This window comes from Panulirus ornatus, chromosome 25 (genome assembly GCF_036320965.1).
Source record: "Panulirus ornatus isolate Po-2019 chromosome 25, ASM3632096v1, whole genome shotgun sequence".
Lineage (NCBI taxonomy): Eukaryota > Metazoa > Arthropoda > Malacostraca > Decapoda > Palinuridae > Panulirus > Panulirus ornatus.
The window spans coordinates 23,989,812-24,133,990 of NC_092248.1; the positions used below are offsets into that span (position 1 = coordinate 23,989,812).

General features: G+C 40.9%; 2 protein-coding genes across 2 annotated transcripts in view; both read right to left on the reverse strand.

The window, feature by feature from the left end:
* LOC139757338 (ionotropic receptor 21a-like) overlaps positions 1 to 14,453 on the reverse strand; it is a 46,709-nt gene extending 32,256 nt beyond the window's left edge. Inside the window, exons 1-8 of the mRNA XM_071677761.1 lie at positions 14,369 to 14,453; positions 6,582 to 6,706; positions 6,032 to 6,229; positions 4,523 to 4,621; positions 3,902 to 4,134; positions 3,626 to 3,754; positions 3,267 to 3,453; positions 1,020 to 1,256 (exon numbers count right to left, since the gene is read on the reverse strand). Of these exons, the coding sequence (XP_071533862.1) occupies positions 1,020 to 1,256; positions 3,267 to 3,453; positions 3,626 to 3,754; positions 3,902 to 4,134; positions 4,523 to 4,621; positions 6,032 to 6,229; positions 6,582 to 6,706; positions 14,369 to 14,453 (1,293 nt within the window). The remainder of the gene's footprint in view (positions 1 to 1,019; positions 1,257 to 3,266; positions 3,454 to 3,625; positions 3,755 to 3,901; positions 4,135 to 4,522; positions 4,622 to 6,031; positions 6,230 to 6,581; positions 6,707 to 14,368) is intronic.
* A 29,053-nt stretch (positions 14,454 to 43,506) lies between these two features.
* On the reverse strand, positions 43,507 to 120,528 carry LOC139757339 (probable glutamate receptor). The gene is made up of 11 exons (XM_071677762.1): positions 120,494 to 120,528; positions 100,629 to 100,823; positions 95,245 to 95,411; positions 77,580 to 77,708; positions 68,966 to 69,131; positions 67,099 to 67,340; positions 62,118 to 62,302; positions 58,857 to 59,093; positions 56,968 to 57,146; positions 44,327 to 44,477; positions 43,507 to 43,929 (listed from the first exon to the last, which is right to left on the reverse strand). The coding sequence occupies exons 1-11, from the start codon at positions 120,526 to 120,528 to the stop codon at positions 43,795 to 43,797; spliced, it is 1,821 nt and encodes a 606-aa protein (XP_071533863.1). The 3' UTR covers positions 43,507 to 43,794.
* Between the last annotated feature and the right edge of the window lie 23,651 nt (positions 120,529 to 144,179).

A 144,179-nucleotide genomic window follows, 5' to 3' on the forward strand; every position in this document is an offset into this window, starting at 1 on the left:
CATTATTCTTGCCTCAATTATTTCTTTCTTCATGACGCGATGTATGTTTACACCGTAGCCAATACATCTAGAGGTCGACCAGTGATCAGTTCCTCTGAGTTCCAGTGTTTGATTAACACGAGTAATACAGAGGCGAGGAACTTCAGGGATGATCCGTTGCTCAACGATCCAGCACAAGAACCAATTCAAATGTGAACTGATCTAATCCTTTTATGTTATTGCAGAACCGAAGTAACATATGATCAACCAGATTTATTCAAGAGTCATAAATAAAAGTAGATGTATATCGCGATCAAAGATTTCAAAATTGAGTCACATCTTGAAACATCTGGGAATATTTCAAAACATTTGCCTCACCCTTTTCCATGAATCGTCTTACATCAAGACTTCCACCTTCACCATATATCAAACTACTGAACAACGTACACTATAAACATATGTAGAAATAACACTGACTTTCCAGTGTGGGTCATACAAAGACAATTAATTCTATCATATTTTAAGTCACGTTGTAATGTCTTCACATACGTCTGAACATCTGTTTCACGACAAAATGATAAGAGTAATGTTTATATCATTAGTCTATATACACAATGCACGTATCTATATCACCTCCCGGAAATAATCGTGTACACGAAGGCTGTGTACAATGATGTAATACCATACTTGAACATCGAGATACGTACGTGGACGGTGACAAAAACATGAAAAGTTCTCTGAACATGAACACTACAACGTATGTACAGACTCCCATAAAAGTGTGCCCCCCCCTCCTCCCCCTTGCCCTGAGCTTGTGATAGTCTAAAATTGGTCGAACGAGATTACAACTTTAACTCCATTGCCTTCGTAATGCACTTGTGAACTAGAGAGTGACAGCAACGTCAAGTTGTCGTCTCAGTCGGTCAGTTATAGATTATCAGAAACTTCAGGCCCTCAGGAAGTGGGTGAGACTGTGCATATGTAAAGTAAGTTAGATACGCATCACACACCAGCAAGGCGCACCGACCAGCGCCACCTACCACAAACAGCAAGATGGGCACGACCAGTACGGCCAGCAAGACAGACGCCCACACCACGTCAGCCAGAGGGTCGTAAAGACTCTGCCAGTTGGAGCTGAGCGAAGGTTTGGCCAACGCGAAGTCAGTAAACACATGCTCGTAGGTATAAGTGAAATCGTGACGTAGCTGACGCTGTGGCAATACAATGTGGTATATAGACGCCATGAAGGAGGCTCTTTCGACCACCCGAGCTGTGACCTGAGGGCATACGTCTTGTTCAACCTGTGTGGATTCGGTGTCTGTTACAATATATGATATTTCTCTATACTTATAGGTACTGGACAAGTTTTCCTCCTTTGTGTTTTAAGATAATTTGGGTAAAGTCTGTCAACAAAAGGCTCTTACTGTACAAAAAACAACAAAAGGAAAAAGAAAATTGATTATGAATGAATACTTTTTCTTTAAGTGGATGGACAAATGTAATTTTGAATGAAGTGATTCTTTTCATGTAAGTATTTACTTAGATTGATTTCTTAACCTTGAAGCCTATGGTAGAATGAGGTGTAATTCAAGTGGAACAGAAGATACCTGGTCCCATGTGGTAACAGGAAGATACCTGGTCCCGTGTGGTAACAGGAAGATACCTGGTCCCATGTGGTAACAGGAAGATACCTGGTCCCATGTGGTAACAGGAAGATACCTGGTCCCATGTGGTAACAGGAAGATACCTTGTCCCATGTGGTAAGAGGAAGATACCTGGTCCCATATGGTAACAGGAAGATACCCGGTCCCGTGTGGTAACAGGAAGATACCTGGTCCCATGTGGTAAGAGGAAGATAACTGGTCCCATGTGGTAACAGGAAGATACCTGGTCCCATGTGGTAACAGGAAGATACCTGGTTCCATGTGGTAACAGGAAGATACCTGGTCCCATGTGGTAACAGAAAGATACCCGGTCCCGTGTGGTAACAGGAAGATACCTGGTCCCATGTGGTAACAGGAAGATACCTCGTCCCATGTGGTAACAGGAAGATACCTGGTCACATGTGGTAACAGGAAGATACCTGGTCCCATGTGGTAACAGGAAGATACCTGGTCCCATGTGGTAACAGGAAGATACCTGGTTCCATGTGGTAATAGGAAGATACCTGGTTCCATGTGGTAACAGGAAGATACCTGGTCCCATGTGGTAACAGGAAGATACCTGGTCCCATGTAGTTACAGGAAGATACCTAGTCCCATGTGGTAACAGGAAGATACCTGGTCCCATGTGGTAACAGGAAGATACCTGGTTCCATGTGATAACAGGAAGATACCTGGTCCCATGTGGTAACAGGAAGATACCTGGTTCCATGTGGTAAGAGGAAGATACCTGGTCCCATGTGGTAACAGGAAGATACCTGGTTCCATGTGGTAACAGGAAGATACCTGGTCCCATGTGGTAACATGAAGATACCTGGTCCCATGTGGTAACAGGAAGATACCTGGTCCCATGTGGTAACAGGAAGATACCTGGTCCCATGTGGTAACAGGAAGATACCTGGTCCTATGTGGTAACAGGAAGATACCTGGTCCCATGTGGTAACAGGAAGATACCTGGTCCCATGTGGTAACAGGAAGATACCTGGTCCTATGTGGTAACAGGAAGATACCTGGTCCCATGTGGTAACAGGAAGATACCTGGTCCTATGTGGTAACAGGAAGATACCTGGTCCCATGTGGTAACAGGAAGATACCTGGTCCCATGTGGTAACAGGAAGATACCTGGTCCTATGTGGTAACAGGAAGATACCTGGTCCCATGTGGTAACAGGAAGATACCTGGTCCTATGTGGTAACAGGAAGATACCTGGTCCCATGTGGTAACAGGAAGATACCTGGTCCCATGTGGTAACAGGAAGATACCTCGTCCCATGTGGTAACAGGAAGATACCTGGTCCCATGAGGTAACAGGAAGTTACCTGGTCCTATGTGGTAACAGGAAGATACCTCGTCCCATGTGGTAACAGGAAGATACCTGGTCCCATGTGGTAACAGGAAGATACCTCGTCCCATGTGGTAACAGGAAGATACCTGGTCCCATGCGGTAACAGGAAGATACCTGGTCCCATGTGGTAACAGGAAGATACCTGGTTCCATGTGGTAACAGGAAGATACCTGGTCCCATGTGGTAACAGGAAGATACCTGGTCCCATGTGGTAACAGGAAGATACCTGGTCCCATGTGGTAACAGGAAGATACCTGGTTCCATGTGGTAACAGGAAGATACCTGGTCCCATGTGGTAACAGGAAGAACACGGAAGGTGAAGTTGAGGGCCTGGGCTATGGTCATGAGGAGCCTGGCGTCGCTACCTGTGTATCTCTTGACTATGGTTCCATCAGAGTCCACGTCGTCCACTACACTCCAGTAAGGTCTGTATGGTAGAGCTGTTACGTTCACAGTCGCTCTGTAAAAGCTGGGTCAACAACATGGAGTCAGTTATCTTTCTTATTCCCATATGAGCAAATTATTACAACGAACAATATTGTTAATAAATCCAGACTCTGTTGCAATTCGTGCGAACTGTTGCCACAACTATGGAATAATAATGTGTAACAAGACAATATTTGTCGTGAAGAAATGTTTACTTCGTGAACTTCTGAGGGAAGAAGTTGAGTTGGCTGACGGGAAGTAGGCCTCGTTTGTTCATCCAAAATGCGACCTTGACTACCATAGGACCGTTAGCACTATATGGCAGGCTGACGTACACGCCAAATCTTGAAGTCACAGTACGACAAAGACAGTATTATATTATCAACTTATATTTCTTTACGTTCATAACGACAGATCATTTTGTATACAGTACGTGCTTGTAATGATGCAAGAATCGAATACGTTGCAGTGAGTTATTACGAAATACTGACCCTGGTTGTCCTGATACATCATGCAATACAAGGAACACAGAGTTCATCATGGAGAAGGTCCAGTGGCTGATCAGAAGGTTCCGCAGCTCAGGGAGGGGCAGGCGGGTCACGACCAGGAGCCTGGTCGACGATCCCAGGAGGCGGCCCTTGAGGGAGAACTGGGCGAAGGTGGCCAGGAAGGCTGGGTCGTCACTCACCACCACCACCGTCACGCACCTGGACGACTGACGTACCTGGTGACGATGACATAGTAGACTTGTGGTGATGCTGACTCAGCCTTCTGAGTCATGACTTAGTAAACATAACCAATTCATTGTTGCTGTGCGGCTCAGCTCTCGACCTCAGTGATACCATAAAAGTGACGTACTCACCTCAGCAGTACTGTCAGAGTGATCTGCCCAGCTCATCAGACATCTAGCTAATATTAGGATCACTAATTAAACTCATCAGTAATGTAGGAATAACAAATGCACCTCAACAGTAACGTGAGATAATTACTTCACTTCTTCCGGTACTTATGTTTGAGATACATCTGAGCCCTACTTGGTAAGAGACCGAACCAGTTCATGAGCAGTATGAGAGTGAGCCACACATGCCAGAAGTAGATCGAGAGTGACCTACCCGCCGAGCCTGAACGATCACCCGGGTGAGCTGCGCCTGCGTCATGTTAGCGTCCTGACCGTCCACCGCCGCCCTAAACACAGCAACACTCAGGTGGGTCTGAGAGGAAGGAAAGGTCTGAGGTTATAGTGCCACAACATGATCATTGCACTCGTCCCTTCAGCTAGGTTATAGTATCACAACATGATCATTGTACTCGTCCCTTCAACGTTTTAAAAATATCGGTAAATCAAACCCTAAAAAGAATTTAACTCTTAACATCTCTGTAAAACTGCCTCGAATAACTCTGTTCGTCACATCTTTCTTTGAACACGTTTCACCAAGTGGACAAGGGCTCATACATCTCGTTTCTATTACAAACAATGAGGATTCATAGGAAAAATTCTCATCCACTACACATTATTGATGGGATGAAGGCCCAAGGAACACTTCTGTGCAGGAATGAGGCTCCGGAACTTATGTTTACATTCAACTGTGTTTATAACACAATCTCTCCATATTCACTAATGTAGTAAGCAGACCTATGTTTACTGTTGTCCATGTATCTCTATTCTTGCCCTCATCTGTTACCTCCACCATCTTCACCCATGATCTTACCTTATCTCTCCTCCTTCAGTTCATGTGCAGGATTGTGGCTGATATAACACCGTCGTGTCCTCTGTATATCTCAATATCCATCATATACTTGTATAAGTTATCCAGAGTCTTAGTGAGGCAAACATTATTCCTTCTAAGACAGCTACCTCTAACTTTAGGTTTGGTATTCCGCGCAGCAGACTCGTCTATCTGGACGGCTTCATCACAAAGTGAGCGTCTGCAGCACAGATAGCTCTCCAGGAGCGAGTTTACCACAATTGTCGCCTCAACAGCAAAACAACAACCTCACTTCCCTCCTACAAGGCTGCCACACTAGACCTACAACTGTACTTCCTCACTTATATAAAAAAAACATTTGCTTCCGCTTTTCTTTATTACTTTTATGATATCATATTATTAGTGTATTGTTAAGTCACATGTAGGCGGATATACGATTGTAAGTTAGTTTCCCAACTTCTACAGAACTGAGATATTTCTACTCAAATTATGGAAGAGGTCGTCCATCTAATTCAAGGGCCAGATTTACACAAGTACTCAGCAGTTGTCTTCTTTTAACCTCTGTTACTTTCAATTGGTTTTTCATGAATAAGGTTATGGCCAGAGTCACGATCTAGCCAGACAATGGCATATCTACTGTGCCTCATATGGCGCCTCCATACCAAACAGAATTTGATCTTATGTTAGGTTCAGGATAAGCGTAGAGGAAGTTAAGAAATATGATCTTATGACTCTAAAACATTCAGATATTTCCTATCTATCGTTTTGTTCATAATAAATAACCTCCTGATAATCTATTACTCCGTGTCATGCATTTATCTCCTGGCAGTGAATGACTCGCCTCACTCATAGATATCATGATAATTCATAACTTCTAAATTATGTGTGTCTCAGCTTCCAGCAAATGGCTCAGACTTCAGACACATGCAGACTGGAGACACACCCTCCATCTACCCCTTGGAGCTCAATTACTTTCTGGCAGTCAAGGTTCTCATCTCCAGCATGAACCGCTTTGCAACTCGTAGCCACTGTGTCACTCCTGTGTCTCCTCGCACTTGATGACTCCATCCCACGCATGTGACCCTTCATCTTAGTTCTCACAACAACACTTTCCTAAATAATGTTAGTGCAAGACTGCGGGACTGGTAACTTGTGTATCAAATGCCTTCCTAAAACATATCAAGGTTTTACCTTTTCCAAAGGCACAATGGACACTAAATCCACCTTCAGTACGTCCATACCGTGTACAGACTCTGGATAAAGAATTCTTTAAGTCTTTAAAGCTAAATGGGATAACTAGGACAAGATACTGGAGAGCAATTAGAAAAAAATAAACAGATAGCTACATGTGATATTCGTGCAGAGTTAGAGAATGGAACTTTCTTTTTTCCTGAGATAAAACTAAACCAAAAGTGAAGAATGTTTAAGTACAATAAATGATCATCATTCTAAACGTGTGACTTACCAGTAACTCGGGAGATGACGAGTCTCTGTCCTCTGTGAGGAGAATGACTGAGCAGGGAAGACGTGGAGTAGCCCGCAGCACCACCCCTGCTGCCCAGTATGGATCCAACATTTTCACTTGTTCACCTGAGATGTATATCAGATGAGACAATCTTCTTGAAAGATAATAATGCTGTAACTAATCTGGATTTTACTCTTTATTTAGAAATCTATCGGAATATTTTCCTGCACTACTCTTGACACTCTCACATCTTGAATATTTTGTTCGGTTTTGGTCACCTTACTTGAGGAAAGACAGACAGAATGGAGAGAGTACGCTCGAGCTGCCAATGACTCCTGGACTGAGAAACAAATCTTATGAGAAAAAACAAAACGAACTTGATCTGTTGAGCTTAAAAAACAGAAGTTTAAGATGCAATCTAAGACAAATACTCAAAATCATCAAAGTCTTCGATAATCTCGTTCTCAAGGATAGATCCGTCTGATTTCACTTGTGATAATGCATACAAACTTGTGGGCAAGTACATACATAAACGCCCACATACGCACATATACATACCTATACATTTCAACGTATACATACATACATACACATTCAGAGACATATACATATATAAAAAGCATACATAATCATACAAGCTGCCTTCATCCATTTCCACTGCCACCCCACGACACATGAAACGGCATCCCCTCCCCCTACGTGCGCGCGATGTAGCGCTCGGAAAAGACAACAAAACCACATTCGTTCAAACTCAGTCTCTAGCTGGCATGCGTAATGTACCGAAACCACAGCTCCTTTTCCACATCCAGGCCCCACAAACTTTTCCATGATTTACCCAAACCGTTTCACATGCCCTGGTTCAATCCATTGACAGCACGTCGACCCCGATATACAACATCGTTCCAATTCAACTCTATTCCTTGCACGCCTTTCACCCTTCTATATATTCAGGCCCCGATCTCTCGAAATCTTTTTCACTCCATCTCCTACCCTCAACCTCTGTTACATATATCCTCTTTGTCAATCTTTCCTCATTCTCTCCGTGTGACCAAACCATTTCAATGCACCCTCTTATGCTCTCTCAACCACACACTTGTTATAACCACATATCTCTCTTAGTCTTTCACTACCTACTCGATCAAACCACCTCACGCCACATAATGTCCTCAAACATCTAATTTACAACACATCCACCCTCCTCCGCACAACTCTATCTATAGCCCATGCCTCACAACAATATAACATTGTTGAAACTACTATTGATTTAAACATACCCATTTTAACTCTCCGAGATAACGTTCTCACCTTCCACAAATTCTTCAACATTCCCAGAACCATAGCCCCCACCTCCACCCTGTGACTCGCTTCCGTTTCCATAGTTCCATCCGCTTCTAAATCCACTCCCAGATATCTAAAACATTTCACTTCCTCCAGTTTTTCTCCATTAAACTTACCTACCAATTTACTTGTCACTCAACCCTACTGAACCTATTAACTTTGCTCTTATTCCCATTTACTCTCAGCTTTCATCTTTCACACACTTTACCAAACTCAGTCACCAACCCTAATCAGCCACCAGCGCTGTATCATCAGCGAACAACAACTGACTCACTCCCCAAGCCCTCTCATCCCCAACAGACTGCTTACTTGCCCCTCTCTCCAAAACTCTCGCATCTACCTCCCTAACAACCTCATCCATAAACAAATTAAACAACCATGGAGACATCACACACCCGTGCCGCAAACCTACATTCACTGAGAACCAATCACTTTCCTCTCTTCCTACACGTACACTTGTCTTACATCCTCGATAAAAGCTTTTCACTGCTTCTAGCAACTTACCTCTCACACCTATATAACCTTAATACCTTCCACAGAGCATCTTCTATCATGATAATCTATTATATCATTATTATTATTATACATGATCGCCATCTCTCCTACTCACTTGTAATAATGCCCGAAAGCACAGCTCCCTTTCCACATCCAGGCCCCCACAGAACTTTCCATGGTTTAACCCAGACGCTTCACATGCCCTGATTCAATCCATTGACAGCACGTCGACCCCGGTATACCACATCGATCCAATTTACTCTATTCCTTGCCCGCCTTTCACCCTCCTACATGTTCAGGCCCCGATCACTCAAAATCTTTTTCACACCATCTTTCCACCTCCAATTTGGTCTCCCACTTCTCCTCGCTCCCTCCACCTCCGACACATATATCCTCTTGGTCAATCTTTCCTCACTCATTCTCTCCATGTGACCAAACCATTTCAAAACACCCTCTTCTGCTCTCTCAACCACGCTCTTTTTATTTCCTCACATCTCTCTTACCCTTGCATTACTTACTCGATCAAACCACCTCACACCACATATTGTCCTCAAACATCTCATTTCCAGCTCATCCACCCTCCTGCGCACAACTCTATCCATAGCCCACGCCTCGCAACCATACAACATTGTTGGGACCACTATTCCTTCAAACATACCCATTTTTGCTTTCCGAGATAATGTTCTCGACTTCCAAACATTCTTCAAGTGTCCCAGGATTTTCGCCCCCTCCCCCACTCTATGATTCACTTCCGCTTCCATGGTTCCATCCGCTGCCAGATCCACTCCCAGATATCTAAAACACTTTACTTCCTCCAGTTTTTCTCCATATATATATATATATATATATATATATATATATATATATATATATATATATATATATATGTACGGTAGAGGATGTGTTGATCAGGTGTTTGCTTTGAAGAATGTATGTGAGAAATACTTAGAAAAGCAAATGGATTTGTATGTAGCATTTATGGATCTGGAGAAGGCATATGATAGAGTTGATAGAGATGCTTTGTGGAAGGTATTAAGAATATATGGTGTGGGAGGCAAGTTGTTAGAAGCAGTGAAAAGTTTTTATCGAGGATGTAAGGCATGTGTACGTGTAGGAAGAGAGGAAAGTGATTGGTTCTCAGTGAATGTAGGTTTGCGGCACGGGTGTGTGATGTCTCCATGGTTGTTTAATTTGTTTATGGATGGGGTTGTTAGGGAGGTGAATGCAAGAGTTTTGGAAAGAGGGGCAAGTATGAAGTCTGTTGGGGATGAGAGAGCTTGGGAAGTGAGTCAGTTGTTGTTCGCTGATGATACAGCGCTGGTGGCTGATTCATGTGAGAAACTGCAGAAGCTGGTGACTGAGTTTGGTAAAGTGAGTGAAAGAAGAAAGTTAAGAGTAAATGTAAATAAGAGAAAGCTAATTAGGTACAGTCGGGTTGAGGGTCAAGTCAATTGGGAGGTAAGTTTCAATGGAGAAAAACTGGAGGAAGTAAAGTGTTTTAGATATCTGGGAGTGGATCTAGCAGCGGATGGAATCATGGAAGCGGAAGTGGATCATAGGGTGGGGGAGGGGGCGAAAATCCTGGGAGCCTCGAAGAATGTGTGGAAGTCGAGGACATTATCTCGGAAAGCAAAAATGGGTATGTTTGAAGGAATAGTGGTTCCAACAATGTTGTATGGTTGCGAGGCGTGGGCTATGGATAGAGTTGTGCGCAGGAGGATGGATGTGCTGGAAATGAGATGTTTGAGGACAATATGTGGTGTGAGGTGGTTTGATCGAGTAAGTAACGTAAAGGTAAGAGAGATGTGTGGAAATAAAAAGAGCGTGGTTGAGAGAGCAGAAGAGGGTGTTTTGAAATGGTTTGGGCACATGGAGAGAATGAGTGAGGAAAGATTGACCAAGAGGATATATGTGTCGGAGGTGGAGGGAACGAGAAGTGGGAGACCAAATTGGAGGTGGAAAGATGGAGTAAAAAAGATTTTGTGTGATCGGGGCCTGAACATGCAGGAGGGTGAAAGGAGGGCAAGGAATAGAGTGAATTGGATCGATGTGGTATACTGGGGTTGAGTGCTGTCAGTGGATTGAATCAGGGCATGTGAAGCGTCTGGAGTAAACCATGGAAAGCTGTGTAGGTATGTATATTTGCGTGTGTGGACGTATGTATATACATGTGTATGGGGGTGGGTTGGGCCATTTCTTTCGTCTGTTTCCTTGCACTACCTCGCAAACGCGGGAGACAGCGACAAAAAAAAAATATATATGTATATATATATATATATATATATATATATATATATATATATATTTATATTATATATATATATATATATATATATATATATATATATATATATATATATATATATATATATATATATATATATATATACATATATCATCCTTGGGGATAGAGGAGAAAGAATACTTTCAACGTATTCCCTGGGTGTCGTAGAAGTCGACAAAAGCGGAGGGAGCATGGGGCTGGAAATACGCTCCCATCGTTTTTTTAATTTTCCAAAAGAGGAACAGAGAAGTGAGCCAATGCGGATATTCCTGGTGTCACCCGGCCCTACAGGAAACCGCATTACCCCCACCCACTGTGTCATCGAGGTAGGGCCACATTCGCCCAAATCTTCCACCTCCAATTTGGTCTCTCACTTCTCCTCGTTCCCTCCTCTGGTACATATATCCTCTTTGTCAACTTTTTCTTGCTGCTTCTCTTCATGTGTCCAAACCATTACAACACATCCCTTACTCTCTCAACCACGCCCTTTTTTTTTACCATGCATCTCTCTTACCTTTTCACCACTTACTTGATCAAACCACCTCACACCAGATGTTGTTCTCAAACATTTTATGTATCAACTCATCTAACCTCTCCGCATAACCCTATCTATAGCCTATGCCTCACAGCCATATAACAGTGCTGGAACCACTATCCCCTCAAACATACCCATTCTTTCCCTTCCAGATAAGTTTCTCTCTTTCCACGCATTCTTCATAGCTCTCAGAACCTTCCCTCCCTCCCAAACCCTATGACTCAATTTCGATTCCATGTTTCCATTTGCTGCCAAGGCTGGTCCCAGATATCGAAAACAGTTTACTTCCTCCAATTTTCTCCTTCAAACTTATGTCCAAATTAACTTGTCCTTCAACCCTGTTGAACCTAATAACTTGCTTTTACTCACATTTACTTTTAACCTTTTCCTTTCACATACTCTTCCAGACTCAGTCACCAACTTCTGTTTTTCTTACTTGAATCCGCCTCCAGCGTTGCATCATCGGCAAACAGCAGCTGACTCATTTCCCAGACCCTCTTTTTCCAAATAGACTTCATACTCGCCCCTCTCTCCAAGACTCTTGCCTTTACTTCTCTTACTACTCGATCAATACGCAAATAAAACTGTCATGGCGACATCACACACCATTACCATAGACCAGCTTTCAGTGGGAACCATTCATTCTCCTCTATTCCTGCTCTCAAACATGCCTTACACCCTTGATATAAACATCTCATACCAAACATTACCAAGACAGTCTACAAAGCATCTATATGAACCCTATCATATGCCTTCTGTAGATGTCCCATTTACGTCCATCTGTTTCTCGAAGTATTTCTCACACTCATTCATCAAAGCGAACACCTGATACACGCATCCTATAACACTTCTGAAACCACACTGATCCTCCCCAATCTGATGCTCTATACATGCCTTCACCCTCTCAATCAATGTCCTCCCATAAAATTTACAATGTACAATCAACAGACGTATGCCTATGTAGTTTGAACACTCGTCTTTATCCCCTTTGCTTTTATACAGTGGCACTATACATGCATTCTGCCAATTCTCAGGCACTTTATCATTATCTATATATACAATGAATATCCTTACCAAGCAATCAACAATACAGTCATCCATTTCTTGACAACTTCAACTGAAATACCGTCCACTCCCGCCGCCTTGCCGGATTTCATCCTTCGCAAGGATTTCATCACCTCTTCTTTCTTCATCTAGCCACTCTCCAGAACTCTCTTATTTCTCATACAAACCTTGACGAAAACACCCAGCATCTCCCACTCAGTCATCAAACACTTTTAACAATTCTTCAAAATACTTGCTCTATCTCCTTCTGACTCCATTACCACCTACTATCACTTCCCATTTTTGTCCTCTTCACCAATGTCCCCATTTGCTCTCTTGTCTTTCGCACTTTCTTTATCTCATTCCAAAACATCTTTTATTCTCCCTAAAGTTTGATGATACTCTCTAACTCCAACTTTCATTTGCCCTCTTTTTTCAACCCCTGCACCTTCCTCTTGACCTCCTGCCGCTTTCTCTTATACATCTCCCAGTGATTTGCATTCCATCCTTGTCCTTGTAAGAACCCCCCAAACGTCTCCCTTCTCTTTTCACTAGGAACTATACTTCTTCATTTCATCACTCGCTACCTTTTCGAATCTGCCCACCTCTCACTTTTCGCATGCCACATGCATCCCTTGCACATGCCATCATTGCTTCCTTAAATACCGCATATTCCTCACCCAATCTCCTCACTTCATTTGTTCTCATCTTTTGCGATTCTGCACACAATCTCTGATGGTATTTTTTCACATAAGTCTCCTTTCCAAGCTCACTAAGTCTCACCACACTCTTGTCCTCGATATTGTTTCCTCTTGTCTCCTCTTTTTCGAAACCTCTACAAATCTTCACTTTTACCTCTACAGGACGGTGATCAAACATCTCACCAGCTGCCCCTCTCAGCACACTTACATCCAAAAGTCTCTCTTTTACATGCATATCAATCAATACGTATTCTAATAATGCCCGTTGACCATCTCTCTTACCCACGTACGAATACTCTTATAAATCCCTTTTTTCTTTCAAACCAGGTATACCGAGTCACTAGTCTTTTTCCAGCACACAACTCCACAAGCTTTTCATCATATCCATTAGTAACATGGAATACCCAAAGAGCTCCAATTGTATCCTAAATTGCCACATTACTAACCTTCACATTTAACTCACCTATCAGTAATACCCAGTCTCGTCCACCAAAACTACTGGCACACTCACTCAGCTCCTCATTACCTCTCATTATCTCTCTTCTCATGATCAAGTGCATAAGCACTAATAATCACCAATATCTCACCATCCACTTTCAGTCTGACCCAAATGATACAAGAATTTACTTACTTATATTCTATCACATACTCCTACAACTCCAGCTTCAGGAGAATTGTTATTTCTTCCTTAGCTCTTGTCCCCTCACCAGTTCCTTACCTTACTCCTAAAACATTTCCAAACCATTCTTCCTCTTTACCCTTGAGCTTCGTTTCTAGAAGAGGAAACAGATGATGGAGTCAAGTGGGGAATGCTCACCCTCCTCGAAGTTTCATATTGGGGTGTTTGAATATGTGTGGATGTAACCAAGATGAGGATTGAGATACGCAGTATGTTTAGGGAAAGAAACCTGGATGTTCTACCTCCAAGTAAAACGAAGCTCAAGGGTAATGGAGAAGAAAGTTTTGGATGTCTTGGGAGTAAAGTCAGGGGTTGGTGAGTGGGTGAGAGCTAAGATAGGAGTAGTACTGTTCCTGAAACAGGAGCTCTTGGAGTATGTGATAGAGTGTTAAAGTAAACTTTAGAATGATGTGAGTAAATCTTAAAGTGAATGGTGAGAGATGAAGGATTATTGGTGTTTATGAACATAGCCATGAAAAAGAAACATCATGAGAGACAAGTGTCATTGATTTATCTCTATATATTACAGAAGAGAACGAATGGTATACTTGCGTTTGCATTTCATTAGAATATCATGATTATTATGCATTTCTTGCATTTTGTTGGAACATCTTGTGATAGTGCAATTGTTTGTACTACTGGGGAATCTCACAAATTGTATCATGAATCATATTCAGTTCATCTGGACTACAGTGACCCTTGGAGATTTACCTGATGCAATAGGCAGTCGGCTGGCGGACCCGCAGTAGATGGCGAACACTAGCGTTATCAGAAGCATTGCCTGAACCTTCCTCATTGTCTCATACAGCTTCCAACAGTGTAATCTCTCTCTGAAATTAACTTGGGAAACCCTGCCTTATTAGAAACAGAACATATAACAGCAACAGTGTTATCAGACGATTGTCACAATGTAACTATACTATGAATGTGAGCAGTAAGTAATGTCTTTCTAATCCTCAGCGCCCGAACAAGGATTACAGCAACTAAAGGCACCTTTCTGTTAATCTGGAACAAAGAACTTCCTTTTAAGCGTGAGTCACGTGAGAGAGAAGAAGGAATGTAAAGTGTTCTATTTCACATCATCATTCTACTTATGAGAAACTCTCGACAGGTTATTCAAACATGACTTTATTTGTCTCTAATATGAATTACAAGCGACACTTATTAGGAAGCTTGTCACCCTCACCTGAGTGAGGAACATCACACAATTTTAAGTACAAACAGAAAACAAAGTCATGCTTAACTAGTGAAAACCTCAAAATTATTCATACATTTTATTCATTGAGCTGACTCCATCATTTTCTTCGCCATCAATAGAGGAGCTATGGCTTTAAGGTTGAAAGCTGTGATTTTCTGATTCAAACTTTATAAGTTCAATAGACTCAGCAAATCATTTGAAATTGTTCTGAAGACATTTCCAACCACATTCATGAACTAATGCTTGATTTTTTATATCCTTTTATAGAATAACTGTGACTTGCATATTCGTAATATCAAGGAATACGTGAACCATTACATAACTCGTCTTTGGAAATGCTAGTTTTCATATTCTTTGCAACTAATTCAGAAATACGATTCTAGACGTTATAACTACTGCAAGTGTTTATGCGTTTGCGAGTCTGTGTGTTTGTACGTATCGTTTCCAAGGTCAATTGTAGCACCCAGAAGCACCAGATTTTGGGTCTGGATACTTCAAACTTTGGACAAAGTTTTAGGCTAACTGCACGCTGGCCTTGAATGCAGTTTTAAGACTACTGGAAGCCACCTGGCCTTGTAGATTACTCTTAATTCACTCCCATTCATAAAAGACAACCTATCAACTTCGTATTATAACGAAGGTACACTTGAGGAACAAAATTCTGTCTCGTTCCCAGCCACACGTGGAAACGTCCGAGGCTTGAACAACGAAGCAATACAGAGAGGAAAGAAGCTTTTATGAACCAATAGATGTCGCCCGGGTGTTATACGGGTGGAGGGGGTGATCTGAGAGGGGGAGGGAGTTGGAGGACGACAAAACAAATTTCCATATGCTGATAACGTTACGATTGTGATGACGTTGGTTTACAATAATGTGGCGAGTGAATGTTGAGTGACAATAATCTTTTCCGTACGATGAACAACAAATTGTAGAAGGTTGCAGGAACTGGTAACTGGTAGAGTTAGCAGGGTAATGATTAATATCTGACATATTACTATGTCCATAAGTGCTAAGTTTTAGTGTTATAGAGCTACTAACACTGACATAATCATTTGTGCTGTTTTACATTTCTCAAAAATCAGTCACACCTTTGACTGAACTTTTACACCATACAATGTTTTATTTCTCCAGTAGTAATGTCTAAGGTTTATAGCAGACACTATATCAACTTACTGAAGCTAACCATCTAGAATATAGGAAATCACATCACAATCTTATATAGTGACATATAAAGATGTCAGGAGTTGAGAGCTGGAAAAATGATATATAGTTCGCCAAAGAGCGCTGTTTATGTTTTGACCAGTATGAACAATGGAAGCGTGGGTAGGGTTGGACGACTGAATTATAGTAATTCCATGTATTGTTTTGTTATTATCTTAAATTCAATCATTGTTGTTACACTAATAATCAGACAACACAAACAGTACTCATTCAAAACAGGGAACCTTGAAGCTCCACATTATGATGCAGGTTCTTCAGGATCAAAGGCAAGATGTGAGGGTACCAGAGCCTGACCTTAAAGGACAACCAGTGTAGCCGTTCAAGGTTCAGACTTACTGCACCATCACGTCGTACCTACAGACCCTATTTTCTGTGTGTAGGTACTTCAGGAAGCGGGTAAGGTTTTAAGCTTGAACACTTTGTCCCTGAGGACTGCTTTAGGGCCAACAAGAGCCAAGAATCCCCCTTCCCACCCTCATGGATTGCACTTAGTTCACTGCACTCATCCAAAACAGGCAACCTATCAGGATCAAAGGCAAGATCCAAGGGCTTCAGAACCCAGCCTTTAAGGCAAACACTGGTCACCTTTCAGAGTTCAGACTTAATGACAGTGAAGTTAGCGTTGATTTGCTAATTACTGTTGTTTCTTAAAGTCTTGCAATCCCAGTGGAAGATATCTACCGTCAAGATATCTAGAAGATGTAAAAGGACTAAAGCAGGTAGTGAGTGTTACTGTGATAACGAAATCTGATAACACTAATCAGAGAGAAACCTTAAGTAAAAGTTTGTACATTGAGAAACTCGTAGAATTACTAAATGATACTGATACTTGTGATAAACCATCTAGAAATACGTTAGACAAATAGAGCGACCAGGTCGAACAAAATGTTAGAAGAATTCTAAAAACATCTAGAGTGACAAGACATTGTAAAAGCCTCAGGCGCTTACTTGCATGACTTTGTCAGAAGCACAAGAAACAAGTATATTCTCTCAGGCCCATCATGTCCTGTATAGAACATGTTATATACAAAGTTTTCAAATGTTTCTATAATCCGTGATCACCAGTTGTAGCGACTGTTTCACATCCACATATTAAAACCAGACAAGAGTATTTGTGAAAATTTAGATACTCAGGAATTATCTGAGGGCTACTATGTCAATTTTGAAGTAAGATTTTGAAAACATAATACAGTGGGCAAGGAATTACGGAACTCCGAGGAAAATTACAGGAAAGAGTGAGCACAAAAGTGATTTACCCTAAATATGAAAGATCCAATGGGGCTGGACCATGATATACGATAGATCAAACAGGGATAGATTATGATGTAAAATAGTTTCACCGAGATTGGACTTTGATATACAATATATTTCCTGGGACTAGACAATTATACACGATAGATTCGATTAGGCTGGACTGTGAAACAGTGATACTGTGAATCGTACCTAAAACTGAACCCTTGTGGGAGGAGTCTCTACTGATAGCATGTATCACTGAATTATTCGTCTGGCCTAAGTAGAGTCATTGAGAGGCTCTACCCTTACTACAGTGCATTTGGGAACTTATCGTGTCTCATTATCACCTTGGACTCATAGGAATATCTTAATCACGCGCAAAATTGTGATCCTTTCCAACATGGATTCCACACGGCTCTTCTATTACTTTGCTTCAAGATGTCCAGGACTTTCTCCTTTCGTTACTGCTTTCTCCAAATCGTTAATCAAGGTCCACCAACTGAAGTTACGATTTAGATTCCTTAGGAAATGCCCTGATGAACAACTGATGCCAAGATCTGTCCTACCTCAACGATTATTACAGCTGTCTGGTCGACCATTTGACCAATTCTAAAACATCATTTTAAAGAAACACATTGAATTAAAGAAACTTGATATGGAGGAGGCTTTTCGCATCACAAGAGAGAAGAAACGTGCCTTTCAAATAGCAATACCGACATATTGGAAGAACTGGATGTTGGACTATTGTTATGATAGATTAAGGAGTGAAAGCAATAGGCTACAAATGACACTAAATTGTAAGTTGGACCATCTAATTAAAAACAGCGACTGGACTAAGAAGACAAACCCTTCTTTTGCGATAAACCTGTCTAATTAACAACTATATAAGGATTCCTTGTGTGCATTAGGCACTGAGTATGTTTTGTTTGCCCTAACAGGAAAGACGGCTGTGTTGATGTCTCAAAATCTTTCTGTATATTAGAATAATACAGTAATTTAAGTAATGATGAAATTAATATCTGTAAGGTTTTAGTGTATGCCACTTTGTCAAAACCAGTAGAACCTAATTGCCCTAAAAGATTTATAAGACCTATTAACAACTTAAAAGAATACAAGGATATACATATTACTAAAGCAGATAAGGCTAACACTATTGTGATTTTAGGCAAAAGTAACTATTTATCTAAATTGAATGATCTTTTAAATGATGACACAACATATTCCAAACTCAGTAAAAATCCCTTAGAAGCAGTTAATTCCCATTTTGATAAAGATATGAAGTTGTTGTTCAGAGGTAATAGTTCTCTTATCCAAACTTTGTCATCTTTGTCCCCTTCATTGCCATATATGTATGGACTTATCAAAACACATAAACAGAATTTTCCAGCAAGACCTATAGTGAGTTCAGAAGGCTCCATCACATATAAATTGTCAAAATGGTTAGTTTCTTTATTAAGACCTTTAGTGGGTAAGGTCTCGAATTCTAATATCTTGAGCAACGTAGATTTAGTCAACAAGTTAAACAATATCAATGATAATTTTGATTTCAAACTAGTTAGCTTTGATGTTTCTTCACTTTTCACAAAAGTTCCAGTTGATGATCTTTTAGAACACTTATTTGATATCTTTGATGATATCAATTTACCTGCTTCAAAGTCTGTTTTCAATGAACTGATAAAATTGTGTATAAAAGACTGTGTATTTCAATTCAATGGAGATTATTGTGCTCAAAAATTTCGTATGGCAATGGGTAACCCTCTTTCACCTGTACTGAGTAACCTTTACATGGAACTTTTTTAAACAAAATTTTTTAAGGATATCTTGCCTTCTAATGTATTTTGGTTTAGATATGTAGATGATGTTCTTTGTGTTTGGCCAACAAATGAAAATTTACAAATATTTCTCCCCTTACTTAACAATTTAGTACCTTCCGTCAAATTTACTGTAGAAAATGAAAATAATGGTATGTTACCATTTTTAGATTGCATGATCCATAGGCAAGTTTAAGTTTAGCATATACAGAAAACCTACCAATGTATGCTCATATATCCATTATTACTCATCACAACACAGCAGAGGTAAATTATCATCATTTCAATCTATGTTCCTTATGACATTACATAATTGCAGTCAGAGTTTATTGATGATGAGCTTGAGAAGATATATTCTATTGGATGTAAGGTAAAGTACCCTAGATCTTTCCTTGATAAATCCCTACAGTTACCATTGACACCAAGAATCTTTTAGTTTTCCTTTCTAATGATAATTTTACTTTACTTCCCATGTTGCTTAAATCTTTAAATGTAAATGTTGTCTTCAGCAATAATAATACTACAAAGAATATCTCCATCACGAATTCACCAGAAAATTCTCCTGGATGCATTCATAAAGTGCCATCTGGATCTTGTGATAAATTTTATGTTGGGTAGACTGGTAAGGATCTTTCTGTTAGACTTACGAAACATGAATATAGTATAAGAACGGAACAAGAATTAAATGCCTTGTTTAATTATGTTAAAAACTATGATCATTGTACTGACTAGAGTAATGCCATCTCAATTATTAACTCTAACCCGATTACCACGAGAAATATCATCGAATATTCCATTATTTAATGCACAAAGAATTATACTCTTAATATCAGTGATGGTCTATATAAAATAGATGACTATTTTGTTGATAAAATTTGTAAAATTAAAAGTTTATGAACACTCATTGTCTGTCTCGGACAATCGCATGTTTACCAAATGGCGTCTTAGCTTCGTCTCTTCGATGTATATCAACTGACTGTTATACTTCTCTCTTGTCTCTCCCCTGATGATGTGATTATTACACGAAAGTGCACTTGGGAATTCATCGTGTCTCATTTTCCCCGTGGACTCATAGGAATATCTTGATCACTCACAAAACTATGATTCTTTCCAACATGGATTCCACACGGCTCTTCTATTACTTCTCTACAAGCTGTCCTGGACTTTCTCCTTTTGTTACAGCTTTCTCCAAATCGTTAATCAAGGCCCACCAACTGGAGCTACGATTTGGATTCCTTAGGAAATGCCTTGATGAACAAGTGATGTCAAGATCTGTCCTACCTCAACGATTGTTGCAGCTGTCTGGTCGACCATTTGACCAATTCTAAAACATCATTTTAAAGAAACACAATGAATTAAAGAAACTTTAAAAGGAGGAGGTTTTCGCATTACAGGAAAGATGAAACGTGCCTTTCAAATAGCAATACCATCATATTGGAAGAACCGGATGTTGGACTATTGCTATGATAGATTAAAGTTTAGAATAAAAGAAATAGGCTACAAATGACACTAAATTGTAAGTTGGACCATCTTATTAAATGTAATGACTGAACTAAGAACACAAACCCTTCTTTTGTGATAAATCTATCTAATAAGCAGCTAGATAAGGATTCCTTTGTGCATTAGGCTATGGATTAAGTTTTAAGTGCTCTGAAAGGGAAGCCAGCAATGTTGATATCACAAAGTCTTTTTGTAATTTAGAGATATAAAGTAATTTATCTAATGATAAAATCAATATCTGTAAGGTTTTAGCGTATGTCAATTTGTCAAAACCAGTGGAACATAATTGCCCTAAAAGAACTATAAGAGCTATCAACGCCTTAAAAGACAAGGATATACATATTACTAAAGCAGATAAGGCTAACACTATTGTGTTAGACAAAAGTAACTATTTATCTAAATTGAGTGATCTTTTATATGATGACACAGCATATTCTAAACTCAGTAAAAATCCCTTAGAAGCAGCTAATTCCCATCTTAATAAAGAAATGGAGTTGTTGTTGAAAGGTAATGGTTCTATTATCAAAAGTTTGTCATCTTTGTCCCCTTCATTGCCATATATGTATGGACTCATGAAAACACATAAACAAAATTTTCCAGCAAGACCTATAGTAAGTTCAGTAGGCTCCATCATATATTAAGCGTCCAAATGGTTAGTTTCTTTATTAAGCCCTTTAGTGGGTAAGGTATCAAATTCTAATATCATGAACAATGTAGATTTAGTCAGCAAGCTATACAATATTAATGTTAATTTTGATTTCAAACTAGTTAGTTTTGGTGTTTCCTAACTTTTCACAAAAGTTCAAGTTGATGATCTTTTAGAATATTCATTTGATGTCTTTGAAGATATTCGTTTACCTGCTTGAATGTCTGCTTTCATTGAACTGATAGAATTGTGTATAAAAGAATGAGTATTTCAATCCCATGGAAATTATTATGCTCAAATATTTGTTATAGCGATGGGAAACCCTCTTTCACCAGTACTAAGTAAACTTTACACAGAATTTTTTGAAACAAAATTTCTAAAGGATATCTTACCTTCTAATGTAATTTGGTTTAGGTATGTAGACTATGTTTGGCAAACAATTGAAAATTTACAAATATTTCTCCCTTTACTTAACAATTTAGTACCTTCCATCAAATTTACTATAGAAAATGAAATGAATAGTATGTTACCATTTTTAGATTGCTTGTTCCATAGGCAAGAAAACAAATTTAAGTTTAGCATATATAGAAAACCTATCAATGTATGCTCATATATCCATTATTACTCATCTCAACATGACAGAGTTAAATTATCATCATTTCAATCTATGTTCCTTAGGGCATTAAGTATTTGCAGTCCAGAGTTCATTGATGATGAGCTTGAGAAGATATGTTCTATTGGATCTAACTTAAAGTACCCTAGATCTTTCATTGATAAATTCCTTAAGTTAGCAAAGAAATCATTTTATTGGGTTGAGCCCAAACCTTCCATTGACACCAAGATCTTTTAGTTCTCCCTTTTAATGATAATTTTACTTTACTTCCCATGTTGCTTAAATTCTTTAATGTAAAAGTTATCTTCAGCAATAATGATACTATAAAGAGTATCTTAATCAGGAATTCACTGGAAATTCTCCTGGATGCATTCATAAAGTGCCACGTGGAACTTGTGATAAATTTCATGTTGGTCAGACTGGTAAGGATCTTTCTGTTAGACTTAAGAAACATTAATATAGTATAAGAACGGGACAATAATCAAATTCCTTGTTTAATCAAGTTAAAAACTATGATCATTGTATTGACTAGAGTAATGTCATCTCAGTTTTTAAATGTAACTCTATTACCACGAGAAATATCATTGAATCTTCTATTATCTAATACACGAGGAATTATAATATTAATATTAGTGATGGTCTGCACAAATTAGATAACTTTATTGCTGAGAAAACTTGTAAAATGATAAGTTTATGAACGCTCGTTGTCTGTCTCGGACTATCGCATGTTTACCAAATGGCGTCCTAGATTCGTCTTTTCGATGTATATCAACTTGCTGTAATATTTTTCTCTTGTGTTTCCCCTAACGATGTGATCATTATATGAAAGTGCTCTTGGGAACTTATCGTGTCTCATTTTCCCCGTGGACTCAGTGGAATATCTTGATCACGTGCAAAATTGTGATTCTTTCCAACATGGATTCCACACGGCTCTTCTATTACTTCTCTACAAGCTATCCAGGAGTTTTTCCTTTCGTTACTGCTTTCTGCAAATCATTAATCAATGCCCACCAACTGAAGCTACGATTTGGATTCCTTAGGAAATGCCTGGATGAACAACTGATGCCAAGATCTGTCCTACCTCAACGATTGTTGCAGCTGTCTGGTGGCCCATTTGACCAATTCCAAAACATCATTTTAAAGAAACACATTGAATTAAACAAACTTTAAATGGAGAACGGTTTTCGCATTACAAGAGAGAAGAAACGTGCCTTTCAAATAGCAATACCGACATATTGGATGAACTAGATGTTGGACTATTGTTATGATAGACTAAGGAGTGAAAGCAATAGGATACAAATGACACAAAATTGTAAGTTGGACCATCTTATCAAATACTGCGACTGGACTAAGTACACAAACCCTTCTTTTGTGATAAATCTATCTAAAAGCAACTAGATAAGGATTCCTTGTGTGCATTAGGCTATGGATTAAGTTTTAAGTGCTCTAACAGGGAAGCCAGCTGTGTTGATATCACAAAGACTTTTTGTAATTTAGAGAAATACAGTAATTTAACTAATGATGAAATTAATATCTGTAAGGTTTTATTAGTGCATGCCGGTTGTCAAAACCAGTGGAACATAATTGCCCTAAAAAATTCATAAGCGCTATTAACACCTTAAAAAAAGACAAGTATATACATATTACTAAAGCAGATAAGGCTAACACTGTTGTGATTTTAGACAAAAGTAACTATTTATCTAAAATGAATGATCTTTTAAATGATTACACAACATATTCTAAACTCAGTAAAAATCCCTTAGAAGCAGCTAATTCCCATTTTAATAAAAAAAAATGGAGTTGTTGTTGAAAGGTAATGGTTCTATTATCAAAAGTTTATCATCTTTGTCCCCTTCATTGCCATATATGCATGGACTCATGAAAACACATAAACAAAATTTTCCAGCAAGACCTATAGTGAGTTCAGTAGGCTCCAACATATATTAAGTGTCCAAATGGTTAGTTTCTTTATTGAGCCCTTTAGTGGGTAAAAGGTATCATATTCTAATATCATGAACAATGTAGATTTATTCAACAAGCTAAACAATATTAATGTTAATTTTGATTTTAAACTAGTTAGTTTTGATGTTTCCTCACTTTTCACAAAAGTTCCAGTAGGTGATCTTTTAGAATATTTATTTGATATCTTTGATGATATTCATTTACCTATTTCAAAGTCTGCTTTCATTGAACTGATAAAATTGTGTATAAAAGACTCTATTTCAATTCAATGGAGATTATTATGCTCAAAAATTTGGCAAGGCGATGGGTAACCCTCTTTTGAAAGGAACTAAGTAATATTTATATAGAATTTTCTGAAACAAAATTACTATAAGATATCTTACCTTCTAATGTAAATTGGTTTAGGTATGTAGATGATGTTCTTTGTGTTTGGCTAACAAATGAACATTTACAAATATTTCTCCCCTTAACAATTTAGTACCTTCCATCAAATTTACTGTAGAAAATGAAAATAATGGTATGCTACCATCTTTATATTGCATGATCCATCGGCAAGGAAACAAGTTTAAGTTTAGCATATACAGAAAACCTACTAATGTATGCTCATGAATCCATTATTACTCATCTCAACATGTCAGAGTTAAATTATCATTATTTTAACACATGTTCCTTAGGGCATTACGTATTTGCAGTCCAGAGTTTATTGATGATGAGTTTGACAAAATATATTCTATTAGATCTAAGTTAAAGTACCTAGATCTTTCATTGATAAATCGATTAAGTTAGCAAAGAAATCATTTTTAAGAGTTGAGCCCAAACCTCCCATTGACACCAAGTATCTTTTAGTTCTCCCTTTTAATAATAATTTTACTTTACTTCCCATGTTGGTTAAATCCTTTAATGTAAATGTTGACTTCAGGAACAATAATACTATCAAGAATGTCTTAAACAGAAATTCACCAGAAAAATCCCCTGGATGCATTTATAAAGTGCCATGTGGAACTTGTGATGAATTCAATGTTAGGCAGACTGGTGAGGATCTTTCTGTTAGACTTAAGCAACATAAATATAGTATAAGAACGGGACAAAAATCAAATGCCTTGTTTAATCTCGTAAAAAAATTATGATCATTGTATTGACTGGAGTAATGCCATGTCAGTTATTAACTCTAACTTTATTATCACGAGAAATATCACTGAATCTTCCATTATTCAATACACAAAGAATTATGATCTTAATATTAGTGATGGTCTATAAGAATTAAATAACTTTATTGCTGATAAAACTTGTAAAATGGTAAGATTATGAATGCTCGTTGTCTGTCTTAGACAATCGCATGTTTACCAAATTGGCGTCCTAGCTACGTCTCTTCGATGTATATCAACTGACTGTTATATTTCTCTCTGGTGTCTCCTTTGATGATGTGATTATTACACGAAAGTGTACTTGGGAAGTTTTCGGAAAACTGTGATTCTTTCCAATATATATATATATATATATATATATATATATATATATATATATATATATATATATATATATATATATATATATATATATATATATATATAAATATCATCGACGAAAACTTTTCACTGCTTCTAACAACTTGCCTCCCACACCATATATTCTTAAAACCTTCCACAGAGCATCTCTATTAACTCTATCATATGCCTTCTCCAGTTCCATAAATGCTGCATACAAATCCATTTGTTTTTCTAAGTATAATAGGAAACAACTATTCGAAATACTAGCGGTTAGCATGCCTGCCTCTTGCACAGGGGTCCCGGGTTCGATCCTGGCTGTTGGAGGCTTGTATGTTCTATGAAGGTGCGTGTTCATGTGCACTTTATTCGTATTCATATACCTCCGCGTTGTACAGTTAGGTTCGGTAAAACGCTATCAGCAGGCTATGTGCGTCTGTTCGGAAACAACCGGTATAGACCCCGTTGCTCACCATTGCGAGACGAAGGGTATTCGAGTACTTAGTATTTCGAATAGTTGTTTCCTATTATACAGTCCCATAGCCTGGCGGTTAGCATGCCTGCCTCTTGCACAGGGGCCCCGGGTTCGATCCTGGCTGTTGGAGGTTTGTATTTTCTATGAAGGTGCGTGTTCATATGCACTTTATTCGTATTCATATACCTCCGCGTTGTACAGTTAGGTTCGGTAAAACGCTATCAGCTGGCTATGCGCGTCTGTTCGGAAACAACCGGTATAGACCCCGTTGCTCACCATTGTGAGGCGAAGGGTATTCGAGTACTTAGTATTTCGAATAGTTGTATCCTATTATACAGTCCCATAGCCTGGCGGTTAGCATGCCTGCCTCTTGCACAGGGGTCCCGGGTTCGATCCTGGCTGTTGGAGGTTTGTATGTTCTATGAAGGTGCGCGTTCATATGCACTTTATTCGTACATATATATATATATATATATATATATATTTTTTTTTTTTTTTTTTATACTTTGTCGCTGTCTCCCGCGTTTGCGAGGTAGCGCAAGGAAACAGACGAAAGAAATGGCCCAACCCCCCCCCCCCCCCCCCATACACATGTACATACACACGTCCACACACGCAAATATACACACCTACACAGCTTTCCATGGTTTACCCCAGACGCTTCACATGCCTTGATTCAATCCACTGACAGCACGTCAACCCCTGTACACCACATGACTCCAATTCACTCTATTCCTTGCCCTCCTTTCACCCTCCTGCATGTTCAGGCCCCGATCACACAAAATCTTTTTCACTCCATCTTTCCACCTCCAATTTGGTCTCCCTCTTCTCCTCGTTCCCTCCACCTCCGACACATATATCCTCTTGGTCAATCTCTCCTCACTCATTCTCTCCATGTGCCCAAACCACTTCAAAACACCCTCTTCTGCTCTCTCAACCACGCTCTTTTTATTTCCACGCGGAAAACGAAACACGAAAAGTTCCCAAGTGCACTTTTGTGTAATAATCACATCATCAAGGGAGACACAAGAAAGAAATATAACAGTCACTTGATATACATCGAACAGACGAAGCTAGGACGCCACTTGGTAAACATGTGATTGTCCAAATCATACAACGAGCATTCATTAACTTATCATTTTACAAATCTTATTAACAATAAAGTTATCTAATTTGTAAAGACCATCACTAATATTAAGATTCCAATTCTTTGTGTATTTAATAGTAGAAGATTCAATGATATTTCTCTTGTTAATAGAGTTAGAATTAATAATTGAGATGGCGTTACTCCAGTCAATACAATGATCATAGTTTTTAACATGATTAAACAAGGCATTTGATTCTTGTCCCATTCTTATACCATATTCATGTTGCTTAAGTCTAACAGAAAGATCCTTACCAGTCCACCTAATATTAAATTTATCACAAGTTTCACATGGCACTTTATAAAAGCATCCAGGAGAATCTTAAAGTACCCTAGATCTTTCATTGATAAATCCCTTAAGTTAGCAAAGAAATCATTTTATAGAGTTGAGCCCAAACATCCCATTGACACCAAGAATCATTTAGTTCTCCCGTTTAATGATAATCTCACTTTGATTCCAATGTTGCTTAAATCCTTTAATGTAAATGTTGCCTTTAGCAACAATAATACTATAAAGAATATCTTAATCAGGAATTCACCAGAAAATTCTCTTGGTTGCATCTATAAAGTGCCTTGTGGAAAGTGTGATAAACTTTATGTTAGTCAGACTGGTAAGGATCTTTCTGTTAGACTTAAGCAACATAAATATAGTATAAGAACGGGACAAGAATCAAATGCCTTGTTTAATCATGTTAAAAACTATGATCATTCTATTGAGTGGAGTAACGCCATCTCAGTTATCAACTCTAACTCTATTACCGGGAGAAATGTCATTGAATCTTCTATTATTAAATACACAAAGAATTATAATCATAGTATTAGTGAAGGTCTATACAAATTAGATAACTTTGTTGTTGATAAGATTTGTAAAATGATAAGTTTATGAACGCTCGTTGTATGTTTTGGACAATCACATGTTTGCCAAATGGCGTCCTAGCTTCGTCTCTTCGATGTATATCAACTGACTGTTATGTTTCTCTCTTGAGTCTTCCCTGATGATGTGATTATTACATGAAAGTGCACTTGGGAACTTCTCGTGTTTCATTTTCTTCGTGGACACATAGGAATATATATATATATATATATATATATATATATATATATATATATATATATATATATATATATATATATATATCCCTGGGGATAGGGGAGAAAGAATACTTCCCACGTATTCCCTGCGTGTCGTGGAAGGCGACTAAAAGGGAAGGGAGCGGGGGGCTGGAAATCCTCCCCTCTCGTTTTTTTTTTCTTTTCCAAAAGAAGGAACAGAGAAGAGGGCCAGGTGAGGATATTCCCTCAAAGGCCCAGTCCTCTGTTCTTAACGCTACCTCGCTATCGCGGGAAATAGCGAATAGTATGAAAAAAAAAAGAAAAAAAAAATATATATATATGTAGGTTTGCGGCAGGGGTGTGTGATGAATTTGTTTATGGATGGGGTTGTTAGGGAGGTGAATGCAAGAGTTTTGGAAAGAGGGGCAAGTATGAAGTCTGTTGTGGATGAGAGAGCTTGGGGAGTGAGTCAGTTGTTCGCTGATGATACAGTGCTGGTGGCTGATTCATGTGAGAAACTGCAGAAGCTGGTGTCTGAGTTTGGTAAAGTGTGTGAAAGAAGAAAGTTAAGAGTAAATGTGAATAAGAGCAAGGTTATTAGGTACAGTAGGGTTGAGGGTCAAATCAATTGGAAGGTAAGTTTGAATGGAGAAAAACTGTAGGAAGTAAAGTGTTTTAGATATTTGGGAGTGGATTTGGCAGCGGATGGAACCATGGAAGCGGAAGTGGATCATACGGTGGGGGAGGGGGCGAAAATCCTGGGAGCCTTGAAGAATGTGTGGAAGTCGAGAACATTATCTCGGAAAGCAAAAATGGGTATGTTTGAAGGAATAGTGGTTCCAACAATGTTGTATGGTTGCGAGGCGTGGGCTATGGATAGAGTTGTGCGCAGGAGGATGGATGTGCTGGAAATGAGATGTTTGAGGACAATATGTGGTGTGAGGTGGTTTGATCGAGTAAGTAACGTAAGGGTAAGATAGATATGTGTAAATAAAAAGAGTGTCGTTGAGAGGGCAGAAGGGGGTGTTTTGAAATGGTTTGGGCACATGGAGAGAATGAGTGAAGAAAGATTGACCAAGAGGATATATGTGTCGGAGGTGGAGGGAACGAGGAGAAGTGGGAGACCAAATTGGAGGTGGAAAGATGGAGTGAAAAAGATTTTGTGTGATCGGGGCCTGAACATGCAGGAGGGTGAAAGGAGGGCAAGGAATAGAGTGAATTGGATCGATGTGGTATACCGGGGTTGACCTGCTGTCAGTGGATTGAATCAGGGCATGTGAAGCGTCTGGGGTAAACCATGGAAAGCTCTGTAGGTATGTATATTTGCGTGTGTGGACGTGTATGTATATACATGTGTATGGGGGTGTGTTGGGCCATTTCTTTCGTCTGTTTCCTTGCGCTACCTCGCAAACGCGAGAGACAGCGGCAAAAAAAAAAGAAAAAAAAAAAAAATATATATATATATATATATATATATATATATATATATATATATATATATATATATATATATATTAATTTTTTCATCTTTATATTTTTTTTTGCTTTATCGCTGTCTCCCGCGTTAGCAAGGTAGCGCAAGGAAACAGACGAAAGAATGGCCCAACCCACTCACATATACATGTATATACATACACGTCCACACATGTAAATAAACATACCTATACATCTCAATGTATACATATATATACACACACAGACATATACATATATACACATGTACATAATTCTTACTGTCTGTCTTTATTCATTCCCATCGCCACCCCGCCACACATGAAATAACAGCCCCCTCCTCCCGCATGTGCACGAGGTAGCGGATGTGGACGTGTATGTATATATATGTGTATGTAGGTGGGTTGGCCCATTCTTTTGTATGTGTCCTCGCGCTACCTCGGTAACGCGGTAGACAGCGGTAAAGTATAATGAATGATAAATAATACAAACATATATATATGTATATATATATATATATATATATATATATATATATATATATATATATATATATATATATATATATATATTAATTTATATCTATTGCTGCTATGTCTAGATTAACATATGCGTTTAATTTTTGAGGAAATATCTAATGCTAAACATATGCACTTATCTTTTATCTCAAATTTAATGAAATCAATGCCTGTTTCATGTTTTTTTGAGATTTTCTCTTTTCATCATCCATACACTTTGATTAGTTTATTTTTCCTTAAATAGTTTATCAATTATAATCTCAAAATCAGTTATCATTACATCTATTAATATGTTCGGACAATATATACAACTTTTGCCTCATCTACGGTCATTATGATAAACTTTTTCTTGTTTTTCTCTTGTAATACAGAGATTATGATGTGAATATTAGTTTCCTACAGGCAAAGGTCTGTTATCGTGGGGTCGCACCCCTTCAAGCACTGGTCTGCTATCATGTAGTTGTAGTCCTACAAGCACTGGTCTGTTATCATGGGATTGTACCCCTACAAGCGCTGGTCTGTTATCATGTGGTTGTAGTCCTACAAGCACTGGTCTGTTATCATGGGATTGTACCCCTACAAGCGCTGGTCTGTTATCATGTAGTTGTAGTCCTACAAGCACTGGTCTGTTATCATGGGATTGTACCCCTACAAGCGCTGGTCTGTTATCATGTAGTTGTAGTCCTACAAGCACTGGTCTGTTATCATGCGATTGTACCCCTACAAGCGCTGGTCTGTTATCATGTAGTTGTAGTCCTACAAGCACTGGTCTATCATCATGTAGTTGTAGTCCTACAAGCACTGGTCTGTTTACTTGTAATTGTAGTCCTACAAGCACTGGTCTGTTAACTTGTAGCTGTAGTTCTACAAGCACTGTTATCATGGGGTTGTACCCACACAAGTACTGGTCTGTTATCATGTAGTTGTAGTCCTACGAGCGATGGTCTGTTATCATGGGGTTGTACCTCTAAAAGCACTGGTGTGTTATCATAAAGTTGTAGTCCTACAAGAATTGGTCTGTTATCATGGTGTTTACCCCTAGAAGCACTGGTCTGTTATCATGTAGCTGTAGTTCTATAAGCACTGGTCTGTTATCATGTAGTTGTAGTCCTATAAGCAATGGTATGTAATCATGTAGTTGTAGTCCTACAGGCATTGGTCTGTTACCATGGGGTTGTAGTCCTACAAGCATTGGTCTGTTGTCATGGGGTTGTAACCCTATAAGGAATGGTCTGTTATCTTGTGATTTTGGCCCTACAGGGACAGCTCTATTATCTTGGGGTTGTACCCCTACAAGCACTGGTTTGTTATCGTGGGGTTGGAGTCCTACAAGTATTGGTCTGTCATCGTGGGGTTGTATTGCTACAGGCACTGGTCTATTATTATCGTGAGGTTTTACTTCTGCAATCATCAGTCTGTTATCATTGCAATCTAGTCCTAGAGGCAAAGGTCTGTCATAAGGTTGTAGTCCATTAATCACTAGCGTGTTATCATGGGGTAGTAGTCCTACAATCACTGACCCGTTATCATGGGGTTGTAATAATGTAGTCACTAGTCTGTTATCATGGGGATGTAGTCATGCAGTCACTGGTCTGTTATCATGGGGTTGTAATAATGTAGTCACTAGTCTGTTATCATGGGGATGTAGTCATGCAGTCACTGGTCTGTTATCGTGGGGTTGTAATAATGTAGTCACTAGTCTGTTATCATGGGGATGTAGTCATGCAGTCACTGGTCTGTTATCATGGGGTTGTAATAATGTAGTCACTAGTCTGTTATCATGGGGTTGTAGTCATGCAGTCACTGGTCTGTTATCATGGGGTTGTAGTCATGCAGTCACTGGTCTGTTATCATGGGGTTGTAGTTATCAGCATCGTTACATCTGCGTCTGCTTTTCATGGGTTGTAGTCATGCAGTCACTGGCTGTTATCATGGGTTGTAGTCATGCAGTCACTGGTCTGTTATCATGTGGTTGTAGTCATGCAGTCACTGGTCTGTTATGGTTATCATGAGTCCTGGCTGTATCATGGTTGTAGTCATGCAGTCACTGGTCTGTTTCATGGGTTTATCATGCAGTCACTGGTCTGTTATCATGGGGTTGTAGTCATGCATCATACGTTATCTGGTTTGTATGATCATGCGTTGGGTTGTAGTCATGCAGTCACTGGCTGTTATCATGGTTGTAGTCATGCGTCACTGGTCAGTTGTCATGGGTTTCATGCAGTCACTGCGTCGTTGTATCATGGTGGTTAGGTAGTACATGCGTATGTGTTTGTAGTCATGCAGTCACTGGTCTGTTATCATGTGGTTGTAGTCATGCAGTCACTGGTCTGTTATCATGGGGTTGTAGTCATGCAGTCACTGGTCTGTTATCATGTGGTTGTAGTCATGCAGTCACTGGTCTGTTATCATGTGGTTGTAGTCATGCAGTCACTGGTCTGTTATCATGGGGTTGTAGTCATGCAGTCACTGGTCTGTTATCATGGGGTTGTAGTCATGCAGTCACTGGTCTGTTATCATGTAGTTGTAATCATGCAGTCACTGGCCTGTTATCATGTGGTTGTAGTCATGCAGTCACTGGTCTGTTATCATGTGGTTGTAGTCATGCAGTCACTGGTCTGTTATCATGGGGTTGTAGTCATGCAGTCACTGGTCTGTTGTTATGGGGTTTAGTCATGCAGTCATGGCCCGTTATCATGGGGTTGTAGTCATGCAGTCATGGCCCGTTATCATGGGGTTGTAGTCATGCAGTCTCTGGCCTGTTATCATGGGGTTGTAGTCATGCAGTCACTGGTCTGTTATCGTGGGGTTGTAATCATGCAGTCACTGGTCTGTTATCATGGGGTTGTAGTCATGCAGTCACTGGTCTGTCATCATGGGGTTGTAGTCATGCAGTCACTGGTCTGTTATCGTGGGGTTGTAGTCATGCAGTCACTGGTCTGTTATCGTGGGGTTGTAATCATGCAGTCACTGGTCTGTTATCATGGGGTTGTAGTCATGCAGTCACTGGTCTGTCATCATGGGGTTGTAGTCATGCAGTCACTGGTCTGTTATCGTGGGGTTGTAGTCATGCAGTCACTGGTCTGTTATCATGGGGTTGTAGTTATGCAGTCACTGGTCTGTTATCATGGGGTTGTAGTCATGCAGTCTCTGGCCTGTTATCATGGGGTTGTAGTCATGCAGTCACTGGTCTGTTATCATGGGGTTGTAGTCATGCAGTCACTGGTCTGTTATCATGGGGTTGTAGTCATGCAGTCACTGGTCTATTATCGTGGGGGTGTTGTAAGTTGCGACAGTGTCAGGATCATCATCTTCCATCGTTTATGACAGCTTGTTTCCCCCGGTGTCAATGGCAGCAGTTTCCCTCAGCATGGTCATAGCATGGCTGCCCCAGGGTGTTCTTGTGTGCACTGTGTTTGCCTTCTCCCACCGTCGGATCCACCTGTACACTGTAGTGACGCTGGTCCCCACCTCCTGGGAGATGTGTCTGGCGGATATGCCAGACAACCACATCCAGATGATCCTGGCGCGGTCAACCACCTCCAGTATGTTCTTTGTCTGTTGCTTCTTCATAATTTTGGCTCTGTCAGACAAGAGGGTCGAGGTGGTCGTCACTTGATGTCCCTATTTTGGCAAATGTAACATTGTGATTATGATGTCGTCGTTCAAATTTTATTTAAGATGTAACTTTCGTAATATTATCAATTTCACAGATAAAACAGTTTGGCGTTCTTCCTCTTCAGCATCTCTACAGTTATTTGTTTCTATCATCTTTAGTCTCTTCTTTACTTCCTAACTCCTGAAACATGTCTTCATAACATCTATCGTACTTATCTATTAGGAACGAAGGCTTTCTTAAAACAAGCCCTTATTACGAAAATATAAACGGTTATAAAGGATCATAAAGAGGGTAGAAAATCTGTCACAAGTGAGTAACTTGTTAACTAAATTATTTCGTTCCATTGTGATGTCAGATTCAATATAAATAATTCCCATGATGTTTATTGGTTATTCATTGAAAACAATATATACGTATGTAATACAGCCGTTAAGAGTTATTCTCATTTCTTTTGTATGTTAAGGCTAATACACGGAGTGTATGAAAATGAATTCAGGATTGATGTGGGAAAAACTGAAAGTGGATGGAGAGAGACGGGTGATTATTGGTACCTATGCACCTTGACATGAGAAGAAAGATCATGGGAGGCAAGTGTTTTGGGAGCAGCTGAGTAAATGTGTTAGCAGCTTTGATGCACGAGACCGGGTTATTGTGATGGGTGATTTGAATGCAAAGGTGAGTAATGTGGCACTTGACGGTATAATTGGTATACATGAGGTATAGAGTATTGTGAATGGAAATCTCGAAGAGCCTGTAGATTTGTGTGCTGCAAAAAGACTTGTGATTCGGAATACCTGGTTTAAAAAGAGAGATACACATAAGTATACGTACGTGAGTAGGAGATATGGTCAAAGGGCATCATTAGATACGTGTTACTCGATAGGCGTGTAGAAGAGGCACTTTGGGATGTTAATGTGCTGAGAGGGGCAGCTGGAGGGATGTATGATTACTATCTTGTAGAGGTGAAAGTAAACATTTGTAGAGGTTTTCAAAAAAGAAAGAATACTGGGAAAAAGAGAGTGGTGAAAGAAAGTTACCTTGGAAAGCTGCCTTGCGCGAGGAAGGATCAAGAGAGATCGGGTGTAGAATGGCAAAAGATAAGAGCAAATAACGTGAGGGGAGTGGGTGAGGTACAGGATGTATTTAGGGAAGCAATCATACCATGTGCAAAATATCCATGTGGCATGAGAAAGATGGGAGGTGGGCAGATTAGAAAAGGTAGTGGGGGTTGTTGACTTGTTGGTGAGGATAATCTTTTTATGTATTGTTCATGGTTAGGAAACTTAAGACTGGCGGAATGCATGCATAGTACCGTTATACAAGGGCAAAAGGGATAAAGGTGAGTGTTCAAACTACAGAGGTATAAGTTTGTTGAGTATTCGTTGGAAATTATATGGGAGGGTATTGATTGAGAGGGTGAAGACATGTACAGAGCATCAGATTGGGGAAGAGCAGTGTGGCTTCAGAAGTGGTAGAGGATGTGTGGATCAAGTGTTTGCTTTGAAGAATATATGTGAGAAATACTTAGAAAATCAAATTGATTTTATATGTAGCATTTATAGATCTGGAGAAGGGATATGATGGAGCTGATAGGGATGCTCTTTGGAAGGTATGAAGAGTCTATGCTGTGGGAGGGAGGTTGCTAGAAGCCGTGAAAAGTTATTTTCGAGGATGTAAGACATGTGGACGAGTAACAAGAGAGGAAAGTGTTTGGTCCCCAGTGAATGTCGGTTTACGGCAGGCGTGTGTGATGTCTCCATGGTTGTTTAATTTTTTATGTATGGGATTGTTAGTGAGGTGAGTGCAGGAGTTTTGGATAGAGGGGCAAGTATGCAGTCTGTTGTGGATGAGAGAGGCTTGGGAAGTTTGTTGGTTGTTGTTCGTTGATGATACAGCGCTGGTGGCTGATTCAGGTGAGAAACTGCAGAAGCTGGTGACTGAGTTTGGTATACTGTGTGAAAGAAGAAAGCTGAGAGTAAATGTAGATAAGAGCAAGGTTATTAGGTAAAGTAGGGTTGAAGGAAAAGGCATCTGGGCGGTAAGGTTGAATGGACATAAACTGGAGGAAGAGAAGGGTTTTAGATATCTGGGAGTGGATTTGGCAGCGGATTGAACCGTGGAAGCGGAAGTGAGTCACAGGGTGGGGGAAATGGTGAAGGTTCTGGAAATGTTAAAGAATGTGTGGAAGTCGAGAACATTATCTCGGAAAGCAAAAATGGGTATGTTTGAAGGAGTAGTGATTCCAACAATGTTATATGGTTCTGCGGAGGAGGATGGATGTGTTGGAAATGAGGTGTTTCAGGATAATATATGGTGTGAGGTGCTTTGATCGAGTAAGTAATAAAAGGGTAAGAAAGATGTATGGTAATAAAAAGAGCGTGGCTGAGAGAGCAGAAGAGGGTGTTTTGAAATGGTTTGGGCACATAGAGAGAATGAGCGAGGAAAGATTGACAAAGAGAATATATGCGTCGGAGGTGAAGGGAACGAGGAGAAGTGGGAGACCAAATTGGATGTGGAAAGATGGAGTGAAAAGATTTTGAGTGATCGGGGCCTGAACATGCAGGAGGGTGAAAGGCGGGCAAGGAATAGAGTGAATTGGATCGATGTAGTATACCGAGCTCAACGTGCTGTCAATGGATTGAATCAGGGCATGTTAAGCGTCTGGGGTAAACCATGGAAAGTTCTGTGGGGAATTGATGTGGAAAGGGAGCTGTGATTTCGGGCATTATTTCATGACAGCTAGAGACTGAGTGTGAACGAATGGGGCCTTTGTTGTCTTTTCCTAGCGCTACCTAGCACACATGAGGGGGAAGGGGAATGTTATTCCATGTGTGGCGAGGTGGCGATGGGAATAAATAAAGGCAGACAGTATGAATTATGTACATGTGTATATATGTATATGTCTGTGTGTGTATATATATGTGTACATTGATATGTATAGGTATGTATATTTGCGTGTGTGGGCGTGTATGTATATTCACGTGTATGGGGGTGGGTTGGGCCATTTCTTTCGTCTGCTTCCTTGCGCTACCTAGCAAATGCGGGAGACAGCGACAAAGCAAAATAAATAAATATATATATATATATATATATATATATATATATATATATATATATATATATATATATTTCAATGAGTCCACGGGGAGAAGTAAACACGATAAGGTTCCCAAGTGCACTTTCGTGCAATAATTACATCATCAGGAGAGACCCAAGAGAGAAATATAACAGTCAGTTGATATACATCGAAGAGACGAAGCTAGGACGCCATTTGGTAAAAATATGATTGTCCAAAACAAACAACGAGCATTCATAAACTAATAATTTTACAAATTTGATCAACAATAAAGTTACCTAATTTGTATAGACAATCACTAATATTAAGATTATAATTCTTTGTGTATTTAATAATAGAAGATTTAATGATATTCCTCTTGGTAATAGAGTTAGAGTTAATAATGATTATCCAAAACATACAACGAGCGTTCATAAACTTATCATTTTATAAATTCTATCAACAATAAAGTTATCTAATTTGTATAGACCATCACTAATATTAAGATTATAATTCTTTGTGTATTTACTAATAGGTTTCAATAATATTTCTCTTGGTAATAGTTAGAATTAATAACTGAGATGGCGTTACTCCAGTCAATACAATGATCATAGTTTTTAACGTGATCAAACAAGGCATTGTCCCGTTCTCATACTATATTTATATTCCTTAAGTCTAACAGAATGCAGTCAGTTGTGGATGAGAGAGCTTGGGAAGTGAGTCAGTTGTTGTTCGCTGATGATACAGCGCTGGTGGCTGATTCGTGTGAGAAACTGCAGAAGCTGGTGACTGAGTTTATTAAAGTGTGTGAAAGAGGAAAGCTGAGAGTAAATGTTAATCAGAGCAAGGTTATTAGGTACAGTAGGGTTGAGGGTCAAGTCAATTGGGAGGTAAGTTTGAATGGAGAGAAACTGGAGGAAGTGAAGTGTGTTAGAGATCTGTGAGTGGATTTGGAAGTGGATGGAACTATGGAAGCGGAAGTGAATCATAGGGTGGGTGGGAGGGGTGGGGTCGGGTGGGTGGGTGGGTGGGTGGGTTGGGGGCAAAAGTTCTGGGAGCGTTGAAGAATGTGTGGAACTCGAGAATATGATCTCAGAAAGGAAAAAATGGTATGTTTGAAGGGATATTGATTCCAACAATGTTAAATGGTTGCGAGGCGTGGGCTATAGAGAGAGTTGTGCGGAGGAGGGTGGATATGCTGGAAATGAGATGTTTGAGGACAATATATGGTGTGAGGTGGTTTGATCGAGTCAGTAATAATCGGGTAAAAGAGATGTGTGGTAATAAAAAGAGTGTGGTTGAGAGAGCAGAAGAGGGTGTTTTGAAATGGTTTGGTCACATGGAGAGAATGAGTGAGGAAAGATTGACCAAGAGGATATATGGGTCAGAGGTGGAAGGAACGAGGAGAAGTGGGAGACCAAATTTTAGGTGGAAAGATGGAGTGAAAAAGACTTTGAGTGATCGGGGCCTGAACATGCAGGAGGGTGAACGGCGTGCAAGGAAAAGAGTGAATTGGAACGATGTGGTATACCGGGGTCGACGTGCAGTCAATGGATTGAACCAGGGCATGTGAAGCGTCTGGGGTAAACGATGGAAAGTTCTGTGGGGCCTGGATGTGGAAAGGGAGCTGTGGTTTCGTTGCATTATTACATGACAGCTAGAGACTGAGTGTGAACGAATGTGGCCTTTGTTGTCTTTTCCTAGCGCTACCTTGCACACATGAGGGGGGAGGGGGATGTTATTCCATGTGTGGCGAGGTGGCGATGGGAATAAATAAAGGCAGACAGCATGATCTATGTACATGTGTATATACGTATATGTCTGTGTGTGTATAAATATATAAGTACATTGAGATGTATAGGTATGTATATTTGCGTGTGTGGACTTGTATGTATATATATGTGTATGTAGGCGGGTTGGGCCATTTCTTTCGTCTGTTTCCTTGCGCTACCTCGCTAACGCGGGAGACATCGACAAAGCAAAATAAAGATAAAAAAGAAAAAAAAAGAAGAAAAAAAAAAAAAAATATATATATATATATATATATATATATATATATATATATATATATATATATATATATATATATATATATATATATATATATATGTGTGTCTATGGATATATATCAGATATAACTTTGTTACTAGAAAGAAGCAAAAAAAATTAAGCACATTGTATAATGAATAACTCTATCTTGAAATTGACACACTAAGAAAATTATCTTTTGAAGTTAAACATGTCACAGACACTGTATGAAGAACACATCCTGTCGTAGAGTCAGAAACGTTAGGGAGAAAGGAAGTGACACTGGTGAAGTGTGTGAGAGGAACACGTTTAGTGTAAAGCTACTACATCATCCGTAATTATCTGTTCCTGTTACAAACGCTAAACAATTACCCAGTTCTTCTTACCTATGATATACTCATCATCAACCAAATGTTGTATACATTTACCTTGGTCACCTGTGTATACCGGAGCGGTCAATGACTCCCTACTGGTGACTCCACTTGACTGTCCGCACTACTGCCGGTCCTCAGTATTTATAACGAGGAAGCACGACACAGGCGCTTCAGCCTCTGTAACATTAGTGATGCTGTAGAGATCGTAATATTTTTGCTTAATCTTGTCATATGATCAATATTATCAAAACGAAACGTTAGTACATGGAAAAATTATATACATCTTTTTCTATCATACTTTGTTGCTGTTTCCGCGTTAGCGAAGTACCGCAAGGAAACAAACGAAGAATGGTCCAACCTACCCACACACGCTCATATACATACCTTTACATTTCAACGTATACATATATATACATACACAGAATTATACATATATACACATGTACATAGTTCATATCTACTGCCTTTATTCATCCCCGTCGCCACCCCGCCACACATGAAATAGTATCCCCCCTCCCCATCGAGGTAACGCTAGGAAAGGACAAACGGCCACATTTCTTTACACTTAGTCTCTAGCTGTCATATGTAATGCACCGAAAGCACAGCTCCCTTTCCACATCCAGGCCCCACAAAACTTTCAATGGTTTACTCAGACGCTTCACATGCCCTGGTTCAATCCATTGACAGCACGTCGACCCCAGTATACCAAATCGTCCATATTCACTCTATTCTTTCCACGCCTTTCACCTTACTGCATGTTTAGGCCCCGAACCCTCAAAATCTTTTTCACTCCATCCTTCTACCTCCAATTTGGTCTCCCACTTCTCCTCGTTCCCTCCACCTCTGACACATATATCCTCTTTGTCGATCTTTCCTCACTCATTCTCTCCATGTGGCCAAACCATTTCAAAGCACCCTCTTCTGCTCTCTCAACCACACTCATTTACCTGTTTCAAAGTCTAATTTCATTGAACGGATAAAATTCTGCACAAAAGACTGTATTTCAATTAAATGGAGATTATTATAATCAAAAATTTGTTATGGCAATGGGTAACTCTCTTTCACCTGTACTAAGTAATCTTTATATGGAATTTTTTGAAACAAAATTACTAAAGGATATCTTACCTTCTAATGCAATTTGGTTTAGGTATGTAGATGATGTTCTTTGTGTTTGGCCAACAAATGAAAATTTACAAATATTTCTCCCCTTACTTAACAATCTAGTATCTTCCATCAAATTTACTGCAGATAATGGAAATAATTCTATGTTACCAGTTTTAGATTGCATGATCCATAGACAAGGAAACAAGTTTAAGTTTAGCATATAGAGAAAACCCACCAATGTATGCTCATATATCCATTATTACTCATCTCACAATGATAGAGTTGAATTATTATCATTTCAATTTATATTCCTAAGGGCATTACGTATTTGCAGTCCAGAGTTTATTGACGATGAGTTTGAGAAGATATATTCTATTATATCTAAGTTAAAGTACCCTAGTTATCACAGAAATCATTTCATAGAGTTGAGCCCAAACCTCCCATTGACACCAAAAATTTTTTAGTTCTCCCTTTTAATAATAGTTTCACTTTGCTTCCCATGTTGCTTAAATCCTTTAATGTAAATGTTGCCTTTAGCAACAGTGATACTATAAAGAATATCTTAATCAGGAATTCACCAGAAAATTCTCTTGGTTGTATCTATAAAGTGCCTTGTGGAAACTGTGATAAATTTTATGTTGGTCAGACTGGTAAGGATCTTTCTGTTAGACTTAAGCAACATAAATATAGTATAAGAACGGGACAAGAATCAAATGCCTTGTTTAATCATGTTAAAAACTATGATCATTGTATTGACTGGAGTAACGCCACCTCGGTTATTAGCTCTAACTCTATTACCAAGAGAAATATCATTGAATCTTCTATTATTTAATACACAAAGAATTATAATCTTAATATTAGTGATGGTCTATACAAATTAAATAACTTTATTGTTGATAAGATTTGTAAAATGATAAGTTAATGAACGTTCGTTGTATGTTTTGGACAATCATATGTTTACCAAATGGCGTCCTAGCTTCGTCTCTCCGATGCATATCAAGTGAATGTTATATTTCTCTCTTGTGTCTCCCCTGATGATGTGATTTTTACACGAAAGTGTACTTGGGAACTTTTCGTGTTTCATTTTCCCCGTGGACTCAGGAATATCTTGGTCACGCGCAAAATTGTGATTCTTTCCAATATATATATATATATATATATATATATATATATATATATATATATATATATATATATATATATATATATATATATATATATATATATATATATATATTTTTTTTTTTTTTCTTATACTTTGTCGCTGTCTCCCGCGTTTGCGAGGTAGCGCAAGGAAACAGACGAAAGAAATGGCCCAACCCCCCCCATACACATGTATATACATACGTCCACACACGCAAATATACATACCTACACAGCTTTCCATGGTTTACCCCAGACGCTTCACATGCCTTGATTCAATCCACTGACAGCACGTCAGCCCCGGTATACCACATCGCTCCAATTCACTCTGTTCCTTGCCCTCCTTTCACTCTCCTGCATGTTCAGGCCCCGATCACACAAAATCTTTTTCACTCCATCTTTCCACCTCCAATTTGGTCTCCCTCTTCTCCTTGTTCCCTCCACCTTCGACACATATATCCTCTTGGTCAATCTTTCCTCACTCATCCTCTCCATGTGCCCAAACCACTTCAAAACACCCTCTTCTGCTCACTCAACCACGCTCTTTTTATTTCCACACATCTCTCTTACCCTTACGTTACTCACTCGATCAAACCACCTCACACCACACATTGTCCTCAAACATCTCATTTCCAGCACATCCATCCTCCTGCGCACAACTCTATCCATAGCCCACGCCTCGCAACCATACAACATTGTTGGAACCACTATTCCTTCAAACATACCCATTTTTGCTTTCCGAGATAATGTTCTCGACTTCCACACATTCTTCAAGGCCCCCAGAATTTTCGCCCCCTCCCCCACCCTATGATCCACTTCCGCTTCCATGGTTCCATCCGCTGCCAGATCCACTTCCAGATATCTAAAACACTTCACTTCCTCCAGTTTTTCTCCATTCAAACTCACCTCCCAATTGACTTGACCCTCAACCCTACTGTACCTAATAACCTTGCTCTTATTCACATTTACTCTTAACTTTCTTCTTCCACACACTTTACCAAACTCAGTCACCAGCTTCTGCAGTTTCACACATGAATCAGCCACCAGCGCTGTGTCATCAGCGAACAACAACTGACTCACTTCCCAAGCTCTCTCATCCCCAACAGACTTCATACTTGCTCCTCTTTCCAAAACTCTTGCATTTACCTCCCTAACAACCCCATCCATAAACAAATTAAACAACCATGGAGACATCACACACCCCTGCCGCAAACCTACATTCACTGAGAACCAATCACTTTCCTCTCTTCCTACACGTACACATGCCTTACATCCTCGATAAAAACTTTTCACTGCTTCCAACAACTTTCCTCCCACACCATATATTCTTAATACCTTCCACAGAGCATCTCTATCAACTCTATCATATGCCTTCTCCAGATCCATAAATGCTACATACAAATCCATTTGCTTTTGTAAGTATTTCTCACATACATTCTTCAAAGCAAACACCTGATCCACACATCCTCTACCACTTCTGAAACCACACTGCTCTTCCCCAATCTGATGCTCTGTACATGCCTTCATATATATATATATATATATATATATATATATATATATATATATATATATATATATATATGCGTTGCCAGAATTAAGTGAATTTAGTCACAACGAGATGATCTTTGGCATAAATATGTTCAACATGTTGGAGAGAAAATTAACGAAATTTAATCACAACCTTTAAGTCGTGAAGTGAACCAGTTCATGAGTACAATGAATATTTCTTCCAAAACTGCAAAGATGTAATAATCACAAGCCATAACATGAGTTTTAGCGAGTAAAGTGTGGGGAAAGATATCAGGAATTGCTTCTATTATAGTATCAGTGTTGTGGAATGAATGATATAAACTACATAATGAAGTTGTGTAAGCTAGAGGTGTACACAAGTTGTCGTATGGGAAATTCCTGTGTTGGGGTACCACGAGTTCAGAGGTCCCTACTGCTGTTGTACAAAATTTTGATTATATATAATAAATTCCGCAAACAAACACATACTGTAAACTCAAATGAAAAAAAAACAGTTTCGCTTGAAAATACTTGTGTCTGCGTCTCCCAATGTGTCTGTCTATTAACCTGAATTTTTTTGTTCTCTTGAATTTATAGTTTTGAGAAAACATGATTAAGCCTTATGAATTTCTCCATAATCATGTGAGACCAAAAAAAACACCGTTGGTAAGAGAACTAATGGTATAAACACACAAGGGTTTGGTTTTCGCTTAGTTTTATTTAATCTTTCAAAATGTAACCGTCATTTGTACACTGTAGTCTCAAATAACCGATCGCTCCAAACCTTCTTTGCCACAATGAGGCAACGATATCATTTTCTACGCATGGGAGGTTTTTGCTTATACGACTGTCTGTACATTATGAAACTGATGATGACAGGAGGCTTAGACTACCTGTCTGTAGTCGCAATAGTCATGATTCCAACCATTAGAACTTCTGAATTTCCTTGTCCTCAGCAACAGCTTACGAGCCTAAGTCATACTGAGGGAGCATCACTGAGGTGAGGAGCCACAGCAACGGAAGGTCTCGCCGAGCAGAGTGAGGAGAGACACGCCGTAGCCCAGGAACAGGAGGTAGAAGGCTCCCTGCATGTGCTGCATCCCCAGCACCACCTGACTGCTCTCCTCCTGGACAATCGTATGTAAATATTAATGTTAAGTACACTTCTTAATCACTTACTCGTACTGCAAATCATGTTGACGATGTTTGGATTTTTCTGATACAGGTAAATGTGGTATGCAATGACTGAAGGTAACATGTCGTGATATATAATCTTATAAAGATGATACATTCATGAGGTGTCGATGGGCTCCAGTATGAGGAAATACCCAGATGCTTTGTACTACAATACTTGCTGAATGTGTCTACAGTATATCACATAGATTTTACCTAGTTGGAGTCGATCAGGATATACAACTGTGGCCTCACAAAAGCAACGTAATGCCAATTTGTTAGTATAATCAATAGAAAATTTGAATCCTAATTGATCAGAAGATAAAGAAGCACTCAACATCCTGTGGTTACCGATGGTGTGACCTGAAGGTCCAGCGTTGCCTCATTCCTGTTCTCCCTAATGCGTCTGTTTATCACATCCTTCTTCAGGTAACTTATGAGACCAGCGTCTTCCAGACGAGAGAAGACCTTCTTGAAACGTGGGTAGAATGGCGCACCTTTCCTGGAAGAGCAGCATAATTAAGATACTGTCTGCTTGACCCAACAGTTAGTTGTACATACACCAGGAAATGACAACTTTATGGAATTAGTATAAACAGAGACGAAGGACTTTTCCGTAGGACACTAAAGACAAATTTTGTAGTTGACGGAAGAATGGAAGGAAAACTGAGAGAAACAAAAATCTGTTGACTGTCGTGGCAACAGTTGATATAATACTACCAATTCTCCTGCACATACCTGATGTTGTAAGGTCCATCTTAAGATATGAATGTGCGTCTAAAGATGAACTTTATGATATGAAGAGAGGAGTGAGGCACACACAATACCTTACTGTCTTGTAATGTCTTCATAATGAGAAATCTTTATCAGATGAACAATACTGCATATCGAGCGAGACTCTGTCATGTATTCATGGAAATCAGAAATGTTAAAGTATATGTAAATAATGATCATTGGAATATAAAAACTTGAAGATTTTAGAAATTTCTTCTGAATGATAGTTTATAGAGCCAGAACAAGTTATCATGATAACATTAGATATTCATAACTTCAGAGATGAAGGACATCCGCTGGTTCCAGGCTAATTGGCTCAGTACTTCACCTATAAAAGAAAACATCACATCTTGACAAAAGTCCTTCAATAATGAAAGGGGTAAACAATAACCTGATTTTCCAGGTAACATTTACTGATGACGCTGTCTTCAAGTTATCTACACACACAAACAAATCAAACAACCATGGGGACATCACACACCCCTGCCACAGACCGACATTCACTGGGAACCAATCACTCTCCTCTCTACCTACTCATACACCTGCAGTACATCCTTGATGAATACTTTTCACTGCCTCTAGCAACTTACCTCCAACACCGTATACTCTTAATACCTTCCACAAAGCATATCTATCAACCGTATCACATGCCTTCTCGAGATAAAATAAATACTACATGCAAATCCATCTGTTTTCTTAAGTATTTCTCACGTACATTCTTCAAAGCAAATACCTGATCCACAAATCCTCTATCATTTCCAAATCCACACTGCTCTTCCCCAGTCTGATGCTCTGTACATACCTTCACCCTTTCAATCAATACCTTCCATTATGATTTCCCAGGAATACTCAACAAACTTATGCCTCTGTAATTTGAACACTCACCTTTATCCCATTTGCCGTTGTACAGTGGTACTATGCATGCATTCCGGATATCCTCAGGCACTTAACCCTGAATCATACATACATTTAGTATCCTTATCAACCAATCAACAACACATTCACCCCCTTTCTTAGTGAATTCTACTGCAATGCCCTCTAAAACCATTGCCTTGCCGAGTTTATCTTCCGCAAAGCTTCCACAACTTCTTCTCTCTTAACCAAACCATTCGCTCTGGCCACCTCTCACTTCGCACACCATTCCGACCAGAGCACTCTAAATCGGCCGCTCTGTCATTAAACACATTCAACAAACCTTGAAAATACTCATTTCATCTCCCTTTTATATAACTATCCGAGGATATTCCCTCTAAGGCCCAGTCCTCTGTTCTTAACGCTTCCTCGCTAACGCGGGAAATGGCGAATAGTATGAAAGAAATATATATATATATATATATATATATATATATATATATATATATATATATATATATATATATATATATATTATCCCTGGGGATAGGGGATTAAGAATACTTCCCACGTATTCCCTGCGTGTCGTAGAAGGCGACTAAAAGGGGAGGGAGCGGGGGGCTGGAAATCCTCCCCTCTCGTTTTTTTTTTTTTTTTTAATTTTCCAAAAGAAGGAACAGAGGGGGCCAGGTGAGGATATTCCAAAAAAGGCCCAGTCCTCTGTTCTTAACGCTACCTCGCTAACGCGGGAAATGGCGAATAGTTTGAAAAAAAAAAAAAAAAAAATATATATATGTATATATATATATATACATATATATAAGTGTGTATTAGATCTTCTAGAAAGTGGAAGAAGACTTTTTAGGATGTCTGTGTATGTTGTTTCCTTCTTGCAATGCATTGTGGAAATTAATTGTTTATTTCATGCAGGATTCAAGTAGAATAGATCCAAGCTCATTGTATTCACAATTAGTTTGGGATGTAGAAAGCCTTCAGTCAGAGATCTGACATGAGCATTGTTGTCAGAAACTGTCAGCCCTGTAGCTTCTTCATTTTACATTTACTCACGATAACCTTCAGTTGCCTACACTTACATGCATCATAAAACATACGTTCTGCAACCTTCTGCATCCCCTCCTCACTCTCATCAAACATCACAGTGTTATCCTCAAACAGGTTGTCACTAGTTTCCATACCTCAGCACTACACTCCATCTCTCCACTCCTTATCCTTATTTTTGCTTTCTATCTATCTATATCTCCTATGTCTATTCCAGTTGGAACTCCTTCAGAGGGTTGGCCATGGCATCAGTCTCCATAACTAAAGAACTCCAGTGCTGCTTCTTAACCTTTAGTGCCTCGATCTTAACAGGCCGCTGGCATAGGGCAAGTCTAGTGCAGTGTTTGCAGAGCCTTCTACCTAATGTTCCTAATGACTACTACTGTCTAATGCTCGTACCTACTTTTACTTAATAATCCTGCTTAGATGTTCCTACCTACTGCCCCTACCATTTAGCCAAAAAGCAGGGCTAGTGCATAGTGCTTACCACAGGAAAATCTAGTTATACAGAATGAGCTGTTTAAGTCAGGTGTTGTCAGGTGTTACGTATGACAAGGAGAAATTGCATGTTTTGGACAGAATGCCTGCACTTCACATGTTAGTGAGGCAGTCTCTCATCACTCCTTCCATATACGTATATGTTAAAAAGCCATGGTGACAATGCACAGCCCTGTTTCACACCCACATATATACCAAAACCTTTGCTCAGTTCTTCATCCTCTCTTACATATGTATTTGCTCCTTTATAGTATGCTTTCTCACCAACTAACAATTTTCTCCCCTACCTTGTATATCTTAAACTCATTCCTTAAATCATTCCACTCAACTTCTTTGTGCATTTTCTCAATATCTATAAAACCTACGTAAGCTTTTTAGCTTGTGCTAGATACTTCTCTACAGTCATTCTCACCACAGAAATATGATCCACCCTTCCACTCCCCTTCCTGAAACCCACTTGCTGCTTTATTATTCTGCATTTAGTCACCTCCATCACTCTTGTATACACGTTTCTTTGCCTACTTAACAGACTCATCTGTCTATATGTTTATCTGTATCTCTGACGCTTATTCTCTCTGGGAACTCTCATCAAGGGGGTGGTCGTGGCAAAAGAGTCTCCAGTTATCCCTCTCCCAACATGCTTCCCTCACATACACCATACCACACATTCTTCTTCCATTTCTCTCCCTCCTGTAGTCCACTCTCTTTCCCCATGTCACAGGTGGTCGTCCTCTTACACCAACCCCTTTATTTGTCCAAACATACACTGTCCCAGTAAACTCCCCTTCTTGCATTCTTTCCGCTTGCCTAAGCTACCTTGAAGTATTTCATTCACCTACTTTACCACATCTCAATTCATTCCTTTCCATTCTCTGCTGTACCACATCTCTCATACACCCCCTCATTACTTTCTTCATTCCATTTAGTCATACCACATGCTTCTTTCAAATGACTCATTTCCTCAGCCTGGATTCTTGACTTCTGTGACTCATCTTACTTCCTTGTTTTGGTTTTTGGTCGGGGCTAGGAGGGCTATGCTGTCCCTTAATCCTTACTTCACTACCATACTCACAACGCAACCTTTCAGTAAGGGACCCAGTGACTCTTCTACCCTGTACTGCTCTCTTCTTTATCTCTCCTTCCTTATCACCATTCTTACCTGGGATATATCCCAGACACTTGAAGTATCTCATCTCTTCAGCCTTTCTCCCCCACATATATATAAACACTGGTAAGTTTCAGAGGATAGGTCCCTGGGGATAGGGGAGAAAGAATACTTCCCACGTATTCCCTGCGTGTCGTAGAAGGCGACTAAAAGGGAAGGGAGCGGGGGGCTGGAAATCCTCCCCTCTTGTTTTTTTTTGTTTTTCTCAAAGAAGGAACAGAGAAGGGGGCCAGATGAGGATATTCCCTCAAAGGTCCAGTCCTTTGTTCTTAACGATACCTCGCTAACGCGGGAAATGGCGAATAGTATGAAAGAAAGAATATATATATATATATATATATATATATATATATATATATATATATATATATATATATACATATATATATATATATATATATATATATATTTTTTTTTTTTTTTTTTTTTTTTTTTTTGCTTTGTCGCTGTCTCCCGCGTTTGCGAGGTAACGCAAGGAAACAGACGAAAGAAATGGCCCAACCCACCCCCATACACATGTATATACATACGTCCACACACGCAAAATATACATACCTACACAGCTTTCCATGGTTTACCCCAGACGCTTCACATGCCCCGATTCAATCCACTGACAGCACGTCAACCCCGGTATACCACATCGCTCCAATTCACTCTATTCCTTGCCCTCCTTTCACCCTCCTGCATGTTCAGGCCCCGATCACACAAAATCTTTTTCACTCCATCTTTCCACCTCCAATTTGGTCTCCCTCTTCTCGTTCCCTCGACCTCCGACACATATATCCTCTTGGTCAATCGTTCCTCACTCATTCTCTCCATGTGCCCAAACCATTTCAAAACACCCTCTTCTGCTCTCTCAACCACGCTCTTTTTATTTCCACACATCTCTCTTACCCTTACGTTACTTACTCGATCAAACCACCTCACACCACACATTGTCCTCAAACATCTCATTTCCAGCACATCCATCCTCCTGCGCACAACTCTATCCATAGCCCACGCCTCGCAACCATACAACATTGTTGGAACCACTATTCCTTCAAACATACCCATTTTTGCTTTCCGAGATAATGTTCTCGACTTCCACACATTCTTCAAGGCCCCCAGAATTTTCGCCCCCTCCCCCACCCTATGATCCACTTCCGCTTCCATGGTTCCATCCGCTGCCAGATCCACTCCCAGATATCTAAAACACTTCACTTCCTCCAGTTTTTCTCCATTCAAACTCACCTCCCAATTGACTTGACCCTCAACCCTACTGTACCTAATAACCTTGCTCTTATTCACATTTACTCTTAACTTTCTTCTTTCACACACTTTACCAAACTCAGTCACCAGCTTCTGCGTTTCTCACATGAATCAGCCACCAGCGCTGTATCATCAGGGAACAACAACTGACTCACTTCCCAAGCTCTCTCATCCCCAACAGACTTCATACTTGCCCCTCTTTCCAAAACTCTTGCATTCACCTCCCTAACAACCCCATCCATAAACAAATTAAACAACCATGGAGACATCACACACCCCTGCCGCAAACCTACATTTACTGAGAACCAATCACTTTCCTCTCTTCCTACACGTACACATGCCTTACATCCTCGATAAAAACTTTTCACTGCTTCTAACAACTTGCCTCCCACACCATATATTCTTAATACCTTCCACAGAGCATCTCTATCAACTCTATCATATGCCTTCTCCAGATCCATAAATGCTACATACAAATCCATTTACTTTTCTAAGTATTTCTCACATACATTCTTCAAAGCAAACACCTGATCCACACATCCTCTACCACTTCTGAAACCACACTGCTCTTCCCCAATCTGATGCTCTGTACATGCCTTCACCCTCTCAATCAATACCCTCCCATATAATTTACCAGGAATACTCAACAAACTTATACCTCTGTAATTTGAGCACTCACTCTTTTCCCCTTTGCCTTTGTACAATGGCACTATGCACGCATTCCGCCAATCCTCAGGCACCTCACCGTGAGTCATACATACATTAAATAACCTTACCAACCAGTCAACAATACAGTTGACTGCAATACCATCCAAACCTGCTGCCTTGCCGGCTTTCATCTTCCGCAAAGCTTTTACTACCTCTTCTCTGTTTACCAAATCATTTTCCCTAACCCTCTCACTTTGCACACCACCTCGACCAAAACACCCTATATCTGCCACTCTATCATCAAACACATTCAACAAACCTTCAAAATACTCACTCCATCTCCTTTTCACATCACCACTACTTGTTATCACCTCCCCATATGCGCCCTTCACTGAAGTTCCCATTTGCTCCCTTGTCTTACGCACTTTATTTACCTCCTTCCAGAACATCTTTTTATTCTCCCTAAAATTTAATGATACTCTCTCACCCCAACTCTCATTTGCCCTTTTTTTCACCTCTTGCACCTTTCTCTTGACCTCCTGTCTCTTTCTTTTATACGTCTCCCACTCAACTGCATTTTTTCCTTGCAAAAATCGTCCAAATGCTCTCTCTTCTCTTTCACTAATACTCTTACTTCTTCATCCCACCACTCGCTACCCTTTCTAATCAACCCACCTCCCACTCTTCTCATGCCACAAGCCTCTTTTGCGCAATCCATCACTGATTCCCTAAATACATCCCATTCCTCCCCCACTCCCCTTACTTCCATTGTTCTCACCTTTTTCCATTCTGTACTCAGTCTCTCCTGGTACTTCCTCACACAAGTCTCCTTCCCAAGCTCACTTACTCTCACCACCCTCTTCACCCCAACATTCACTCTTTTTTTCTGAAAACCCATAGAAATCTTCACCTTAGCCTCCACAAGATAATGATCAGACATCCCTCCAGTTGCACCTCACAGCACATTAACATCCAAAAGTCTCTCTTTCGCGCGCCTGTCAATTAACACGTAATCCAATAACGCTCTCTGGCCATCTCTCCTACTTACATAAGTATACTTATGTATATCTCGCTTTTTAAACCAGGTATTCCCAATCATCAGTCCTTTTTCAGCACATAAATCTACAAGCTCTTCACCATTTCCATTTACAACACTGAACACCCCATGTATACCAATTATTCCCTCAACTGCCACATTACTCACCTTTGCATTCAAATCACCCATCACTATAACTCGGTCTCGTGCATCAAAACCACTAACACACTCATTCAGCTGCTCCCAAAACACTTGCCTCTCATGATCTTTCTTCTCATGCCCAGGTGCATATGCACCAATAATCACTCATCTCTCTCCATCAACTTTCAGTTTTACCCATATTAATCGAGAATTTACTTTCTTACATTCTATCACGTACTCCCACAACTCCTGTTTCAGGAGTACTGCTACTCCTTCCCTTGCTCTTGTCCTCTCACTAACCCTTGACTTTACTCCCAAGACATTCCCAAACCACTCTTCCCCTTCACCCTTGAGCTTCGTTTCACTCAGAGCCAAAACATCCAGGTTCCTTTCCTCAAACATACTACCTATCTCTCCTTTTTTCACATCTTGGTTACATCCAAACACATTTAGGCACCCCAATCTGAGCCTTCGAGGAGTATGAGCACTCCCCGCGTGACTCCTTCTTCTGTTTCCCATTTTAGAAAGTTAAAAAAAATACAAGGAGGGGAGGATTTCTGGCCCCCCGCTCCCGTCCCCTCTAGTCGCTTTCTGCGACACGCGAGTAATGCGTGGGAAATATTCTTTCACCCCTATCCCCAGGGATAATATATATATATATACATATACACATACACACACACACACACACACACACGCACACATACACACACACACACACATACATATATATACATATGAAAAATGTAAGAAACAATTTAGAAAACTGAAACTTCTAGCTTGAAATGAAAGAAAAAAAATGAATGTCACATAATGGTTCAACCTCTGGCTATGGAAAAAGGAAATGTTTAATTTATTTACACAAAAGTCAATAGTAGTTCTCATCAATTTAACCACTGTATCAATAAGCTTCAATGTCTAAGCTACATTTTTTCCAATTTCACTATTTTCTTGTCAAAGCACCATGTATGAAAACTATCACTCCAGTATCACAATTATAAACATTTACTTCCCCTTTAAAAAATATATATATATGTGTAGGGGAGGGAGGCGGGAGGTCGGGAGAGGGGTGCGGGAGGTGAAAGGGGGGGCGGGTGAGAGTTTGGGTGGGAGAGTGTCATTGGATTTTGGGGAGAATAAAAAGATGTTTTGTAGGGAGGTGAATGAAGTGCGTGGGACGGGGGAGCAGATGGGAGCTTCGGTGAAGGGGGCTAATGAGATGATAGCAAGTGGTGGTGGTGTGAGAGGGAGATGGAGTGAGTGTTTTGGGGATTTGTTGAGTGTGCTTGATGATGGAGTGGCGGATGTGGGGTGTTTTGGTTGAGGTGGTGTGCGGGGTGAAGGGGATAGTGGAATGATTTGGTAAACAGGGGAGAGGTAGTGGAGACTTTGCGAAAGATGGGGGCCGGCGGGGCAGCGGGTTTGGGTGGTGTTGCGGTGGAGTTTGTTAAGAAGGGGGGTGACTGTGTTGTTGACTGGTTGGTAAGGTTATTTAATGTATGTATGATTCATTTATCCCTGGGGATAGGGGAGAAAGAATACTTCCCACGTATTCCCTGCGTGTCGTAGAAGGCGACTAAAAGGGGAGGGAGCGGGGGGCTGGAAATCCTCCCCTCTCGTTTTTTTTTTTTTTTTTTTTTTTTAATTTTCCAAAAGAAGGAACAGAGAATTGGGCCAGGAGAGGGTATTCCCTCAAGGCCCAGTCCTCTGTTCTTAACGCTACCTCGCTAATGCGGGAAATGGCGAATAGTTTGAAAGAAAGAAAGAAAGAAATATATATATATATATATATATATATATATATATATATATATATATATATATATATATATATATAAATATATATATATATATATATATATATACTTATTTATTTATTTATTTTGCTTTGTCGCTGTCTCCCGCGTTAGCGAGGTGCCGCAAGGAAACAGACGAAAGAATGGCCCAACCCGCCCACATACACATGTATATACATACATGTCCACACACGCAAATATACATACCTATACATCTCAATGTACACATATGTATACACACTCAGACATATACATATATACACATGTACATAATTCATACTGTCTGCCTTTATTTGTTCCCATCGCCACCTCGCCATGCACGGAATAACAAAACCCTTCCCCCCTCATGTGTGCGAGGTAGCGCTAGAAAAGACGCCACAGGCCCCATTCGTTCACACTCAGTCTCTAGCTGTCATGTAATAATGCACCGAAACCACAGCTCCCTTTCCACATCCAGGCCCCACACACTTTCCATGGTTTACCCCAGACGCTTCACATGCCCTGGTTCAATCCACTGACAGCAAGTCGACCCCGGTATACCACATCGTTCCAATTCACTCTATTCCTTGCACGCCTTTCACCCTCCTGCATGATCAGGCCCCGATCACACAAAATCTTTTTCACTCCATCTTTCCACCTCCAATTTGGTCTCCCACTTCTCCTCGTTCCCTCCACCTCTGACACATATATCCTCTTGGTCAATCTTTCCCCACTCATTCTCTCCATGTGACCAAACCATTTCAAAACACCCTCTTCTGCTCTCTCTACCACACTCTTTTTATTTCCACACATCTCTCTCACCCTTACATTACTTACTCGATCAAACCACCTCACACCACATATTGTCTTCATACATCTCATTTCCAGCACATCCACCCTCCTGCGCACAACTCTATCCATAGCCCACGCCTCGCAACCATACAACATTGTTGGAACCACTATTCCTTCAAACATACCCATTTTTGCTTTCCGAGATAATGTTCTCGACTTCCAAAGATTCTTCAAGGCTCCCAGAATTTTCGCCCCCTCCCCCACCCTATGATTCACTTCCGCTACCATGGTTCCATCCGCTGCCAAATCCACTCTAAGATATCTAAAACACTTTACTTCCTACAGTTTTTTTCCATTCAAACTTACCTCCCAATTGACTTGACCCTCAACCCTACTGTACCTAATAACCTTGCTCTTATTCACATTTACTCTTAACTTTCTTCTTTCACACAATTTACCAAACTCAGTCACCAGCTTCTGCAGTTTCTTACATGAATCAGCCACCAGCGCTGTATCATCAGCGAACAACAACTGACTCACTTCCCAAGCTCTCTCATCCAGAACAGACTGCACACTTGCCCCTCTTTCCAAAACTCTTGCATTCACCTCCCTCACAACCCCATCCATAAACAAATTAAACAACCATGGAGACATGTGAAGCGTCTGGGGTAAACCATGAAAAGTTCTGTGGGGCCTGGATGTGGGAAGGGAGCTGTGGTTTCGGTGCATTAGTACATGACAGCTAGAGACTGAGTGTGAATGTATGCGACCTTTTTTGTCTTTTCCTCGTGCTACATCGCACACATGAGGGGGGAGGGAGTTGTTATTTCATGTGTGGCGGGGTGGCGATGGGAATGAATCAGGGCAGGCAGTCTGAATTATGTACATGTGTATATATGAGTTGTTATTTCATGTGTGGCGCGGTGGCGATGGGAATGAATAAGGGCAGACAGTCTGAATTATGTACATGTGTATATATGTGTATGTATGTGTGTGTATATATATATATATATGTATACGTTGAGATGTATATGTATGTATATGTGCGTGTGTGGACGTGTATGTATATACATGTGTATGTGAGTGGGTTGGGCTATTCTTTCGTCTGTTTCCTTGCGCTACCTCGCTGTCGCGGGAGACAGCGACAAAGCAAAATATATATATATATATATATATATATATATATATATATATATATATATATATATATATATATATATATGTGTGTGTGTGTGTGTGTGTATATTCATTTCTTCTTCCACAAGGCTTTCACTACCTCCTCTCTTAACCTAACCGCTCTCCCTGACCCTCTAACATCACACACCACCCTACCCATAACAGTCTCTATCTCACTATCATCAAACACATTCAATAAATCTTGAAATTACTCACTCCTCCTTCTCACATAATCACCTCCTGTTATCACTTTCCCCCTTCTCCCTTCACCAACGTTCACATTTGTGCTCTTGTCTTTCGCACGTTATTTACCTCCTTCCAAAAAAATCTGTTTATTCTCCCTTAAGGTTAATGATACTCATTCACCCCAACTCTCATTTGCACTCTTTTACAACCCTTGCACCTTTCTCTTGACCTCTTGCCGTTTTCTTTTATGCATCTCCTCGTCATAGGCAGTCCTTCCTTGTAAGTATCGTCCAAACGCCTCTATTTTCTCTTTCACTAACAACTTTACTTCTCATTCCTATCACTTACTACCTTTTCTAATTTGCCCATCTCCCACGCTTCTCATGCCACAAGCATCTTTTTGCGAAACCATCACTGCTTCCCTAAATGCATTCTATTCCTCCCCTACTCCCCTTACGTCCTTTGTTCTCACATATCTCCATTCTGCACTCAGTCTCTCCTGGTACTTCCTCACACGTCTCCTTTCCAAGCTCACTTACTCTCACCACTCTCTTCTCCCCGACATCCTCCCTTTTTTTTGAAAACCTTTACAAATCTTCACCTTCGCCTCCATAAGAAAGTGATCAAACATCACACTAGCTGCCCCTTTCGGCACATCAACATCCAAAAGTCTCACTTTTGCACGCATTGCAGGTAACACGTCATCTACAAATGCCCTTTGACCAAATCTCCTACTCATATACGTATAATTATGTTCCTATAAGTCCACGCGGAAATGTATATCTCTCTTTTTGAACCAAGTATTCCCAATCATTATTCTTTTATCAGATGATATTTCTAATATGTATTTTTCAATACATGCAGCACTACATGTTTCACGGAGGCAATCTGCTTCATCAGGTGCAAACAATTCATAAAGTTTTTAAACCCGAACACCAACACAGAGACTCCGTCTTGTCACAACCACTTCGAGGTATACACTGGTCTGAACGTTCAAAGGAAAGGTAAGACAGAGAGAGAGAGAGAGAGAGAGAGAGAGAGAGAGAGAGAGAGAGAGAGAGAGAGAGAGAGAGAGAGACCCACCGTAGTGAAAAGGGGCGCCGCAAGGGGGGAGGTTGGGCTGGGTAACGAGCTGAGTGTACAACTACTATTCTTATTTTTTCGTTTCTTGATAATTCTTTCATAATGATTTGATTAAAACTAGGATGTGCTTTAAAGTTACCTGGAGAGGAATCAAAGTTCTTCGTATCAGGAATTAAGGCAGCTTCAAATGACGACACCTGTGTCAATATCAAATGAGCGGTGCAATGTAATTGGGTTGTTAAGGTCAACATGGTGATCGTTTTCTTGCCAGTGTTTAGCGGTCGCATTATGTGGTCGCGTGTGCTTCCTGCATGACTGTGTTAATAACATCTCTCGGTTACTATTTTGCTCGTCTGGCCAATGTATGCATCTTTACAAGTCTTACATTTGACGATATAATTGTCCCAAACATGTAAGAGATATTACATAATCTCAGCTATTAACCTAGTGAATACTTTCAAATCAATTACCAACAGCGAAGGCAATATTCACTATTAAACACTGAATGTATAGACGTCTGTGTAGATAACTATATGAAACAATATTCCTCCACACTCACCTGGTTCCCCAGCCAATGGACGACATTATGGATGCTCCTTGTTTACTGATGTAGAAAGGTGTGTGGCCCCGGGAGTCTGTGTAGCGGGAGGAGATAATGATAGTCGTGTAGATCTTCCAGTGGATCAAAGAGAAGCTGCCGGCCAGGACCTTGCTCAGTGCGTCGTCCACCCCCATCATCTGGTACACAAACATGTGATACACCAGTACCTCAGGATCATCTGGTACACAAACATGTGATACACCAGTACCTCAGGATCATCTGGTACACAAACATGTGATACACCAGTACCCCAGGATCATCTGGTACACAAACATGTGATACACCAGTACCTCAGGATCATCTGGTACACAAACATGTGATACACCAGTACCTCAGGATCATCTGGTACACAAACATGTGATACACCAGTACCTCAGGATCATCTGGTACACAAACATGTGATACACCAGTACCTCAGGATCATCTGGTACACAAACATGTGATACACCAGTACCTCAGGATCATCTGGTACACAAACATGTCATACACCAGTACCTCAGGAATTAACCACTCAATCAATCAACATCTGTCTGGTTCATATAGTCACGAAAAAGAAAAGAACAGTGTTATAACTTTGTAGAGCATTTTTTTTCTCTGCATCTTTTGCTTGATATTTTTATGCCTAACTGTATCAGTGTTTTTTTGTGCATATGAAATTGTGTGTGTATGTGTGTGTGTGTGTGTATGTGTGTGTGTGTGTGTGTGTGTGTTTGTGTGTGTGTGTGTGTGTGTGTGTGTGTGTGTGTGTGTGTGTGTGTGTGTGTGTGTGTTTGTATTTTTAATTGCCAATTTCTGTTGCACGGGATAGATGTTTTATGCTAGTAAGGCCACATTTCTTGATCTACTGTCTACAACTTCATCAAATGTTGTATGCTGTCTGCATTTGTGATATCCTCAATCACTTTATTCTCTTCAATAAGACGACTTTTCTACATCCTTTCTAACAAGTTGATTCTTTAATCACGTATATTATCTGCTTGTTTTATCCTAACTTCTTTCGTAGAACTATTCATTGTCTCCATCACCAAACTAATCTAAGTGTTGAGACCAGATGTGTGTGGCATATTCTCTGTTTGGCGTGATGCAAGATGTGGACCGCTGCTGAAAGTTTCCTTGTCTGTGTACTTGAATGTTACCACTAATGTTTGTAAGTAAACAGCTTATTTCCTTTACTATTCCACAAACGTGGGACTCCAACGGAATGTACGAGACGATGTCAGCTCCGAGTCCTTCTCTAACACAGGTCCCTGCAGTTTACTGCTCTTTACACTGTATCTATATTGAGTCTTTCTATCACTCTACTCCATCATGATTGCATCTAATCGAGGTGAATATCATCATACATGCAATCCCCCTCACATTCTACCTTCCTCATGACTTTGGCATCATCTGCAGACACATTCGGGTGGGAGTCTAGTCCTGGCAAGTCATTTACATGGATCATGAAGAGCAAAGGTTCATGAGAGAACCCTGCAGCACGCCGCTGGTGACGGCCCGTGTCCAGAAGCCTCCCCTCCCAGGCCTCCTCTGTTCCCTTCCGTCTAAGTCAATCTTCTGTTCATCTAAGTAGTCTTCCACTGTTTCCTGGTGAAATATCCAGCTTCTTTTCTTCTCTCTTATCTGTTATACATGTGTGTGTGTGTGTGTGTGTGTGTGTGTGTGTGTGTGTGTTACGGGGAGAGAGTTTTACACTCGTGTTGCCCATTCTCTTAACTTTGTATATGGTATGTATGATACCTTTACCCCGATATGTGTGTCTGGTTTTAAGTATTTCCTGTAACTGCATTTAGCTTACAGTAAATATTTTGTAAATGACTGTGGCTTTAATGAACCTTGTATATACTGACCTCCATATGTTGGTAGATCTTCCTTATAGTTGGGTTTTTATGTTCGGTGAAATACAACAGCGGCAGCCCTTTGTAAGGCCACGGTTCGCTACCCCACCTCCAACCGTCCTGGTTCACTACATCCTCGAATGTCTCAATAGGTTTGGACTTGCCCTGGACGGTCATGTGGGCGATCAGCGACGACCGGTAGGCTGTGTTGACCACCAAACAGAACACCAACCACCAGCCCAACAGCACCTGGATATACATCACACGCTGTGTCATGGCTGCTTCCTGGTGACATCACTTACGTAGTACACAGACGTAGTGATCGTGTCCTCCATACTATCAGTGATCATGCGATCAAGGTTCATGACGTTGTAATGTAACCAATAATAACTTTCTATTGGGAAGATATATAACCAAATTGTTTATTCAGCCATTAATATTATGTTGGCAAGTAATATAACTAAATTATTTAATCAATCATTAATAATGATAAAAACAACAACAACAACAACAATAATAATAATAATAATAATAATGATAATAATAGTTATAATAATGATAATAACAATAATAATAATAATGATAATGATACTAATAATAGTAATGATAAAAATGATAATAATTATGATAATGATGATAACAATGATAATAATAACAATAAGAATAATGATGATAATAATGCAAGAGTTTTGGAAAGAGGGGCAAGTATGAAGTCTGTTGGGGATGAGAGAGCTTGGGAAGTGAGTCAGTTGTTGTTCGCTGATGATACAGCGCTGGTGGCTGATTCATGTGAGAAACTGCAGAAGCTGGTGACTGAGTTTGGTAAAGTGTGTGAAAGAAGAAAGTTAAGAGTAAATGTGAATAAAAGCAAGGTTATTAGGTACAGTAGGGTTGAGGGTCAAGTCAATTGGGAGGTGAGTTTGAATGGAGAAAAACTGGAGGAAGTGAAGTGTTTTAGATATCAGGGAGTGGATCTGGCAGCGGATGGAACCATGGAAGCGGAAGTGGATCATAGGGTGGGGGAGGGGGCGAAAATCCTGGGGGCCTTGAAGAATGTGTGGAAGTCGAGAACATTATCTCGGAAAGCAAAAATGGGTATGTTTGAAGGAATAGTGGTTCCAACAATGTTGTATGGTTGCGAGGCGTGGGCTATGGATAGAGTTGTGCGCAGGAGGATGGATGTGCTGGAAATGAGATGTTTGAGGACAATGTGTGGTGTGAGGTGGTTTGATCGGGTGAGTAACGTAAGTGTAAGAGAGATGTGTGGAAATAAAAAGAGCGTGGTTGAGAGAGCAGAAGAGGGTGTTTTGAAGTGGTTTGGGCACATGGAGAGGATGAGTGAGGAAAGATTGACCAAGAGGATATATGTGTCGGAGGTGGAGGGAACAAGGAGAAGAGGGAGACCAAATTGGAGGTGGAAAGATGGAGTGAAAAAGATTTTGTGTGATCGGGGCCTGAACATGCAGGAGGGTGAAAGGAGGGCAAGGAATAGAGTGAATTGGAGCGATGTGGTGTACCGGGGTTGACGTGCTGTCAGTGGATTGAAGCAGGGCATGTGAAGCGTCTGGGGTAAACCATGGAAAGCTGTGTAGGTATGTATATTTGCGTGTGTGGACGTATGTATATACATGTGTATGGGGGGGGGTTGGGCCATTTCTTTCGTCTGTTTCCTTGCGCTACCTCTCAAACGCGGGAGACAGCGACAAAGTATAATAGATAGAATAGATTCTTTTTGTTTGCTTTAGATAATGATTAGCGTAACTCGGCTTTGTACTGAAAGTATTGCCATTCTAGTGTGAGCAGATGGTATGAAGTGGAAGTTAGGTCAAATTTAGATGCTATTCAGAATTTGGAAATATATCAAGTTTCCGCTGGCTAGGGATATTCACAGGAAGATAAAATTCGCACCAGAGGAATGAAGTGAAGTGTTAAGTGTCATCTAAGATCATGGAGGAAGGATGTGCTTACCTGAGGGGATTAGCCATCGCCTGGAAGCTCTCGACATAACACAAATGCTTTGATATACCGTCATGATATTGTTTACACATCAGACTACGAGGTCTGGAGTCCACAACGAACACAAAATATCTCAATAGAACTGGGATAAGGATGAGAGAGAAATGATACTGAGATAATGTAGAGATGCTGAGTTGGTTGAGAAACACGAGATTGGAGCAAGACTGTTTAATGCATTTCATCACAGCTTTTCTTCAGATATGACGTCATTTGACGTTCAGTAGTGACTTTAGTGGGTAAGGCTAATAAAAGAACGTTGAAGATGGGGCTTGCCAATATCTAAAGAAGACTACAGAGGAGTTGATCATTATGTGTCACATTCATATAAAGCAACTGAAACGGCAACAGAACTCCGGGTCCCATCGTGGCTGTTTGTGATCAAGAGAAACATAAAATGCAGCTTACATCGACACTATCTTCACTACGGTTGAGGACGTGGCTGCCCTCGGATAGTCTTCGATAACCAACTGTCACTAACACTTATTTATCGAACTGCGCCCCATACAGTCTTAAAGATCCGCTCCTCGACCTTTGGCTTTTAACGAAAGGCTTCCCTCCGTCAGAAGTGGTGAGTCAGAAGAAGGACATGAGGACGAGTCTGCGGAATATGTTTGCGGTTCTATTGATCTCCTTCCGTCTTGTGATTCAAACAGGACTTACTTACCTTCTGTGTTCTTATCTGACGGTGGTTGAGTCAAGGTGTCATGCATAAGCTTGAAGAAATATTGAGTCTTCTCTAATTTCTTTCCAAGAAGAAAGAGCGTCCCAGGTTAATTTGATCTGATCCTTTCGATCTACTAATTTCTTCAGACTGAAGCTGAGCTTCCTCAGTTTTTTGCTTCTTTAAGGTGTTGGAATACGAGGTTGACAAGGTTAAGCTTGAGGAAAGACTCTTCCTGCTCTCAGTTTGTTTTAAGATGAAAGCATGAGCGAAGTTACCCTCAGTAATGACAACCATCACTTGGGGAAAGACGTCTACATCGGTAGTGGCGTGTCACTGACGTACAAAAGGCCAACCAACTGACCAAAGTTATGTAAACTCTATGTTCTCCTGTTGTGTAGTTCTGCTTGAAGAACACCATTGGTTGATAAGTCTGAATAATGTCTCATCTCTTAACTTGTGCTTCCTCGCCGGCTCATTATCTCGGATATTGTTATAATGTGATGTTGTGAACATTATCAGAGAGGAGTAGCCATTAACAAAGGTGAATGGATGAAGATAAAATAAAGTAAAAAGAAATCATATACGACACTTGCTTGGCCTGAGGTGTTGGTGGAGGGGTCCGAGGGCGGTCTCTCCAGCAGGGCGCCCCAACCGTACAGGAGGGCGGTGTTGAACCTGACCCCAGGTCCTCCTGCCACCCACCACCACGCCCTCTGCAGCAGCCACAGGATCACGCCCCACGCCACCACACTCACCACCACCGCCAGCCACAGTTCTCCTGCAGAAGGAAGCAAGGACTTCCTGCATTACATTGCTATCCATTTACAAATCTATTTGTTTGAATATTCTTATTATTTGCTTCTCAAGAATTTCATTACTTATATTTCATTAGATGTTACAAAGTTGCACCAGATATAAGTAAGAAATGTCGTATCTTTTATAACTTTTCCTTCCACAACTAAAGCCATTGACGAAAAGAAGAGTATAAGTGAAGGATTACTAATTGTGTCTTACTGGGAGAGTTTTACCCTCGTATCGCACCGTCTCTTAATCTTATATGTATACACCATCAGCTTCGAATCATGTGTATAAACACACACACACACACACACACATATATATATTTTATCTATATTTATTTTGCTTTGTCGCTGTCTCCCGCGTTTGCGAGGTAGCGCAAGGAAACAGACGAAAGAAATGGCCCAACCCACCCCCATACACATGTATATATATACACGTCCACACACGCAAATATACATACCTATACATCTCAATGTACACATATATATACACACACAGACACATACATATATACCCATGCACACAATTCACACTGTCTGCCTTTATTCATTCCCATCGCCACCTCGCCACACATGGAATACCATCCCCCTCCCCCCTCATGTGTGCGAGGTAGCGCTAGGAAAAGACAACAAAGGCCCCATTCGTTCACACTCAGTCTCTAGCTGTCATGCAATAATGACCGAAACCACAGCTCCCTTTCCACATCCAGGCCCCACACAACTTTCCATGGTTTACCCCAGACGCTTCACATGACCTGATTAAATCCACTGACAGCACGTCAACCCCGGTATACCACATCGATCCTATTCACTCTATTCCTTGTCCGCCTTTCACCCTCCTGCATGTTCAGGCCCCGATCACTCAAAATCTTTTTCACTCCATCTTTCCACCTCCAATTTGGTCTCCCACTTCTGCTCTCTCAACCACGCTCTTTTTATTTCCACACATCTCTCTTACCCTTACATTACTTACTCGATCAAACCACCTCACACCACACATTGTCCTATATATATATATATATATATATATATATATATATATATATATATATATATATATATATATATATATATATATATATATATATATATATATATATATATATATATATATATATATATATATATATATATATATATTTTTCATTCATTCATACTATTTGCCATTTCCCGCATTAGCGAGGTAGCGTTAAGAACAGAGGACTGGGCCTTAGAAATATCCTCACCTGACCCCCTTCTCTGTTTCTTCTTTTGAAAAGTTAAAAAAAAAAAAAAAACGAGAGGGAAGGATTTCCAGGCCCCCGCTCCCTTCCCTTTTAGTCGCCTTCTACGACACGCAGGGAATACGTGGGAAGTATTCTTTCTCCCCTATCCCCAGGGATATATATATATATATATATATATATATATATATATATATATATATATATATATATATATATATTTTTTTTTTTTTTTTTTTTTTTTATACTTTGTCGCTGTCTCCCGCGTCTGCGAGGTAGCGCAAGGAAACAGACGAAAGAAATGGCCCAACCCCCCCCATACACATGTACATACACACATCCACACACGCAAATATACATACCTACACAGCCCTCCATGGTTTACCCCAGACGCTTCACATGCCTTGATTCAATCCACTGACAGCACGTCAACCCCTGTATACCACATCGCTCCAATTCACTCTATTCCTTGCCCTCCTTTCACCCTCCTGCATGTTCAGGCCCCGATCACACAAAATCCCTTTCACTCCATCTTTCCACCTCCAATTTGGTCTCCCTCTTCTCCTCGTTCCCTCCACCTCCGACACATATATCCTCTTGGTCAATCTTTCCTCACTCATTCTCTCCATGTGCCCAAACCATTTCAAAACACCCTCTTCTGCTCTCTCAACCACGCTCTTTTTATTTCCACACATCTCTCTTACCCTTACGTTACTTACTCGATCAAACCACCTCACACCACACATTGTCCTCAAACATCTCATTTCCAGCACATCCATCCTCCTACGCACAACTCTATCCATAGCCCACGCCTCGCAACCATACAACATTGTTGGAACCACTATTCCTTCAAACATACCCATTTTTGCTTTCCGGGATAATGTTCTCGACTTCCACACATTCTTCAAGGCTCCCAAAATTTTCGCCCCCTCCCCCACCCTATGATCCACTTCCGCTTCCATGGTTCCATCCGCTGACAGATCCACTCCCAGATAACTAAAACACTTCACTTCCTCCAGCCTCTCACCATTCAAACTCACCTCCCAATTAACTTGACCCTCAACCCTACTGTACCTAATAACCTTGCTCTTATTGACATTTACTCTTAACTTTCTTCTTCCACACACTTTACCAAACTCCGTCACCAGCTTCTGCAGTTTCTCACATGAATCCGCCACCAGCGCTGTATCATCAGCGAACAACAACTGACTCACTTCCCAAGCTCTCTCATCCCCAACAGACTTCATACTTGCCCCTCTTTCCAAAACTCTTGCATTTACCTCCCTAACAACCCCATCCATAAACAAATTAAACAACCATGGAGACATCACACACCCCTGCTGCAAACCTACATTCACTGAGAACCAATCACTTTCCTCTCTTCCTACACGTACACATGCCTTACATCCTCGATAAAAATATATATTCTCGATATAAATATATATTCTTGGATGCATACGTGGTTGAAATCTATGACACATTCTTCTTTATTCATTTTCTTATGTACAGTTTCAATTTGCCGTACAATTTTTCGGTGGTCGTCTTGAAATCTTTTCAGGAGTTGCTCAGAGGACAGAGACGTTTCTGAACTAACTTGTTCTGTCTTCACGCTGGAACTGATGGTTCTGTCGTGGGTGGCTACTTATGTATGATTCTGGTGGATCGGGTGGAGACAAATTGGCGGAGTTGCTTGGTGTTTCACAGGTGAAGTACTGAGCCAATTAGCCTGGAACCAGTAGGTGTCCTTCATCTCTGAAGTTATGAATTTCTAATGTTATCATGATAACTTGCTCTGGCTCTATGAACTATTGTTTAGAAGATGTTTCCAAAATCTTCAAGTTTTTATATTCCAATGATCATTATTTTCATATACTTTAACGTTTCTGATTTTTATGAATACATGACAGAGTCTCGCTCGATATGCAGTATTGTTCATCTGATAAAGATTTCTCATTATGAAGACATTACAAGACAGTCAGGTATTGTGTGTGCCTCACTCCTCTCTTCATATCATAGTGTCTATCTTTAGACGCACATTCATATCTTAAGATGGACCTTACAGCATCAGGTATGTGCAGGAGAACTGGTAGGATTATATCAACTGTTGCCACGACAGTCAATAGATTTTTATTTCTCTTAGTTTTCCTTCCATTCTCCCATCAACTACAAAATTTGTCTTTAGTGTTCTACGGAAAAGTCCTTCCTCTCTGTTTATACTAGTTCCATAAAGTTGTCACTTCCTTGTGTATGTACAACTAACTGTTGGATCAAGCAGACAGTATCTTAATTATGCTGCTCTTCCAGGAAAGGTGCGCCATTCTACCCGCGTTTCAAGAAGGTCTTCTCTCGTGTGGAAGACGCTGGTCTCATAAGTTACCTGAAGAAGGATGTGATAAACAGACGCATTAGGGAGAACAGGAATGAGGCAACGCTGGACCTTCAGGTCACACCATCGGTAACCACAGGATGTTGAGTGCTTCTTTATCTTCTGATCAATTAGGATTCAAATTTTCTATTGATTATACTAACAAATTAGCATTACGTTGCTTTTGTGAGGCCACAGTTGTATATCCTGATCGACTGCAACTAGGTAAAATCTATGTGATATACTGTAGACACATTCAGCAAGTATTGTAGTACAAAGCATCTGGGTATTTCCTCATACTGGAGCCCATCGACACCTCATGAATGTATCATCTTTATAAGACTATATATCATGACATGTTACCTTCAGTCACTGCACACCACATTTACCTGTATCAGAGAAATCCAAACGTCGTCAACATGATTTGCAGTACGAGTAAGTGATTAACAACTGTATTTAACATTAGTATTTACATACCTTTGTCCTGGAAAACCATATAATGAAAATTAAAAAGTTTGCTTCCCAGAGGCTACAGGTGTTGTACAGATGCCTCTGACCAGCTGGTCCGTATCTGCTGGAGTGTCATTGTCCTCACTGTGAAGTGCTGCTCACGTACCTGGGATGGCACCTTCATCCAGCTCAGTGTTATCAATGATGAATCAAACGTCTTCTGGCTTACTTACATTTCCTGCTAGTACCTTTCTCCAACACTCCATCTCTTTCCAGCATGATGTTGCTTTCCTTTCTCGACCTTTCAGGTAACATTTCGACCACTGCTGTTCTAAGGTTTTAGCCTGTTTCCCAAACCCACGTTATAGACAGAAGCAAACGGCTGTCTCCAGCTTCTCATACTGTCTGTTTGGAGGAAAGCCACAAGAGTATTGTAAGTATGATACCTCCTTTCCTTAGGCCCCAGATGTGTGGAAGTCTGTTTTATCTCATGTCTTTCTGTAAACTTTCCTCTTGGTCTGGAGACGCTTAAGGAGGCCAAGTTAATAAGGGAGAATTTTTTCTTCCTCTTTATCTTACATTTTGTCCTACATATCCAAGAATGTTCCTGCTTTTGCATGTGTTATAAAACTCTTATGAAGAAAGAAATGTTCAAGCCTATCCAACAGCTCATAACATTTAACTTCTGTTGCTGAACGCAATCGCCCATTACACCGAGAGCGTGTCACAGACTTACCCTCAAATGGTCTTATGAGCGAGAGGTGTTCTGGAAGGAGTGAGGGTTTTAGGGATATTACAGCCATCACGTCTGAATCATAACCACGAAGATACTCCAAGATCTTCATGCGGGCTGGTGTGGGCCCCACTGCGGTGCACAAGTCGGACTCCTCGCGTTGAAGGTGACCCACCATCCCGCCGTGGACGCCCTTCTCCGTCTCCAGGCCCCAGCTACGGTCAGGGTCTTCACGAATTTCAAACCTGAAGAAGGAATAGTACAGTGTTCGAGTCACTTCTGAATGAGATGCATGATTCTCCTGCTTACTGAACAGTTCATAAGATAGCTTACTGATGCCTCTGTCAAATGTATTTGTTTCAGACCATTTGTTCTTACTAGCCAATCAAAGATTTCCCGACGGAACTGTGGAAGTGATAATGAATGAAATGTGTCACTGATTCAGTGACAAGAAATATATCCTTATCGTTCTGATGAATGAGACATGCTTCTGTCGCTGTGCAATTATTCGTACGTTTTTCGTTGCTGCAGATTGTCATAAGACCTTCAGCATCAGTAAGGTAGGTGGGCTGGAAATAGAATCGCTTCCATAGCTAGAGAACTCACTCAGGCTTCACGTTAAAACCGAACGGAGAATCTAATGACCATATTCAGCGTGCTTCATGATAATGTGTTATATGGCTTACTGACATCTACAGTCTTATCTCCGACTGTGTGTACGCAGATGCTCTCATCATAAGAGGAAGTAAGAAAAAGTATTTTGATTTATCAATGAACAGGACATGGAATGTAAAGATTATGTCAAAGGTTTAAGTTTTGAATGAAAAATGAAAATAGAAAATGAAAATGAGAGTCAACAGAGGAGCGTAGCGTAAGAGTGAAGAGAGGCAAGTGTCAGTCCCTGGGAAAGATATGGGAAAGTAAAGAGCTCCAGAGCTGAGTGTGTTGAGATGTCACGACGCCCAAACAAGTCAGTATGTGAGGAGCGCCTCACCCAGGGCTGTGGTGGTGGACTGACGGGGAGGACGTGCCAGGACCTAGCTCAGGGGAGGAGACATATGAACAAAAGCCACTGCGTAGTGTTTTGTATATGTCTTTACGTTAGTCAAGACGGTATTGTCAACGCATTAACACCCCCTCCTTCACCCTGTGACTCACTTACGCATCCATGGTTCCATCCGCTGCTAAGTCCACTCCCAGATATCTAAGACGCTTCACTTCCACCAATTTTCCTCTATTCAATCTTGCATCGCAACTAAATTGTCTCTCAACCTTGCTTTTATTTATATTTACTCTCAACTTTATCATTTCACACATTTCCAAACTCATTTCATCAAACAGCTGGGTCGACTGTGGACCGACTGCCAAAACCAGGAGTCGACCCTGCTCGCTCGACCCTGAGTGGCCTGTATATGCGTCACCGTCAGAAATGTTAACCGTTAATACACAAACAAATATTCTTTCACTGGATATATGAACAAACAAAGACTCTCACAATAAACATATGAACAAACAAAGACTTACAATAAACATATGAACAAACAAAGACTCTTGCACTAGTTATATGAACAAACAAAGACTCTTACCATAAACATATGAACAAACGAAGACACTTACACTAGTTATATGAATAAACAAAGACTCTTACAATAAACATATGAACAAACGAAGACACTTACACTAGTTATATGAATAAACAAAGACTCTTACAATAAACATATGAACAAACGAAGACACTTACACTAGTTATATGAACAAACAAAGACTCTTGCATTAATTATTTGAACAAACACTCTTACACTAGTTATATGAACAAACAAGGACTCTTACACTAGTTATATCAGCAAACAAAGGGAAGGGATGCTCTTACGTGAAGTTCAAGGCCTGAGCGAACACTTTGATCAACCTGGCGTCCAGTGAGTCTTGGAGCGTGACAGTGGTGCCCGGAGCCTCGGTATCTCGTGTGAAGAAGATGTATGGAAAACGCATGACAGTCACTATATCCAACTTGTGGCCCATCATGTTGTGCATCTCACCTGTAACACATACTTCGTGTATGACCTATGAAGGTCACATAGTCAGAATAAACCTTCATGATCTTTAGAAGAATCTTAGAGTTAGAAAAAAAGCATATGTATTAAAATACTTAAACTTAGAAAGACAACATCTGGACAATGTTGCGTTGAGATGAGCCTCAGTCATATGGAGATACATCATTCAGTACCGTTACTGTTGTGCGCGATACGTTATCATTATAGCTTGATGTTATCTCTCAAGATAAGAGGATATCGTCAGATGACCACATGCTCATGGTATAGTCTATCTACCACCACTGCAGGGCAGCGAATGCCATCATACAGTGACCACGTCTTCCTCCTATAGGACAGCTTACATCAGAGATGTTTACCTCAAAATACGGGATCATTTAAGCTCACAATATGGGATCATTTAAGCTCACAATATGGGATCATTTAAGCTCACAATACGGGATCATTTAAGCTCACAATACGGGATCATTTAAGCTCACAATATGGGATCATTTAAGCTCACAATATGGGATCATTTAAGCTCACAATATGGGATCATTTAAGCTCACAATACGGGATCATTTAAGCTCACAATACGGGATCATTTAAGCTCACAATACTGGATCATTTAAGCTCACAATACGGGATCATTTAAGCTCACAATACGGGATCATTTAAGCTCACAATAAGGGATCATTTAAGCTCACTAGACGGGATCATTTAAGCTCACTAGACGGGATCATTTATGCTCACAATAAGGGATCATTTAAGCTCACTAGACGGGATCATTTAAGCTCACTAGACGGGATCATTTAAGCTCACAATACGGGATCATTTAAGCTCACAATACGGGATCATTTAAGCTCACAATACAGGATCATTTAAGCTCACAAGACGGGATCATTTAAGCTCACAATACGGGATCATTTAAGCTCACTAGACGGGATCATTTAAGCTCACAATACGGGATCATTTAAGCTCACAATACAGGATCATTTAAGCTCACAAGACGGGATCATTTAAGCTCACAATACGGGATCATTTAAGCTCACTAGACGGGATCATTTAAGCTCACAATACGGTGACGTCAGCTGTCGCTTGTTAGTGGTCCCTTTTGTTGTTTTCGTTACCATTTTATTTTCCCGCCAGAACGTGCGGTGTGTTAGCAGTGTCGTGTGTGGGTGGACAGAGGAAGGCCAGAACGTGCGATGTGTTAGCAGCGTCGTGTGTGGGTGGACTGAGGAAGGCCAGAACGTGCGGTGTGTTAGCAGCGTCGTGTGTGGGTGGACTGAGGAAGGCCAGAACGTGCGATGTGTTAGCAGTGTCGTGTGTGGGTGGACTGAGGAAGGCCAGAACGTGTGGCGTGTTAGCAGCGTCGTGTGTGAGTGGACTGAGGAAGGCCAGAACGTGTGGTGTGTTAGCAGCGTCGTGTGTGAGTGGACTGAGGAAGGCCAGAACGTGCGGTGTGTTAGCAGCGTCGTGTGTGAGTGGACTGAGGAAGGCCAGAACGTGCGGTGTGTTAGCAGCGTCGTGTGTGGGTGGACTGAGGAAGGCCAGAACGTGCGGTGTGTTAGCAGTGTTCGTGTGTGAGTGGACTGAGGAAGGCCAGAACGTGCGATGTGTTAGCAGTGTTCGTGTGTGGGTGGACTGAGGAAGGCCAGAACGTGTGGTGTGTTAGCAGTGTTCATGTGTGGGTGGACTGAGGAAGGCCAGAACGTGTGGTGTGTTAGCAGCGTCGTGTGTGGGTGGACTGAGGAAGGCCAGAACGTGTGGTGTGTTAGCAGTGTTCATGTGTGGGTGGACTGAGGAAGGCCAGAACGTGTGGTGTGTTAGCAGTGTCGTGTGTGGGTGGACTGAGGAAGTCTGGTTGCCGTCGTTCAGTAATGTTACTCGGTCAGTAACCTGAAGGTCGTGTCAGAATACACAGGCTTGGTGCAATTGCATGATTTTACCTCGGTTACAATTTTGATGAAAACTTCTCCACAAAGATTTTTAATTGCAAATATAATTATGATTTATTAGCCATTAAAAAGTCTGAAACTATAACTGCAACTACAAAAATTATAACTGAATGTATATCATAATTTCCTGAGTCTTAACTCATGTTTGGACATCAAGGTGTCACGTGCCAGTACTGGACCTGACTCACATGTGAGTCACTCAAATTTTCTGAGTAATCTTTAGGACTGGCACTAGAAATGCTTACTTCGGTAAGGTGTTCAGTTCCAATATTCGATACAAAACTGTTGCTTACAAGGAGGGAGTTAAACTCATAATAATATTTTTATTCAATATTTTCACACAGCCTGATGTGTCGTGCTGGACGGGATCATCTACATGGTGGCTGGGACTGTCCCGCCCTTCCTACACAATGTATTCTTCTTGCAACAGTTATTATCGCTTCATTGGAACTTCCTCTGTAATGTGATCTGTATAATCTTTCATACTTAGACAGAATTGCATTAGAATATATTCATGATGTAAATTGCGTCTCTAAATCTTGGGTAGATATCAAGAACTGAAGTTTTCTTGCCGGATACAAAATTCTGAGGTACACTATGCCAGGATACACTCTACCAGGGTACATTCAGCCAGGGAACACTAAACTATGGAACACTCTGCCAGGGTACACTGTGCCAGGATACACTGTGCCAGGATACACTGTGCCAGGATACACTGTGCCAGGATACACTGTGCCAGTGTACACTCTGTTTATAGATAGCAGGGGAAATGTAGTCGGTGATGTAGGTCATGTTCTTAATCTTATGCTGAATACATATTGTAATGGTTAGCAACAATATTCTGTTATTTAGTGGAACTTACAGATGATCATCTTACGTTAGTAACACTGTGATAAGTTTAAATGTCTCTTGCGTCCACACCTGATGTAGACGAAAGACTTTCTGGCCGGTTAAGAGTAACCTGTAACGAACATGATGCGATTGTAACGCAAGATATCAATCATTTACTCTGTAAGTCGGGAGGATCACCTTCCAGTACCTCCAGGTCTGCCATTACTGGACAATGTGTTGATGCAACGTGTTGAGAGACTTGCGTAGTGAACCCCAACGCTGTTATGTGCTGGTAGAATGACTGTGTGGGAGGTAACTGTAGAATGACTGTATGAGAGCTAACTGTAGAATGACTGTGTGGGAGGTAACTGTAGAATTACTGTATGAGAGCTAACTGTAGACTGACTGTATGAGAGCTAACTGTAGAATGACTGTATGTAATGCGCGCCATTTAATGGTCAGGGAGTTAACTATGATGATATGGGGAATTAGCAGAAACCTGATAACAACACACCAGGGAACCTTGACTTCTGAACGTCTCTGAAATTTTTACTAGAAAAACAAGAAAATTGATGAGTTAAAAACATCGCACATAAGCTCATAGTTTGATTTTCTATTTACTTAGACAGTTAGGTCGTCTGTAATCCTTTCATATCAAATCACTTTAAGAAAGGACACAAAGATGCATTCGTATTTCACGCACGTCACAATGCTAAGAGTATCTTCACTAAACACACTTGAAGTATTTACCAAGATAAATCATTTGGTAAACAGAGAAGAGGTAGTAAAAGCTTTGCGGAAGATGAAAGCCGGCAAGGCAGCAGGTTTGGATGGTATTGCAGTGGAATTTATTAAAAAAGGGGGTGACTGTATTGTTGACTGGTTGGTGAGGTTATTTAATGTATGTATGACTCATGGTGAGGTGCCTGAGGATTGGCGGAATGCGTGCATAGTGCCATTGTACAAAGGCAAAGGGGATAACAGTGAGTGCTCAAATTTCAGAGGTATAAGTTTGTTGAGTATTCCTGGTAAATTATATGGGAGGGTATTGATTGAGAGGGTGAAGGCATGTACAGAGCATCAGATTGGGGAAGAGCAGTGTGGTTTCAGAAGTGGTAGAGGATGTGTGGATCAGGTGTTTGCTTTGAAGAATGTATGTGAGAAATACTTAGAAAAGCAAATGGATTTGTATGTAGCATTTATGGATCTGGAGAAGGCATATGATAGAGTTGATAGAGATGCTCTGTGGAAGGTATTAAGAATATATGGTGTGGGAGGCAAGTTATTAGAAGCAGTGAAAAGTTTTTATCGAAGATGTAAGGCATGTGTACGTGTAGGAAGAGAGGAAAGTGATTGGTTCTCAGTGAATGTAGGTTTGCGGCAGGGGTGTGTGATGTCTCCATGGTTGTTTAATTTGTTTATGGATGGGGTTGTTAGGGAGGTGAATGCAAGAGTTGTGGAAAGATGGGAAAGTATGAAGTCTGTTGTGGATGAGAGAGCTTGGGAAGTGAGTCAGTTGTTGTTATCTGATGATACAGCGCTGGTGGCTGATTCATGTGAGAAACTGCAGAAGCTGGTGACTGAGTTTGGTAAAGTGTGTGAAAGAAGAAAGTTAAGAGTAAATGTGAATAAGAGCAAGGTTATTAGGTACAGTAGGGTTGAGGGTCAAGTCAATTGGGAGGTAAGTTTGAATGGAGAAAAACTGGAGGAAGTAAAGTGTTTTAGATATCTGGGAGTGGATCTGGCAGCGGATGGAACCATGGAAGCGGAAGTGAATCATAGGGTGGGGGAGGGGGCGAAAATCCTGGGAGCCTTGAAGAATGTGTGGAAGTCGACAACATTATCTCGGAAAGCAAAAATGGGTATGTTTGAAGGAATAGTGGTTCCAACAATGTTGTATGGTTGCGAGGCGTGGGCTATGGATGGAGTTGTGCGCAGGAGGGTGGATGTGCTGGAAATGAGATGTTTGAGGACAATATGTGGTGTGAGGTGGTTTGATCGAGTAAGTAACGTAAGGGTAAGAGAGATGTGTGGAAATAAAAAGAGCGTGGTTGAGAGAGCAGAAGAGGGTGTTTTGAAATGGTTTGGGCACATGGAGAGAATGAGAGAGGAAAGATTGACCAAGAGGATATATGTGTCGGAGGTGGAGGGAACGAGAAGTGGGAGACCAAATTGGAGGTGGAAAGATGGAGTGAAAAAGATTTTGTGTGATCGGGGCCTGAACATGCAGGAGGGTGAAAGGAGGGCAAGGAATAGAGTGAATTGGATCGATGTGGTATACAGGGGTTGACGTGCTGTCAGTGGATTGAATCATGGCATGTGAAGCGTCTGGGGTAAACCATGGAAAGCTGTGTAGGTATGTATATTTGCGTGTGTGGACGTGTATGTATATACATGTGTATGGGGGTGGGTTGGGCCATTTCTTTCGTCTGTTTCCTTGCGCTACCTCGCAAACGCGGGAGACAGCGACAAAGCAAAAAAAAAAAAAAATAAAAAAAATTATACGAACAAAGTTATGGGCAAATAACCTGTTCTGACCATCCCAAATACAGACACCTGCAATACACTTATTTTGACGTACAATAAATCTACAGAGAAATGAATATCTATTGACATGATAAGCACTGGCTATCACTGCTATATTGACAGGAGAAGCACTGCATAGCACTGCTGTGTTGACACGAGAGGCACTGTCTATCACTGATATATTCACATGAGGAGCAATGAATATCACAGATATATTCACACGAGAAGCACTGGATATATGCTATATTGACATGAGAAGCACTGGCTATCACTGCTATATTGACACGAAGAGCACTGGCTATCACTGCTATATTGACACGAAGAGCACTGGCTATCGCTGATACATTGACAGGACAAGCACTGTCTATCACTGATATATTCACACGAGAAGCACTGGATATCACTGCTATATTCCCTCCTACTATGATATGTACAGCAAAATAAAGCGTTCATACAGGATAGAAATAATCAGTAGAACAGAAGAAATCACAGATCTAGATATACCAATGGACTTGGCTGGGAAGACTTGTTATGATGAACACCAACCAAACTTCACATGTGTTGTAATGATGAACACTAACCAAACTTCACATGTGTTGTTATAATGAACACCAACCAAACTTCACATGTGTTGTAATAATGAACACCAACCAAACTTCACATATGCTGTTATGATGAACACTAACAAACTTCACATGTGTTGTCATGATGAACACCAACCAAACTTCACATGTGTTGTAATAATGAACACCAACCAAACTTCACATGTGTTGTAATGATGAACACCAACCAAACTTCACATGTGTTGTAATAATGAACACCAACCAAACTTCACATATGCTGTTATGATGAACACTAACAAACTTCACATGTGTTGTCATGATGAACACCAACCAAACTTCACATGTGTTGTGTGTTGTAATGATGAACACCAACCAAACTTCACATGTGTTGTAATGATGAACACCAACCAAACTTCACATGTGTTGTAATGATGAACACCAACCAAACTTCACATGTGTTGTAATAATGAACACCAACCAAACTTCACATGTGTTGTCATGATGAACACCAACCAAACTTCACATGTGTTGTCATGATGAACACCAACCAAACTTCACATGTGTTGTGTGTTGTAATGATGAACACCAACCAAACTTCACATGTGTTGTAATGATGAACACCAACCAAACTTCACATGTGTTGTCATGAAGAACACCAACCAAACTTCAGAGGACTTCACATGTGTTGCTATGATGAACACCAACCAAACCTCACATGTGTTGTCCTGGTGAACATCAAACAAACTTCACATGTGTTGTAATGATGAACACCAACCAAACTTCACATGTGTTGTAATGATAAACACCATATAAACTTCACATGTGTTGTCATAATGAACAACAACAAAACTTCACATGTGTTGTAATGAACACCAACCAAACTTCACATGTGTTGTCATGATGAACACCAACCAAACTTCACATGTGTTGTGTGTTGTAATGATGAACACCAACCAAACTTCACATGTGTTGTAATGATGAACACCAACCAAACTTCACATGTGTTGTAATGAAGAACACCAACCAAACTTCAGAGGACTTCACATGTGTTGCTATGATGAACACCAACCAAACTTCACATGTGTTGTCCTGGTGAACATCAAACAAACTTCACATGTGTTGTAATGATGAACACCAACCAAACTTCACATGTGTTGTAATGATAAACACCATCTAAACTTCACATGTGTTGTCATAATGAACAACAACAAAACTTCACATGTGTTGTAATGATGAACACCAACCAAACTTCACATGTGTTGTAATGATAAACACCATCTAAACTTCACATGTGTTGTCATAATGAACAACAACAAAACTTCACATGTGTTGTAATGATGAACACCAACCAAACTTCACATGTGTTGAAATGATAAACACCAACCAAACTTCACATGTGTTGTAATGATGAACACCAACCAAACTTCACATGTGTTGAAATGATAAACACCAACCAAACTTCACATGTGTTGTCATAATGAACACCAACCAAACTTCATATGTATTGTAATGATGAACACCAACCAAACTTCACATGTTTTATAATGATGGAAACCAACCAAACTTCACATGTGTTGTCATGATGAACACCAACCAAACTTCACATGTTTTATAATGATGAAAACCAACCAAACTTCACATGTGTTGCAATAATGAACACCAACCAAACTTCATATGTATTGTAATGATGAACACCAACCAAACTTCACATGTTTTATAATGATGGAAACCAACCAAACTTCACATGTGTTGTCATGATGAACACCAACCAAACTTCACATGTTTTATAATGATGAAAACCAACCAAACTTCACATGTGTTGCAATAATGAACACCAACCAAACTTCATATGTATTGTAATGATGAACACCAACCAAACTTCACATGTTTTATAATGATGGAAACCAACCAGACTTCACATGTGTTGTCATGATAAACACCAACCAAGCTTCACATGACTTAACATGTGTTGTTGTGATGAACAACAACCAAACTTCACATGTGCTGTCTTGATGAACAAAAACCAAACTTCACATGTGTTGTCATGATGAACACCAACCAAACTTCATATTTGTTGTCGTGATGAACACCAACCACACTTCACATGTGTTGTCATGATGAACACTAACCAAACTTCACATGTGTTGTAATGATGAACACCAACCAAACTTCACATGTGTTGTAATGATGAACACCATCCAAACTTCGCATGTGTTGTAATTATGAACACCAACCAAACTTCACATGTGTTGTCATGATGAACACCAACCAAACTTCACATGTGTTATCATAAGGAACAACAACAAAACTTCGCTTGACTTCGCCTGTGTTGTTATGATGAACACCAACCAAACTTCCTATGTGTTATCATGATGATAACTAAACTTCACATGTGGTGTATATCTGATTCTAACATATGTCCTTCAACACAATACAACACTTACCACATTATAGGTCGTACATAGCAATACACGTACTATAGAAACGGTCATCTATAGCAATACAGTCACCTTAGTACGAGTCATACATAGCAATAGACTTACCATAGTATGGGTCATAGTTAGCTATACACTTACCATAGAACAAGTGTTTAGTGTCTGAGATGTTCATGTCCATATTCCACTGGCGGTTAAGTTTGATGTCCATCTGGCCGGACCTGCAGTACAGACATCTGCCATACACCGAGAGGAGGCCCCACTCTCGTCCTGGCGTGTGAACAAATGTAATACGTAAATATGTACATTACATGATTCATGGATGTCCCAGGGTTACATATATACACTGAATGATTCATAGTTGTCCCAGGATTACGTATGTATATTACATGATTCATAGATGTCCCAGGGTTATGTATGTACAATGAATGATTCATAGTTGTCCCACGGTTATGCATGTACATTGAATGATTCAAAGTTGTCCTAGTGTTACGTATGTAGAGCCATTTTTTTATGATAATGACAGAACTAATAGTAATGAAAGAGTCTTGATGTCATCTAAGAGCTTTCTAACGTTCCTGCAACCCAAGATTGCAATACTTCAGTGTCAGGAAAACGTAAATCTCTCTCTCTCTCTCTCTCTCTCTCTCTCTCTCTCTCTCTCTCTCTCTCTCTCTCTCTCTCTCTCTCTCTCTCTCTCTCTCTCTCTCTCTCTACGATATATATATATATATATATATATATATATATATATGTATATATATATATATATATATATATATATATATATATATATATATATATATAATATATATATATATATATATATATATATATATATATATATATATATATATATATATATATATATGTATATATATATATATATATATATATATATATATATATATATATATATATATATATATATATATATATATATATATATATATATATATATATATATAAATACATACATATATATATGGGTGTCTAAATGTGTGTGGATGTAACCAAGATGTGAAAAAAGGAGAGATAGGTAGTATGTTTGAGGAAAGGAACCTAGATGTTTTGGCTCTGAGTGAAACGAAGCTCAAGGGTAAAGGGGAAGAGTGGTTTGGGAATGTCTGGGGAGTAAAGTCAGGGGTTAGTGAGAGGACAAGGGCAAGGGAAGGAGTAGCAGTACTCCTGAAACATCAGTTGTGGGAGTATGTGATAGAATGTAAGAAAGTAAATTCTCGATTAATATGGGTAAAACTGAAAGTTGATGGAGAGAGATGGGTGATTATTGGTGCATATGCACCTGGGCATGAGAAGAAAGATCATGAGAGGCAAGTGTTTTGGGAGCAGCTGAATGAGTGTGTTAGTGGTTTTGATGCACGAGACCGGGTTATAGTGATGGGTGATTTGAATGCAAAGGTGAGTAATGTGGCAGTTGAGGGAATAATTGGTATACATGGGGTGTCCAGTGTTGTAAATGGAAATGGTGAAGAGCTTGTAGATTTATGTGCTGAAAAAGGACTGGTGATTGGGAATACCTGGTTTAAAAAGCGAGATATACATAAGTATACGTATGTAAGTAGGAGAGATGGCCAGAGAGCGTTATTGGATTACGTGTTAATTGACAGGCGCGCGAAAGAGAGACTTTTGGATGTTAATGTGCTGAGAGGTGCAACTGGAGGGATGTCTGATCATTATCTTGTGGAGGCTAAGGTGAAGATTTGTATGGGTTTTCAGAAAAGAAGAGTGAATGTTGGGGTGAAGAGGGTTGTGAGAGTAAGTGAGCTTAGGAAGGAGACTTGTGTGAGGAAGTACCAGGAGAGACTGAGTACAATGGAAGTAAGGGGAGTGGGGGAGGAATGGGATGTATTTAGGGAATCAGTGATGGATTGCGCAAAAGATACTTGTGGCATGAGAAGAGTGGGAGGTGGGTTGATTAGAAAGGGTAGTGAGTGGTGGGATGAAGAAGTAAGATTATTAGTGAAAGAGAAGAGAGAGGCATTTGGACGATTTTTGCAGGGAAAAAATGCAATTGAGTGGGAGATGTATAAAAGAATGAGACAGGAGGTCAAGAGAAAGGTACAAGAGGTGAAAAAGAGGGCAAATGAGAGTTGGGGTGAGAGAGTATCATTGAATTTCAGGGAGAATAAAAAGATGTTTTGGAAGGAGGTAAATAAAGTGCGTAAGACAAGGGAGCAAATGGGAACTTCAGTGAAGGGCGCAAATGGGGAGGTGATAACAAGTAGTGGTGATGTGAGAAGGAGATGGAGTGAGTATTTTGAAGGTTTGTTGAATGTGTTTGATGATAGAGTGGCAGATATAGGGTGTTTTGGTCGAGGTGGTGTGCAAAGTGAGAGGGTTAGGGAAAATGATTTGGTAAACAGAGAAGAGGTAGTAAAAGTTTTGCGGAAGATGAAAGCCGGCAAGGCAGCAGGTTTGGATGGTATTGCAGTGGAATTTATTAAAAAAGGGGGTGACTGTATTGTTGACTGGGTAAGGTTATTTAATGTATGTAAGACTCATGTTGAGGTGCCTGAGGATTGGCGGAATGCGTACATAGTGACATTGTACAAAGGCAAAGGGGATAAGAGTGAGTGCTGAAATTACAGAGGTATAAGTTTGTTGAGTATTCCTGGTAAATCATATGGGAGGGTATTGATTGAGAGAGTGAAGGCATGTACAGAGCATCAGATTGGGGAAGAGCAGTGTGGTTTCAGAAGTGGTAGAGGATGTGTGGATCAGGTGTTTGCTTTGAAGAATGTATGTGAGACATAGTTGGAAAAGCAAATGGATTTATATGTAGCATTTATGGATCTGGAGAAGGCATATGATAGAGTTGATAGAGATGCTCTGTGGAAGGTATTAAGAATATATGGTGTGGGAGGCAAGTTGTTAGAAGCAGTGAAAAGTTTTTATCGAGGATGTAAAGCATGTGTACGTGTAGGAAGAGAGGAAAGTGATTGGTTCTCAGTGAATGTAGGTTTGCGGCAGGGGTGTGTGATGTCTCAATGGTTGTTTAGTTTGTTTATGGATGGGGTTGTTAGGGAGGTGAATGCAAGAGTTTTGGAAAGAGGGGCAAGTATGAAGTCTATTGGGGATGAGAGAGCTTGGGAAGTGAGTCAGTTGTTGTTCGCTGATGATACAGCGCTGGTGGCTGATTCATGTGAGAAACTGCAGAAGCTGGTGACTGAGTTTGGTAAAGTGTGTGAAAGAAGAAAGTTAAGGGTAAATGTGAATAAGAGCAAGGTAATTAGGTACAGTAGGGTTGACAGTCATGTTAATTGGGGAGGTAAGTTTGAATGGAGAAAAACTGGAGGAAGTAAAGTGTTTTAGATATCTGGGAGTGGATCTGGCAGGGGATGGAACCATGGAAGCGGAAGTGGATCATAGGGTGGGGGAGGGGGCGAAAATCCTGGGAGCCTTGAAGAATGTGTGGAAGTCGAGAACATTATCTCGGAAAGCAAAAATGGGTATGTTTGAAGGAATAGTGGTTCCTACAATGTTGTATGGTTGCGAGGCGTGGGCTATAGATAGAGTTGTGCGCAGGAGGATGGATGTGCTGGAAATGAGATGTTTGAGGACAATGTGTGGTGTGAGGTGGTTTGATCGAGTAAGTAACGTAAGGGTAAGAGAGATGTGTGTAAATAAAAAGAGCGTGGTTGAGAGAGCAGAAGAGGGTGTTTTGAAATGGTTTGATCACATGGAGAGAATGAGTGAGGAAAGATTGTCCAAGAGGATATATGTGTCGGAGGTGGAGGGAACGAGGAGAAGTGGGAGACCAAATTGGAAGTGGAAAGATGGAGTGAAAAAGAGTTTGTGTGATCGGGGCCTGAACATGCAGGAGGGTGAAAGGAGGGCAAGGAATAGAGTGAATTGGATCGATGTGGTATACCGGGGTTGACGTGCTGTCAGTGGATTGAATCAGGGCATGTGAAGCGTCTGGGGTAAACCATGGAAAGCTGTGTAGGTATGTATATTTACGTGTGTGGACGTGTATGTATATACATGTGTATGGGGGTGGGTTGGGCCATTTCTCTCGTCTGTTTCCTTGCGCTACCTCGCAAACGCGGGAGACAGCGACAAAGCAAAAAAAAAAAAATATATATATATTTATATATATATATATATATATATATATATATATATATATATATATATATATATATATATATATATATATATATATATATATATATTATCCCTGGGGATAGGGGAAAAAGAATACTTCCCACGTATTCCCTGCGTGTCGTAGAAAGCGACTAAAAGGGGAGGGGGCGGGTGGCTGGAGATCCTCCCCTTTTTTTTTTTTTTAATTTTCTAAAAGAAGGAACAGAGAAGAGGGCCAGGTGAGGATATTCCCTCAAAGGCCCAGTCCTTTTGGTCTTGACGCTACCTCGCTGACGCGGGAAATGGCGAATAGTGTGAAAGAAAAAAAAATAATATATATATATATATAAATATATATATATATATATATATATATATATATATATATATATATATATATATATATATATATATATATATATATATATATATATATATATATATTTTTTTTTTTTTATACTTTGTCGCTGTCTCCCGCGTTTGCGAGGTAGCGCAAGGAAACAGACGAAAGAAATGGCCCAACCCCCCCCCACACACATGTATATACATACGCCCACACGCGCAAATATACATACCTACACAGCTTTCCATGGTTTACCCCAGACGCTTCACATGCCTTGATTCAATCCACTGACAGCACGTCAACCCGGTATACCACATCGCTCCAATTCACTCTATTCCTTGCCCTCCTTTCACCCTCCTGCATGTTCAGGCCCCGATCACATAAAATCTTTCTCACTCCATCTTTCCACCTCCAATTTGGTCTCCCTCTTCTCCTTCCTCCCTACACCTCCGACACATATATCCTCTTGGTCAATCTTTCCTCACTCATCTTCTCCATGTGCCCAAACCACTTCAAAACACCCTCTTCTGCTCTCTCAACCACGCTCTTTTTATTTCCACACATCTCTCTTACCCTTACGTTACTCACTCGATCAAACCACCTCACACCACACATTGTCCTCAAACATCTCATTTCCAGCACATCCATCCTCCTGCGCACAACTCTATCCATAGCCCACGCCTCGCAACCATACAACATTGTTGGAACCACTATTCCTTCAAACATACCCATTTTTGCTTTCCGAGATAATGTTCTCGACTTCCACACATTCTTCACGGCCCCCAGAATTTTCGCCCCCTCCCCCACCCTATGATCCACTTCCGCTTCCATGGTTCCATCCGCTGCCAGATCCACTCCCATATATCTAAAACACTTCACTTCCTCCAGTTTTTCTCCATTCAAACTCACATCCCAATTTACTTGACCCTCAACCCTACTGTACCTAATAACCTTGCTCTTATTCACATTTACTCTTAACTTTCTTCTTCCACACACTTTACCAAACTCAGTCACCAGCTTCTGCAGTTTCTCACATGAATCAGCCACCAGCGCTGTATCATCAGCGAACAACATCTGACTCACTTCCCAAGCTCTCTCATCCCCAACAGACTTCATACTTGCCCCTCTTTCCAAAACTCTTGCATTTACCTCCCTAACAACCCCATCCATAAACAAATTAAACAACCATGGAGACATCACACACCCCTGCCGCAAACCTACATTCACTGAGAACCAATCACTTTCCTCTCTTCCTACACGTACACATGCCTTACATCCTCGATAAAAACTTTTCACTGCTTCTAACAACTTTCCTCCCACACCATATATTCTTAATACCTTCCACAGAGCATCTCTATCAACTCTATCATATGCCTTCTCCAGATCAATAAATGCTACATACAAATCCATATATATATATATATATATATATATATATATATATATATTTTTTTTTTTTTTTTTTTTTTTTTATACTTTGTCGCTGTCTCCCGCGTTTGCGAGGTAGCGCAAGGAAACAGACGAAAGAAATGGCCCCCCCCCCCCATACACATGTACATACACACGTCCACACACGCAAATATACATACCTACACAGCTTTCCATGGTTACCCCAGACGCTTCACATGCCTTGATTCAATCCACTGACAGCACGTCAACCCCTGTATACCACATGACTCCAGTTCACTCTATTCCTTGCCCTCCTTTCACCCTCCTGCATGTTCAGGCCCCGATCACACAAAATCTTTTTCACTCCATCTTTCCACCTCCAATTTGGTCTCCCTCTTCTCCTCGTTCCCTCCACCTCCGACACATATATCCTCTTGGTCAATCTCTCCTCACTCATTCTCTCCATGTGCCCAAACCATTTCAAAACACCCTCTTCTGCTCTCTCAACCACGCTCTTTTTATTTCCACACATCTCTCTTACCCTTACGTTACTTACTCGATATATATATATATATATATATATATATATATATATATATATATATATTATATATTATATTTTGCTTTGTCGCTGTCTCCCGAGTTTGCGATGCAGCGCAATGAAACAGACGAAAGAAATGGCCCAACCCACCCACATACACATGTATATACATACACCTCCACACACACAAATATACATACGCATACATCTCAATGTACACAAATATATAAACACACAGACACACATATATATACACATGCACAGAATTCACACTGTCTGCCTTTATTCATTCCCATCGCCACTTCGCCACACATGGAATAACATCCCCTCCCCACTTATATGTGCGAGGTAGCGCTAGGAAAAGACAATAAAGGCCCCATTCGTTCACACTCAGTGTCTAGCTGTCATGCAATAATGCCTGAAACCACAGCTCCCTCTCCACATCCAGGCTCCACAGAACTTTCCATGGTTTACCCCAGACGCTTCATATGCCCTGATTCAATCCATTGACAGCACGTCGACCCCGGTATACCACATCGATCCAATTCACTCTATTCCTTGCCCGCTTTTCACCCTGTTGAATGTTCAGGCCCCGATCACTCAAAATCGGGTGAGGGTCCAAGTGCTGAAGGCATGGACACCATCTGGTTTCAAACAGTATTATCAAGACTAATAGCTCGGTCAGGGAAGTGAGGTCCGAGCCGATAGCAGAGAAAGACCCTAATCCTCGTCCTAACAAGAAATAGCAGCAACACCATACACAAAGACACACACATACATGTACGTAACACCCCCATACTTAAAGGAGAAAATTCCTGGAAGAAGAATTTTCTCACCTTAAGAGCGGGATAAATAATTGGCTAACACATTATATGCGCCAGCAATATGGTGAATATGTAAATCATACTCTTGAAGGAACAAGGCCCACCAAGTTAACCTTTGATTCTTATCTCGGAACTTGTCAACATATTTGAGTGGGTTGTGGTCAGTATACACTCTGATAACATGGCCTGAAGGGCACAAATATATATGAAAGTGCTGCAATGCAAGTATCAAAGAGAAAAGCTCCTTCTCAATGGTGGAATAATTCCTTTGGGTTGGATTGAATTTCTTACTAAAATAGCTTACAGGATAGTCAACCTTGTTTTCGTCCTCCTGCAAGAGGACAGCACCGGTTCTCGCATCACTGGCATCTACTGCTAACTTGAATGGTTGGTCAAAATCAGGAGCCTGCAGGATAGGACTATTACAAAGTATGGATTTTAACTGATGAAAGGCTGTCTCACACTGCTCATTCCAAACATATCTAACATCTTTCTTCAATAAATTGGTCAGAGGGGTTGCGGGTGTTGCAAAAACCTACAATGAACATCCGATAGCACCCAACCATACCCATAAAACGTCTCAGTTCTCCTCGAGATCGGGGGGCACCCATCTGGGATAAGGCCTGGACCTTTGCAGTCGGTGGGGCTAGCTCACCTTGACCGATCACATAACCTCATTCAAGACCGTCAGAACGTTGTCAAGTCTCTGTAGACGTTCGTCCCCACTCTGACCGTATATCACAATATCATCCAGGTAGACGAAACAACCAGGCATATCTCTGATGAGGATGTCCATAAGTCGTTGAAATGTGGCAGGGGCATTCTTCATGCCAAAAGGCATCACTTTACACTCATAAGTTTGTCCTAGCACTACAAAGGTGCTGATATCTTGTGCTCTCTCCGTCAATCTAATCTGCCAGTACCATTTTCTGAGATCGAATTTTGACAGGAAGCGAGCATTGCCAACACGATCTATGCAATCTTCCACTCGCGGCAGGGGGTAACTCAGTTCTTGTCACCTCATTAACCCGGCGGTAGTCAAGGTCCCATCGGGCTTGGATACGAGAGTAACAGGGGAGCTCCACTCTGACTAACATGGCTCAATCATGTCGTGCTCAAGCATATAGTTTAGCTCAGTGTGAAGGATGGCCGCTCGTTGTGGGCTCACCCGGTATGGAGCTAATTTGACAGGTCGGGCATCTCCTACGTCTACATTATGGCTTGTGAGCGAGGTCTGTCCAGGTGTATTTCGGAAAACCTCCGGGTGTTTTGACAGCAAGGCGGACATCTGCACACGTTGTTCCTCCGTCAGATGCGAAAGTTTTGCCTCCAAGGTCTCGTCTGCTCCTCCGTCTGGTTCCCAGGTCTCGGAGGCACCCGCAGCTACGTCGTCGTCTTCGTCACACACGGCTACCGCTGGACGTTGGATGATGCAGACTGGCACAGTCGGTTCCAAAGGGGGAGGATCACGACTGAAATATGGCTTAAGCATGTTGACGTGGCACAATCTCCGACCTCCGCGCCTATCGGGGGTAGAGACAAGGGTAGAGACAAGGTGACTGAGTCTCCTACACTCCGGTTAATGGTGTAGGGACCCTGAAAACGGGCAGCCAAGGGTTGACCTGGCTGCGGTAGTAGAAGCGACACCTCGTCCCCCGCCTCAAACCTTCTCAAACGAGATCGTTTGTCATACCATTTCTTCATTCGTGCTTGGCTCTCTGTTAAATTCTGCCGAGCGGCTTCCGAACACCTTTGAAGTTTCTCTTTTAACTCGCTAACGGAGTCCAACAGGCCGACACTCTCACTTTTGTTCAGTCACACGTCTTTCAGTAATTTAAGAGTCCCTCAGACCTCGTGGGCAAAAATCAGCTCAAAGGGTGAGAAACCTAGAGATTCATTAGGCACTTCTCTTGTGGCGAAGAGAAGAAATGGGAGTCCCTTATCCTAGTCCTTAGTGTTGTCAGCACAATACTTCTTTAACATGGACTTCAGGGTGGAATGGTAACGTTCCAATGCTCCCTGGCTCTGAGGGTGGTAAGCAGTGGAGTAATCTTACCGATACCAAGCTCCCTCAGGGTTTGTTGAAAAGTCCAGGACATGAAATTGCATCCCCGATCAGATTGCATCTCTCTGGGAAGTCCGAACTTTGTGAAGAAGCTAAGCAGCTCCAGGACAACAGTCTTGGCATTCATGCTTCTTGATGGTATTGCCTCGGGATATCTCGTGGATATATCAATAATACTTAAAATGTAAGAGTGGCCAGAGGAGGTTCGTGGCAATGGGCCCACAATGTCATCTATGACTCTGTCAAAAGGAGCTTCAAATGGGGGAATAGGAATTAGGGGAGCAGCCTTAAGCTTCTGATTAGGCTTTCCCATCACTTGACAAGTATGACACGTCTTTACGTATTGAGCGACATCCCGGCGGACACCAGGTCAATATACATTCCGCCACACTCGGTCCAGGATCTTCCTCAAACCTAAATGACCGGCGAAGCTTGAGTCATGCGCAAGCTTCAAAATCTCCCTCCTGTAGGAACGCGGCACTACCACCAGGTGGACTGCCTGCCACTCCTCGTCTTCCCCATTACATGACACTGGACACCACCTCCTCATTAACAACCCATCCCGGAGGTAATAACCGTCAGCTGATTCTTCAGCCGACTCAAACAATTTCTTAAACTCTGATTCGGCTCTCTGTAATCTCAGATTCTGCCGAGACAAATCATCAGCCTCACCCGTCGACTCTGGCTCAGAGTCTAAATCAGCAAAGAAGGTATCAGCGAGCTCCACCTCACTCGGCTCACTCTCGGGGAGTGACTGCAGTTTTCCCGCCTCAAGCTCTGTCTCCTGGGGCCTGCAACTTACTTTCTTACCGGACATGGACCGGGTAACTGCGCACACAGGGAATATGCCCGGTACCTCTTCCTGAAGTCGCTCTGTCTCTGCGGACTCCGCTGGTGTCACCGACACCACCGGCGCTGGGTTCATCTTCCCACTCGCTAAGTCATTGCCCAACACAAAATCCACCCCTGAGACAGGCAACCGATCTACTACCCCTACCTGGGCAGGGCCCATGACGAGTTCTATTTCCACACTCACATCGGCTAGTGGAACGGCCTTGGGACCCGACAGCCCATCTAGCAAGACTCGGTCTCCAGACTCTCCTCGCGGCACCAAGCCATCCAACATCAGGGACTGCTACGCACCAGAATCCCGCAATATGGTCACTTTTCGTCGTACACCACATCTACTAACATAGCTCAGACAGGAACGCATTGTATTTCCCACGGAACGGATCCTTAACTACAGATTGATCAATACTCTCGCAGCCCCTCACTTTCCTAAGAGCAGGGATAGCCTCACTTACTTTACTAAGTGGCCCTAAAGTTGAGAAGGGACTCACCGGCCTACTCTTGGCAGTCTCTGGATTCCTTCGCCCGAGCCCAGCAATCTTTCACCTGGTGCCCAGCCTTGCCATCGTGAAAATAAACCTTAACTCTCTCGGAGTATTTTCCCTGACTTTTATGAGTTACCGGCAAGGTGGCAGATTCAGGTGGGATTACTTGACCTTTGGACCTCCCTCTGCTGTCAAAACCCTTTGAACGTCTCTCCGCGTCAAGTTTGAGATTTAGCACGTACTCATCTGCTAGTTTCCCAGCCTTCTCAAAATTCTCCGCTGTTTTAGTTATCATGTACTGCAGTACATCACGGGGTACACGTCCTTACATTCCTTGAGCACAGATAGTTTTAGGGTCGACTTAGCATCATAAGCTCTTTTGGAGCGTACCCACTGCACGCATGACTTGTACTTTTCACAAAAGTGATCTAGGTAGTTTTGATCAGAACGCTTATTTTTAGCTCGAAATTCTTAAATGATAAGAATTCAGCACTGCCTGTTTCACGACCTCATAATCATTACGCTGGTCACCGGTCAGCGCGGTGTATGCGGACTCAGCCTTACCACAAGGTGGGGACGCATCACAGTCGTCAAAGCCAACTTCGCCCAAGAGCAGTCATGGGAAGTCTGCTCAAACTTAAGGAAAAAGGTAGCCATGTCATCTTGACAGACCTTTGGTACGAGATGTAAGTTACCCAACTGAAACGACACTGGTCCTGATGGTGATGCGCTCTGTCGTAATTTTTCACGTTCGAAAGCAAACCTAGCTTCTTCAGTCAGCTCCTTCTTAACCTGCACCTGTGCTTGTTGTGCTTGTGCATTGACCTTAGCTATCTCTAGTTGGATTCGCCAGAATTCGGGATCAGCATTAACATCACTAGGGATATGGGGAGGGATCGAGGCTACGGCCGATCTCAATGATGGGACGGTATTGTCGACACTAATTTCAACATCAGGCGCAGCATCTACGATCTGCTCGCCAACAAAAAGATCTATTAATAAAGTCTCCAACTGTACTTTAATAGCACTCTGGTCATAACTCACTTCTAACCTATTCGCAACAAGCCTCAACTCATAACCTGTTAAAGATTTAATGTCCTCGGGAAAGGGCTCAGATCGACAGAAATGGTCGAGGTCAGCGTCGCTGATCAACGGCATGATTAACGAATCAAGGAAATAGATTCCGTTAAGGCAAGAAATATCATGGCGAGGTCGCAAATTTATATGTTACGAACTATATACTTATTCAAGCGACGTCGCCAATTACATAAATATGTTACAATTACTATACTGATCCTTGTCTTTGCAAGGACGTTAGATGTGTTATGTTAAACAACACAGGATAACACTATCTTAAAGTCATGGGATTGAATCAAACACCAGCATTAAAACAACTTATAATGAAAGAACAAAAGAGTACAAAATAAACACATGAATCAGGCACAAATCATTTACGTTAACACCGAACATGAGTTTAACATTACAGGTAAGATTTGAGACCAGGAGATCTCTTTCCTTTAAGACAATTTATCTTCGATGACATAATTCAAGATACACTTAATGTTAGACACTTCTATGACAAGTTACAATACTCTATGACACTCGAAATTAAATGACAGAGGCAGTACAACACCGTAGAGTCTATATCGCACACTGCACTGGGGTTACGGGCTTTCGGATAGAGGGAAAACCACTTACCTCGCTGGACTAGAGAAAGAAAATCGACGCTCAGCGGGTGTCAGAGGTATACATTACAAGTAGGAACGACTTGCGTCCGCCCTGTTACCCTACAATGCTACCTTTGATTGGCTGTGGGCCTACGGTCCAGTTGTGATTGGAAGAGGGGCTATCCGTAAACTGCTGGTTGGTTGGAGGATCCTAAGTCCGTCCCACATCTTGCCTAAAGCTCAACCTCCTCTTGTTATGACAGCGACGATGATGTACGGGATGACATACCCCGTAGGCTGACCTCACAACTTGACCTGACGCCTCGGGTGAGGGTCCAAGTGCTGAAGGACTGGACGCCAGCTGGTTTCAAACAGGATTATCAAGACTAATGGCTCGGTCAGGGAAGTGAGGTCCCAGCCGATAGCAGAGGAAGACCCTAATCCTCGACCTAACAAGAAATAGCTGCAACACCATACACAAAGACACACATACATATACACGAACATGTAGGCACACACACACATGTTCGTAACAATATATATATATATATATATATATATATATATATATATATATATATATATATATATATATATATATATATATAGTATATATATATTCACTGAAACCTTAAGAATACCTTATCCAGTTGGAGCTACGATTAAACTTTTTTATGGCATTTCATACGAGCGAAATTGCGCAAGGTAATACAGAGCACACTATAAATCGTGTATGGTAATCTTAGTCAGCTTAATGCCTGACATATTCACTTTTTGCTTGAAAGTAGAAAATGTGAGCAAAATGCAATTATTGTTAATCTCATGAACTTTCCCAAGAATACGTCACTTTTCTTTTTTTACCATAACGATCCTGCCCAAATCTGAAGCCGTTATCGGGGGAAAAAAGAAAGAAAATTAAGAACAAAACGCGAAAATACAAGAAATGAAAGTGAAAGTTGATTTGTTCTCCTGATATGTTTATATACCTTGCTCTTAAAGTTGTAAAGGTTGTAGTAAGAGAGAAGACAACTGAGGGAAGAGAGTACTAAGTGTGGCACTGCACGTGATTTTATCATTTTACTTTAGCTAACAACAGCCTGTTTTACTACGTCGCTACACGATTATACTTAACGTAAGGGAGATCCCACACAGCGAAAGCGTAAATCTTCAGTGTGTAAATGTATTAAAATCGTCCAGCATAAAAGAATAACATGTCCATCAACTCTTTGGAGTTGATTATTATAGTGTGTCTACCTTGTAACACACGCGAGGAATCAAGCAACTCTAACCTATGAGAGCCACCGTCATGTGCACTAACTTGATAATGCACTCGCCACCCAGAAGGGTTCAGGGAAATATCATGGATGTCAACAATGGGGCGACAGATCGCCGCTTTATCAAACATAACATTTTCAATACATTACATGAGGTGAGGTATCGTCTATATTGTTAACACAGAAGGATGGACTAGACTAGGGAAGACAATGTGGGAGGCGTGTGCTGGTGTGAGGCTAGCTGGGAGGTGAGTGTTGGTATGAGGCTAGCTGGGAGCTGAGTGTTAGTGTGAGGCTAGCTGGTGGGTGAGTGTTGATGTGAGGCTAGCTGAGAGAAGAGTGTTGGCTAGAGGCTAGCTAGGAGGTGAGTGCTGGTGTGAGGCTAGCTGGGAGGTGAGTGGCGGTGTGAAGCTAGCTGGGGAGTGACTGCTGGCGTGAGGCTAGCTGGGAGATGAGTGTTGGTGTGAGGCTAGCTGGGAGGTGAGTGCTAATGTGAAGCTAGCTGGGAGGTGAGTGGCGGTGTGAAGCTAGCTGGGGAGTGACTGCTGGCGTGAGGCTAGCTGGGAGATGAGTGTTGGTGTGAGGCTAGCTGGGAGGTGAGTGTTGGTGTGAGGCTAGCTGGGAGGTGAGTGTTGGTGTGAGGCCAGCTGGGAGGTGAGTGCTGGTGTGAGGCTAGCTGGGAGGTGAGTGCTGGTGTGAAGCTTGCTGGGAGGTGAGTGCTTGTGTGAGGCTAGCTCGTTGAAGAAGTTGTAGGGCGAGAGGATAAAGGTCTTAAGAGGAATGTTTTGAGTATCAGAGCTACATCTGTTTTTATCATGGATAGAACAAACATCAGTTGAGTAACAACAATATGTTTTTACATTTGAAGAAAGTAACAAATAACGAGTCAGTATGTCCTCGATGAAGCTCTGTCAGTCTTCAAGGAAGGCACCTTGTATTTACTGGGAACGTAACTAAGTGATGAAGAGTTTCAACAAGAACGTCGTATTTCAGTGATATACACGTTAGTAAAACATGTAGACGAAGGCAGTGATAGATATAGTATTTCACTTGATATGAATCAGTCAAACATTTGAGGCTTCGGTCTCATTATGAACCCACAACCCAGACAGATGTCGTTGACTCCGCAAATACTTTTGGTTGCGCAGTGCCCTAAATGTGAGTCATGATTTCCAATACACCTAATAAGATGTGTATGATAGATAGATATTATACTAACGTATTACACATATACACTACACGTCTATAACATAGAATATTCATACACAGAACCCTCCACAGTATATGACTACATGGCACCGATAGAGACTGCGATACGTTGGCCAATCACACATTATGACACAAACGTTCCCCCTTCATTCACGACTTTTCACCGCCATCTTCGTGTTTACTACTGGGCTGATGCCAGAGATCGCCAGTTTTGTCCAGGTTTTTCGTTCTGCGATTGTACATATCATACTAGCTTGCTTCATCCATTTCTGGCACTACCCCACCCTACAGAAAATACACTCACAACCCACACCTTCAGCGAGGTAGTGCCAGGAAAACAGACAAAATAGGCTACATTCGTTCACAATCAGTCTCTCGCTGTCATGTGTAATGCACCGAAACCACAGTTCCCTATCCACATCCAGGCCCCTATTGACCTCTCCATGGTTTACCCCAGACGTTCAGTCCATTAACCTCACGTAGACCCCGATATACCACATCGTTTCAACTCACTCTATTCCTTGCACACCTCTCACCTTCCAGTATGTTTAGGCCCCCATCACTCAAAATCTTTTTCACTCCATCCTTCTACCTCCAATTTGGTCTTCCGCTTCTTCTTCCCTCCACCTTTGACACATATATCCTCTTTGTCAATCTTTTCTCACTCATTTTTTCCATATGTCCAAACCATTTCAATATACCCTCTTCTGTTCTCTCAACCACAATCTTTTTTCATTTCCACGAATCTGTCTTAGCCTTTCATTGCTTACTCAATCAAACCACCTCACACCACATATTGTCCTAAAACATTTCATTTCCAACACATCCACCCCCCTCCGTAACCATATAGCATTGTTGGAACTACTATTCCTTCAGACATACCCAGTTTTGCTCTCCGAAATAATATTCTCTCCTTCCACATATTCTTCATCGCTCCCGAAACCTTTGCTCCCTCCCCCACCCAGTGAATCACTTCCACTTTAGTGGTTCCATTCGCTGCTAACTCTACTCCCATATATCCAAAAGACTTCACTTTCTCCAGTTTTTCTCCATCCAAATCTACATCCTAATTATCTTGTCTCTCAACCTTGCTCTTATATACATTTACTCTCAACTATCTCCTCTCACACACTTTTCCAAAATCAGTCACCAACTTCTGCTGTTTCTCCCTCAAATTATCCACTAGAGATGTATCATCGGCGAACAACAACTGACTCACTTCCCAAGCCCTCTCATCCCCAACAAACTGCAAACTCGCCTCTCTCTCCAAAACTCTTGCATTTTCTTCCCTAACCACCCATCCATAAACAAATTAAACAAGCATGGGGACATCACATACATCTGCCGCAGACCGACATTCACTAGGAACCAGTCACTCTCCTTTCTTCCTACTCGTATACATGCCTTGCATCCTTGGTAAAAGCTTTTCACCGTTTCTAGCAATTTACCTCCTACTCCATATTCTCTTAAGACCTTCCACAAAGCATCTTTACCAACCCTATCATATGCCTTCTCCAGATCCATAAATTTTACACACAAATCAATCTCTTTTTCTAAGTATTTCTCACATATTTTTCAAAGCAAACACCTGATCCACACATCCTCTACCAGTTCTGAAACCACACTGTTCTTCCCCCGTTCTGATGCTCTATACATGCCTTCACCCTCTCAATCAATACCCTCCTATACAATTTCCCAGGAATACTCAACAACCTATGCCTCTGTAGTTTGAACGCTCACATTTATCCCCATGTGTCTTTGTACAATGGCACTATGCATGCATTTCGCCAATCCTCAGGCACTTCACCATGATCCATAGATACACTGAATGTCACCCCATCTTTTAATGAATTCCACTGCAATACCATCCAAACCCGCCGCGTTGTCCGATTTTATTTTCAACAAAACTTTCACGACCTCCTCTCTTAACCAAACTTTTCTCTCTGACCCTCTCACTTTGCACACCAACCCAACCCAAACACCCTATATCTGCTACTTTATCATCAAACACATGCAACGAACCTTCAAAATACTCATTCCATCTCCTCACTTCATCACTACCTGTTATTACTTCCCCACTTGCCCCATTCACCGATGTTCCCATTTGTTCTCGTCTTACGTCCGTCATTTACCTCCTTCCAACACATCTTATTCTCCCTAACGGTGAGTGATATTCTCTGACGCCAACTCTCATTTGCTCTCTTTTTCAACCCTTGCATCTTTCTCTTGACCTCCTGCCGCTTTCTTTTATACATCTCCCAGTAATTTGTACTTCTTCCTTGTAAGTACTGTCCAAAGGCCTCTCTTTTCTCTTTCATTAGCAATTTTACTTCTTTATCCCATCGCTCATTACACTCTCTAATCTGCCCACCTCCCACCTTTCTCATGCCACATGCATCCTTTGCACAAGCCATCACTGCTTCCCTAAATACATTCTGATCCTCACTCACTCCCCTGACGCCTTTAGCTCTCCCCTTTTGCCATTCTACATCCAATCTCTCCTAGTACTTCCTCACACAAGTCTCTCTCCCACGCTCACTTACTCTCACCACTCTCTTCTCCCCGTCATTCTCTCTTCGCTTTTGAAAATCTCTACAAATCTTCACCTTCGCCCCCACACGATAATGATCAGACATCCCTCCAGTTGCACCTATCAGCACATTAACATCCAAAAGTGTCTTTTACACACCTACCAATCAAAACGTAATCCAATAATGCCCTTTGACCATCTCTGCCTACTCACATACGTATACTAATGTATGACTCTCTTTTTCAACCAGGTATTCCCAATCACCAGCCTTTTTTCAGCACATAAATCCACAAGCTCTTCACCAATACTATTCACAACACTGAATACCTCATGTACACCAATTATATCCGTCAACTGCCACATGACTCATCTTCGCAATTAGATCACACATCACTATAACCCGGTCTCGGGCACAACAAATTGATATGTATATTATGAAGTGTAACATACGGGTAGGGATAACTGTCGCTGTGTTTCAGTGTAAGTGTTCGTATTGTGGTCGGATTCCATCTGTACTCCTTACCCTGGCGTGATGGGGTGTGTCGGGTGAGGTGGTGGACGGCCAGGTAGAGGACGTTGATGGTGTTACGGAGGCTATGGTGGAGGAGGACGTCCTTCACTGCTGCTCTCTTGCCAATCACTACCACCCGTGCCTCCGGAAGCTTCCATAACCCTGACGTCTCCAGTAACCTGCAGTTAAGAAAAAAGCCACCTTAGTGTGTGGTTGCGGCATCATGTAAACATTTGAAGACGGAAGTAGTGCAAAAAGCTAGAAAACATCACACTCTTGGGAAGATGGGCATAATGACCACACACCATCAACGTATCTAGACCCGATCTTTGGATGATTACTGAATGAAGTTAGAATCTCAGTTTCAAAGTATTCCATGAATAAGTTACTGAGAATGACACTAGGGGGACCGGCCATAGGAAATCCGGTTAGTCCTATCCTCAGTAACGTATTCAAGAAACACATTGAGACAGATTCTAACTTTTATCAGGAATCATCCACAAATCTGTTCTAGATACGTTGATGATATGTAGTCCATATGGTCATCTTCTAAAGATTATGATGTTTTCTTTGACGAATTAAGCAACGGTCATCCCACCTTCAAATTCAAGACTGAATGGGGTGTTGAGGGGATGTTGTGTGGGGTAGGCTGGCCTTGGTAACAATATGTATGTTTAACTATTTTTCTTATGTCATCGTTTTCTGATTATTATCTCATAATGTTTTGGTTGATAATAGGACGTGCTTTAAAATCAACGGGGGACAAATTAAAGTTCATAGTATTAGCAGTTAAGACAGATTCAATGACGTTACTTGTAGCATAATCAGAAGAGGTGTTGTTAAGTTCTACCGGGTTATCCTCATCAAGAAAGTGTTCAGCGATCGCATTTTTGTGGTCATCCCTGTGTACTGAATGACTTTGCCAGTAGCATCTCTTAGTTACTGGTCTGGCCAATGTATAAATCTTTACACGCCTTGTATTTGATGGCGTAAACATTCTCAATTTTCGGATAATTTGGCCTATTTCAATTAAGGTCTTACTAAACGTGTTATCATACTGGAAGCCAACATTAAGAGCACTGTTTTCGGGTACCTGTCTTACATTAGCTATGTTAGAAGAATAGGGCAACATTAAACATTTAGACCTATCATCATTTTCCACATATTTGCTACCAGATGCATTAAATGTCTTCCTGGCTTTCCAGTAAGCTTTATTCACAAACCACTTAGGATAACATAACTGCCTTAAGTTACGTCTTAAATGTGTACATCTATCTATTAGCCATATGGAGTCACATATGAATCTTAAGAACATAAACATAACTACAAACATTGTTACAGGAGAATCATGGGCTGAAAATAGCGAATATAGCTGTCAGAGTTGGTACGCCTCCTTAGCTCTCGAAGGAAATGTGATCAGATTCTCTAGTCATCAACACATCAACACATCAACGTATCTAAACCAGTTTTTGGATGATTACTGAATGAAGTTAGAATATCAGTCTCAAGCATTCCATGAATAAGTTACTGAAGCTAAGACTAAGGGGGATTTCTCGTGGCAAGACCAAATCTCAGAATACTATCCACGTATTCCCTGGGGGGGTCGTAAAAGGGGTGGGAGCGGAGGGCTGTTACCTTCCTCCCAACCCTTCCCTTTTGTACTTCGATTTCTAAAGGACTGAACAGAAGGAGGCAGCCGAGGATTCCTCATCTTCCTCGAAGGCTTGGGTTGCGGCTGTCTAAATATGTGTGGTTGTAACATGTATGAGAAGGAAAGAGATACATGTTATATGTTTGATGAAAGAAATCTGATTTTTCTGGCTCCTGGTAAGATGTCATTGGTTAAAGTCAAGGTCTGGTGTAATGGAAAAAGTTAAGGAAGGAGTATCACTACACCTGAAGCAGGAGTTGTTGGAATGTGTGAAAGAGTGTAGGGAAGTTGCCTCCTGACTGTTGTGGGTATAATGAAATGAATTACTGGAGATGCGTACCTCAGCACCTGGCCATGAGAAGGAAGATTTTAAGTGGCAAGTGTTTTAGGAGCAAATGAGTGTGTCAGCAGTTATGATGTTAGAGATCAGGTATTAGTGATGGCTTATCTAAATTCGCGAGTGAGTAACATGGTACTTGAGGATATAACTGGGGGACATGGGGCATTCAGCGAATTGAATAGGAATGGTGAACAGCTTGTGGAGCTGTTTGCTGAAAATTGACTGGTGATTTGGAATACTTGGCTTAGAAATAGGGACATATATTAAGTATACGTAGGTGAATCGGAAAGATGGTAAGTGCGCATCAGTGGATTACATACTAATTGATAAGAAAGAAAAAGAGAGAATCTTCCTTGTGATTTTTTACTTCTATTTGTTCCTTGGTAATAAGGGACATTTTGTAATTGATTTGTCTAAAAGTATAGATAATGGTTATTATTCCCTTGAAAATCTGCTTGTGTGATCAAGACTGTGATATTTTGAAATTTACCTATTTTTCAGAACATTGCAGATAGATTCAGTGCTGAGCACCTGATATAGAACTTTCTCGAAGTTTCCAGTAACATAAATAGCAGTATAGATATAAAAGCCTTAATCCAACCAGTTCAGTTTAGATCTGGCTGACTAAGTGGATACATATATGACCATTTTTCTGAGATGACATCTAAAGGCTGTAAGCATCCAGCAGACGCATTTTGCCATGTCTGCGGCCGATTGAACAAGTATTACTTGGTGGCAGCATCAGCTAAGATGTGCCTGGCCTACAAGGCATATTTCAGCATGCCTCTCCCCCCAGGGATCAAGACAAATTCTGGCCAGCCTCATGTCACCTGCCAACACTGAACAAAAATTCTGGAAGGTAAGATGGACAATTGATGCTCATTAGGTTGACGAAATTCAATGTGCACCTAACCTGACCTAACCTAACCTTCCATCATCCATCGCCTCGGTGCCACACGGCTCTGAGCTCCCCCTTACCCACTGCTCAGGAGAGAGAGCAGCCGTCGTCAGAACAGACCAGGAAGTCAGAGGGGAAGGAAGACGTTGTAGATCCACATTACAATGTCAGAGTTGCAGCTGAGGAGAGAAACCCATACTACCACAATCATGAAGACATCAGCGACTTTGGTCTTACAAAGTCCAACGCCGACCTTTTGACGTCTAGGCTCAAGCAGTGGAACTTGCTGGATGGAAAGTGGAAACTGCAGATCAGAGGAAGCGTCACCTTGGTTTTTCCAGCTTCTTCACCGGTCAAGATGGGCTCTGCTTCTGCCACAATGTAACCAGTCTGTTTGAGGCAATCAGAACCGCCTGTAACACGAACGAGTGGCGCCTCTTTATTGCCAGCTCATCCAGGAGCCTCAAAGCCGTGCTGCTCCATAATGGGAACAAGTACCCGTCTCTTCCCCTGGCTCACTCGGTTCACCTCAAAGAAGAATACAACAGTGTCAAGACCTTGCTAGACGCCTTGAAGTATGATGAGTGCAGCTGGGAGGTCATCGAAGACTTCAAAATGACGGCATTCCTGATGGGTCTCCAAGGAGGTTTTACCAAGTTTCCCAGCTATCATTGGGACAGCAGGGACACCGCGGCGCACAACCACAGGCGGGACTGACCACAGTGGACCGAATTCTTTGTGAGAATGAACAACGTCAAGTGTGAGCCACTGGTGTACCCCCGGAAGGTGTTGATGCCACCGCTACACATAAAATTAGACCTTATGACACAATTTGTCACAGCTCTAGATAAAGTGTCTGCAGTCTTCTAGTACCTTCAAAACTTCTTCCCTAAGCTGTCTAAGGCAAAGGTTAAAGCCGGTGTCTTCGTCGTACCACAGATAAAGAAGATCCTGGAGTGCAAGGAATTCCCCAAGAAGCTCACTAGGAAGGAGAAAGCAGCTTGGTACAGCTTTGTCGCAATGGTTCGGGGCTTCCTGGCCAATCACAAGGCAGAACATTATGTGGAGGTGGTTGAGACTATGGTGAAGAACTACAGCAAAATGGGCTGCAGGATGTCCCTCAGAGTACACATCCTTGAGGCTCATCTTGATAAATTCAAGGTTAACATGGGAGTGTATTGGGAGGAGCGAGGCGAGCGCTTCCACCAGGATATTCTGGACATTGAACACCGTCACCAAGCAACATATAACGAGAACATGATGGGAGATTATATTTGGGGTTTGATTCGTGAAAGTGATTTACAGTACAATCGTAAATCTCGAAAGCTACTCACATACTCACTTCTAAATCTTTCGTGATCACTTTTGTTTAACATTAATGTAAATACATGATAATTTTGATTCATATGCTGTTTTTCTAACTTTATGTTAATAGAAATGTGCAGATTCGCCCGTTGTCCAAATGAAAATATGTAAATTTCCAAGTATCACTACCCTGGTTGTAAATATCACTACCCTGGTTATAAAAGCAAAGTTTGAAGGGAATGATAGCCTTTTTGTCTACTTTTTTTACGCATAAGCAACTGAGAAATAACACTTAACTACCCAGGAACAAAAATTATGTTACACGGTGTATCATTACGATCAGAAAACGTATATGTGAAAATATATACACATTGAAATATACAAGAAACAAATTATCTTAATGCAAAATGGGACAGGATGGTCAGTCCTTCTTCTCCCCGTAGCTTGAAAATTAGATAATCCATATTTATAAGAGTTGAATAATTCATCAACCGCGTCCAATATTAGATTACACGACTTCAAATATTTAAGTTGAAAATTTGCTATTACATGTCACAGACATTCTGAAATACAGTTGATTACCGAAAACTGCGGCACGAGGACTAACCCAGGTCAATTTACCCGAGATTTTCAACGTAATTTAATTTTTGTAGCAACACATAATTTATAATTGTAACACTACATAATTTATGATTAGTTGTTAAGATAAGTTTGAAACAGATTTTGCTTTCACTAGGACACCATTTCTGTTAAGGAAAATCATAGCTAAGTCTTGTTAGGCTGGAACGACATTTTGGTCACATTTGGTTGATACGGTTTTGGGAAATATTTAGTGACTACGACTCTCCAGATAACCGACCTGAGTGCGTTCACTGGCGCCAACACGAGCCAGTGAGGAAGCTGCCACAGCTGAGCGGCCTCAGTGTCCCACTATCATAGCTGTACTAGGGTGAATGTTGCCCGCACTGTGCTTTTAGCAGGATGTAGACGGTGGGTCTGATGACTTAGGGATACGAGTTCTCACAACAGGTAAACATGTTGAATTGATAAGAGAATAGAAAAATCTTTTCGCCTCTGTTCAAGTTTCTTTCCGCGAGTGGGTGATCTGTTGTGGCGATAATCATAGTTTTGAGAAAAAATCACCAGAGTACAAATATTGTTTCCATTTTGTCGTGGGAGCTTCACGCGGGTCATAACATTACCTGAGGGCGAGGCTGGTATTGTTGTTGTTGTTGTTGTTGTTGTTGATGGTGAGGTCGAGGATGAGGGTATGGCAGGTGGTCCTGGTGTCTCCCCACAGACCCTGGAGGAGGTGGTCCTGGGTTAGCTGGTCCTGGGAGAGAAGAGATCCCGCATCTACCACCACCACGCCGTCCCCAACACTGGCTGTTATGTGCCTGAGATTCATAAGTTGGCTTTATGATCTTTTACATTATTCAGTTGTAGAAAAATTAGATTCAGATTGTAAAAGAAGTATGAAAGGACACACACACACACACACACACACACACACACAAATGGGTTCGAATCCTGGGCGTTTTAGTCAACCCGCACCCGACCCAGGTGTTCATCCTCCTCTCGAGAATGGTCATTAAAGAGTACGCAATTACCCATTTGTCATTACTTATTTATACTGTACGGGTAAAGGGAGTTTATCACTGGTGGGACCCCAATTCCTAAACATTCTCTACTATCATACAACCACTTAAATCTATATAAGTAGTGTGTATTAACCATGGGCCTCGGTTATCATGCTCTATTCATCCACCGTTCTTATGCTGTAAAAGTACTTCTCTACATATTATTTTAACAAGTCTCTTGCTCAGTTTCACTTCACAGGATGACCTCCTGTCGGTCATCCTTCGAAGATATGTTTACTTTTCACGTCATCGATATAGAGTCAAGCTTAGTGGCTATGATCAAGTCATCCCTTACTCTTCCCTCTTCCAATTTCTGCAAACGGGCCTGTAGCTTGTAGCCTTTACCCCTCTTAAGCCTGGCACAATCTTTGTGTGTGTGTGTGTGTGTGTGTGTGTGTGTGTGTGTGTGTGTGTGTGTGTGTGTGTGTGTGTGTCTGTGTGTGTACGTGAGTGTGGACGTGCATACCGACATAAGAACTTAACATAAGAACATAAGAAGTAAGGACACTGCAAGAGGCCTATTGTCACGTGCTAGGTAGGTCCTGAGTCTGTCCACCCTACAACCGACCGCCTGAACCCATAAACACATCATCCAACCTTCGTTTAAAGCTACCTAAACACCCACGTAGCTTCCACTACTGTACTTGGCAGCTGGTTCCAAAAATCTACTACCCAATTACTTAACGAATATTTACCCACATCCGACCTGAATCTATATTTCCGATTCAAATCCATTAATTCTTGTCCTACATAGTGGCGTCATTTTAAGAACTTTATTCATGTTACCTGTATTGATGCCCTTGACCCATTTAAAACTTCGATCGCATTTCAAGGGTCATTTTTGTCTTTCGCCTTTGTACTCTCTCTAAACAATGCATAGCAACTGATAGAATGTAAGAAAGTAAACTCTAGATTGATATGGGTAAAATTGAAAGTGGATGGAGAGAGATGTACACAGAGAAGAGGTAGTACAAGTTTTGCGGAAGATGAAAGCCGGCAATGCAGCAGGTTTGGATGGTATTGCAGTGGAATTTATCAAAAAGGGGGTGACTGTATAGTTCACTGGTTGGTAAGGTTATTTAATATATGTATGATTCATGGTGAGGTACCTGAGGATTGGCGGAGTGCGTGCATAGTGCCATTGTATAAAGGCAAAGGGGATAAGAGTGAGTGCTCAAATTATAGAGGTATAAGTTTGTTGAGTATTCCTGGTAAATTATACGGGAGGGTATTGATTGAGAGGGTGAAGGCATGTACAGAGCATCAGACTGGGGAAGAGCAGTGTGGATTCAGAAGTGGTAGAAGATGTGTGGATCGGGTGTTTGCTTTGAAGAATGTATGTGAGAAATACTTAGAAAAGCAAATGGATTTGTATGTAGCATTTATGGATCTGGAGAAGGTATATGATAGAGTTGATGGAGATGCTCTGTGGAAGGTACTAAGAATATATGGTGTGGGAGGCAAGTTGTTAGAAGCAGTGAAAAGTTTTTATCGAGGATGTAAGGCCTGTGTACGTGTAGGAAGAGAGGAAAGTGAATGGTTATCAGTGAAGTAGGTTTCGGCAGGCGTGTATGATGTCTCCATGATTGTTTGATGGGGTTGTTTGGGAGGAGAATACAAGAGTTTTGGAAAGAGGGGCCAGTATGAAGTCTGTTGTGGATGAGAGACCTTGGGAAGTGAGTCAGATGTTGTTCGCTTATGATATAGCGCTGGTGGCTGATTCATGTGAGAAATTACAAAAGCTTGTAACTGAGTTTGGTAAAGTATGTGAAAGAAAAAAGTTAAGAATAAATGTGAATAAGAGAAAGGTTATTAGGTAGAGTAGGGTTGAGGCTCAAGTCAATTGGGAGGAGAGTTTGAATGGAGAAAAACTGCAGGAAGTAAAGTGTTTTAGATATCTGGGAGTGGATCTGGCAGCGGATGGAACCATGGAAGCGAAAGTGAATCATAGGGCCTGGGAAGGGGCGAAAATCCTGGGAGCCTTGAAGAATGTGTGGAAGTCGAGAATATTATCTCGGAAAGCAAAAATGGGTGTGTTTGAAGGAATAGTGGTTCCAACAATGTTGTATTATTGCGAGGCGTGGGCTATGGATAGAGTGTTTAAGATGTTAGAGGAGAATAAGTGGTGTGAGGTGGTTTGATCGAGTAAGTAATGTAAGGGTAAAAGAGATGTGTGGAAATAAAAAGAGCGTGTTTGAGAGAGCAGAAGAGTGTGTTTTCATATGGTTTGGGCACATGGAGAGAATGAGTGAGGAAAGATTGACCAAGAGGATATATGTGTCGGAGGTGGAGGGAACGAGAAGTGGGAGACCAAATTGGAGGTGGAAAGATGGAGTGAAAAAGATTTTGAGTGATCGGGGCCTGAACATGCAGGAGGGTGAAAGGAGGGCAAGGAATAGAGTGAATTGGATCGATATAGTATACCGGGGTCGACGTGCTGTCACTGGATTGAATTAGGGCATGTGAAGCGTCTGGGGTAAACCATGGAAAGTTGTGTGGGGCCTGGATGTGGAAAGGGAGCTGTGGTTTCGGGCATTATTGCATGACAGCTAGAAACTGAGTGTGAACGAATGTGGCCCTAGTTGTCTTTTCCTATCGCTACCTCGCACACATGAAGGGGGTGGAGGATGATATTCCATGTGTGGCGAAGTGGCGATGGGAATGAATAAGGCAGACACTGTAAATTGTGTGCATGTGTATATATGTATGTGTCTGTGTGAGTGTACAAAGCAAAATAATAATAATAATTATAAAATATAAAATATATATATATATATATATATATATATATATATATATATATATATATATATATATATATATATATATATATATATATACTTTATTTTCCTTTATTTATTTTGCTTTGTCGCTATCTCCCGCGTTAGCGAGGTAGCGCAAGGAAACAGACGAAAGAATGGCCCAACCCGCCCACACACACATGTATATACATACCGTCCACACACGCAAATATACATACCTATACATCTCAATGTACACATATATATACACACACAGACATATACATATATACACATGTACATAATTCATACTGTCTGCCTCTATTTGTTCCCATCGCCACCTCGCCACACATGGAATAACAACCCCCTCCGCCCTCATGTGTGCGAAGTAGCGCTAGGAAAAGATAACAAAGGCCCCATTCGTTCACACTCAGTCTCTAGCTGTAATGTAATAATGCACCGAAAACACAGCTTCCTTTCCACATCCAGGCCCCACACAACTTTTCATGGTTTACTCTAGACGCTTCACATGCCCTGGTTCAATCCATTGACAGCACGTCGACCCCGGTATACCACATCGTTCCAATTCACTCTATTTCATGCACACCTTTCGCCCTCCTGCATGTTCAGGCCCCAATCACTCAAAATCTTTTTCACTCCATCTTTCCAATTCCAATTTGGTCTCCCACTTCTCGTTCCCTCCACATCTGACACATATATCCTCTTTGTCAATCTTTCCTCACTCATTCTCCCCAAGTGACCAAACCATTTCAAAACACCCTATTCTGCTCTCTCAACCACACCTTTTTTATTTCCACACATCTCTCTTGCCCTTACAGTACTTACTCGATCAAACCACCTCACGCCACATATTGTCCTCAAACATCTCATTTCCAGCACATCCACCCTCCTGCGCACAATTCCATCCATAGCCCACGCCTCGCAACAATAAAACATTGTTGGAACCACTATTCCTTCAAACATACCCATTTTTGCTTTCCGAGATAACGTTCTCGACTTCCAAACACTCTTCAAGGCTCCCAAGACTTTCGCCTCCTCCCCCACCCTATGATTCACTTCCGCTTCCATGGTTACATCCGCTGCCAGATCCACTCCCAGATATCTAAAACACTTTACTTCCTCCAGTTTTTCTCCATTCAAACTTACCTCCCAATTGACTTGACCCTCAACCTTACTGTACCTAATAACCTTAATCTTATTCACACTTACTCTTAACTTTCTTCTTTCACACACTTTACCAAACTTAGTCACCAGCTTCTGCAGTTTCTTACATGAATCAGCCACCAGCGCTGTATCATCAGCGAACAACAACTGACTAACTTCTCAAGCTCTCTCATCCACAACAAACTGCATACTTGCCCCTCTTTCCAAAACTCTTGCATTCACCTCCCTAACAACCCCATCCATAAACAAATTAAACAACCATGGAGACATCACACACCCCTGCCGCAAACCTACATTCACTGAGAACCGATCACTTTCCTCTCTTCCTACACGTACACATGCCTTACATCCTCGATAAAAACTTTTCACTGCTTCTAACAACTTGCCTCCCACACCATGTATTCTTAAAACCTTCCACAGAGCATCTCTATCAACTCTATCATATGCCTTCTCCAGATCCATAAATGCTACATACAAATCCATTTGTTTTTCTAAGTATTACTCACATACATTCTTCAAAGCAAACACCTGATGAACACATCCTCTGCCACTTCTGAAACCACACTGCTCTTCCTCAATCTGATGCTCTGTACATGCCTTCACCCTCTCATTCAATACCCTCCCATAAAATTTACCAGGAAACCTCAACAAACTTATACCTCTGAAATCTGAGCACTCACTCTTATCCCCTTTGCCTTTGTACAATGGCACTATGCAAGCATTCCGCCAATCCTCAGGCACCTCACCATGAATCATACATACATTCAATAACCTTACCAGCCAGTCAACAATACAGTCACCCCCTTTTTAAATAAATTCCACTGCAATACCATCCAAACCTGCTGACTTACCAGCCTTCATCTTCAGTAAAGCTTTTACTACCTCTTCTCAATTTACCAAATCATTTTCCCTAACCCTCTCACTTTGCACACCACCTCGACCAAAACACCCTATATCTGCCAATCTATAATCAAACACATTCAACAAACCTTCAAAATACTCACTCCATCTCTTTCTCACATCACCACTACTTGTTATCATCTACCCATAAGCCCCCTTCAATGAAGTTCCCATTTGCTCCCTTATCTTACTCGTAATGATGGATGTGCTGGATATGAGATGTTTGAGGACAATGTGTGGTGTGAGGTGTTTTGATCGAGTAAGTAACGTAAGGGTAAGAGAGATGTGAGGAAATAAAAAGAGCATGGTTGAGAGAGCAGAAGACGATGTTTTGAAATGGTTTTGGCACATGGAGAGAATGAGTGAGGAAAGATTGACCAAGAGGATATATGTGTCGGAAGTGGAGGGAACGAGGAGAAGTGGGAGACAAAATTGGAGGTGGAAAGATGGAGTGAAAAAGATTTTGTGTGATCGGTGCCTGAACGTGCAGGAGGGTGAAAGGAGGGCAAGGAATAGAGTGAATTGGATCGGTGTGGTATACCGGGGTTGACGTGCTGTCAATGGATTGAATCAGGGCATGTGAAGCGTCTGGGGTAAACCATGGAAAGGTGTGTAGGTATGTATATTTGCGTGTGTGGACGTATGTATATACATGTGTATGGGGTGGGTTGGGCCATTTCTTTCGTCTGTTTCCTTGCGCTACCTCGCAAACGCGGGAGACAGCGACAAAGCAAAAAAAAAAAAAGAAAAATATATATATATATATATATATATATATATATATATATATATATATATATATATATATATATATATATATATATATATATATGTTTATATATATATATATATATATATATATATATATATATATATATATATATATATATATATATATATATATATATATATATATATATATATATATATATATATATATATATATATATATATATATATATATATATATATATATATATATATATATATATATATATATATAGTAGCAATACTCCTGAAACAGGAGTTGTGGGAGTATGTGATAGAATGTAAGAAAGTAAATTCTCGATTAATATGGGTAAAATTGAAAGTTGATGGAGAGAGGTGGGTGATTATTGGTGCATATGCACCTGGGCATGAGAAGAAAGATCATGAGAGGCAAGTGTTTTGGGAGCAGCTAAATGAGTGTGTTAGCGGTTTTGATGCACGAGACCGGGTTATAGTGATGGGTGATTTGAATGCAAAGGTGAGTAATGTGGCAGTTGAGGGAATAATTGGTATGCATGGGGTGTTCAGTGTTGTAAATGGAAATGGTGAAGAGCTTGTAGATTTATGTGCTGAAAAAGGACTGATGATTGGGAATACCTGGTTTAAAAAGCGAGATATACATAAGTATACTTATGTAAGTAGGAGAGATGGCCAGAGAGCGTTATTGGATTACGTGTTAATTGACAGGCGTGCGAAAGAGAGACTTTTGGATGTTAATGTGCTGAGAGGTTCAACTGGAGGGATGTCTGATCATTATCTTGTGGAGGCTAAGGTGAAGATTAGTATGGGTTTTCAGAAAAGAGGAGTGAATGTTGGGGTGAAGAAGGTGGTGAGAGTAAGTGAGCTTGGGAAGGAGACCTGTGTGGGGAAGTACCAGGAGAGACTGTGTACAGAATGGAAAAAGGTGAGAACAATGGAAGTAAGGGGAGTGGGGGAGGAATGGGATGTATTTAGGGAATCAGTGATGGATTGCGCAAAAGATGCTTGTGGCATGAGAAGAGTGGGAGGTGGGCTGTTTAGAAAGGGTAGTGAGTGGTGGGATGAAGAAGTAAGAGTATTAGTGAAAGAGAAGAGAGAGGCATTTGGACGATTTTTGCAGGGAAAAAATGCAATTGAGTGGGAGAAGTATAAAAGAAAGAGACAGGAGGTCAAGAGAAAGGTGCAAGAGGTGAAAAAAAGGGCAAATGAGAGTTGGGGTGAGAGACTATCAGTAAATTTTAGGGAGAATAAAAAGATGTTCTGGAAGGAGGTAAATAGGGTGCGTAAGACAAGGGAGCAAATGGGAACTTCAGTGAAGGGCGTAAATGGGGAGGTGATAACAAGTAGCGGTGATGTGAGAAGGAGAAGGAATGAGTATTTTGAAGGTTTGTTGAATGTGTCTGATGACAGAGTGGCAGATATAGGGTGTTTTGGTCGAGGTGGTGTGCAAAGTGAGAGGGTTAGGGAAAATGATTTGGTAAACAGAGAAGAGGTAGTAAAAGCTTTGCGGAAGATGAAAGCCGGCAAGGCAGCAGGTTTGGATGGTATTGCAGTGGAATTTATTAAGAAAGGGGGTGACTGTATTGTTGACTGGTTGGTAAGGTTATTTAATGTATGTATGACTCATGGTGAGGTGCCTGAGGATTGGCGGAATGCGTGCATAGTGCCATTGTACAAAGGCAAAGGGGATAAGAGTGAGTGCTCAAATTACAGAGGTATAAGTTTGTTGAGTATTCCTGGTAAATTATATGGGAGGGTATTGATTGAGAGGGTGAAGGCATGTACAGAGCATCAGATTGGGGAAGAGCAGTGCGGTTTCAGAAGTGGTAGAGGATGTGTGGATCAGGTGTTTGCTTTGAAGAATGTATGTGAGAAATACTTAGAAAAGCAAATGGATTTGTATGTAGCATTTATGGATCTGGAGAAGGCATATGATAGAGTTGATAGAGATGCTCTGTGGAAGGTATTAAGAATATATGGTGTGGGAGGCAAGTTGTTAGAAGCAGTGAAAAGTTTTTATCGAGGATGTAAGGCATGTGTACGTGTAGGAAGAGAGGAAAGTGATTGGTTCTCAGTGAATGTAGGTTTGCGGCAGGGGTGTGTGATGTCTCCATGGTTGTTTAATTTGTTTATGGATGGGGTTGTAAGGGAGGTAAATGCAAGAGTCCTGGAAAGAGGGGCAAGTATGAAGTCTGTTGGGGATGAGAGAGCTTGGGAAGTGAGTCAGTTGTTGTTCGCTGATGATACAGCGCTGGTGGCTGATTCATGTGAGAAACTGCAGAAGCTGGTGACTGAGTTTGGTAAAGTGTGTGGAAGAAGAAAGTTGAGAGTAAATGTGAATAAGAGCAAGGTTATTAGGTACAGTAGGGGTGAGGGTCAAGTCAATTGGGAGGTGAGTTTGAATGGAGAAAAACTGGAGGAAGTGAAGTGTTTTAGATATCTGGGAGTGGATCTGTCAGCGGATGGAACCATGGAAGCGGAAGTGGATCATAGGGTGGGGGAGGGGGCGAAAATTCTGGGAGCCTTGAAAAATGTGTGGAAGTCGAGAACATTATCTCGGAAAGCAAAAATGGGTATGTTTGAGGGAATAGTGGTTCCAACAATGTTGTATGGTTGCGAGGCGTGGGCTATGGATAGAGATGTGCGCAGGAGGATGGATGTGCTGGAAATGAGATGTTTGAGGACAATGTGTGGTGTGAGGTGGTTTGATCGAGTAAGTGACGTAAGGGTAAGAGAGATTTGTGGAAATAAAAAGAGCGTGGTTGAGAGAGCAGAAGAGGGTGTTTTGAAATGGTTTGGGCACATGGAGAGAATGAGTGAGGAGAGATTGACCAAGAGGATATATGTGTCGGAGGTGGAGGGAACGAGGAGAAGAGGGAGACCAAATTGGAGGTGGAAAGATGGAGTGAAAAAAGATTTTGTGTGATCGGGGCCTGAACATGCAGGAGGGTGAAAGGAGGGCAAGAAATAGAGTGAATTGGAGTCATGTGGTATACAGGGGTTGACGTGCTGTCAGTGGATTGAAGCAAGGCATGTGAAGCGTCTGGGGTAAACCATGGAAAGCTGTGTAGGTATGTATATTTGCGTTTGTGGACGTGTGTATGTACATGTGTATGGGGGGGGGGTTGGGCCATTTCTTTCGTCTGTTTCCTTGCGCTACCTCGCAAACGCGGGAGACAGCGACAAAGTATAAAAAAAAAAAAAAAGAAAAAAAAAAATATATATATATATATATATATATATATATATATAGAGAGTAAGTGAGCTTGGGAAGGAGACCTGTGTGGGGAAGTACCAGGAGAGACTGTGTACAGAATGGAAAAAGGTGAGAACAATGGAAGTAAGGGGAGTGGGGGAGGAATGGGATGTATTTAGGGAATCAGTGATGGATTGCGCAAAAGATGCTTGTGGCATGAGAAGAGTGGGAGGTGGGCTGTTTAGAAAGGGTAGTGAGTGGTGGGATGAAGAAGTAAGAGTATTAGTGAAAGAGAAGAGAGAGGCATTTGGACGATTTTTGCAGGGAAAAAATGCAATTGAGTGGGAGAAGTATAAAAGAAAGAGACAGGAGGTCAAGAGAAAGGTGCAAGAGGTGAAAAAAAGGGCAAATGAGAGTTGGGGTGAGAGACTATCAGTAAATTTTAGGGAAAATAAAAAGATGTTCTGGAAGGAGGTAAATAGGGTGCGTAAGACAAGGGAGCAAATGGGAACTTCAGTGAAGGGCGTAAATGGGGAGGTGATAACAAGTAGCGGTGATGTCAGAAGGAGATGGAATGAGTATTTTGAAGGTTTGTTGAATGTGTCTGATGACAGAGTGGCAGATATAGGGTGTTTTGGTCGAGGTGGTGTGCAAAGTGAGAGGGTTAGGGAAAATGATTTGGTAAACAGAGAAGAGGTAGTAAAAGCTTTGCGGAAGATGAAAGCCGGCAAGGCAGCAGGTTTGGATGGTATTGCAGTGGAATTTATTAAGAAAGGGGGTGACTGTATTGTTGACTGGTTGGTAAGGTTATTTAATGTATGTATGACTCATGGTGAGGTGCCTGAGGATTGGCGGAATGCGTGCATAGTGCCATTGTACAAAGGCAAAGGGGATAAGAGTGAGTGCTCAAATTACAGAGGTATAAGTTTGTTGAGTATTCCTGGTAAATTATATGGGAGGGTATTGATTGAGAGGGTGAAGGCATGTACAGAGCATCAGATTGGGGAAGAGCAGTGCGGTTTTAGAAGTGGTAGAGGATGTGTGGATCAGGTGTTTGCTTTGAAGAATGTATGTGAGAAATACTTAGAAAAGCAAATGGATTTGTATGTAGCATTTATGGATCTGGAGAAGGCATATGATAGAGTTGATAGAGATGCTCTGTGGAAGGTATTAAGAATATATGGTGTGGGAGGCAAGTTGTTAGAAGCAGTGAAAAGTTTTTATCGAGGATGTAAGGCATGTGTACGTGTAGGAAGAGAGGAAAGTGATTGGTTCTCAGTGAATGTAGGTTTGCGGCAGGGGTGTGTGATGTCTCCATGGTTGTTTAATTTGTTTATGGATGGGGTTGTAAGGGAGGTAAATGCAAGAGTCCTGGAAAGAGGGGCAAGTATGAAGTCTGTTGGGGATGAGAGAGCTTGGGAAGTGAGTCAGTTGTTGTTCGCTGATGATACAGCGCTGGTGGCTGATTCATGTGAGAAACTGCAGAAGCTGGTGACTGAGTTTGGTAAAGTGTGTGGAAGAAGAAAGTTGAGAGTAAATGTGAATAAGAGCAAGGTTATTAGGTACAGTAGGGGTGAGGGTCAAGTCAATTGGGAGGTGAGTTTGAATGGAGAAAAACTGGAGGAAGTGAAGTGTTTTAGATATCTGGGAGTGGATCTGTCAGCGGATGGAACCATGGAAGCGGAAGTGGATCATAGGGTGGGGGAGGGGGCGAAAATTCTGGGAGCCTTGAAAAATGTGTGGAAGTCGAGAACATTATCTCGGAAAGCAAAAATGGGTATGTTTGAGGGAATAGTGGTTCCAACAATGTTGTATGGTTGCGAGGCGTGGGCTATGGATAGAGATGTGCGCAGGAGGATGGATGTGCTGGAAATGAGATGTTTGAGGACAATGTGTGGTGTGAGGTGGTTTGATCGAGTAAGTGACGTAAGGGTAAGAGAGATTTGTGGAAATAAAAAGAGCGTGGTTGAGAGAGCAGAAGAGGGTGTTTTGAAATGGTTTGGGCACATGGAGAGAATGAGTGAGGAGAGATTGACCAAGAGGATATATGTGTCGGAGGTGGAGGGAACGAGGAGAAGAGGGAGACCAAATTGGAGGTGGAAAGATGGAGTGAAAAAAGATTTTGTGTGATCGGGGCCTGAACATGCAGGAGGGTGAAAGGAGGGCAAGAAATAGAGTGAATTGGAGTCATGTGGTATACAGGGGTTGACGTGCTGTCAGTGGATTGAAGCAAGGCATGTGAAGCGTCTGGGGTAAACCATGGAAAGCTGTGTAGGTATGTATATTTGCGTTTGTGGACGTGTGTATGTACATGTGTATGGGGGGGGGGTTGGGCCATTTCTTTCGTCTGTTTCCTTGCGCTACCTCGCAAACGCGGGAGACAGCGACAAAGTATAAAAAAAAAAAAAAAGAAAAAAAAAATATATATATATATATATATATATATATATAGAGAGAGTAAGTGAGCTTGGGAAGGAGACCTGTGTGGGGAAGTACCAGGAGAGACTGTGTACAGAATGGAAAAAGGTGAGAACAATGGAAGTAAGGGGAGTGGGGGAGGAATGGGATGTATTTAGGGAATCAGTGATGGATTGCGCAAAAGATGCTTGTGGCATGAGAAGAGTGGGAGGTGGGCTGTTTAGAAAGGGTAGTGAGTGGTGGGATGAAGAAGTAAGAGTATTAGTGAAAGAGAAGAGAGAGGCATTTGGACGATTTTTGCAGGGAAAAAATGCAATTGAGTGGGAGAAGTATAAAAGAAAGAGACAGGAGGTCAAGAGAAAGGTGCAAGAGGTGAAAAAAAGGGCAAATGAGAGTTGGGGTGAGAGACTATCAGTAAATTTTAGGGAAAATAAAAAGATGTTCTGGAAGGAGGTAAATAGGGTGCGTAAGACAAGGGAGCAAATGGGAACTTCAGTGAAGGGCGTAAATGGGGAGGTGATAACAAGTAGCGGTGATGTCAGAAGGAGATGGAATGAGTATTTTGAAGGTTTGTTGAATGTGTCTGATGACAGAGTGGCAGATATAGGGTGTTTTGGTCGAGGTGGTGTGCAAAGTGAGAGGGTTAGGGAAAATGATTTGGTAAACAGAGAAGAGGTAGTAAAAGCTTTGCGGAAGATGAAAGCCGGCAAGGCAGCAGGTTTGGATGGTATTGCAGTGGAATTTATTAAGAAAGGGGGTGACTGTATTGTTGACTGGTTGGTAAGGTTATTTAATGTATGTATGACTCATGGTGAGGTGCCTGAGGATTGGCGGAATGCGTGCATAGTGCCATTGTACAAAGGCAAAGGGGATAAGAGTGAGTGCTCAAATTACAGAGGTATAAGTTTGTTGAGTATTCCTGGTAAATTATATGGGAGGGTATTGATTGAGAGGGTGAAGGCATGTACAGAGCATCAGATTGGGGAAGAGCAGTGCGGTTTTAGAAGTGGTAGAGGATGTGTGGATCAGGTGTTTGCTTTGAAGAATGTATGTGAGAAATACTTAGAAAAGCAAATGGATTTGTATGTAGCATTTATGGATCTGGAGAAGGCATATGATAGAGTTGATAGAGATGCTCTGTGGAAGGTATTAAGAATATATGGTGTGGGAGGCAAGTTGTTAGAAGCAGTGAAAAGTTTTTATCGAGGATGTAAGGCATGTGTACGTGTAGGAAGAGAGGAAAGTGATTGGTTCTCAGTGAATGTAGGTTTGCGGCAGGGGTGTGTGATGTCTCCATGGTTGTTTAATTTGTTTATGGATGGGGTTGTAAGGGAGGTAAATGCAAGAGTCCTGGAAAGAGGGGCAAGTATGAAGTCTGTTGGGGATGAGAGAGCTTGGGAAGTGAGTCAGTTGTTGTTCGCTGATGATACAGCGCTGGTGGCTGATTCATGTGAGAAACTGCAGAAGCTGGTGACTGAGTTTGGTAAAGTGTGTGGAAGAAGAAAGTTGAGAGTAAATGTGAATAAGAGCAAGGTTATTAGGTACAGTAGGGGTGAGGGTCAAGTCAATTGGGAGGTGAGTTTGAATGGAGAAAAACTGGAGGAAGTGAAGTGTTTTAGATATCTGGGAGTGGATCTGTCAGCGGATGGAACCATGGAAGCGGAAGTGGATCATAGGGTGGGGGAGGGGGCGAAAATTTTGGGAGCCTTGAAAAATGTGTGGAAGTCGAGAACACTATCTCGGAAAGCAAAAATGGGTATGTTTGAGGGAATAGTGGTTCCAACAATGTTGTATGGTTGCGAGGCGTGGGCTATGGATAGAGTTGTGCGCAGGAGGATGGATGTGCTGGAAATGAGATGTTTGAGGACAATGTGTGGTGTGAGGTGGTTTGATCGAGTAAGTAACGTAAGGGTAAGAGAGATGTGTGGAAATAAAAAGAGCATGGTTGAGAGAGCAGAAGAGGGTGTTTTGAAATGGTTTGGGCACATGGAGAGAATGAGTGAGGAGAGATTGACCAAGAGGATATATGTGTCGGAGGTGGAGGGAACGAGGAGAAGTGGGAGACAAAATTGGAGGTGGAAAGATGGAGTGAAAAAGATTTTGTGTGATCGGTGCCTGAACGTGCAGGAGGGTGAAAGGCGGGCAAGGAATAGAGTGAATTGGATCGGTGTGGTATACCGGGGTTGACGTGCTGTCAATGGATTGAATCATTGCATGTGAAGCGTCTGGGGTAAACCATGGAAAGCTGTTTAGGTATGTATATTTGCGTGTGTGGACGTATGTATATACATGTGTATGGGGTGGGTTGGGCCATTTCTTTCGTCTGTTTCCTTGCGCTACCTCGCAAACGCGGGAGACAGCGACAAAGCAAAAAAAAAAAAAGAAAAAAAAAAAATATATATATATATATATATATATATATATATATATATATATATATATATATATATATATATATATATGTTTATATATATATATATATATATATATATATATATATATATATATATATATATATATATATATATATATATATATATATATATATATATATATATATATATATATATATATATATATTTATATAAATATAGATATAATACCTCTGTAATTTGAGCACTCACTCTTATCCCGTTTCCCTTTGTACAATGGCACCATGCACGCATTCCGCCAATCCGCAGGCACGTCACCATGAATCATACATACATTAAATAACCTTACCAACCAGTCAAAAATAGAGTCACCCCCTTTTTTAATATATTCCACTGCAACACCATCCAAACCTGCTGCCTTGCTGGCTTTCATCTACCGCAAAGCTTTTACTGCCTCTTCTCTGTTTACCAAATCATTATCCCTAACCCTCTCACTTTGCACAACACTTCGACTTAAACACCCTATATCTGCCAATCTATAATTAAACACATTCAACAAACCTTCAAAATACTCATTCCATCTAGTTCTCACTACTTGTTATCACCTCCCCATTAGCCCCCTTCACTGAGGTTCCCATTTGCTTCATTGTCTTACGCACTTTATTTACTTCCTTCCAAAACATCTTTTTATTCTCCATAAAATTTAATGATACTCTCTCACCCCAACTCTCATTTGCCCTCTTTTTCACCTCTTGCACCTTTCTCTTGACCTCCTGTCTCATTCTTTTATACATCTCCCACTCATTTGCATTTTTTCCCTGCAAAAATCAGTCCAAATGCCTCTCTCTTCACTTTCACTAATAATCTTACTTCTTCATCCCACCACTCACTACCCTTTCTAATCAACCCACCTCCCACGCTTCTCATGCCACAAGCATCTTTTGCGCAAGCTATCACTGCTTCCCTAAATACATCCCATTCCGCCCCCACTCCCCTTACTTCCTTTTCTCTCACCTTTTTCCATTCTGTACTCAGTCTCTCCTGGTATTCCTCACACAACTCTCCTTCCCAAGCTCACTTACGCTCACCACTCTCTTCACCCCAACATTCACTCTTCTTTTCTGAAAACCCATACAAATCTTCACCTTCGCCTCCACAAGATAATGATCAGACATCCCTCCAGTTGCACCTCTCAGCACATTTACATCCAAAAGTCTCTCTTTCGCGCGCCTGTCAATTATCACGTTATCCAATAACGCTCTCTGTCCATCTCTCCTACTTACATACGCATACTTATGCATATCTCTCTTTTTAAACCAGGTATTCCCAATCATCAGTCCTTTTTCAGCAGATAAATCTACAAAATCTTCACCATTTCCATTTACAACACTGAACACCCCATGTATACCAATTATTCCCTCAACTGCCACATTAGTCACCTTTGCATTCAAATCACATATCACTGTAACCCGGCATTGTGCATCAAAACCAATAACACATTCATTCAGCTGCTCCCAAAACACTTACCTCTCATGATCTTTCTTCTCATGACCAGGTGCATATGCACCAATAATCACCCATCTCTCTCCATCAACTTTCAGTTGGCATGTACAGAGCATCAGATTGGGGAAGAGCTGTGTGGTTTCAGAAGTGGTAGAGGATGTGTGTATCAGGTGTTTGCTTTGAAGAATTTGTGTGAGAAATACTTAGAAAAGCAAATGGATTTGTATGTAACATTTATGGATATGGAGAAGGCATATGATAGAGTTGATAGAGATGCTCTTTGGAAGGTACTAAGAATATATGGTGTGGGAGGCAAGTTGATAGAAGCAGTGAAAAGTTTTTATCGTGGATGTAAGGCATGAGCACGTGTACGAAGAGAGGAAAGTGATCGGTTCTCAGTGAATGTAGGTTTGCGGCAGGGGTATATGATGTCCCCATGGGTGTTTAATTTGTTTATGGATGGGGTTGTTAGGGAGGTAAATACAAGAGTTTTGGAAAGAGGTGCAAGTATGAAGTCACCAGCTTCTGCAGTTTCTCACATGAATCAGCCACCAGCGGTGTATCATCAGTGAACAACAACTGACTCACTTCCCAAGCTCTCTCATCCCCAACAGACTGCATACTTGCCCCTCTTTCCAAAACTCTTGCATTCACCTCACTAACAACCCCATCAGATTGGGGAAGAGCAGTGTGGTTTCAGAAGTGGTAGAGGATGTGTGGCTCAGGTGTTTGTTTTGAAGAATATATGTGAGAAATACTTAGAAAAGCAAATGGATTTTTATGTAGCATTTATGGATCTGGAGAAGGCTTATGATAGAGGGGCAAGTATGAAGTCTGTTGGGGATGAGAGAGCTTGGGAAGTGAGTCAGTTGTTGTTCGCTGATGATACAGCGCTGGTGGCGGATTCATGTGAGAAACTGCAGAAGCTGGTGACGGAGTTTGGTAAAGTGTGTGGAAGAAGAAAGTTAAGAGTAAATGTGAATAAGAGCAAGGTTATTAGGTACAGTAGGGTTGAGGGTCAAGTCAATTGGGAGGTGAGTTTGAATGGAGAAAAACTGGAGGAAGTGAAGTGTTTTAGATATCTGGGAGTGGATCTGTCAGCGGATGGAACCATGGAAGCGGAAGTGGATCATAGGGTGGGGGAGGGGGCGAAAATTTTGGGAGCCTTGAAAAATGTGTGGAAGTCGAGAACATTATCTCGGAAAGCAAAAATGGGTATGTTTGAAGGAATAGTGGTACCAACAATGTTGTATGGTTGCGAGGCGTGGGCTATGGATAGAGTTGTGCGCAGGAGGATGGATGTGCTGGAAATGAGATGTTTGAGGACAATGTGTGGTGTGAGGTGGTTTGATCGAGTAAGTAACGTAAGGGTAAGAGAGATGTGTGGAAATAAAAAGAGCGTGGTTGAGAGAGCAGAAGAGGGTGTTTTGAAATGGTTTGGGCACATGGAGAGAATGAGTGAGGAAAGATTGACCAAGAGGATATATGTGTCGGAGGTGGAGGGAACGAGGAGAAGAGGGAGACCAAATTGGGGGTGGAAAGATGGAGTGAAAAGGATTTTGTGTGATCGGGGCCTGAACATGCAGGAGGGTGAAAGGAGGGCAAGGAATAGAGTGAATTGGAGCGATGTGGTATACAGGGGTTGACGTGCTGTCAGTGGATTGAATCAAGGCATGGAAGCGTCCGGGGTAAACCATGGAAAGCTGTGTAGGTATGTATATTTGCGTGTGTGGACGTGTGGATGTACATGTGTATGGGGGGGGTTGGGCCATTTCTTTCGTCTGTTTCCTTGCGCTACCTCGCAACCGCGGGAGACAGCGACGAGGTAAAAAAAAAAAAAAAAAATATATATATATATATATATATATATATATATATATATATATATATATATATATATATATATATATATATATATATGTGTGTGTGTGTGTGTAAAGGGCGGGGATGCTACCGCTGGGTTATGGGCCTGGCCAATAGGAAATAACTATTCGAATAATATGTACTCGAATACCCTTCGTCTCACGTTGGTGCGCAACGGGTTCTACACCGGTTATTTCCCAACAGGCGTATGTAGCCAGCAATTAGCACCTTGCCGACCCTAACTGCGCAACGCAGAGATATATGAATATGAACGAAGTGCATAGGAACACTTACCTTCATTGAACATACAAACCTCCAACAACCAGGATCGAGTCCACTGAGAAATGAAATACGATACGTTCCCAATTGTATTTTGCGTAATAATGATATCATCAGAGGAGATACGAGAAAGAAATATATCAGTCAGTTTATATGCAACGGTGAAACGCAAGTAGGACGCCATTTGATGAACAAGTGACTGTCCAAATGGAGGTTGTGTGCATCGAAGACTGACAACGAGCGTATAATAAGCTTATTACATACGAATAGTGGAGCTGTTTAAAGATTTTATCAACAATAAAGTTATCCAATTTGTATATCCCTTCGCTAATATCAAGGTTACAATTCTTTGTGTATTAAGCAAGAGAAGATTCATTGATATTCCCCGTGGTACTGGAATTGGAGTTAATATCTTAGATGGCATTACTCTAGTCAATACAATGATCATAGTTTTTAACATGATTAAACAAGGCATTTGATTCTTGTCTTGTTCTTATACTATATTCATGTTGCTTAAGTCTAACAGAAAGATCCTTATCAGTCTGCCAATTATAAAACTTATCACATTTCTATACGGCACTTTATAAATGCATCCTGCTGAAACCTTTAATGAGTTCCTGATTAGGATATTCTTTATAGTATCATTGTAGCTGAAGGCAACATTTCCAATAAAGGAATTTAACAACATGAGAAGTAAAGTGAAATTATCATCTAAAGGGAGAATTAAAAGTTTCTTGGTGTCAAGGGGAGGTTTGGGTTCAGTTCCATAAAATCCTTTATAACCCATGTTAAGGGATGATGATAATTCATGTTGAACTGAGTGATAATGGATATATGAACATACATTTGTAGGCTTCTGTATATGCTAAACTTAAACTTGTTTCCATTACTATGAATCAAGCAATGTAAAAATGGTAACATACCATTATTTTCATTTTGTATGGTAAATTTGATGGAAGGTACTAAATTATTAAGTTGAAGGAGAAATGTTTGTAAATTTTCATTTGTTGGCTAAACATAAAAAACATCATCTACATACCTAAACCAAATTGCATTAGAAGGTAAGATATTTCTTAGTAATTCTATTTCAAAGAATTCCATATAAAGATTACCTGATGCAGGTGAAAGAGTTTTACCCATTGAGCATAGTATTCTCCATGAAATTGAAACACAGTCTTTTTTAAGCACAATTTTATCAGTTGAATGAAAACAGATTTTGAAACAGGTGAATGAATATCATCAAAGACATAGAATAGATATTCTAAAAGTTCATCAACTGGAACTTTGTGAACAGAGATGAAATATCAAAGCGAACCAGTTTGAAATCAAAATCAACATTGATATTATCAAGCTTGCTAAACAGATCTACATCGTTCATGATAATAGAATTTGATATCATACCCACTAATGGATATAATAAAGAAACTGACCACTTTGACCATTTATATGTGATTGAGCCCATTGAGCTTACTATAGATTAATCACATGATAATTATCAAAGTGGCTAGTTCCTCTTCTTGTCCACATGATAAGTGTGTATATGCTTGTTGTCAGTCTTGAAAGCACCCGACCTTAATTCGGACAGACACTTGTTCACCAAATGGCTTCCTACTTAACGTCACTTCGCTGTATATCAACTGGCTTTTATCTGTTATTTGTGTGACGATGTGATTATCACAGGGAAGTGCAGTTGGGAACTTATCGCGTTTCATTTCCCAGTGAACTCATGGGAATATACCTGATCACGCGCTCAACTGTGATCCTTTGCAATATATACATATATGCATATCTATAAATAACTTAGCCCAGGGTAGGTATGTGTTTTATAAAGCAACACCTCGGGGAGGATGGACAGGTACGTTTACTTTGGACTGACTGAGGCAACCAGGTCTGGAACTTACCCTTATGTGCTCATGATAATTCACCTGATTTTACTAGAGATAATATCTTGACGTGTTGTTGTGGTCATGATCAGCAGGTGACAGCCACTCATGTGTTGCTCCGCGACCTTCCCAACCATCATACCAACAGCCCTATCCATCCTGTTCATGGATCCCATTACGTCCTCACTAATTCTGGGTAGAGCGTTCACCACCGTCAGGACCAGGAGGACTACGTACCACCCACGTGACATATCGGCCTGTAAATAGGAGCCCAGTAATCACCAGCATTAAACTGTCTGTATATACTTTTCTCGTGCTTGTCTGCCATTTCCCTGTTTACCGAGGTAGCGCCTTGACACGACGACGAAATGCCATATTCGCTAAATCCATTCTCTAGCTGTAGAGTTCAATGAAATATCCGTAATATTTATTCAGTTAGGAATGATTACCCGAAAACTTCTTTTTAGATGAAGTCTTGGTTCTACTCAAGACATCTTAGGACGAGCTACTGTAGCCCAAAGCTTCCAACTTCCATTAGTTAGGAAAAGCAGATTCCTTTAGAGCGAGCTCAGTGACAAGCCTGGAATACCAGTCAACCACACCAAGCAAATATATATATATATATATATATATATATATATATATATATATATATATATATATGTATTTATTCATTATTCATTTTGCTTTGTCGCTGTCTCCCGCGTTAGCGAGGTAGCGCAAGGAAACAGACGAAACAATGGCCCAACCCGCCTACATACACATGTATATACACACACGTCCACACACGCACAATATACATACCTATACATCTCAATGTACACATATATATACACACAAAGATACATACATATATACACATGTACATAATTCATACTGTCTGCCTTTATTTGTTCCCATCGCAACCCCGCCACATATGTAATAACAACCCCCTCCCCCCTCATGTGTGGGAGGTAGCGCTAGGAAAAGACACCAAAGGCCCCATTCGTCGACACTCAGTCTCTAGCTGTCATGTAATAATGCACCGAAACCACAGCTCCCTTTCCACATCCATGCCCCACACAACTTTCCATGGTTTACCCCAGACGCTTCACATGCCCTGGTTCAATCCATTGACAGCAAGTCGAACCCGGTATACCACATCGTTCCAATTCACTCTATTCCTTGCACGCCTTTCACCCTCTTGCATGTTCAGGTCCCGATCACTCAAAATCTTTTTCACTCCATCTTTCCACCTCCAATTTGGTCTCCCACTTCTCGTTCCCTCCACCTCTGACAAATATATCCTCTTGGTCAATCTTTCCTCACTCATTCTCTCCATGTGACCAAACCATTTCAAAACACCCTCTTCTGCTCTCTCCACCACACTCTTTTTATTTCCACACATCTCTCTTACCCTTACATTACTTACTCGGTCAAACCACCTCACACCACATATTGTCCTCAAACATCTCATTTCCAGCATATCCACCCTCCTGCGCACAACTCTATCCATAGCCCACGCCTCGCAACCATACAACGTTGTTGGATCCACTATTCCTTTAAACATACCCATTTTTGCTTTCCGAGATAATGTTCTCGACTTCCAAACATTCTTCAAGGATCCCAGAATTTTCGCCCCCTCCCCCACCCTATGATTCACTTCCGCTTCCATGGTTCCATCCGCTGCCAGATCCACTCCCAGATATCTAAAACACTTTACTTCCTCCAGTTTTTCTCTATTCAAACTTACCTCCCAATTGACTTGACCCTCAACCCTACTGTAGCTAATAACCTTGCTCTTATTCACATTTACTCTTAACTTTCTTCTTTCACACACCTTACCAAACTCAGTCACCAGCTTCTGTAGTTTCTTACATGAATCAGGCACCAGCGCTGTATCATCAGCGAACAACATCTGACTCACTTCCCAAGCTCTCTCATCCAGAACAGACTGCACACTTGCCCCTCTTTCCAAAACTCTTGCATTCTCCTCCCTAACAACCCCATCCATAAACAAATCAAACAACAATGGAGACATCATACACCCCTGCCGCAAACCCACATTCACTGAGATCCAATCACTTTCCTCTCTTCCTACACGTACACATGCCTTACATCCTCGATAAAAACTTTTCACTGCTTCTAACAACTTGCTTTCTACACCATATGTTCTTAAAACCTTCCACAGAGCATCTCTATCAACTCCATCATATGCCTTCTCCAGATCCATAAATGGTACATACAAATCCATTTGTTTTTCTAAGTATTTCTCACATACATTCTTCAAAGCAAACACCTGATCCACACATCCTCTACCACTTCTGAAACCACACTGCTCTTCCCCAATCTGATGCTCTGTACATGCCTTCACCCTCTCAATCAACACCCTCCCATATAATTTACCAGGAATACTCAACAAACTTATACCTCTGTAATTTGAGCACTCACTCTTATCCCCTTTGCCTTTGTACAGTGGCACTATGCAAGCATTCCGCCAATCCTCAGGCACCTTACCATGAATCATACTTACATTAAATAACCTTACCAACCAGTCAACAATACAGTCACCCCCTTTCTTAATAAATTCCACTGCAATACCATCCAAACCTGCTGCCTTGCCGGCTTTCATCTTCCGTAAAGCTTTTACTACCTCTTCTCTATTTACCAAGTCATTTTCCCTAACCCTCTCACTTTGCACACCACCTCGACCAAAACACCCTATATCTGCCACTCTATCATCAAACACATTCAACAAACCTTCAAAATACTCACTCCATCTCCTTCTCACATCACCAATACTTGTTATCACCTCCCCATTAGCCCCCTTCACTGAAGTTCCCATTTGCTCCCTCGTCATACGCACTTTATTTACCTCCTCCCAAAACATCATTTTATTCTCCCTAAAATTTAATGATACTCTCTCACCCCAACTCTCATTTGCCCTCTTTTTCACCTCTTGCACCTTTCTCTTGACCTCCTGTCTCTTTATTTTATACCTCTCCCACTCATTTGCATTTTTTCCCTGCAAAAATCGTCCAAATGCCTCTCTCTTCTCTTTCACTAATAACCTTACTTCTTCATCCCACCACTCACTACCTTTTTTAATCAACCCACCTCCCACGCTTCTCATACCACAAGCATCTTTTGCGCAATCCATCACTGCTTCCCTAAATACATTCCATTCCTCCCCCACTCCCCTTACCTCCTTTGTTCTCACCTTTTTCCATTCTGTACTCAGTCCCTCCTGGTACTTCCTCACACAAGTCTCCTTCCCAAGCTCACTTACTCTCACCACTCTCTTCACCCCAACATTCTCTCTTCTTTTCTGAAAACCCCCACAAATCTTCACCTTCGCCTCCACAAGATAATGATCAGACATCCCTCCAGTTGCACCTCACAGCACATTAACATCCAAAAGTCTCTTTCGTAAGTCTATCAATTAACACGTAATCCAATAACGCTCTCTGGCCATCTCTTCTACCTACATACGTATACTTATGTATATCTCGCTTTTTAAACCAGGTATTCCTAATCACCAGTCCTTTTTCAGCACATAAATCTACAAGCTCTTCACCATTTCCATTTACAACACTGAACACTCCATGTATACCAATTATTCCCTCAACTGCCACATTACTCACCTTTGCATTCAAATCACCCATCACTATAACCCGGTCTCGTGCATCAAAACCACTGACACACTCATTCAGCTGCTCCCAAAACACTTGCCTCTCATGATCTTTCTTCTCATGCCCAGGTGCATATGCACCAATAATCACCCATCTCCTCTCCATCAACTTTCAGTTTTACATACATCATTCTAGAATTTACTTTCTTACACTCTATCACATATTCCCACAACTCCTGATTCAGGAGTAGTGGTACTCCTTCCCTTGCTCTTGTCCTCTCATTAACCCCTGACTTTACTCCCAAGACATTCCCAAACCACTCTTCTCCTTTACCCTTGAGCTTCGTTTCACTCAGAGACAAAACATCCAGGTTCCTTTCCTCAAACATACTACCTATATCTTCTTTTTTCTCATCTTGGTCAAATCCACACACATTTAGACACCCCAATCTGAGCCTTCGAGGAGGATGAGCACTCCTCGCGTGACTCCTTCTTCTGTTTCCCCTTTTAGAAAGTTAAAATACAAGGAGGGGAGGGTTTCTGGCCCCCCGCTCCCGTCCCCTTTAGTCGCCTTCTACGACACGTGAGGAATGCGTGTGAAGTATTCTTTCTCCCCTATCCCCAGGGATATATATATATATATATATATATATATATATATATATATATATATATATATATATATATATATATATATATATATATATATATATATATTGGAAGGGATCACAATTTTGCGCGTCGTCAAGATATTCCTAAGAGTCCACAGGGAAAATGAAACACGATAAGTTCCCAAGTGCACTTTCCTGTAATAATCACATCATCAGGGGAGACACAAGAGAGAAATATAAGTCAGTTGATATATATCGAACAGATGAAGCTAGGACGCCATTTGGTAATCATGAGATTGTCCAAAACATACAACGAGCCTTCAAAAACTTATCATTTTACAAATTTTATCAACAATAAACCTATCAAATTTGTATAGACCATCACTAATATTAAGATTATAATTCTTTGTGTGTATAATGATAGAAGATTCAATGATATTTCTCTTGGTAATAGAGTTAGAGCTAATAACAGAGATGGCATTACTCCATTCAATACAATGATCATAGTTTTTTACGTGATTAAACATGGCATTTGATTCTTGCCCCGTTTTTTATACTATTTTTTATGCTGCGTAAGTCTAACAGAAAGATCCTTACCAGTCTGATCAACATAAAATTTATCACAATTTCCACAAGGCACTTCATAGATGCATCCAAGAGAATCTTCTGGTGAATTCCCGATTAAGATACTTTTTAAAGTATTATTTTTGCTGAAGGCAACATATACATTAAAGGATTTAAGAAACATGGGAAGTAAAGTGAAATTATTACCAAAAGGAAGAAATAAAAGATTTTGGTTGTCATTGGGAGGTATGGGCCCAACTCTATAACATGATTTCTTTGTTAAGTTAGTGAATTCATCAATGAAAGATATAGGGTACTTTAACATAGATCCAACAGAATATATTTTCTCAAACCCATCATCAATAAACTATGGACTACAAATGCGTAATGCCCTAGGAACAAATACTGAAATGATGATGCTGATAGCCAGCTGATAGCGCTTTACCGAACCTAACTGTACAACGCGGAGTTATATGAATACGAATAAAGTGTATATGAACGCGCACCTTCATAGAACATACAAAGCTCCATCTGTTCGGAAACAAACGATAGACCCCGTTGCTCACCATTGTGAGACGAAGGGTATTCGAGTACTTAGTATTTCGAATAGTTGTTTCCTATTATACAGTCCCTTAGCCTAGCGGTTTAGCATGCATGCCTCTTGCACAAGGGGTCCCAGGTTCGATCCTGGCTGATGGAGCTTTGTATGATATATATATATATATATATATATATATGAATGTAAATGAGTGGCAGAGGTATAAAAGAAACAGGCAGGGGGTCAAGAGAAAGGTGCAAGAGGTGAAAAAGAGGGCACATGAGAGTTGGGGTGAGAGAGTATTATTAAATTTCAGGGAGAATAAAAAGATGTTTTGGAAGGAGTTAAATAAAGTGGGTAAGACAAGGGAACAAATGGGAACTTCAGTGAAGGGGGTTAATGGGGAGGTGATAACAAGTAGTGGTGATGTGAGGAGATGGAGTGAGTATTTGAAGGTTTGTTGAAAATGTTTGATGACAGAGTGGCAGATATAGGGTGTTTTGGTCGATGTGGTTTGCAAAGTGAGAGGGTTAGGGAAAATGATTTGGTAGATAGAGAAGAGGTAGTAAAAGCTTCACGGAAGATGAAAGCAGGCAAGGCAGCAGGTCTAGATGGTATTGCAGTGGAATTCATTAAAAAAGAGGGTGACTGTATTGTTGACTGGTTGGTAAGGTTATTTAATGTATGTATGATTCATGGTGAGATGCCTGAGGATTGGCGGAATGCTTGCATAATGCCATTGTACAAAGGCAAGGGGGATAAGAGTGTGTGCTCAAATTACAGAGGTATAAGTTTGTTGAGTATTGCTGGTAAATTATATGGGAGGGTATTGATTGAGAGGGTGAAGGCATGTACAGAGCATCAAGTTCGGGAAGAGCAGTGTGGTTTCAGAAGTGGTAGAGAATGTGTGGATCAGGTGTTTGCTTTGAAGAATGTATGTGGAAATACTTAGAAAAACAAATGGATTTGTATGTAGCATTATGGATCTGGAGAAGGCATATGATGGAGTTGATAGAGATGCTTTGTGGAAGGTTTTAAGAATATATGGTGTGGAAAGCAAGTTGTTAGAAGCAGTGAAAAGTTTTTATCGAGGATGTAAGGCATGTGTACATGTAGGAAGAGAGGAAAGTGATTGGTTCTCAGTGAATGTAGGTTTGCGGCAGGGATGTGTGATGTCTCCATGGTTGTTTAATTTGTTTGTGGATGGGGTTGTTAGGGAGGTGAATGCAAGAGTTTTTGAAAGAGTGGCAAGTATGCATTCTGTTGTGGATGGGAGAGCTTGGGAAGTGAGTCAGTTGTTGTTCGCTGATGATACAGCGCTGATGGCTGATTCATGTAAGAAACTGCAGAAGCTGGTGACTGAGTTTGGTAAAGTGTGTGAAAGAAGAAAGTTAAGAGTAAATATGAATAAGAGCAAGGTTATTTGGTACAGTAGGGTTGAGGGTCAAGTAGATTGGGAGGTAAGTTTGAATGGAGAAAAACTGGAGGAAGTAAAGTGTTTTAGATATCTAGGATTGGATCTGGCAGCGGATGGAACCATGGAAGCGGAAGTGAATCATAGGGTGGGGGAGGGGGCGAAAATTCTTGGATCATTGAAGAATGTTTGGAAGTCGAGAACATTATCTCGGAAAGCAAAAATGGGTATGTTTGAGGGAATAGTATTTCCAACAATGATGTATGGTTGCGAGGCGTGGGCTATGGTTAGAGTTGTGCGCAGGAGGGTGGATGTGCCGGAAATGAGATGTTTGAGGACAATATATGGTGTGATGTGGTATAATCGAGTAAGTAATGTAAGGGTAAAAGAGATGTGTGGAAATAAAAAGAGTGTGGTGGAGAGAGCAGAAGAGGGTGCTTTGAAATGGTTTGGTCACATGGAGAGAATGAGTGAGGAAAGATTGACCAAGAGGATATATATGTCAGAGGTGGAAGGAACGAGGAGAAGTGGGAGAATAAATCTTATGTGGAAAGATGGAGTGAAAAAGATTTTGAGTGATCGGGGCCTGAACATGCAGGAGGATGAAAGGCTTGCAAGGAATAGAGTGCATTGGAACGATGTGGTATACTGGGGTTGACGTGCTGTCAATGCATTGAACCAGGGCATGTGAAGCGTCTGGGGTAAACCATGGAAAGTTGTGTGGGGCTTGGATGTGGAAAGGGAGCTGTGGTTTCGGTGCATTATTACATGACAGCTAGAGACTGAGTGTGAACGAATGGGGCCTCTGGTGTCTTTTCCTAGCGCTACCTCCCACACATGAGGGGGAAGGGGTTGTTATTCCATATGTGGCGAGGTGGCGATGGGAACAAATAAAGGCAGACAGTATGAATTATGTAAATGTGTATATATGTATATGTCTGTGTGTGTATATGTATGTCTACATTGAGATGTATAGGTATGTATATTTGCATGTGTGGACGTGTATGTATATACATGTGTATGTGGGCGGTTTGGGCCATTCTTTCGTCTGTTTCCTTGCGCTACCTCGCTAATATGTATATATACATATATATATATATATATATATATATATATATATATATATATATATATATATATATATATATATATATATATATATATATATATATATATATATATATATATATATATATATATATATATATATATATATGTATATATATATATATATATATATATATATATATATTATATATATATATATATATATATATATATATATATATATATGTATATATATATATATATATATATATATATATATATATATATATATATAAGTGTATATATATATATATATATATATATATATATATATATATATATATATATATATATATATATATATATATATATATGAATATTTATTTGTATCTATTTATTTTGCTTTGTTGCTGTCTCCCGCGTTTGCGAGGTAGCGCAAGGAAACAGACGAAAGAAATGGCCCAACCCACCCCTATGCTCATGTATATACATACACGTCCACACACGCAAATATACATACCTATACATCTCAATGTACACATATATATACACACACAGACACATATATATATATATATATATATATATATATATATACCCATGCACACAGTTCACACTGTCTGCCTTTATTCATTCCCATCGCCACCTCGCCACACATTGAATACCATCCCCCTCCCCCCTCATGTGTGCAAGGTAGCGCTAGGAAAAGCCAACAAAGGCCCCATTCGTTCACACTCAGTCTCTAGCTGTCATGCAATAACTCCCGAAACCACAGCTCCCTTTCCACATCCACACAACTTTCTATGGTTTACCCTAGACGCTTCACATGCCCTGATTCAATCCACTGACAGCACGTCAACCCCGGTATACCACATCGATCCAATTCACTCTATTCCTTGCCCGCCTTTCACCCTCCGGCAGGTTCAGGCCTCGATCACTCAAAATCTTTTTCACTCCATCTTTCCACCTCCAATTTGGTCTCCCACTTCTCCTCGTTCCCTCCACCTCCGACACATATATCCTCTTGGTCAATTTTTCATCACTCATTCTCTCCATGTGCTCAAACCATTTGAAAATATCCTCTTCTGCTCTCTCAACCACGCTCTCTTTATTTCCACACATCTCTCTTACCCTTAAATTACTTACTTGATTAAACCACCTCACACCACACATTGTCCTCAAACATCTCATTTCCAGCATATCCACCCTCCTGCACAGAACTCTATCCATAGCCTACGTTTCGCAACCATACAACACCGCTGGAACCACTATTCCTTCAAACATACCCATTTTTACTTTCCGAGATAATGTTCTCGACTTCCACACATTCTTCAAGGCTCCCAGGATTTTCGCCTCCTCCCCCACCCTATGATTCACTTCCGCTTCCATGGTTCCATCTGCTGCCAGATCCACTCCCAGATATCTAAAACACTTTACTTCCTCCAGTTTTTCTCCATTCAAACTTACCTCCCAATTGACTTGACCCTCAGCCCTACTGTACCTAATAACCTTGCTCTTATTCACATTTACTCTTAACTTTCTTCTTTCACACACTTTACCAAACTCAGTCACCAGCTTCTGCAGTTTCTCACATGAATCAGCCACCAGCGCTGTATCATCAGCGAACAACAATTGACTCACTTCCCAAGCTCTCTCATCCACAACAGACTTCATACTTGCCCCTCTTTACAAAACTCTTGCATTCACCTACCTAACAACTCCATCCATAAACAAATTAAACAACCATGGAGACATCACACACCCCTGCCGCAAACCTACATTCACTGAGAACCAATCTCTTTCCTCTCTTCCTACACGTACACATGCCTGACATCCTCGATAAAAACTTTTCACTGCTTCTAACAACTTGCCTCCCACACCACATATTCTTAATACCTTCCACAGAGCATGTCTATCAACTCTATCATATGCCTTCTCCAGATCTATAAATGCTACATACAAATCCATTTGCTTTTCTAAGTATTTCTCACATACATTCTGCAAAGCAAACACCTGTTCCATACATCCTCTATCACTTCTGAAACCACACTGCTCTTCCCCAATCTGATGCTCTATACATGCCTTCACCCTCTCAATCAATACCCTCCCATAAAATTTACCAAGAATACTCAACAAACTTATACCTCTGTAATTTGAGGACTCACTCTTATCCCCTTTGCCTTTGTACAATGGAAGTATGCTCGCATTCCGCCAATCCTCAGGCACCTCACCATTAGTCATACATACATTAAATAACCTTACCAACCAGTCAACAATACAGTCACCCCTATTTTTGATATATTCCACTGCACTACCATCCAAACCTGCTGCCTTGCCGGCTTTCATCTTCCGCAAAGCATTTGCTACCTCTTCTCTGTTTACCAAATCATTTTCCCTAACCCTCTCACTTTGCACATCACCTCGACCAAGACACCCTATATCTGCCACTCTATCATCAAACACATTCAACAAACCTTCAAAATACTCACTCCATCTCCTTCTCACATCACCACTACTTGTTATCACCTCCCCATTAGCGCCCTTCACTGAAGTTCCCATTTGCTCCCTTGTCTTATGCACTTTATTTACCTCCTTCCAGAACATCTTTTTATTCTCCATAAAATTTAATGATACTCTCTCACCCCGACTCTTATTTGCCCTTTTTTTTTTTAAATATGGTAAATTACGTGAAAAATTGTAAGAGAGATGAATTTCTCCGTAATCAGTGCATATGAACCTGCTGAACAAATGGATCCATTATGCTTGCAAAAGAAGTTTTAATGGGAGCTGAGAACACATCTTTAGTCCTTTGATGTATTAGGAGACTGCTGAGATGAAAAGATTTTTCACAGGCAACCCCATGAGAATGCAAAAGGACTTAGAATTCTGTAACAGACAGAGAGATTAAAGAATGAAATCTTCCTCAGTAGAGCTAAAGTGTAAAACATTGTGGGTGATTATATTGCCTGGAACAAAGCTAGATGAGTTGATGTCCAAGTACAGGGAACTATTTCAAAAGCTGAAGAAGAATAATAACTAACCTGAGACACTCCCATGTTGTAACATGTTTACAAATTTGAATTCAAGGTATTATAAACAGGGTCAACAGATGTGCTTTAGAGAGGAGACGACTCTCTGTACGATTTTCTATTTTCATATCTTCACCCTTTCCCACTTTTGCAAGTTAGTGCCTAGAACAGACGAAGGAAAGGCCTCTTATGCTCACATCCTTTCTGAAGCTATTATATGTAATGCATTGAAAACACAGCCTCCAGTCCACAACCAAAAGCTTATTTGGAGACGAATAGGCCATACAAACCTTTTGTCTTAAATCATGGCAGATGAGAATGGTGTCTGTGCTGCATGTGCTGAGATCCAACAAACACCTTGAATATATATATATATATATATATATATATATATATATATATATATATATATATATATATATATATATATATATATATATATATATATATATATATATATATATATATATATGTGGGTGATTATATTGCCTGGAACAAAGCTAGATGAGTTGATGTCCAAGTACAGGGAACTATTTCAAAAGCTGAAGAAGAATAATAACAAACCTGAGAAGGCATATGATAGAGTTGATAGAGATGCTCTGTGGAAGGTATTAAGAATATATGGTGTGGGAGGCAAGTTGTTAGAAGCAGTGAAAAGTTTTTATCGAGGATGTAAGGCATGTGTACGTGTAGGAAGAGAGGAAAGTGATTGGTTCTCAGTGAATGTAGGTTTGCTGCAGGGGTGTGTGATGTCTCCATGGTTGTTTAATTTCTTTATGGATGGGGTTGTTAGGGAGGTAAATGCAAGAGTTTTGGAAAGAGGGACAAGTATGAAGTCTGCTGTGGATGAGAGAGCTTGGGAAGTGAGTCAGTTGTTGTGCGCTGATGATACAGCGCTGGTGGCTGATTCATGTGAGAAACTGCAGAAGCTGGTGACTGAGTTTGGTAAAGTGTGTGAAAGAAGAAAGTTAAGAGTAAATGTGAATAAGAGCAAGGTTATTTGGTACAGTAGGGTTGAGGGTCAAGTCAATTGGGAGGTAAGTTTAAATGGAGAAAAACTGGAGGAAGTAAAGTCTTTTAGATATCTGGGAGTGGATCTGGCAGTAAATGGAACCATGGAAGCGGAAGTGAATCATAGGGTGGGGGAGGGAGCGAAAATCCTGGGAGCCTTGAAGAATGTTTGGAAGTCGAGAACATTATCTCAGAAAGCAAAAATGGGTATGTTTGAAGGAATAGTGGTTCCAACAATGTTGTATGGTTGCGAGGCGTGGGCTATGGATAGAGTTGTGCGCAGGAGGGTGGATGTGCTGGAAATGAGATGTTTGAGGACAATGTGTGGTGTGAGGTGGTTTGATCGAGTAAGTAATGTAAGGGTAAGATAGATGTGTGGAAATAAAAAGAGCGTGGTTGAGAGAGCAGAAGAGGGTGTTTTGAAATGGTTTGGGCACATGGAGAGAATGAGTGAGGAAAAATTGACCAAGAGGATATATGTGTCGGAGGTGAAGGGAACAAGGAGAAGTGGGAGACCAAATTGGAGGTGGAAAGATGGAGTGAAAAAGATTTTGAGTGATCGGGGCCTGAACATGCAGGAGGGTGAAAGGCGGGCAACGACCGGAGTGAATTGGATCGATGTGGTATACCGGGGTTGACGTGCTGTCAGTGGATTGAACCAGGGCATGTGAAGCGTCTGGGGTAAACCATGGAAAGTTGTGTGGGGCCTGGATGTGGAAAGGGAGCTGTGGTTTCGGGCATTATTGCATGACAGCTAGAGACTGAGTGTGAACGAATGGGGCCTTTGTTGTCTTTTCCTAGCGCTACCTTGCACACATGAGGGGGGAGGGGAATGATATTCCATGTGTGGCGAGGTGGCGATGGGAATGAATAAAGGGAGACAGTGTGAATTGTGTGCATGGGTATATATGTATGTGTCTCTGTGTGTATATATATGTGTACATTGAGACGTATAGGTATGTATATTTGCGTGTGTGGACGTGTATGTATATACATGTGTATGGGGGTGGGTTGGGCCATTTCTTTCGTCTGTTTCCTTGCGCTACCTCGCAAACGCGGGAGACAGCGACAAAGCAAAATAAATAATAGAAATAAATATATATGTATATATACATATATATATATATATATATATATATATATATATATATATATATATATATATATATATATATATATATATATATGTATATATATATATATCTACTTACCTATTTATCTATTTTGTTTTGTCGCTGTCTCCCGCGTTAGCGAGGTAGCGCAAGGAAACACACGAAAGAATGGTCCAACCCACCCACATATACATGTATATACATACACATCCACACACGCAAATATACATACCTATACATCTCAACGTATACATATATAATCACACACAGACAAAAACATATATACACATGCACATAATTCATACTGTCTACCTTTATTCATTCCCATCGCCACCTCGCCACACATGAAATAACAACCCCCTACTAACTCAAGTGTGCGAGGTAGCGCTAAGAAAAGACAACAAAGGCCATATTCGATCACACTCTGTCTCTAGCTGTAATGTAATAATGCACAGTAACTACAGCTCCCTTTCCACATCCAGGCCCCACACAACTTTCCATGGTTTACCCCAGAATCTTCACATGCCTTGGTTTAATCCATTGACAGTACTTCGACCCGGTATTACACATCGTTCCAATTAACTCTATTCCTTGCACGCCTTTCACCTTCCTGTATGTTCAGGCCCCGATCACTCAAAATATTTTTCACTCCATCTTTCCACCACAAATTTGGTCTCCCACTTCTCCTCGTTCCCTCCAACTCTGACATATAAATCCTCTTGGTTAACTTTCCTCACTCATTCAATCCATATGACGAAACCATTTCAAAACACCCTCTTCTGCTCTCTCAACCACACTCTTTTTATTACCATACATCTCTCTTACCCTATCATTACTTACTCGATCAAACCACTTCATACCACATATTGTCCTCAAACATCTCATTTCCAGCACATCCATTGCATTACGTGTTAATTGATAGGCACGCGAAAGAGTTTTGGATGTTAATGTGCTGAGAGGTGCAACTGGAGGGATGTCTGATCATTATCTTGTGGAAGCGAATTTGAAGATTTATAGAGATTTTCAGAAAAGAAGAGACAATGATTGGGTGAAGAGAGTGGTGAGAGTAAGTGAGCTTGGGAAGGAGACTTGTGCGAGGAAGTACCAGGAAAGACTGAATACAGAATGGAAAAAGGTGAGAACAAAGGAGGTAAGCGGAGTGGGGGAGCAATGGGATGTATTTGGGAGAGCAGTGATAACTTGCGGAAAAGATGATTGTTGCATGAGAAGCGTGGGCGGTGGGTTGATTAGAAAGGGTACTGAGTTGTGGGATAAGGAAATAAGATTATCAATGAAAGAGAAGAGAGAGGCAATTGGACGATTTTTGGAGGAAAATAATGCAAATGAGTGGGAGATGTATAAAAGAAAAGGGCAGGAGGTCAAGAGAAAGGTGCAAGAGGTGAAAAAGAGGGCAAATGAGAGTTGGGGTGAGAGAGTATCATTAAATTTCATTGAGAATAATAAGACGTTTTGGAAGGAGGTAAATAAAGTGCGGAAGACAAGGGAACAAATGGGAACTTCAGTGAAGGGGGCTAATGGAGAGGTGATAACAAGTAGTGGTGATGTGAGAAAGAGATGGAGTGAGTATTTTGAAGGTTTGTTGAATGTGATTGATGATAGAGTGGCAGATATAGGGTGTTCTGGTCGAGGTGGTGTGCAAAGTAAGAGGATTAGAGAGGATGATTTGGTATACAGAGAAGAGGTAGTGAAAGCTTTGCGGAAGATGAAAGCCGGCAAGGCAGCGGTTTTGGATGGTATTGCAGTGGAATTTATTAAAAAAGGGGTTGACTGTATTGTTGAGTGGTTAGTAAGGTTGTTTAATGTACGTATGATTCAGGGTGAGGTGCCTGAGGATTGGCGGAATGCTTGCATAGTGATATTATACAAATGCAAAGGGGATAAAAATGAGTGCTCAAATTACAAAGGTATATGTTTGTTGAATATTCCTGATAAATTATATGTGAGGGTATTGATTGAGAGTGTGAAGGCATGTACACAGCATCAGATTGGGGAAGAGCAGTTTGGTTTCAGAATTGGTGGAGGATGTGTGGATCAGGTGTTTACTTTGAGGAATTTATGTAAGAAATACTTAGAATAGCAAATGGATTTGTATGTAGCATTCATGGATATGGAGAAATCATATGATAGAGGTGATAGAGATGATCTATGGAAGGTGTTAAGAATTTTTGGTGTAGGAGGCAAGTTGTTAGAAGCAGTGAAAAGTTTTTATCGAGGATGTAAGGCATGTGTACGTGTAGGAAGAGAGGAAAGTGATTGGTTCTCAGTGAATGTAGGTTTGCGGCAGGGGTATGTTTTGTTTCTATGGTTGTTTAATTTGTTTATGGATGGGGTTGTTAGGGAGGTGAATGCAAGAGTTTTGGAAAGAGGGGCAAGTATGCAGTCTGTTGTGGATGAGAGAGCTTGGGAAGTGAGTCAGTTGTTGTTCACTGATGATAAAACGCTGGTGGCTGATTCATGTGAGAAACTGCAGAAGCTGGTGAATGCGTTTGGTAAAGTGTGGGAAAGAAGAAAGTTGAGAGTAAATGTGTATAAGAGCAAGGTTATTAGTACAGCAGCGTTGAAGGTCAAGTCAATTGTGAGGAAAGTTTGAATATAGAGAAAATGGAGGAAGTAAAGTGTTTTAGATATCTGGGAGTGGATTTGGCAGAGGAAGGAACCATGGAAGCGGAAGTGAATCATAGGGTGGGGGAGGGGGCGAGAATTCTGGGAGCCTTGAAGAATGTGTGGAAGTCGAGAGCATTATCTTGGAATGCAAAAATGGGTATGTTTGAAGGAATAGTGGTTCCAACATTGTTGTATTGTTGCGAGGCGTGGGCTATGGATAGAGTTGTGCGCAGGAGGGTGGATTTGCCGCAAATGAGATGTTTGAGGACAATATGTGGTGTGAGGTGGTTTGATCGAGTAAGTAATAATAGGGTAAGAGAGATGTGTTGTAATAAGAAGAGTGTGGTTGAGAGAGCAGAAGAGGGTGTTTTGAAATAGTTTGGTCACATGGAGAGAATGAGTGAGGAAAGATTGACAAAGAGGATATCTGTGTCAGAGGTGGGGGGAACGAGAAGAGGGAGACCAAATTGGAGGTGGAAAGACGGAGTGAAAAAGATTTTGAGTGATCGGGGCCTGAATATGCAGGAAGGTGAAACGCGTGCAAGGAATAGAGGGAATTGGAACGATGTGGTATACCGGGGTCGACGTGCTGTCAGTGGATTGAAACAGGGCATATAAAGCGTATGGGTTAAACCTTGGAAAGTTCTGTGGGGCCTGGATGTACAAAGAGAGCTGTGGTTTCGGTGCATTATTACATGACAGCTAGAAACTGAGTGTGAACGAACTGGGCCTTTGTTGTGTTCCCAGCGATACCTCGCGCACATGAGGGGAGAGGGGTTGTTATTTCATGTGTGGCGAGGTGGTGATCGGAATGAATAAAGGCAGACAGTATGAATTTTATACATGTGTATATATGTGTATATCTGTGTGTGTGTATATATATATATATATATATATATATATATATATATATATATATATATATATATATATATATATATATATATATATATATATATATATATATGTTTTCTTTTTCTTTCAAACTATTCGCCATATCCCGCATTAGCGAGGTAGCGTTAAGAACAGAGGACTGGGCCTTTGAGGGAATACCCTCACCTGGTCCAATTCTCTGTTCCTTCTTTTGGAAAATAAAAAAAAAAAAAAAACGAGAGGGGTGGATTTCCAGCCCCCCGCTCCCTCCCCTTTTAGTCGCCTTCTACGACACGCAGGGAATACGTGGGAAGTATTCTTTCTCCCCTATCCCCAGGGAAAATATATATATATATATATATATATATATAATATATATATATATATATATATATATATATATATATATATATATATATATATATATATATATATATATATATATATATATATATATATATATATATATATATATATATATATATATATAATATGAGATGTATAGGTATGTTTATTTGCGTGTGTTGACGTGTATGTATATATATGTGCATGTGTGAGGGTTGGGCCATTTTTTTTTTTTTTTCCTTGCGCTACCTCGCTAACGCGGGAGACAGCGAGAAAGGAAAATAAAAAAAAAACCTTGCCGGCTTTCATATTCCGCAAAGCTTTTACTACCTCTTCTCTTTTTACCAAATTATTTTCCCTAACCCTCTCACTTTGCAAACCATCTCGACCAAGATACCCTATATCTGCCACTCTATCATCAAACATATTCAACAAACCTTCAAAATACTTGCTCCATCTTCTTCTCACATCATCACTACTTGTTATCACCTTCCCATTAGCCCCCTTCACTGAAGTTCCCATTTGTTCCCTTGTCTTACGCACTTTATTTACCTCTTTCCTAAACATCTTTTTATTCTCCCTAGAATTAAATGATACTACAACTCTCATTTGCCCTCTTTTTGACCTCTTGCACCTTTTTTTTGATCTCCTGCCTCTTTCTCTTATACATCTCCCACTCATTTGCATTATTTTCCTGCAACAATCGTCTAAATGCCTCTCTCTTCTCTTCCACTAATAATCTTACTTCTTCATCCTACCACTCACTACACTTTATAATCTGCCCACCTCCCATGATTCTCATGCCACAAGCGTCTTTTCCTCAAGCCATCACTGCATCCCTAGATACATCCCATTCCTCCCCCGCTCCCCTTAACTCCTTTGTTCTCACCTTTTATCATTCTGCACCTATTTTCTCCTGGTACTTCTTCACACAAGTCTCCTTTCCAAGTTCACTTACTCTCACCACTCTCTTCACCCCAATATTCTCTCTTTTTTTCTGAAAACCTCGACAAATCTTCACCTTTGCCTCCACAAGATAATGATCAGACATCCCTCCAGTTGCATCTCTCAGCACAGTAACATCCAAAAGTCTCTCTCTCGCGCGCCTATCAATTAACACGTAATCCAGTAACGATCTCTGTCCATCTGTCCTACTTACATACGTATACTTATGTAAATCTCTCTTTTTATACTTTTTTCAGCACATAAATCTATAAGCTCTTCACCATTTCCATTTACAACACTGAACACCCAATGTATACCAATTATTCCTTCAACTGTCACATTACTCACCTTTGCATTCAAAACTCCCATCACTATAACCCGGTCTCGTGCATCATGACCACTAACACACTCATTCGGTTGCTCCCAAAACACTTGCGTCTCATGATCTTTCTTCTCATGCCCAGGTGCATATGCACCAATAATCACCCATCTCTCTCCTCCAACTTTCAGTTTTACCCATATCAATCTAGAGTTTACTTTCTTACACTCTATCACATACACCCACCACTCCTGTTTCAGGATTAGTGCTACTCCTTCCCTTGCTCTTGTCCTCTTACTAACCCCTGGCCTCACCCCCAAGACCTTCCCAAACCACTCTACCCCTTTACCCTTGAGCTTCATTTTACTATGAGCCAAAACATCCAGGTTCCATTCCTCAAACATACTACCCATCTCTCCTTTTTTCTCATCTTGTTTACATCCACACACATTTAGACACACCAATCTAAGCCTTCGACGAGGATGAGCACTCCCCGCGTGACTCCTTCTTCTGTTTCCCCTTTTAGAAAGTTGAAATACAAGGAGGGGAGAGTTTCTATCCCCCTGCTTCCGTCCCCTTTAATCGCCTTCTAAGGCACGTGAAGAATGCGTTGGAAGTATATATATATATATATATTATCCCTGGGGATAGGGGATTAAGAATACTTCCCACGTATTCCCTGCGTGTCGTAGAAGGCGACTAAAAGGGGAGGGAGCGAGGGCTGGAAATCCTCCCCTCTCGTTTTTTTTTTTCTTAATTTTCCAAAAGAAGGAACAGAGGGGGCCATTTGAGGATATTCCAAAAAAGGCCCAGTCCTCTGTTCTTAACGCTACCTCGCTAACGCGGGAAATGGCTCAGAGTGGGGTGCCTAAATGTGTGTGGATGTAACCAAGATGTGAAAAAAGGAGAGATAGGTAGTATGTTTGAGGAAAGGAACCTGGATGTTTTGGCTCTGAGTGAAACGAAGCTCAAGGGTAAAGGGGAAGAGTGGTTTGGAAATGTCTGGGGAGTGAAGTCAGGGGTTAGTGAGAGGACAAGAGCAAGGGAAGGAGTAGCAATACTCCTGAAACAGGAGTTGTGGGAGTATGTGATAGAATGTAAGAAAGTAAATTCTCGATTAATATGGGTAAAACTGAAAGTTGATGGAGAGAGGTGGGTGATTATTGGTGCATATGCACCTGGGCATGAGAAGAAAGATCATGAGAGGCAAGTGTTTTGGGAGCAGCTAAATGAGTGTGTTAGCGGTTTTGATGCACGAGACCGGGTTATAGTGATGGGTGATTTGAATGCAAAGGTGAGTAATGTGGCAGTTGAGGGAATAATTGGTATGCATGGGGTGTTCAGTGTTGTAAATGGAAATGGTGAAGAGCTTGTAGATTTATGTGCTGAAAAAGGACTGATGATTGGGAATACCTGGTTTAAAAAGCGAGATATACATAAGTATACTTATGTAAGTAGGAGAGATGGCCAGAGAGCGTTATTGGATTACGTGTTAATTGACAGGCGTGCGAAAGAGAGACTTTTGGATGTCAATGTGCTGAGAGGTGCAACTGGAGGGATGTCTGATCATTATCTTGTGGAGGCTAAGGTGAAGATTAGTATGGGTTTTCAGAAAAGAAGAGTGAATGTTGGGGTGAAGAAGGTGGTGAGAGTAAGTGAGCTTGGGAAGGAGACCTGTGTGAAGAAGTATCAGGAGAGACTGTGTACAGAATGGAAAAAGGTGAGAACAATGGAAGTAAGGGGAGTGGGGGAGGAATGGGATGTATTAAGGGAATCAGTGATGGATTGCGCAAAAGATACTTGTGGCATGAGAAGAGTGGGAGGTGGGCTGTTTAGAAAGGGTAGTGAGTGGTGGGATGAAGAAGTAAGAGTATTGGTGAAAGAGAAGAGAGAGGCATTTGGACGATTTTTGCAGGGAAAAAATACAATTGAGTGGGAGAAGTATAAAAGAAAGAGACAGGAGGTCAAGAGAAAGGTGCAAGAGGTGAAAAAAAGGGCAAATGAGAGTTGGGGTGAGAGAGTATCATTAAATTTTAGGGAGAATAAAAAGATGTTCTGGAAGGAGGTAAATAGGGTGCGTAAGACAAGGGAGCGAATGGGAACTTCAGTGAAGGGCGTAAATGGGGAGGTGATAACAAGTAGTGGTGATGTGAGAAGGAGATAGAGTGAGTATTTTGAAGGTTTGTTGAATGTGTCTGATGACAGAGTGGCAGATATAGGGTGTTTGGGTCGAGGTGGTGTGCAAAGTGAGAGGGTTAGGGAAAATGATTTGGTAAACAGAGAAGAGGTAGTAAAAGCTTTGCGGAAGATGAAAGCCGGCAAGGCAGCAGGTTTGGATGGTATTGCAATGGAATCTATTAAAAAAGGTGGTGACTGTATTATTGACTGGTTGGTAAGGTTATTTAATGTATGTATGACTCATGGTGAGGTGCCTGAGGATTGGCGGAATGCGTGCATAGTGCCATTGTACAAAGCCAAAAGGGATAAGAGTCAGTGCTCAAATTACAGAGGTATGTTTGTTGAATATTCCTGGTAAATTAAATGGGAGGGTATTGATTGAGAGAGTGATGGCCTGTACAGAGCATCAGATTGGGGAAGAGCAGTGTGGTTTCAGAAGTGGTAGAGGATGTGGGGATCAGGTGTTTGCTTTGAAGAATGTATGTGAGAAATACTTAGAAAAGCAAATGGATTTGTATGTAGCATTTATGGATCTGGAGAAGGCATATGATAGAGTTGATAGAGATGCTCTGTGGAAGGTATTAAGAATATATGGTGTGGGAGGCAAGTTGTTAGAAGCAGTGAAAAGTTTTTATCGAGGATGTAAGGCATGTGTGCGTGTAGGAAGAGAGGAAAGTGATTGGTTCTCAGTGAATGTAGGTTTGCGGCAGGGGTGTGTGATGTCTCCATGGTTGTTTAATTTGTTTATGGATGGGGTTGTTAGGGAGGTAAATGCAAGAGTCTTGGAAAGAGGGGCAAGTATGAAGTCTGTTGGGGATGAGAGAGCTTGGGAAGTGAGTCAGTTGTTGTTCGCTGATGATACAGCGCTGGTGGCGGATTCATGTGAGAAACTGCAGAAGCTGGTGACGGAGTTTGGTAAAGTGTGTGGAAGAAGAAAGTTAAGAGTAAATGTGAATAAGAGCAAGGTTATTAGGTACAGTAGGGTTGAGGGTCAAGTCAATTGGGAGGTGAGTTTGAATGGTGAAAAACTGGAGGAAGTGAAGTGTTTTAGATATCTGGGAGTGGATCTGTCAGCGGATGGAACCATGGAAGCGGAAGTGGACCATAGGGTGGGGGAGGGGGCGAAAATTTTGGGAGCCTTGAAAAATGTGTGGAAGTCGAGAACATTATCCCGGAAAGCAAAAATGGGTATGTTTGAAGGAATAGTGGTTCCAACAATGTTGTATGGTTGCGAGGCGTGGGCTATGGATAGAGTTATGCGCAGGAGGATGGATGTGCTAGAAATGAGATGTTTGAGGACAATGTGTGGTGTGAGGTGGTTTGATCGAGTAAGTAACGTAAGGGTAAGAGAGATGTGTGGAAATAAAAAGAGCGTGGTTGAGAGAGCAGAAGAGGGTGTTTTGAAATGGTTTGGGCACATGGAGATAATGAGTGAGGAAAGATTGACCAAGAGGATATATGTGTCGGAGGTGGAGGGAACGAGGAGAAGAGGGAGACCAAATTGGAGGTGGAAAGATGGAGTGAAAAGGATTTTGTGTGATCGGGGCCTGAACATGCAGGAGGGTGAAAGGAGGGCAAGGAATAGAGTGAATTGGAGCGATGTGGTATACAGGGGTTGACGTGCTGTCAGTGGATTGAATCAAGGCATGTGAAGCGTCCGGGGTAAACCATGGAAAGCTGTGTAGGTATGTATATTTGCGTGTGTGGACGTGTGTATTTACATGTGTTTGGGGGGGGGGGGCATTTCTTTCATCTGTTTCCTTGCGCTACCTCGCAAACGCGGGAGACAGCGACAAAGTATAAAAAAAAAAAAAATATATATATATATATATATATATATATATATATATATATATATATATATATATATATATATATATATGTGTGTGTGTGCGTGTGTGTGTAGGTGTATATCTATTCCTATGAGTCCACGGGGAAAATGAAACACGAAACGTTCCCAAGTGCACTTTCGTGTAATAATCACATCATCAGGGGAGACACAAGAGAGAAATATAACAGTCAGTTGATATTCATCGAAGAGACGAAGCTAGGGCGCCATTTGGTAAACATGTGATTGTCCAAAACAATATATATATATATATATATATATCATACAAACCTCCAACAGCCAGGATCGAACCCGGGACCCCTCTGCAAGAGGCAGGCATGCTAACCGCTAGGCTATGGGACTGTATAACAGGAAACAACTATTCGAAATACTAAGTACTCGGTTAGCATGCCTGCCTCTTGCACAGGGGTCCCGGGTTCGATCCTGGCTGTTGGAGGTTTGTATGTTCTATGAAGGTGCGCGTTCATATGCACTTTATTCGTATTCATATACCTCCGCGTTGTACAGTTAGGTTCGGTAAAACGCTATCAGCTGGCTATGTGCGTCTTTTCGGAAACAACCGGTATAGACCCCGTTGCTCACCACTGTGAGACGAAGGGTATTCGAGTACTTAGTATTTCGAATAGTTGTTTCCTATTATACAGTCCCATAGCCTAGCGGTTAGCATGCCTGCCTCTTACACAGGGGTCCCGGGTTCGATCCTGGCTGTTGGAGGTTTGTATGTTCTATGAAGGTGCGTGTTCATATGCACTTTATTCGTATATATATATATATATATATGATGTATTATGGTTTCGGTGTGTTATACATGACAGCTAGAGACTAAGTCTATTTGTATGCATCCAAAAGATCAATGAACTAGCTCAGTAAGGTAAAAACTTCTTAAAACCTATGCTATAGGTGTTTGAGAATTTAATGCTTAGATATAGTGATCTGTAGAATAAGTAAAGTTGGTTTAAAGAAGTTCTCTTTAATCTTTTTCTTCATTTGGAAAAATGAATACATCCTTTAAGTACGGAAAACACAGATATACTTGAATGCAATCGTCAAAGCATTTGAAGTTATAATATCTCGATTTTTCTAATTATACACCTAATTTTTCAAAGATCTTTGCAGAAATAAAGACAAATGGTTATCTTAAAGTTTTATTGACAGCCAGTCTTAGAAGTGACAAAGAAATGTAGAGCATGTCTTCTTAACTTTTCGTTGTAATATCTCGCTAAGTTTTCGCAGTGGATTTGGTCAAGGAGACCAGGGTGGTAATAGTGTACCATTCTGGAATTCCATTGAAGTAGGTGTGCGCGGTAAACAATCATATCGTGTATTACTGAGCGTCTAGCTAAGGTTGTTGCTATATGGTCTGCCTGGGGTGTCACCAGAGGCCTTCTGGGGGAGCGTTTGGTCTCCAGCGAGCCATCCTCCTGCCAGCGCCGGATCCACCTGTACACTCGAGAGAGGCTGGAACCACTCTCACGGGATATTCCCCGGGCTGACTTCCCGGCGAGCCACATCTGCACTATCCTGACTCGCTCTGCTTTGACAACCGGATCACTCGTCTTACGTCTATCCATAGGAATTCCCTTAAATAGAGAAAATAGATTATTCACATTTTTTTGTAGTATCCATCATTTTGAGGTGATATAGATAAGATAAGCTTAGTTTCTCGGGGAAGGATGTACCCATCCTTCATCGGTTCCTATCTATTCACCGAACTTTTCTTTTTTCTGTTTTCTTTATTAAGTTTATCGAAAGTTTCGTCTTTGCTCGAATGTTATTGTTTCACATACATGACAAAAACTTCTCCCTGGGAATATCAATTAAACTTTATCTCAAGTGCAATTTCTTTACGAAGTACAGAGTCTGAGGTTGTGAGTACTGCATATCCAGCCTTGACTCAAGTGATGCAGGAACAAATGACGATGAAAGTGAACGTAAAGACAACTGCTGTTCAGTATT

Coding starts and splice junctions, on each gene's coding strand:
- LOC139757339 (XM_071677762.1), bottom strand. CDS start 120,528: ATGGCATTTCGTCGTCGTGTCAAGGCGCTACCTCG. Junction 69,132..77,579: donor CACTAAACACTTGTTCTATG/GTAAGTGTATAG, acceptor TATGTGTTACAG/GTGAGATGCACAACATGATG. Junction 57,147..58,856: donor AGATCTACCAACATATGGAG/GTCAGTATATAC, acceptor TTTGTGTACCAG/ATGATGGGGGTGGACGACGC.